Source organism: Equus asinus, chromosome 24 (assembly GCF_041296235.1).
Source record: "Equus asinus isolate D_3611 breed Donkey chromosome 24, EquAss-T2T_v2, whole genome shotgun sequence".
NCBI classification, from domain to species: Eukaryota; Metazoa; Chordata; class Mammalia; order Perissodactyla; family Equidae; genus Equus; species Equus asinus.
In genome coordinates this window covers 15,208,837-15,353,015 of record NC_091813.1, presented here as the reverse complement: position 1 = coordinate 15,353,015, position 144,179 = coordinate 15,208,837, and positions in this window count along the sequence as shown.

The window sequence follows — 144,179 nt, the reverse complement described above, 5'->3', positions numbered from 1 at the left end:
TTAACGAATAAATACAGTGTTTTCCTGGCAGGCTTGCTCTTAGGTAACCCCATTTCTACTATGGGTACTTTGATTATGAGGTTATCTCTGGCAACACCAATCTTTTCCCAATGGTCTTGGGTTAGGAGAAAAGGTATGAACCTGTAAAACTGGCTATTTTTGTGCCACCAAGCTTTATTGCTTTCATGTTGAGTGCCTCAGCATTGGAGCAGTATGCTCCTGCTAGCTCCACCTCTTCAGAACTCTTGCAACGCACGTTTCTTCTTGACCCTTCCTTCACTCAGAGCACACGGCCAAATGCTCCGTGAAAAAGCCGCACACTGGACTGCTTCCAAGGACATGTCTGGACACAGTGATAGGAGAAAATGCAATACTAATATGAAAAAAATAGTCATTATTCCAAGTCCTATTTCATTAAGTCATTTGAATTTTTAAATTTCTAATTAAAGTATGCATTGTATAGAGGGATATTATGAGGTGTTTGAGGAGGTGATGGAGTGACATGGCTTATCATACATGTATGTCCCACAACTTAGGCCAACTGACAAATACACACATAGAACACATAAAATCTTAGAATACATCTCATTAAAATCAAGGTTCGTGTTTCAATGAAACTTTAACAAGATTCTATGATATTCTTGTTATACAGAATTCTTTGCCGTATACTTTGTTACAAAGAAGCTCTTATATAGCCAACATAAATAAGGCATAGAGATAAAATTATTATAGTCCTGAAAATTACTTTAAATTAGCTTTTATAATGAAGAATTTTAAAAGATGCCCAGATGCCAAATAAATTTACCCTCCAAAAAATACCCCAAACACAGAACATACTATCTTATATATTACCGATAAACAAAACGAAGAAAAGTTCTTATTCACAATAGCAATAAAATTCAAATACCCAATCTTTTTTTTTTTTTTAGGAAGATTAGCTCTGAGCTAACTGCTGCCAATCCTCCTCTTTTTGCTGAGGAAGCCTGGCCCTGAACTAACATCCGTGCCCATCTTCCTCTACTTTATATGTGGGACGCCTACCACAGCATGGTGTGGCAAGCAGTGCCATGTCCACACCCAGGATTCGAACCAGCAAACCCCGGGCTGCTGAGAAGAGGAACGTGCAAACTTAACCGCTGCGCCACAGGGCCGGCCCCCAAATACCCAATCTTACCCTTAATGAGAAACATGTTACCAAGTTAAAGAACACTGCACCTTAGTAAAGCGTTTACAAGAAAATTTGAATAAGAAATAAAATGTTATTTGAAAGACGTCAATAATTTTCTGGAACTCGTAAGATGATCTAATACTAACAAAATCTCAATGAAAGATTTTAAGCAAAAATGACTAAACTATAAAGTTCATCTGGAATGAACACATTTGCTCCCATTCCTCAAGAACATGTGCAGAGGCTGGCACTATTGCTCCCTGTTGGGGATGTGAGGAGGGAGGGGCGTGGCTCCCCTCACACAGGGAAATGTTCCACCTGAGACAGCGGCAGGCTCCAAAGACAGATGTTCAGACAGAATTGGAAACAGTGTGAAAACGACACCAGGAAGGCAGGCAGGCAGAATGGTGGCAAAGTGGAGGGAAGGATGTATCAAGTCGCAAGTAGCATGCCAGAAATCCCCAAATCCTAGGAGTTGAGAGAAAATGTAAGTGGGAAATAGTATACAGAGAAGCATCTGTGGAAACTGCTTAAAATAGATCTAGCTTCTTGTCACTTGGCTGACCAGGATATAGTATGTGAGTGGCCTGGCACGGATGTCTAAGAATAAGCAGGGGAGAGTGAGAAATGTGGGACTGAGAAGGAAGGGGGCGATTCCTTCTACCATTTGTGAAGACGTTAACAAAGCCGTATTAATTCAAGCAGCACGAAACAGTGGCAAGAGACAGAATCTAGTAATGAGAAATATGGAACAAAAGAAGCGCTGCAATTTAGCCTCACCCAAAGGTGCTGTTGAAAGAGCAATTTCCATCTCACATTTCATCACAAAATACATTTCAAAGGACATAAAGAATTAACTATGTTTAAAAACAAAAGAAACATAAAAAGGAAAGGGAGGTTTAGTAAGTCAACACCTATTTATAGAGTGCCTATGATGTAGCTGGCGCTATTCCCAGTGCTGGGGATACAACAGCGAACAAAACAATAAAAGTCTCTGCCTTCTTCGTGGAGCTTATATTTTGGTGGGAAGAGACAAGCAATACAAGTAGACAAGTCAAATAAAAGCAGTGTCCAAGAGGGCAAGGGTGAAACAGCATGGTAGGCAGAAGGCACAACAAGTACAAAGCCCTGTGATGAGAGCAGCCCTAGGACGTCTTTGCTGTGGCTGGCGTGAAGGAGCGAGGTGCAGGATGGCGGGACATGAGAACACAAGCTGGGAATGACTTGGTATCAGGGAAAACTATAGAACATTGCAGGCCACTGTGAGGACACAAGTCTTTATTCTGAGTGGAACAGGAAGTCCCTGAAAGGTTTTAAATAGAAGAGTGGGATGATCTGACTTACATTTTTAAAAGATCCCTCTGTCTACTGTAGTGAGAAGAGACCATACAGAAGCAGGAGTGGGAGATTTTTAGAGAAATCTAGGTGAACGATGGTGGTGAGAAGTGTTTGGACTGTGGATGCATTTTAAAGGAAGATCCAATAGGATTTGATGACAAACTCAATGACGATTTTGAGAAAAAGAGAAATCCCACGATGACTCCAAGTTTTTGGCCAGAGCAACTGGAAAGATGGAGATGTCATTTACTGAGATGGGAAATCTGTGGGAGGACTATTTGGGGACATGATCAGTAGTTCACTTTGGACATGTTAGTTTGAGATTCCAATCAGATATCCAATATTCAAGTGGGCTGTTGGATACAGTCTGCAGTTTGGGAAAGAGGTCTGGGTTTGAGGTATAAGTATTAGAGTTTTCAGAATATAGGTAGTATTTAAAGTCATGAGATGTGAGTAAGCAAAGTCGAGAAGAGAGCCAAGGACTGAGCCTTGGAACAGAGATTGAAGAAACAAGGAGAGATCAACAAAGGAGACTGAAAAAAGAGCCACCCATGAAGTAGGAGGAAAATCAAGAGAGTGTATTGTCTGGGGAGCCAAGAGGAAAAATAAGCCAAAGAGGAGGGCTCTGCTGAGCCAAATGCTCCTGATAGGTCAAGTGAGATGAGGACATAGAATTCTACTTTGCATTTTGAAAAGTGGAAGACGTGGTGACAGAGTGAAGGGATGTTTTGGTGGAATAATTGGAGCAAAACTTGGTTGAAGTGGGTTCAAGAGAGGAAAGATTAAGAGGAATTTAAGACAGTGCATATAGATAATTTTTTGAGGAGTTTTGCTATAAAAAGGAACAGAAAAGAAAAATATCTGGAGGGAGATATGGATTCAGGAGAGGAATTTTAGTTTCTTCGGTTATTTTCAAGACGAGAGAAATTACTTATCTGCCAGTGAGAATTACAGAATGGAGAATTACTTAATTACATAACGGATGCAGGGGAAAGAAGAAAAACTACTGAAACAGTCACCTCAGTAGGTGAAAATGGATGGGTTTTAATGTAAAAATGGAGGGGACTGTCCTTTGTGAGGGGTAGGATAGTTCATCAACAGTACCATGAGGGAGGGTGGACATGCAATATTTAATTAGTTTAATTTAATTATTTAATTAGTTAACTAACTAATATTTAATTACTTTTGGTAGATGGTTTCTAATTATGTCTACAAACAGTTCCTCCCAACCCTCTATTCATCATATGCAGTTTCTCACATTGAGAGATTGAATCTATTTTCCTTCTCTTGAATCTACCTGGCCTTGTGCCTTACTTTGGCCAATAGAATAAGGTGGGAATGAGGATCTGGGATTTCCAAGCCCAGGCCTTAAGAAACTGGTGTCTTCTGCTTCCTTCTTCTTAGAGTCCACCTGCCATGTTCTTTGGAAATACAGGCTACTGAATGCTTGGGGGACACTTCCAGAACCGTGGAGGGTGAGAGGCCATCTTGGAGATCCTCGGCCACCTCGGCTACCAACTAATTAATCCTAGCTGCTACACATGGTGCAGAAGAACCACCCAGTCAAGTCCTGCTCAAATTCCTGACTGGCCTGTTATGAGAGATGAGAAGTCATTTTTTGTTTTAAACCATTAAGTTTGGAGGGGCTTTGTTAGGTAGAAATAGTTAATTTAAATATCAGTGAAATTTAAAAAAAAAGATTTCACTTGAAAGTGGGAGAGAGAAGGTGTTCAAAGTTTGAAGGGAGGGGAAAAGATATGAAAAAGTCCAAGAGTAGGTGATTCAGGGGAGAAATTGCGTGATTGTTAAGAAGCACAAAGGTGAATTTAAAGGAAAAACAGTAAGTGTGACTGTTCATTTTTCTCCAGCCACACTCAGACGCACTGGTGTACACCTGGACCTGGGGACAGGAGGGTGCAGCTGGGGAGGGTTTGTGAGAGAGTAGTATGGTGAAGTGGATGGAAGGCCGGTGAAGTTGTGCAGGAGAGGTGTCACAGTGGATGACTGTGGGACTCCTGCTCACGGGCAAATAAATCTTACCTTTTCAGACTACCTCTCTGGTGATTTAAGAGAAACAAGTCAGTTTTTCAGTCCACCTAGAATTCTACTGGGACAGAATTTAATCTGTATTTCTTTGGCTCCCCTCACAACTGTCCTCATGTTTCTCGTAAGGAAGCAAAAAATCTGAAAGTAAAACATTTATTTTCTGCTATTTGAGGAACACATCATGCAGTCATTTTATGAGTTATTATGGATTGTAAATTGTTAAGAGAGGAGCCCTGTATGTAATTTTTAAAAACTTTTAATAGAGCATAGCATAGTGCTATATAAGACAATAAAAAACTACTTAAATGAAAATTAATAAATATATCTTTTACTTCTATTCTGGTTTTGTAAATAAGTTTTTAATGGTAAGGAAAGATAATGAAACATGAACCACTCGAGTTGTGCTCTCAGGCTCATCCAGGTGCTTGGTTTACAGTAGACACTCAGTCTAGGTTTGTTGGCTGGATGAATGAATGAATGATCTTTCTGGCAAAGCTCACATTCTCATAAAGTGAAGAGAAAGTAACCCCTGCTAAAGACTTTTTTCCAACCATTTTTCATGTGCATTTGTAAAACTTCAAATTTAACAAGGCTTTCCTGACATAGATTAACAGTCTGGCATTTTAGCTTCTCTCCAAATTCCGTATTTTCTTGATATCAAGAAGCTGGGTAAAAGTTTCCCCTTCAAACTCACACTTCTTATTTTTACTGCACTTTATTTGCACTGTAATAGTAAAAACATGGGTGCTTGGGTGAACCATTGACAATGTATGAGCTTCTGTAAGTCATACAACGTCTTTCATAATGTTTTATGTTGTACAGTTGTAAAGCCTGGCCTATTTTGAAGTGTTAAGATGTGTTGACCTAAAGAGAACATTATTTTCTGGTGTGAATGGATGTAGAATTTTCCATTTTGTTCCAGAAAATGAGTAAAAGTCTGCTAATGTACCTCCAGGAAGATTACAGTTTCATGATCCAGACAAGAAGGCAATTAAGAGTCCAGAAATAAAAGTGTGTTATCTACAAAAAATAGACAATTGATGCCCCAGTTCTCATACTATGCTTCATCGTCCATTGATGCTTCTTTCTTCAGAGAACTGCCATGACCAAACTTTTCCGTTATTCTCCCAGAAGAGAGTACTACTTACACACAATATCATGATGAGGGGAGAAGTCATTGCACAGCTAACATATGAAATACGATTTCGTCCAGTGGCTCCAAAGCCTGGTCATAGGAATCACTGTTAAAGCTGTTTTAAAATAAAGATTCCTGGACTCCCTCCCACCAAGATTGTGATTCAGGAGGATTTGGGGGAAATTCGGTGCATTGATTTATAACGACCTCCTTGGGTGATTCTTCTCTAGCCAATCCGGCACTGGTTCACTGACAGGTCTTTAAAAATCATGAATTCATTCAGCTGAAATATAGGCAGGTGCCTGCTTGTGTGACTCGATAAAGGGTGACATGGTAGTAAAGTATATTCCTTTCTCTGCACTAAAGCAGATAGATTTGACTGGTGCTGTCACATAGACAGCAACTGAAACTTCTAGTCCAGCATTCACTTTACAAATAGGTGTGACCACCCTGTGCTGCCAGTGGATTTGTATTCATCTCATATGAGACGAACTTCTTAATGATTCAAGGGTTTTACTCAGAAATAATTCTAAATCAAATGTAGCTCAATTATATTTCCTTTTTCACTTGTCATTCTCTAAAGTACATCTTGCTTCGTCAAAACCCAACTAATCTATGTCACTAAATTAGAGGGAACTTCCCCAGAAGGAAGATATTTTAATCTCATAGTTGTAGGAAGAGCACATGGATATGTTGAAAGCCATATTCAATGCTATACTCTAATTTTTAATTTGGTAAAAAATATTATTTTTATAATATAAACTACAGAAAATAAAGCTCAACGAAATCTTGAATAGTGGAGATACACAGAAGAAAACACATTCCTCTGAGAATTACCCTACAGAATAACATATCAAAATCATCAGGGGTTGCAAAAACATTCGTGTCCTGTAGGTATCAAAAAGGACATAATTCAAAACATTGATTACGTGATATTATTGCTCAGTCTGTTAAATCTTAAGGCACCACGGACTTTAGAATCTTTCAACAACTGTTCTCTGTGACTCACTTCTTTCCTTCATACCATCATTTTCCAACTCCGACAGCCTCTCCTTTTTTGCTACTAGGCGCTCAGCTCCGCCCACAGTCCAAACCCTCAAGATGATTGACATGAAGATACCGCTGCCCAGGAGTTGGCACTTGACTTCTGCACACTGACTTTTAAATTAATGAGATAATTGTGCAGTTCTCCATTTCACAGTCCCAAAATAGTCACAGATTGTGTCTTGAAGCCAGTTACCCTAAGGCTTAGAAAATTTGTAGTAAAAATGACATAAAGATCAAGTGAATTATGTACAATGTCAAACACATATTACATTTGGCATTTGGAAAATGTTAATTCACTGTAAAATAACTGAATTTTACTTGCCAAGCATTTTTACTACCATGATCAGTTGTTAGAAAACTTCTCAAAGCTGGTCAGGGAAATTTGATGTTAAAAGGGAAACACACGCATGCACAAACGTATTTCATATGTGTTTGAGTTTCAACTACCAAAATGTGCCTCATCCTTTTCCTGTCCATTTCAGTATCAAAGACAGAAGATTCAGAATTTAGGTGAGATAAACGTATGTGATACTCCTAAGTCTAAATGTACTGTTTTGTAGATTGACTAATTCACTATTTTTCTAGCAGCAAAGGGAGATAGTGAGTGGTAAAGCGACTTCTGCAATTTAAAAAGCAACTAAGCAGCACATCCAGTGATGGAAGAAAGACAACCTTTCATTCAGCAAACATGTGGGATCTAAAGAGTGCTGGTACAGAAGTGAGAGGGACAGGCCCTCTGTCCTCCAGACACAGAGGGGAGGGGAACCAGCCATGTGTCCTCCAGGCACAGAGGGAAGGGGGACAGGCCCTGTGTCCTTCAGGCACAGAGGGAAGGGCGACAGGCCCTGTGTCCTTCAGGCACAGAGGGAAGAGGGACAGGCCCTGTGTCCTCCAGGCACAGAGGGGAGGGGGACAGGCCCTGTGTCCTCCAGGCACAGAGGGGAGGGGACAGGCCCTCTGTCGTCCAGGCACAGAGGGGAGGGGACAGGCCCTGTGTCCTCCAGGCACAGAGCTGAGGGGAACTGGCCCTCTGTTCTCCAGGCACAGTTGGGAGGGGGTCTCCGGGCACAGAGGTGAGAGGCACTCACTGTCTGTCCTCCAGTTGTTTGTTTTTCACTTGAGGGAGTTGATTGACTGACAGGTCACTACTGTAGAGAACATAGAACAAAGGGAAACCTTAGGGTCCAGTACCATGGGCAGCGTAGGAATGGCTTCCGGGAGGAGTTTCCAACTAATGTGGCCTGGACACTGAGTGCAGGAAAGGAGCAGATGACGCCTCAGGCTTAGGGAGGGTTCCGCTGGGCTCAGAGGTGAACACCTGCGTGCGTTCAGGGTGCTGCAGGTGTCTTCCCACACTGGTGCGTACTGTGGGGGAGCAGTGAGCAGGGAGACGTGAGACTGGGCTGGTGAGGGGCCTCGAAACTTCTCAAATTTCTAAATTTGGACAGTTTTCTGAAGGCAGTTGAAAAGTAATTGTAGGGGTTTTGGCACTGTCTAATTCTCGTTTTAGGAGCAATTATCAGACCATAGTCTGAATATTGGATAGGAGAAAGGGAGAGAAATGAGGACAGGACAACACTTCCTCTATCACAGTACAAAGGGTCTTTGTGAGAATTTTAAAAAGTCACCTCTTCCTGTTGCAATATAGTCATAACACACAGAGTTTATCAGATCAAGACTCTCTTTACTGCCATTTGCCAGAAAATTATTGACAATTAGAAATGTGTGTGATATGCTAGGACACCCTTGTATGGTGCACAGCCTGCCTAACTGGCCCTGACCACCCATTGCTTCTAGGAAACCCAGACAGGAGCTATGACTACATTTTTATAGCATTTGAAAATGTATAAGCCACTTTCATAAAAATTATTTTATTTGCTCTTTCTGGTAAGCCTGTGAGGTGATTAGAAAAGGTTGCATTTTTACCCTCATAGTTAGACAGTATGTTGAAAATTGGATTGACGGAAGCTTGGGTCATTATTTTCAATTTTCTTTCTCTCTCAAATCTTCATTAGGGAAAAAAAGAAAATTCTCCAAAGTTCTGTTCCCTTTCTATGACCAAGTCCTGGTACATTCTTTTTCTAATTATCCCCAAAGGAAAGAATACAGAATGATGGAATTGAAATCCTTGTGGTTGCTCAGAAAACACACACAAGTAAGGCAGTGTGAGTTATGACTGTGTGGGCGGGGACTGATTAGGAGGGCATCACTGCCTTTGCTCATGTCTGGAAGCCTGATTATGCCTAACACATCATTTCTAAGCCCATTCTGAATAGTGACCATACATAGTGTGAAAAAATTCCTCCAAATACTCAATCAGGGTCGTCGTTGTTTCCAGGTGAAAGACTTGTGAATACATTCAGGGAACAAGGATCAAAACAGAAAGATAAGGGCAGCATGTGCACTGATTTTGTGCATTTGGTGGTTTCTTTGTTCATCTCCTCCACTAAAATGGGAGATTCTCACAAAAAGAGCTATTTAAATTTTTAAAATATTTTACCTAGGAATAAACAGTAAACTTCAACTATTTTTCGGAAAAAAAAAATACTACTCAGTAACATTCTTGCTATCTCAAAGAGAAATAAGCGTAGGTAGTAATGGACTAAATAGCAGACTTCTCTGAGTTCTGGTCATTGAAGAGCATACAGCTGTGAACTTTACACCATGATTTAAAACAGACTGAAAGATGTTATAACTTTCCATAGATAGTCATTTAATTGTTTCCAAGGAAATACCATTCTTCTTAGATTTCAAATGCTTTAAATTTTGCAATACACCATAGTTTTGCAATAAAATGTTTAGAGAAAAGTAATTTCAAATTTTTTTGCGACTGGGAAAGAAAGGACAGGACATTTTTTAGAGCTGAGCTGTAATGGTTAGACTTCTTTTGATTACAAGTGAATGAAAATCCAAACCAAATTGGTTTAACCAAAATAGAATTTATTGCCTCACATAACCCCCAAGTTCAGGAATAAATCTAGCTTTGGTCAGAGCTTGACCAGACTCAAATGATATCATCAGGACATGGCTTTTCTCTGTAATTCTTGGCTCTGCCTTCTATTTATTGTAGAAAATTACTGCTCACATCACAGATAAGGTTGACCGTGGTTGTAAGTCGGCTGCCACACCTCCTGTACTTCACACTTCCAGGTTTCCACCATGCAGGGAAGAGAGTCTGCTTCTCTGAGAACTGAAATAAAAGACCCAGAATGAAGTCTCAGCAAGTCTCAGATTGGCCACCATGGATCATACACTATCCTCGGACAATCACTGGGGCCAGAGGCAGGCAGGCACACTCCCTTCTTCCTCCAGATCTGGGCTTAGATGAGATACCCGATTTTCAGGGCTAGGGGAGAGTAGTTTTACCTAAAGCACGTGATCTAACAATGGCGGAGGGGTGGTTCTCCCAGAGCAAAATGGAGGTGCTATTATTGCTTTTGATTTATGCTCTCCTGGGTAAACTTTAAGCTATATCATGGCAGGGACCTCACCGCATTTTCTCACCATTTTATGAATAGCATATAGCACAGTGTCTGGTATAGTAGGATTTCTAAGTATTTACTGATTGTTTGAAGATGATAATGCCACACTCTCCTTTCCTCTCAGAATAATAAAGATGGGCTATGGTGAGGATTCCGTTAGTCTGTAGCATTTTACATTCTTTTTTTTTTTTTTTTTTCCCTGCTTTACTTCCAAACCCCTGTCCCCCGTACATAGTTGTATATCTTAGTTGCAGGTCCTTCTAGTTGTGGGATGTGGGACGCTGCCTCAACGTGGCCTGACAAGCGGTGCCATGTCCGCGCCCAGGATCCGAACCCTGGGCCCCCGCAGCGGAGCGCGCGAACTTAACCACTCGGCCAAGGAGCCGGTCCCATTCTTGAAGTCCCGTCCCTCCTCTGATTCCTCCTCCTTGGTTGTGACGGTTCTATCACATCCAGGGTTTGCTCTTGACAGCTGTGTGTCCCCCCAGTACCCCACTGGTATTCCCAGCTTGCCATTCTCATGGCCTCTGGGGCAGTCTTGATCTTTATTATCTGTATCTTGTATCTGTATCTTGATCTTTGTCACCTGTAAAAGGTAGTAGCATCCTAATTTGCTTTGTTTTTTTAAGATTGGCACCTGAGCTAACAACTGCTGCCAATCTTTTTCTTCCTCTTCCTCCTCTTCTTCTTCTTCTCCCCAAAGCTCCCCCAGTACATATTTGTATATTCTAGTTGTGAGTGCCTCTGGTTCTGTTATGCGGGACACCGTCTCAGCGTGGCCTGAGGAGAGGTGCTAGGTCTGCACCCAGGATGCCAACCGGGGAAACCCTGGGCCCCTGAAGCCAAGCACATGAGCTTAACCACTCAGCCACAGAACTGGCCGTAATTAGCTTTTCTATCTCTAGTCCCTGTCTTCTCTTCATCTATGTTGTTTTAAGAAAATTTTGCTTAAAGAGCAGTTTGAATATTGTTGTTCGCCTGCAGTCGCTTCCTGTTGCCCCTAGTGAAGCCCAAACCCCTTAGTCTTTGAGTAGGGCTCCCTGACTTACCATTTATTTTCTTTTCCAATCTGTTCTCAAACACATGGAAGTGACTTAACAGGAAAGTTATGTCTAATTCATTGTCTTATTTTATTTTATTTGGTTACTTCCCTTTCTAGATACTATATTGATGGTTTTTTACATAATAAACTATCAGTAACTGAAAGTTAATGAATAAATAAAATCAAAGACATAGACACAGTGAATATCCAATGTTATTTCTGGAATTCCATCTTTTTGGATAATAAATGGCAAAGATATAGCCAGTGAGTAGAAAGTCCTTTTTCTGTAATTCATTGCAGCTTGTTCTAGAGAAAATCCACATTGTACTTCTTGGTAGCTTTCAGAGAAAGTTCTCTAAAATTGGCTTAAAAATGCATAACAGTTGTACAAAGGGAAAAGAGAGCATTTCCATCTTGGTTTCAAAGGTGCTTTTCTTCTTAGTTAGCTTCTTATCACACATGTAGCACAGATTGTTATACAATAGCTTCAAAAAAATAATTCTTCGGCAATTCACACTAAAAAAATGTCAATAAATACAAAATGCTTAACCTGGATAATGACGATAGGAATTCAAAGTAAGATAACAACAAATTAGTATTTTTCATTTATCAGATTAGCTAAGATTATGTTTGTTACCAGCTGGTTTGGCAAAGAGGTGGAGAAGTAAGCATTCTCCTAAGCCTGTGGTGGAATGCAATCTAGTGGTGTGTCTAAATTTAAAAATGCATGTTCTTTTGAATCATCTATTTCAATTCTAGTAATTTATTCTACATATATTCTGACATAATTGCACAAAAATATATGGACAGAAGTATTCATTTCGTCTTGGATTATTATTTTAAAAAATACTGGAAGCAACCCTAATGCCTATCAGTTGGGAACTGGAAATTAAGTATAGTTAAGCCACACAGTAGAGTAGAATATTTAGAGTCAAAGTTAAAAGAATGACATTAGGTGTATGTGTGTAAAGGTAATAATCTGGGTAATTGTGGAAAAATCTCCAAAAAGAACTTAAGTGAAATATATACAAAATAGTTCACAAAATATAATCCAGTTTGTTAAAAATGAACAAAAATTTAGTAACTATCCTAGAGAATGAGAAATGGGAATGGAGTCAGTAGGTGGCGAGAAAGACTTTTGCATTCCTTTATTTGAATTTCCACCATACACAGTCATTGCTTCTTTAACAGAAACCTGGATTGTTAAAAAAAGAAAAACACATACACAGAAACGTAAAAGTAAAATTGAGTTCCTCATTGTTGTACACAGTTCATATTTTCACATTCATTTATACGTCAATTTGTTTAATAGCCAGCTATCGAGTGTTACTATGGTCCAAACACCATGCAAGATTCTTGTTTCTGTTCTCAAAAAGTGTACACATTCTTGGTATTCAAAAACCCTTTTGCACATAGGCTCCTGCCCACAAATACAAGGTATTTTGTTTTCAGAATCATATTAAAATACTATCTTAATTGATCCCATGTTCATGTAGCTACCTGTTGGGATATTTCTACTCACATGTACAAAAAGCATGTTAATTCAATTGGCCATTTTCAGCTTTGTGCCCCAGGCTTGTGACTTCCCTTTGGTTTGGATGAAGGGCACTTTGTTTTTCCTAAAACATAAAATAATTGAAAACAGACTTCTGAACATAGGTTAGCTCCATAAACAATACCAGCAGCCTGACAGAGTAGAGCAGTGCTGCCCTCTGACTGACGACACTGTTGTCGATTGTGCTCTGCCTGATGGATTCAGGGAGCAATTTCCCACCGTGCTCAGATAAGTCTGTATGGGATGTAGCTTTGAGAGTCCCACTCCACTCTTTCTGGTAGTGTAAACTCCACTGTGCCATTGTGAAGCTTCATCACACATTTCATCATCCATCAAGAGAACCCTAGATAGTGTTGACATGTGTGGTCCAACATAAATTTTATTAGGTTAGATTTCCCAGGACTTTAAAAAAATAATTAATTCTTTTCTTTAACAGATATGTCCTCAAGATGACTTTTATATTATATTATATTACAGAAGCTAACTTAGTCAAGCAAGAAATTGATTCTCCTTACACAGTGTTTTTGCTAGAATGGAGGAGCCAGTGGCACTGAGCCCATAGGTTAATAATGGTTCTTGTAAACATTGTAGGATGTTGTAAGCACTGTGGCCTTTAACAAAACCACATTAAGACAAAGGAGGCTTAAATAATAACAAAGGTTTAATGTTTATACTTTTTATATTAATATCACTAAGTAACCAGAAAGCATCAGAGATTTACCTAATGCCAAAGGCTCACCCAAATGGTAACTTCCCATAAGTTTCCCCATTTCCTGACTTTAAGTGTCTCTATGGCTCATAGCATTTCCTTCACAAGCACAGGGGCAGACTAGTGTGGATGGCTAATACACGTTTCCAAGTTTTAAGGACCAGCCATGCATGTCAGCAATACATGATCTAATGAAAAACAGTCCAATTTATGCAAACTCTGTGTATGTTGTAGAATTTTGAGTTGTTCATCTTCTTCAGATGCTTGATTCACAGATATTGAAGACTATTACTCATTTCTATTACCTTTTGCCATCTTGTAGCTAAGAATGCAAGTGTTTTATACCTATACTGGATATGAGCTGATCCTAGAATGGTGTATATTAAAGTTTCCTATGAGGGTAGCATTTCAAATAGTCCTGTTTCCCCCATAAATACATTTCTATTTTTGTTACATCATGTGTACTAATGTTGTACTCAGAAAATATTGCTTAACCAAAAAAAAGTTATTGAAAATCTTAGTTTCTTTTATTTTGCAGAAAAATCTGTTGATCAGATAGCCTCTTAAAATTGACTGAAACCTGCAGAAACGACAGGTACTCTAAGGCATAGCTCTACTCCTATGCCTTTGAGCAGTAAAGATTTCTTTTATGTCTACTTACTTTTGTGTAAAAAGTACCTGAAGTATCTGTTTCTAACAACTGATTCCCCCTCAGATCTTAAAGATCTAAGTCACTAGGTCCAAACTTCCAGTGAACCAATATTTTGTATATGAAGTGTCTTCTTTGTTTGAATTGGGTCTTCATCAGTCAGTGAAAGATTAGGCAGTTCTAAATATATCATCATATTCCCCTTGAACTACTAGAATTTCCATTTGAGGAAAACAAAACATATGCTTGAAATACATTTAAATGCAACTTCCACAGTGATGTGAAGGAAATAATTTGAAACAAAGTTGTATTCATTCCTTTATAGGTAGTTTGCTTCTTTAGTTGTGAAGCATGTTATTTGAAATAAAAATATCCAAAAATATGAAGGAATAATATTACTGACGCCAACTATTACAGGATATATAAATACTTGAGTAAATCCTCAGCTTTTCAGAACAGACAGAGCGTTGATTCTGGCGTTGAATGTAAACCACCTACATATCATTTTTCATGAGCTACCAGAAGACGAAGCCAAAGGGCGAGGATGTAAACCAAAATTCCCTGGTGAGAAGACGGAAAAAAGAGAAGAAACCAAAAATAATGGAAATCTTGTCTGCATATTTAATAATTTTAGACTACGCCAACCAAGAAATGAGAATTGTAAATACTCGGTCATATTCGCTTCTTGAATTTTATTTATTGTCTATTTTGAAAAACACTAGGCATCCTGGCCTACATTTTATCCATGTGATTGACAGTGAGGATTTGCCTAAGGCCAGTTCTAGTGAAATAAAGTTTTTTATCTGAAGACTTTGTTTCTCTTAACTGTGTCACTAGAGAGAAAAGGAAAAGGATTAATAACAAATTTCACTATTTTGTTCTTGAATATGTATCTCTTTTAACTCCAAGGACATATTTTAATCAGAATACAGTGTTGTTACTATATTAGTACAAATGACAAACTTGAATCTTTTAAATAAAACAATAAGAAGACTTTTGACATTTTTATCTTAAGATATTGTATTCGATTGACTCCCATGAACTAACTACTTGTTTTTAAGGAATATTAATCTTATTCTTTGTAGAACATTTTATAAGTACTTCAATCTGACCAAGTGTGCAGGTAGCACAATTTCTGTCGTCAAATGTAGATTTATAGACACCACCTTTGCAAGGAGTTTGCTTCAATTTCTAGAAGACTGTTTTGTTTCATAAGGGTTTAATATTCAGAAAATTATGGCAAAACTATGAATAGAAATAGTATGCAGTAATTAGAAAGTATAATTAAAACAATGTCTAATATTATGAAATAATATTTTTTTAAGAAATGATGCTTTGTCAAATAAGAGGAAGAATAAATCATTTTAAATGTAGTATGAACTTAATTAATTAATAAGAAAAATAAAGATAAGAAAGAAATATTTCCAAATATGAATATTGATTGCTATGCACATGGAACTATGACAAATTCCTTTCCTCTGTTTATCCATGATTCTCAAACGTTCTCTTCTTCTCTACTATTATTTTTTGTCTATGGCCCAACTATCCAACCTGTTCGCTAGTTAGAAGTATGCCCTAGACTCCCTCTCTCCTTTAATCATGTCAAATCCAATCACTTTACCCCAGGAATTTTGCTTTCTAAATGATTCTCATACCTTGTTCCTTCCATCTCCATCCTTGCTATCACTGTCCCTAGTCAGACCCTGGCCATCTGTTTTCTGGACTGTGCAACGGCTTCCTTCCTTGTCTCCATACCTTAGTCTTGCCCCTCTAGAGCCATCCTCTACAATATAGTCTAAGAAATCTATTTCGTGTAAACATATTACCACTAATTCTCCTGAAGTTATGTCCTGTTACCTATAGAATCGTATTCCTCAGAGTTTGTTTGCTGCAGAAAATAATGCCTGTGACCTAGCCCTGACTTCTTCCTCGGCCTCATCTTCTTGCTCTCCCCATATTTTACTGTATACTGTAGAATGTATACATTATGCAATTTTATACTCTATGCATCTGCTCAGGCTATTTCTCCTGCCTAATATGCCCTGAATACAGTTTACTCCTGCTATAACATACAACTAGGGGGTCTTCTCATTCCAGGAGGCTTCTTTTTTTGGCACAAAGTTGACTAAGTATCTCTCCCATAACCCCTGGTGCTTCTCAGTTAGCCTGTAGTATATAATACTGAATTAATTTACTTAAAAATTTGTTCCTTCAACTAGACTATAAGCCTCTGAAGAGCAGAGGCTGTCAATAATTCATAATTCATTCATCCCAGTGCTTAGCACGGGTCTGGAAAATAGCAGACACTCAATAAATATCTGAGGAATCAAATGGAACTTATGGTTACATAAAATTAAGTTTAGATTCAGCGTCTTGCTCTGGAAAAGAAGTGTTCAAGTATATTAAGAACAAGTCAAATAGACGTTGAATACTGCAATTGGGCAGAATTGTCACTTATTTGGGGCACTTTCTAAAATCTTAAGAAACTAGCTAATCTTTTGATGATTCTGCCTCTTATTCCATCCTAAACAAATTACATATTGTAGTTTCTTAGAGATGTGGGGGCAAAGGAAATGTGTTCTCCTTTAAAGCAGCAGAATATAAAAGTAAGTAACAATAATGTTTCACAAATTGAGTACAAGGTCAAACATTGTCTCAGTTCTATGTAGTTTCTGTGGCTTGGAAACTTCTTTTAGAGGCATCGTGTTTTTCCTAACACTTACCTAAGAGGACATACCTAAGGTTTGGAAATCAGCAGAAAACATCTATTCCTGAGGCATTTCCAGTACTTTGTGGTTCTGGTCAAGATGGTCAAAAGCACTGCACTGTGTAGCCTCTTGGTCTGGTCCCAGGCGTAGCAAAAGAAGATCCCAAAGATCCAGGTTCAGATTCTGATTAACCACAGGCTCTGGGAAAAGCACATAAGTGCTTGGGTTTCCATTTCCATTGCCACCATGTGTCAGCATCACTTCTGCTCAATGGAGAAGGATCTGCTGTGTCATAGAGTGTGGCCGCTCTGCTGCTTCCGCGACTACTCCAGGCTCAGAAACTACCTGGCAGGAACATAGATGACAACGAAAGGGGTGAAGGGGCACATGTGTACACTGACTATGGCAACTAGACTTTCGGTGGTGAACACATTGCAATCTATACAGAAGTCGAAATATGGTGCATACCTGAAATTTATCCAATGTTATAAACCAATAGGGCCTCAATAAAAGAAAGCTTTACCTTTCAGCATGCTATTGTTGGTTTCTAAGGTACTTGTCAGAAATTAGACCTATCATTTCAGTTTTTTCAAGAATGAGTGATACTTGAGGCAGAAGTTCCACTTAAATTTTACCTAGCCCCTGCTGTCTGTGCTGTAAAGATTGTCAAGACCTGCAACGTTTCTTCTTTCTTCTTTTGAGGAACAATCTTAGAGCTTATGTTTTTTTCCTCATAAGCCAAACATGGGATGGCCTGTTGCTTGCACATATTATTCAAATATAAAATTGCATTCATTATTAACACTGTAGAAGTGTGTTTGAAATGTAGTGAAAGCGCTTGCATATTCTTCAAAGAATTAGATTAAACATAAGAACTTTCTCTTGGCCTCAAACTGTATTACTTCATGACCAAACATTATTTGTTAAAAATAAGAATCTAATAAAAATGGTTTAAATGCCTTTAACTTGCTGCAATATTATCTGGGGTTAAGAGAATCAAATGAAATTCTTATTATGCTTTAATGTAAGCATTTGAATGGCATGTGAAATTATGATATGAGGAAAATATTGCCAATGATTATAGTATAACTAGACAACTAAAGAAGTGCTTGCCAGAGTTAGCTATACTGATCAAACTTTCCCATTTGGAGAATATATCTGCTATCCATGAATTCCTGATTGGAGAAATTCTTAAAAAATTTAGAGGGGAAGAAGAATTATAAAATAAAGCTGGTAGCCAAATTTATTTAAAGTTATACAGCTTAACCCCTGATGATTTTAGAAAATTAAGAAACCAAAATGTCACATTAAACTATAATATAGAATCAGCCTATTCAAAATAGTGGCCTGGACAAGAAAAAGAAATAAAATGGATCCATACTGGAAATGAAGAAGTGAAACTGTCACTCTTTGCAGACGACATGATTTTATATATAGAAAACCCTAAAGAATCCACTAAAAAACTTTTAGAAACAATAAATGAATACAGTCAAGTGGCAGGATACAAAATCAACGTACAAAAATCAGTTGCGTTTCTATACACTAACAACGAAGTAGCAGAAAGAGAAATTAAGAATACAATCCCATTTACAATTGCAACAAAAAGAATAAAATACCTAGGAATCAACTTAACCAAAGAGGTGAAAGATCTGTACACTGAAAACTATAAAACATTGTTGAAAGAAATCGAAGAAGATACCAAGAGATGGAAAGATATTCCGTGCTCTTGTATTGGAAGAATTAACATCAGTAAAATGTCCATACTTGCTAAAGCAATCTATATATTCAACACAATCCCTATCAAAGTTCTAACAACATTTTTCACAGAAATAGAACAAAGAAACCTAAAATTTATGTGGAACAGCAAAAGACCTCAAATAGCCAAAGGATTCCGGAGAAAAAAGAACAAAGCTGGAGGTATCACACTCCCTGATTTCAAAATATACTACAAAGCCATTGTAACCAAAACAGCATGATACTGGAATAAAAACAGACACACAGAGCAATGGAACAGAATGGAGAGCCCAGAAATAAACCCACACATTTATGGACAGCTAATATTCGACAAGGGAGTCAAGAGTATACAATGGAGAAAGGGGTCTCTTCAATAAATGGAGTTGGGAAAACTGGACAGCCACATGCAAAAGAATCAAGGTAGACCGTTATCTTACACCATGCACAAAAATCAACTCAAAATGGATTAAAGACTTGAATGTAAGACCTGAAACCATGAAACTTCTAAAAGAAAACATAGGCAGTACACTCTTTGATATCGGTCTTAGCAGCATATTTTCAAGTCCCATGTCTGACCAGGAAAGGGAAACAAAAGAAAAAATGAACAAATGGGACTACATCAAACTAAAGAACTTCTGCACAGCAAAGGAAACCATCAACAAAATGAAGAGACAACCTAACAATTGGGAGAAGATATTTACAAGCCATATATCAGATAAAGGGTTAATATCCAAAATATACAAAGAACTCATACATCTCAACAACAAAAAAACCAACAACCCAATTAAAAAATGGGAAAAAGATCTGAACAGAGATTTCTCCAAAGAAGATATATGGATGACCAACAGGCATATGAAAAGATGCTCAACATCATCAGCTATTCTATATCCCTATAAATCAGAGAAATGAAAATCAAAACTACAATGAAGTATCACCTCACTTTGGTCAGAATGGCTATAATTAACAAGACAGGAAACAACAAATGTTGGAGAGGATGTGGAGAGAAGGGAACCCTTTTCACTGCTGGTGGCAGTGCAAACTGGTGCAGCCACTATGGAAAGCAGGATGGAACATCCTCAGAAAATTAAGGATAGATCTACCATATGATCCAGCTATTCCACTGCTGGGTATTTATCCAAAGAACTTGAAAACACAAAGGCGTAAAGATACTTGCACCCCTATGTTCATTGCAGCATTGTACACAATAGCCAAGACTTGGAAGCAACCTAGTGCCCATCAAGGGACGAATGGACAATAAGATGTGGTATATATACACATTGGAGTACTACTCAGCCATAAGAAATGATGAAATCCGGCCATTCATGACAACATGGATGGACCTTGAGGGTATTATGCTGAGTGAAATAAGTCAGAGGGAGAAAGTCAAATACCATATGATCTCACTCATAAGTATAAGATAAAAACAACGACAAGCAAACACATAGCAACGGAGATTGGATTGGTGTTTACCATAGGGGAAGTGGGGGAGGGAGGAGGGCAAAAGTAGTGATTAGGCTCACATGTGAGGGGATGCACTATAATTAGTTCTTGGGTGGTGAATGTGATGTAATGTACACAGAATTCGAAGTATATTACAATGTACATCTGAAAGCTATATATTGTATAACCCAATGTTACTGCAATTAAAAAATAAATTAAAATAAAAAAATAAATATAAATTAAAAAAATTTAAAAAATAGCAGCCTGGAAAATCTACTTAGAGGAATGCAGTTTCTGTCCTTAAAATCGAAACACCCTAAGCATAGACTCGTGAATTGTGTCATGTTATGACGCTTAAACAACTTAGGTTGGAGTCACAGGGGTGGCACACCTCCTGGCTTGCTGGAGGTCTGTCATCTCCCCTCCCTGTTTGAATAACGAGGTAGGGAATTTTTGTATGGTGAGGCTGTCATCCACTGGAGGAAAGATTCAGGAACTAGAAGGATAGACGAGGGGACGGCATATTATAAGGCCTGCGTTATACAGTGAAAAGATGGGTGGGAGAAATCAGAAAAAAAAAAGTATACCACACACACAAAAAAGATAATATGGCACCTTCGATCAAGGATTGGCACACTTTTCTGTAAGGGGTCACATAGTAAATCTTTTTGGCTTCATGGGCCGTTACAGTCTCTGTGGTAACAGCTCAACTCTGCTATTGTAGCAAGAAAGCAGACATAGACAATATGTAAATGAATAAACATGACTGTATTCTAATATAACTATTTATGGAGACAAATTTGATTTTCATATAATTTTCGGATCTCATGAAATATTCTTCTTTTGACTTGCTTTTAACTATTTTGTGACGTAAAACCATTCTTAGCTTGTGGACCACGCAAAAACAGGCAGCAGGGCAGATCTGGGCCTGCAGGCCACCATGGCCAAGCCCTGCCTTCGACAGATGGATGGCTTTCAGTCTGGATGGAAAAAGAAGGCTAGGAACCAGAGTTGTTGCCTGGGGAGCCTCCACAGGCTGTGTCTCCATGCCTGTGGTGAAGACAGACAGACCAGGTCACACCCAGTTCTGTCTGAGCAGCCCCCAAGGACACTGCGGGTACAGGATAGTGGCAGGCAGTGAAAAAATGGCTCTTTGAAACTATAAAGACTGTTTGGTTTTTAGGTCTTCATAGTGAACGTCTGTCTTCTATGAGAGCCTGGAAACTCAGGGAAAGCAAGGGTTCTGTCAGTCATACTCACTGCTCTAGGCCGGCGCTTATCGCCAAGTCTGGCACATGTTAGATGAACTGAATTGCATAGACCAGAGAGCTCAAAGGGACCCCAGGAGACATGCAGTCAATCTATTCCAAATGAATCAACTCAGGTGCTTTACGATAACAATTCTGATGTGGAAAGAAAAAATAAGTAACACAAAATAAGAGCTATAGTAGAAACTCTTACTTGTTTATTTAGCCAGCTAAACAGTCACATAATAACTTTGGGTGAACTCGACAGCTAACTAAGAGGTCAAAAGTACGTTACTGAAATGCAACTCTATGTATTTTTAACAGAACTTCATAAAGTTGCTGGGTCTCCATCAAGTTTTCTGTAAACCTTAGCTGGTATATAAGAACCCCCCCCGAGAACGAGGCCTAATGAGGCGTGCCTGCTTCAGCTTGAGGACAGAAGCCCAGCTCGTTCTCCGCCACTGAGTCAAATAGGAGCAGATGGTAATTGGGACCAGATGAAATTTCAAAGGGAAGAGAGGCAGGACATTCCACAGCGCACACTGAACATTTTTCCACCAAGACTAATGCCAATTATAAAGACACTGCATTCACTAAACTTACACAGAGCAGCAAATTGCCTCGAAAGTGAAGCAAGTCATTTTTACAGATTGACATCATTCAGTATTTTGGGAAAATTAACAGCAATCAGCGACTCCATAGGTAATTTTTGGCCATGTTTTTACATGCTCCACTCTACAGGGACCACTCCTTTACACAAAAGAGTAGTCTTTCTGTATTTTGCTTTTCTCTACTCATACTAATCCTTTAGTTTCAGGAAAAATTACTTAAGCCAGCAAAATAAAATTTCTGAAAAGTGTAAACAGTGAAGTTCACTTAAAATGTTCTGTTACCTATTCTATTTTCCCTGCTATATAATCCCAACATATTCTTTAAACTAATAAACAAAAACCAGATTATTTAAATTATATTGTTCTCAACTTCAGTGTGATCCAGACATACCTTCTCACTTTAGAATAGCAATGTATCAGACGGGCTCACGGGAGCAGCCGAGTGGAAAGGCGCTGTCATCGTGCTTTTTCCTGTGGAACCCCGTGCATGCTCCTCTGGGAGCAGCCCTGACCACCAGTCAGCGGCCTGGGCAGGGAGAACATTCTGCTGCGGATAAGCCACACTGGGTGGAGACCACTGAGGACGACAGCTTTCAAGCTTGAGCTGAGGAGCAGGAAAGCAAGTCCTGAGCGGAAAGTGGTGACTGTGACTATGTGGGACAGGTTAGACTAGATGAGAGAGCACCAATACCCCCGTCGTCCTCCGGAGCCCTCAGGTGCTATGCTTACCCAGTGATGTAACCCGCTGATTACCTGCGTCTCAGGAAGCACACCTCCTGCTGTCTGGTCTTGGTGCTTTTGTTCACACTTCCTGTCTTCTATCCCTGAAACCCAGTGTGTTACATCCTTATCCTCTTTAGGGCCTTAGAACCCACGTCTGTGGTCTCTCTCTTTTCCACATGTCCACAGCAGTTACTAGTTTAACACAGGCGGTGCAAACTTAGCTGGGTACAGAGGCCAGGATCTTCAGGAGTGAGGGGGATGGGGTGTAACTAGACAGCCCCTGACCTGTGTCTCGATGGTGGACAAGTCTGCCTCATCTAATTAGAGCCACCTCCTCTCTAACCCAATGTTGCCGGGAATTCTTACCTTTAACAGAATTTTGCAATGTCAGTGTGAAAATTTCTAGTTTATGTGTTGGCCCTGACAAATTCAAATTATCAAATATGAGCATTGCACATCCTTGACCTGAGGAATATCAGATTGGAATCGCTTTTTTAACCACCTATTTGATAAATTCATTTATATGTGATACTTTGGGTATTTTATGTCCACTATAAAAGCATGATAAACTTTTATTTAAATAGGTCATGGTTTTATAACACTTAGTTTTTCTTCTTTATCCAAATAGAATGCAGACTCCTTTAGCCTGAGACTTTTACTTTTACTTCAGAACCAACAGGATGATATATACATAAAAGTGTTTAATAAATGTAATTTGGTTGATAGACTAATTAAATTTTTAAAAGAAAATGAAAATTAAGTTATCATAGAAAGGTAAAAGGAGTAAAAGTGAAATGGAATAATAGAAAATTTCCAGTAAAACTATGTCTTAAGAGAGGCACCTGCTTTGACCCCAAATGAGCATTAGTTATAAGGCTCAGATGAGATTTGGGATCTGAACACCCTTTGTAAATTGCGAAAGACTAGAGAGATGTTAACTGTTACTGTGAAAAAAAAATACACAGAAGTTTTTGTTCTTCTGTCGCAATGCAAACAATGTCTGACAATTGTGTTTGCTTGCCCATTAATGGTTGATCATTGTGTCTATTTCTGGTCTATAGCTGGTAGTTTGATACAAAGAAATCTCTCAATAAAATCTTTTTCATTCCTTTAGTATTTCTTCTTTGTGTATTAATTTCCTTTCAGAACAATCCTGTTTTTCAGATTTGAGGAAGTTCATACGTTTGAGCAGGACAAAGGGAAATCATCTCGTCATTCCTAAGAAGTTTCAAGGCAGAGATAGCTTTCTTCCCTTTGCTTACTCTGGTAGTATAGCTTTCATGAGACAAAAGCTTTTAAGTGAAAAGTTATTGTGAATGAATAACTTCTTAAAAGAAAGAAATAACTAAGGTTATTTGAACAAAAATTAAAGTTTTATACTATACTAAAGATGGGAATAATGCAGAAAGTGTGCTTTCTCTTTACATGCTCATTAAGAACTTTTATGCACACACATTTGGAAAAAGAGAAAAGTGAAAATAAAGTCTTATTATTTTTATCTCAAGAAGCAAGAATTCTTTGTGACCTGTTTGGGGTGTCTGCAGTAAGAGGTAGGCCATTCATAAGATCAGCCTGCAGTGCACGTTACATTTTTAGAAGACATCATGCTGTAATTTTTCTCCCTGACAAGGGGCCTTCCTATGTTTGAAAGGGGTGTATTTACAGTGACCTGAGGTTAACCAAGTGTCTCATTTCACATTTCTACTTGGGTGCCTCTGCCCTTGGCATCCAGGCAAGCCAAATCCTGACTGCCAAATTCTGGTGAGAAGTGGCAAGCAGGCTGAAAAGAAAGTGGTATGAAGCCCTCGCATCAGTGACCAGGAGCAGAGTGAACAGTGAAAGCAAGCGTGGCCAGGAGCAGGTCTGGGTGGCCAAGAAGGGCCAGGGGGACTCAGGGCCTCTTGATACGTGGTCAGTCACAAGGCTTTGTCTGTGAGTCTCTCTCTCTCTTGGCATTTTTCAGTGGATCTAAGATGTGAAAAATATTCATGAAAACCAAAATGGTGTTTTGTGTGAATATTTTGCTTTTGATACAGAAGCTTATTTAACTGTCTGGGTTACTTGCATTTTGTGTGTGAAAGAACGAGATTAAGAAAAGAATGATTTTAATTCAAGAATAAACTTAGAAGAGAAGCAACCCTTCAGTGAAAGATTCTTCTGATGAAGACGAGCATAATTGGAAAACATGTTTGACATTTATTAGCTTGCTGATGACATTGATGAGCTGCAAATATCTGAGTAATGAGTTTGTTATAACTTTCAGGATGTGAGGAATCTGGGTCACCTGTACTTGCTGTAACTCATCATCTTGCCCTGAAGCTTCCATTTCGCTCTCACCTCTGCTACCAAGTCCCCCATGGGAGCCCATGGGAACTTCTAAAGGTCAGTAAGCAGTGAGCAAGGGAGTAGGTTCAAAGGTCTACAAGAGGCTGCTGAGGAGACCAGAGAGGGCCCAAGTCAAGGACTTTGCAAATGTGTGAATGGATTTGGACTTTATCATCAGGGCCAGGGGAAGTATTTTAACCAGGGGAGTACATGACTAGATTCTCCTATGCCAGATGTTTGATCTTCTAGAAAGCCATTTATCTCAAATGCACCTTAATGGTAAAATGAGGTAAAAATATGTTAAGTTGATGTCACAGAATAGAGAAGATGAATGTAGCAGAAGGGCATCATTCTTCTCTCCTGATGCCACCCCACTCCCACACGTACACCCCAGATGTCCTCATATGGAGATCTGGTTTGGAAGGCATGAACCCAAATTCCAATCTTCCCCATTTGTCCCCTCAGAACACCAGGGATCTGGTGGCAAATCTGAAGAACAGCAGGGGAACCAAGTGGACTCCTCACAACGAGGAGAAGAATGGTGAGGAAGGAGTGCAGAAGCACAGTTACTTTGCTCCAATGCAGCAACAATTTACTGAGGACCTGCTTGGTTCCTGATGCGGTGAAAGTGCTGGGTTAACACAAAGAAGCTGGTCACTCTCAGTCTAACATGGGCATAATGCTACACAATTACTCTTCAATATGGTGACTGTTACAATCATGCCAAGGGAAGTTGTAAAGTCTAAAGCTATGCCTAAGGTTATTTTCCAAAATACTTTGGAAATACAGAGGAGAGTACTGTTCATTATTCAGAAAAAGAAAAACAACAGTTTATAAAAATGGCCAAGAATGAACTGAAGGAAAGAAAACATTTTTTGTATTTATTTATTAAACACTTTTCCATTCATTGATTCAATCAGCCATTTACTCATGTACTAATCAATCAATCCCTCATTCGATCAGTGGAGCAGGAAAGATTTATTTAATATCAAGTATGCCAGGCATTGTGTTAGGTGCTAGTGATTCTAAAATTATATATATATAGCAAAGTCCTTGCCCTCATGGATGCACAGATACATAAGACCAGTCCTTGCATTCATGGAGTGTGATGGTTAATATTGTGTGTCAACCTGACTGGGCCACGGGGTTCCTATGTATTTGGTTAAACCTTATGCTGGGTGTGTCTGTGAGGCTGTTTCTGGTTGAGATTAGCATTTGAATCTGTAGAGTGAATAAAGCAGATGGCCACCCCCAATGTGAGCAAGTCTCATCAATCCACTGAAGGCCTGAAGAGAACAAGAAAGGCAGAGTAAGAGACAATTCACTCTCTCTGCCTGCCTGGCTTCTACCTGGGACATCGGTCTTCCCCCTTTGGACTCAGACTCAGACTGGAATTTACACCGTCAACTCTCCTGGTTCTCAGACTTTTCATCTCAGACTGAAACTTATACCATTGGCTCTCCTCATTCTCAGCCTGCCGGATTTGGAATGGAACTATCCCATTGGCTCTCCTGGGTCTCCAGTTTGCCAATTGCAACTTGTATATGTGCAGCTTCTTATATGACAAAGTGTTTTAATGCACATCTTCTAATTCAGTTTTTGTAGCAACATTTTAAGAAGTTTAGCATAATCTTTTGAGACTTACAGATGTTATATTCAGAACTGTGCCTTAAATGTAGATCTTTATACCAAAGTCCACGTTCTGTTCACCAAACAAGATTGAATAGAATGGCTACTCAGAGAGAGAAAGGAGAAAGAAGGAGAGAGACATTCAGAGATGTGTCACATTCAAGGTAAATCAAAGCAAAACAAAAAACTAGCCATAAGTTTACAGAGAAGATGAAAGATGGTAGAACTTGAATGACTGTATATCAGAGACAAGGACACTCCAGGATGAGAGAGTGACATGAGCAAGAGGTGGCATGCTGGGGACAATATCCAGGTAATGTCATGCCTTCCCATTTGGTAGGAGCATAAGGTTTTTATAGTGCAGAGGAGATAGGGGTGGAAAAGTAGGTAGGGATCAAGTTATCCAGCGCCATAGAATTTACAGTTTATGTGGGTATTGAGAACAGATCTCCTCAAATAGTTGTAATAAAACAAGGAATGTGGAATAGAAAATCTGTAAAGTTTCTTTCAGCTTTATTATTGCATCATTTTTAACACTATATCCCATGAATGGAAAATCTTATTAATGAATAACTATAAGGATTTTAATAACCCAAGTAATACCTCTTTTCAAATTATTTGAAATATTAATCTTCCTATAAACAGCATTGAACATGATCTCCTAAGGGAAAGTCATCAACTGATAACAGAACACTGTCCAAAATGGGTCCTCCAGGGCTTTAACATATGGTTTTTATGTTCAGTGGACATTTTTTGTATTGACTAACTAATAAATTATCTAAGCTCTTTGAGCCCAGATGTACTGATTGGTAAAGTAGAAAGAAGGGAAAGTTGCATATTTGCTATGTATGGTGGCCTCTGAATTCTTTGAGTCAAAATAGCTTGAATGAGTAGTTCAGGATACAATTAGGGCAGCTCTAGTATTATTCATATAAAATATATGTTCTAAGACCAAAAAAACTCATGATCATATTGAAAAAGAGAAGAAGCCGATTTTAAGAGAGCTCAGATAAAATGTTCACTGCATGATCCTTTGAGGTTCTAAGTTTTAAAGCACTAAACACACAAGGCCCTCAACCTATGCTTCTTTTATTTAAATGAACTTAATAGACTATTTATTGAGACAGACCTAACAAAATTAATTTGCAAAGACTATAGGACAGTCCTGGAGACCAGAGGGCAGCAACTGTTCAAGGTATGACCACAGACACCCAGTGTGTGTGTTTAATATGTCGCAGAGGTATCTGCTCAGCCATCAGCTTGCAGAACCACATCCTGTAAATCTTCAGGAACCATTCAACCCTTTTTTAATAAACCTGGGTCACAGTCAAAGTGACCATTTAGAATTTGCAGTTGTATTTCATGATCTCAGTCTCAAATAGCTCTATTTTTATTTTGTTGTTCAGTTTTACTTTTTTTTCTTTCAGAAGTTTTCAAACATAATGGCATTTCTTTTAAATTAATTTTTACTGTTGGAAGTTCTTAATCATGGTAATAAGTTTAAGGACCTTAATCACATTTGTACCATATTTATAGGATTCTTGAAATCTATTATTTTTCCATTATCTTTGATATCTGCTAGGATTTAGTTGGCCTTGCTATCTTGTAGGAGATGTTTAAATATAAATAAGATATAAAATCAGAAATGTGTGCAGGACTGCCCAGAGCTATAACTTTCCCTTGCAGTCAACAGGAGGAACTCAAAAGAAAAACTAAATAATCTTCTTGAGTTTTTGATATTAGGAAGTAATTATGACATAATGAAATAAAAGCATATTTTTTCAAAATAGTTTTGATTTCAAAAATTTCTCCTGGGGTAAAGGTTCTCAGTGTACTATTTAATCACAAAATTAACTGAAGATTTCGGAGAACCTCAGACTGGTTAAAGCCATGTTTGTAAGCTGAGGTTCACATACATCTGGGGGTACACAGACTTCCTAAGGGACTAGTGAACACTCAGAGTAGTAAGGGAATCAGTTTCCAAAACCTCACCTTTGGTCCTCTTTCCTAATACTGTCTTACCCCTTAGATGTCTACGCTGAAGGTGTTCAGGCAGTGTTGGCTCATGGTTCTCCGTGAGCTGCGCAGTAGCGCAGGGCCCTGCACAGGTTTAATGCTCTGCTTTGATGATCTTGAAATTCTTAATCATTTTTAAGAAGGGACCCTGCATTTTCATTTTGCAGTGGACCCCACAAATTCTGTAGCTCATCTTTCATTCAGCTACCACTTTGGTTCTGCTTTACTATCGCTCATTTTCCCGGGAACACTTCTTCACTTTAGAAAAGAGAGTGGTACCTTTCACTTATCAGTCTTACTAAGTACATTGTCCTGGAGAAGGGAGGAGGTTGAGGATGTAAAAACTGACCGGTACCAAATAAAGGGACAATTCAAAATATTGTTGAAACCCTAGGCAGGACATCTTGCTTTTCTCTGCTTTTTACCTATCTCTTTAAGGTTAAAATTTCATTTTAGGCATTGCGTCATTTGTGTAAATGTTCTGAATGCCTGGAGTAATGAGAATTCTTATTCTTGCCATCACTGATTTCATCCTTGGACTGCCTTTGAACAATGCAGTGCTCTGGAGGGAGGGCCCCATGTGGGCAAAGCAAACAGTAAGGAATACTACAGGTGGCAGAAACTATTCCATCTTGGTCACCAGTTCTGGGCACGGCTCTGACCCTCGCCCATCTCCCTTGACTCCCGCCTATTGCCTTGCCCACTCCCCACCTTCTTACCTAGCTGTTCTAGATTTGAATTCAGAATTAGATGCTTGCCTTGAGGTTGAGAACCAATACAATTATTTAAAAGGAAAGAAAGATAAAATCAGACATTTTGGGGCAAAACTTAAGTCAGATTCACTTGATTGGTTGATAATTGGGACTGGCCGAGAAAATTAGATTTTTTAAATAAACTGTATCTTTTTAGAATAGCTTTTGATTTACGGGCAAATTGAAGAAAGTAAGAGAGTGCCTATATACCCTTCATCAGTTTCCCCTATTATTCACATCTTCTTTCCTTTCTCAAAAAGTGTACACTTAGTATGGCACACTAGTTATAATTAATAAACTAATATTGATACATTATTATTAACTAAAATCCAACTTTATTTAGATTTCCATAGTTTTCACTTGTTCCTTTCTCTGTTCCAGGATCTCAAGGATATCACATTACATTTAATCATAATGTCTCCTTAGGCTGCTTTTAGCTTTGACTGTTTTTCAAACTCTCCTTATTTTTGATGACCAGGATAGTGCTGTGGAGTACTGGGCAAGCATTTTGTAGGATGCCCTGCTACTGGGATTTGTCTGACTAGATATATATTTTTATATATATTATATATATTTATATATATTATATATGTTTATATTTATATATTTGTGTGTATACATATTTTTTTTTAGTAGACTTTATTTTTTGGAGAAGTTTTAGGTTCACAGCAAAATTGAGTGGAAAGTACAGAGAGTTCCCATACCCCTCCTTCCCTCAGACATGCACAGCCTCCTCCACGATCAACATCCCCCATCAGAGTGGTACATTTGTTACAATTGAAGAACCTGCATTGACACATCATTATCACTCAAAGTCCATAGCTTAACATTAGGATTCAATCTTGATGTTGTACATTCTATGGGTTTGGAAAGCAACTAGATATTCTGGGGACATTATTCATAATTGAATGAAGTATATCTGCAGTCTCAATGCTTTTTATTGAAAAACAGTATTGAGCATCTATTACATGCCAGACATTATTCCAAGCGTTTGTGATGCACCAGATAGAAAAAAGACTGAGGTTACAGCCCTCACATTCTAGGGAAGACAGACAATAATAACCATAAGTAAATTATGTAGTCTGTTAGAAGGCGATAAGTGGTAGAAAAACCAAAAATAAAAGGTAAAACAGAGTGAAGGTGGATTGGGAGTGCAAGCTGAGAGGGAAGTGGAATATTAAATAAGTTGTAGACTCATTCAGAAGGTTGATATATGAAAAGATTTCTTTAAAGTTATTTTGGCTAAAATACACTTAAATCAACATCATTTACATTTTCCCAACTGTTTCTGAACAAATTGTGTTCAAGGAGATGCCTCTAAGTGTTTAGTATGGTCATTATTAATAGTCATTTCTAAAGGCATGTTAGTGACTTTGTTCATATACTTCCCAGAAGATAAATACCTTTATTGTGTAACAAAACCTTTTGAAAATCAGGTGTTTTCCAATTTCAGACAAATTTGAAGAAATGTCTAATTAAACAGCAACTTGTTAAAGCACTATAGATAAGTTTTGATACTCATTTTTGGCATGTTACAGAAGTGATTCAAAGGGTTCAGTGGCATGGCCATGACAAAATTCTCTCCATTTCTAATTTAATCATTGATATGAACAAAGTTTCATAACCTCTATCTACTTATCTACTTACCTACCTATCTATCATCTTCTTATATCTATGAAAACTGAAAGCAAGAATGGAGTTAAGCTGAATCTTATTTTATGCTAAAAGTAATACTCATTCATAGATACGTGACCTAGCTGAAAAAATAGCCTAATTCATCTCATTAAAAATACATTCTGGGGCAGGCCTGATGGTGTACTTGTTGAGTTCGCACATTCCGTTTTGGTGTCCTGGGATTCATGGGTTTGGATCCCGGGCATGGGCCTACACACCGTTTGTCAAGCCAAACTGGGGCAGCATCCAACATACAAAATAGATGAAGATGGGCACAGATGTTAGCTCAGGGACAATCTTCCTCCCAAAAATAAAATAAAATAACAGAAAATAAAAAATACATTCTGAATTTTATATTTATGTTTAATAATTATAAAAACATAAACATGTTTGTAATTTTGATTAACTTTACAATAACAGTAATTGTTGGGTTAAGCTAATCTGAAAACACAGAATCTTTACATCTCATGGTCACAGGTAATTAATAATATTTCAGTTTTTATATGTATATATTTTTGTTATGAAAAGTCAAGATGGGTAATCAATAAAAGGGTTATAAAGTTATAAACCATATGCATTAGGATTAAATTCTGTGGGAGAAAGTAGAATGGCAATGTAAATTCAGGGAGTGAAAAAAAAAGATATTAAAATTTCCAACTGTTAAAGAAGAGCCACTTCATCTATTTTTATAATGGATGATCATGGGTATCAAATTGCCCTGATTTTTATATTCCTTTGACTACACTTAGAAGAGTCATATAATACTATTTTATGACAATATTTATAATATGTTGCATATTATATTATCTCCAATTATGTATATCTATGTTGAAAATTTTTTAAACATGTGAGGGAACATACAGTTTTTCAAAATTATTTATGAAGAATCTCAGCAAATATTTTTTTTTAAAGATTTTATTTTTTTCCTTTTTATCCCCAAAGCCCCCCATACTCTTCGTTGTGGGTCCTTCTAGTTGTGGCACGTGGGACGCTGCCTCAGCGTGGTTTGATGAGCAGTGCCATGTCCATGCCCAGGATTCGAGCCAACGAAACACTGGGCCGCCTGCAGCAGAGTGCGCAAACTTAACCACTCAGCCACAGGGCCAGCCCCTCAGCAAATATTTTGAAGGCTACTAAACTGCTGATATGGACTTTCTCTATGTTTGAACAAAATCCTATCCTTTGGGGTCTTTAATATTGCATCATCTGTCTTCCAATATCTCTAACGTTTTTTTCTTCCCATTCATTTTCCAGGCATGCACCTACCCCACTCATTGGCGACGATGCTGTGGTGGTGACCCACACACAAAATAGAGGAAGACTGGTGTGGATGTTAGCTCAGAGTGAATCTTCCTCAACCAAAAAAAGAAAAGAAAAGTAAAAACAACTCTCCGTTAACTTGCTAAAAAAATCAGAAGATCAATGTTTTAGCCCATTTTTAAAATTTGGCTTTGTGCTTAGAGACAATATCATGCTGCTTCAAGCTCTGCAACCTATAAAATAAAGATAAGAACTGCTAACTTGCCTTCACAAAATTATTGAGAGAATTAATTGAAAGCTAAATGTGACTTATTAACATGTTTCTTACCTGCAAAGGGAAATGAATTTTCACAATGGTGAATAAGTGTCTGATTTTCAAGGAAATTAGGTCAATTTATATACAGTTATAAAATTTATCATTATGAGCTAACTAAGAGGTGAGTCCTGTCGGTTTCATACTTTTACTTTGAACCAGTTCTTTCAATTTATACTTCACTCTACAATTTTGTTGAAGTTTTATTTTTATTTATAATGAAATACTTCAGATCATGGTAATAGTCAAATAAAATTTAACTTGATTTAATTATACTAATTTAAATCACAAAGTTCACTTTTTATGATAGAATATTTTATAGAATTTAGAATGACAGTTAATCAAAAGAAAACATATTTTATTTAGAGGAGATGGGTTGCATCAAAAGTTCCACCGGAGTCTAATGTGAGCATGCTAAAATGTAAAAATTCTATTACTGGAAAGCATAACATTTTGTCAGCTAAAGTGAGAACTTTTTGAACTCTGTGGCACATATTTGGGTAGTAGGTAGATAAATGACAGCAATAAAATATTCTATAACAATTCCTTCTTAAAACAGAGGTTTCACAGTATAAGAGGCAGGCAAGGGAAGAAACTAATATCATGCATCATTTTTTAAGTGGCTGCTATAAAAATTTCTAGAGCTCTTTGACCATGAGAAGTTTGTTAGCAGGAGTATGTTTAATAGGGCAAAGGAAGCCAAATAGCTAAATAAATCACACTTAATTTATTTATCTTTTCTGACACATTGTGTATACTGCAAGCATTCTATCCATTAAGTTAATCTGTAGTCAAAATCCCAAGAGAAACTTTTTAGAGACAGTATGCAATCTTTCTGTTTCAATAAGATCCCACACGATGAAAATAAATGCCATATCAAAGAAATATATAAGCTCTATGTGCCTGACAACCAAACAAGCAAAAAAATTAATGATTTACAAATTACCTTTCATTTTCTAAAAAAGTGGCATGAATTAGCCCAAAGCAGGGACTACCTGATGATTAAAGAATTGCCAATCTAGGAGAGAGTGACCTCAGCATCATGGTGAAGTGAGTTGTTCCCTTTGTCTCTCCCCTCTAAGTTACAACCAAACAGACATCCACTGACAAACAGAGGGTTTCCTACACAGCACAACAGGACACGTGTGAGATCCAAGAAGCTATATATCTGAAGGTAGGTGGGCTGGACCCTCAGGAAGCAGTGGAACAAGGGGAGCAGCCCACTTCACCTCCCATGGTGGCAGAGATCCAGGGCATGGATCCTCATGCAGTAGCTCACATGACTGTGAGTGGAGGCATGGATGGACCAGCCCACATGTGGCTGCCTGTGGAGCAACAGCAGTGGTGGCTAAACTTGTGCAACAGCAAGTGAATGAGGCAGGAGTAGAAAAAACAGTCCCTACCCTCACCAACAGTGGCAGGTGGAACCTGAAACCAGAGGCATCAGGAACCACAGCAGAACCGGTGACCAAGCCCCCAGTGACAGCATCCCCAACACCAGCTCCACCACAGCAGGGGTTGCAGACAAGTTCCTGGGTCCCTGGGCCTTGAGCAGCAAGAGCAACTGTGAACCCAGCACACCTGGAAGCAGTGCAACTAGCACCCCCAGACAACCCAGGAACAGCAGTGCAGATGGTGCACAGGGTGGCAGCATACAAGCTCACAGAGAGCCAGTGGGGAACATGAGACCTCAGTGACCCTGGAAACAGTAGAAGTGCCAGCAGCCTGGTGACCATGGTGGCATTACCTGAGACTGCAATGACATTATAAGCATCAAGGCACTAGCAATGCCAGAGGCAAAAACAGCATGAGGAGAGCACTGACAAGGCCTCTGGCAGAGACAGTGAAGCATGGAAAGTGCAGGTTCTCAAATACAATCAGAAGCAGCTCAGAACCAAAGTAACCATTGCCTTAGCCAAAAAGGTGGCTACTACCACAAATGCACCAGCAGAGAATCAATTCATCAAACACCATGAAGAACTACAGTAACACTGCAGAATAGAAAGAAAATGACAACACTCCAGAAACCAAACCTGAAGTCACAGAGGACTACAATCTGACAGAGAATTCAAAACAGCTGTCATAAAGAAACACAATGAGTTACAAGAAAACTCAGAAGGACAGTTCAATGCGCTCAGGAATAAAACTAGTGAACAGAAGGAGTACTTCACCAAAGAGCTCGAAGCTCTAAAAAAAATACCAAATAGAAATTCTGGAGATGAAGAATAGTGCAATGAAAAATAATGTGGAAAGCATTAAAAGTAGGGCAGATGTTATGGAGGAGAGAATTACTGAGATCAAAGATAGAAACCAAGAAATGATTCAGGTGGAGGAGAGGGCACTAAGATTTAAATGAAGAAATTCTACAAGAAGTATCAAACTCAATTAGAAAAAGTACCATAAGGATTATAGCTTTCCCATAGGGAGAAGATAGGGAGAAAGAGAGCCTATTCTAAGAAATAATAGATGAGGGCCAGCCCGATGGCCAAGAGGTTAAAGTGCCATGCACTCCACTTCAGTGGCCCAGGTTCGTGGGTTCAGATGCTGAATATGGACCTACTCCACTCGTCCACCATGCTGTGGAGGCATTTCACATAAAATTCCACATAGAAAATAAAGGAAGACTGGCACAGATTTAGCTCAGGGCTAATTTTCCTCAAGCAAAAAAGAGGAAGATTGGCAACGGATGTCAGCTCAGGGAAAATCTTCCTCACCAAAAAAAAAAAAAAGAAAGAAGAAAGAATAGTTATACTAGATGAAACCTCCTAAACCTGGGGAAGAAACTGGATATGCAAGTCCACAAAGTTAATAGAACTCCTAATTACATCAAAACAAAAAGACCTTCTCCAAGAACAAAGAAAGAATATTAAGGGCAGCCAGAGAGAAGAAAATAACCTACAAAGGAACCCCCATCAGACTGTTAGCAGATTTCTCAGCAAAAACCCTACAGGCTAGGAGAGAGTGGAATGATATATTCAAAATAATGGAAAGACAAAACTATCAGCTGAGAATATTGTGTCCATTGAAATTATCCTTCGAATATGATGGAGAAATAAAATCTTTCCCAAATAAAAGCTGAATGAGTCATCGCCACTAGACCTGCCTTATAAGATATGTTGAAGGGAGCCCTCCTGCCAGAAACCAAAAGGCAAAGTTTTGCAAAGCTTTGAGCGAGAAGATAAACAGACAGATAAAGTCGGAAAATTGCAGCCTATATCAGAATGGGTTATCAAACACATAATTATAACATAAAGGATAAAAGGAAAGAAAGCATCAGAATAAGTATAACCACTTCAATTTGGTCACAAACTCACAACACAATAAAGAATAATTTGTGACAACAGAAACATAAAAGGGGAAGAAGAAAGGGATGGAATATGCATAGACTAATGAAGATAAGAGGCTATTAGACAATGGACTGTCTCATTTATGAGATCTTTTATACAAACCTCATGGTAACCACAAAACCATAAATTAGAGCAAAGTCACAAATCATAAAGAGAAAACTGAGAAAACCATCACAGAAAACCACCAAACTGAAACAGCAGATAGAAATACAAGGAAAAAGAAACAATGAAAATATAAAACAACTGTAAAACTAAAGATAAAATGGCAATATCAAGCCCTCATATGTCAATAATCACTCTCAATGTAAATGGATTGAATTCACCAAGCAAGAGACACAGAGTGGCTGGAGGGAGTAAAAAAACAATGGTTGGGTGCTGACCTGGTGGTGTAGTGGTTAAGTTTGTGCACTCTGCTTCAGTGGCCCAGGGTTCATGGGTTTCTATGCCAGGTGCAGAGCTACACACCACTCATCAAGCCGTGCTGTGGCAGCACCCCACATACAAAATAGAGGAAGATTGGCAGAGATGTTAGCTCAGGGTCACTCTTCCTCATCAAAAAAACCCCAGAAAACAAAAAGAAACACCCAGCAACTGGCAATATATTGCCTGGAGAAAACACATCTCAGCTCTGAAAATAAACATAGGCTCAAAGTGAAGGGATGGAAAACAATACTCCAAGAAATTGACAGACAAAAGAGAATGAGTATATTCATAATAATACCAGACCAAGCAGACTTCAAGATAAAAAAGATAACAAGAGACAAAGATGAACATTATATCATGATAAAAGGGACATTCCATCAAGAAGACATAATGCTTATTAAAATATATGTGCCTAACACAGAAGCACCAAAGTATATAAAGCAACTATTAACAGACCTAAAGGGAGAAATTGACAGCAATACAATAATAGTAGGGATGCTTAACACCACACTTACATCAGTGGACAGATAACACAGACAGAATGTCACCAAGGAAACAGTGGACTTAAATGAAACACTAAACCAGATGGACTTAATAGATATGTGTAGAACATTCCATCCAAAAACAGAAGAATACACATTCTTTTCAAGTGCACATGGAACATTCTCAAAGATAGACCATTTGTTGGGAAACAAAGCAAGCCTCAGCAAATTTAAGAAGATTGAAATCATACGCAGCATCTTTTCTGACCACAATGCTGTGAAACTAGAAATCAACTACAAGAAAAAAGCTAGGAAAGTCACAAAAATGTGGAGACTAAACAACATGCTACTGAACAATTATTGGATCAATGAGGAAATCAAAGGAGAAATAAAAAAATACATGGAGACAGATGAGAATGAAAACACAACATACTAAAACCTACGGGATGCAAACAAAGCAGTACTTAGAGGGAAATTTATAGCAGTACAGGCCTACTTCAACAAACAACAAAAATCTCAAATAAACAGGCTTACACTATACCTAAAAGAACTAGAAAAGGACGAACAAACAAAGCCCAAAGTCAGTAGAAGGAAGGAGATAATAAAAATCAGAGCAGAAATAAATGAAATAGAGACTGAAACAAAACAAAAGAAAGGATCAATAAAACTAAGAGCTGGTTCTTTGAGAAGAAAAATTGACAAACCCTTAGCCAGACTCACCAAGAAAATAAGAGAGAAGATTCAAATAAATAAAATCAGAAATGAAAGAGGAGAAATTACAACAGACACAGCAGAAATATAAAGGATTATAACAGAATACTATGAAAAGCTCTACACCAACAAACTGGCTAACATAGAAGAAACGGATAAATTCTTAGAATCATGCAAGCTCCTAAAGCTGAAACAAGAAGATAGAGAGAACAGAAAGCAGAGATCAGTAGAGCAGACCAATCATGATGAATAGACCAACCATAAGTAAAGAGACTGAAGCCTTAATCAAAACCCTCCCAAAAAGACAAGTGCAGGCCCAGGCAGCTTCTCCAGAGAATTCTACCAAACATTTAAAAAAGATTTAATTCCTATCCTTCTTAAACTATTCCAAAAAAATTGAAGAGGACAGGAAACTTCCTAACTCATGCAATGAGGCCAACGTTACTCTGATACAAAAACCAAACAAGGACAACACAAAAAAGGAAAATTATAGGCCAATATTGCTAATGAACATAGAGGCAAAAATCCTCAACAAAATGTCAGCAAATTGAACAAACAATACATTAAAAGAATCATACACCACAATCAAATGGGATTTATCTCAGGGATGCAGGATTGGTTCAACATCCACAAATCAATCAATGTGATACATCACATTAAGAAAATGAAGAATAAAAATCACATGATCATCTCAATGGATGCAGAGAAAGCATTTGACAAGCTCCAACATCCATTTATGATAAAAACTCTCAATAAAGTGAGTATAGAAGGAAAATACCTCTCAATAATAGATTCCTTATGTGACGAACCCACAGCCAACATCATACACAACAGTTAAAAACTGAAAGCCATTCCTCTGACAACAGGAACAAGAGAAGGATGCCCACTCTCACCACTCTTATTTAATATAGTACCGGAAGTTTTAGCAAGAGCAGTCAAGCAAGGAAAAGAAATAAAGGGATCAAAATTTGAAAGGAACAAGTAAGACTCTCACCAGTTGTGGATGACATGATTCTATACATAGAAAACCCTAAAGAATCCACCAAAAAACTATTAGAAAAAATCAACAAATTCAGTAATGTTGCAGGGTACAAAATCAACATGCAAAAATCAGTTGCATTTCTATGTGCTAACAACAAACTAGCAGAAAGAGAAATCAAGAATGCAATCCCATTTACAATTGCAACAAAAAGAATAAAATATCTGGGAATAAATTTAACCAAAAAGGTGAAAGACCCATACACTGGAAACTATGAGACATTACTAGAAGAAATCAAAGAAGACATAAAGATATGGAAAGAAGCTGCATGCACATGGATTGGAAGAATGAACATAGTTAAAATGTCCATATTACCTAAAGCAATCTACAGACTCACTGCAATTCCAATTAGAATCCCAATGACATTCTTCATGGAAACAGAGCAAAGAATCTTAAAATTTATAAGGAATAACAAAAGACTCTAAATTGCCAAAACAATCCTGAGAAAAAAGAACAAAGTTGGAGGTATCACACTCCCTGAACTCAAAATATACTACAAAGCCATAATAATCGAAACAGCATGATACTGGCAGGAAAACAGACAAACAGATCAATGGAACAGAACTGAAAGCCAGAAATAAACCCATACATCTATGGACAGCTAATCTTTGAGAAAGGAGCCAAGAACAAACAATGGAGAAAGGAAAGTCTCTTCAATAAATGGTTTTGAGAAAATTGGACATCCATATGCAAAAGAATGAAAGTAGACCATTATCTTTCACCATACACGAAAATTAACTCAAAATGGATTAAAGACTTGTATGTAAGTCCTGAAACCATAAAACTCTTAGAAGAAAATATAGGCAGTACGCTCTTGGATATCAGTCCTATCAGTATCTTGTTGAATACCATGTCTACTCAGGCAAGGGAAACAAAAGAAAAAATAAGCAAATGGGACTATATCAGACTAAAACGTTTCCGTGAGGCAAAGGAAACCAGGAATACAATGAAAAGACAACCCACCAACTGGGAGAAATTATTTCAAATATAAATCATATATCCAACAAGGAGTTAATTTCCAAAATATATTAAAAAAATATACAACTTAACAACAAAGAAATGAACAACCTGATCAAAAAATGGGCAGAGGATATGAGCACATTTTTCCACAGAAGATACACAGATGGTCAACAGGCACATGAAAAGATGTTCAACGTCGCTAATTACTAGCAAAATGCAAATCAAAACTACAACAAGATATCACCACACACTCACCGGAATGGCTATTACTAACAAGACAGGAAATAACAAATGTTGGAGAGGGTGTGGAGAGAAGGGAACCCTGATGCTCTGCTGGAGAGAATGCAAACTGGTGCAGCCACTATGGAAAACAGTATGGAGATTTCTCAAAAAATTAAAAATAGAAATACCATATGACCCAGCTGGCCCACTACTGGGTATTTATTGAAAAAACATGAAATCAACAATTCAAAAAGATTTATGCACACCTATGTTCATTACAGCATAATTCACTACAGCCAGGATGTGTAAGTAACCAAAGTGCCCATCAATGGATGAATGGATAAAGAAGATGTGGTATATATATATACAATGGAATACTACTTGCCCATAAAAAAGACAAAATTGTGCCATCTGTGACACTGTGGGTGGACCTTGAAGGTATTATTCTAAGCAAAATACATCAGACAGAGAAAGATAATTACTACCATATATGATTTCACTCATATGTGGAAGATAAATGAACAAATAGATAAAGAGAACAGATTAGTGGTTACTAGAGGGGAAGGGGGCTGTGGGAGGGAGAAAAGGATAAACGGGCACATATGTATGTTGATGGATCAAAACTAGACTGTTGGTGGTGAACACTATGCAGTCAATACAGAAACTGAAATAGAATAATATGCACCTGAAATTTACACAATGCTATAAATCATTATGACTTCAATAAAATAAAATTTTTAAAAAAGAAATGTCAATCTAATTTATAAATCAGAAGAGACCTTATAAAATGTCTTGGACTACCATAAATATCTTACATTTCAAGAGATGAAGTATGTTAATTTTCAATTGTAATTTGTGGCCCACTTGAACAGGAAAAAGTTTGGTTAAGGCAGAATTCTGTGAAGGTAGCTGTTTTCGCGACAACCCATTCTGGGCTGTGGAATCTTCATTTAGTGGTGGTTTGGGTCTTGCTGGATTCAGACAGCAGTCTTCAACAATATCTGAACACAGATGTGTGAGCTTGGTTGAGGAAGATGGTTTTTAACTTAGGATTCAATGAAAGGATTAGTAGAAAATAAATGTATTCCATATAACTCATTAAACACTATATACGTACACATATTCTCAAATATATGATAATCACAAAGCTCAAATAATAAGCAGTATAATTCTAGTACTAAATTCAAATTTCTGTAATGAGAAAATTGGTGAAATTCTTAGTCAGAATTGGATAAGAAAAGATGTTTTCATACCATTTCTGACCAGAACTTGATTCTGTGTAGCTTGATGCTTATCTGTGTCCACACTGGTTCACATCCACATTAGAAAAGGTACTTTTTTGTATCAGAGCTAAGAAACTCATTATACAGATTTCTGCATCAGTTCATCATTACACAATGTTCATAATTTAAGTCTAAGATTCTTCCTTTGTTTTGATAGTGTTAGTTTCTGCTGTTCCTAACTTGCTACTACACATATCCTTAAAATTCTGGCATTTAAGCAGGTTTACTCTCCTTCAGTCAGCATTGCAAAATCCCATTTGCCTGCAAATAGCTTCTCTACATCATTATTGGGTGGTGCATCGTCACCTTAGTTGTCCAACCCAGCCCAGCATTTATTCTTTGACTCTGTTTCTGTCTGTCTGCCTGTTTCTCTTTCTTAGCCTAAGGCTTTTTGTTGGCCCTTACTGCAGGGCCCCACGTTCAATGAAAAGGCTGCTTTGAAAACTCTAGAATGACAAAGGAGCATTATACCTGGGCTGCAGTTCTTAGACGTGGGTTGGTCTTACAGTGGAGCTGCTCTGGCCAAGCATTCAAGGGCTCAGAGCTAGGAGCTATCTAAAGCTAAAGGCTGAGTTGGGCCAAGGGGCCTTTTGTGCTGAGGCATGAAGGAGCTGGGAAGAAAAACAGAACAGGACAGGAAATGGAGACACTAGGACAGAACAAGTGGGTTTGGAGTGGAAAGTGGAAAGCAGAACCTGGAGAACACCCAAAGGGGGCTGTAGCTGCTAGGACTTTCCATGGGATACCTGCAGACCTAATCGTGGATGGAAGGAAGCTGATAAGGGGACTGAGCATGCCCGGATACGAGCTTCAGGTAAGGGATACCTGCAAAAATGTGATTCCATTGAGCCAAAGTCACTGACTCTATGTCACTTCCTCTTTTGAACTATTCAAACATCCTTCATTCTGTACCAATTTAGAAATTCCTCACTGTGGCATCAACAACTCACTCTCCAGGGTTTGCTCCCTGAGTGTTGTTTGGTGTTTCCTCTTGTCCTGTATCACAGGGCTTGTAGTCTGCAATTAACAAGTGAGGTTCAGATATGGTTCAGTAGAAGTGAGAAAGATTTGTTAAAGATCATTATCAATGAACCAAAAACAGAGTGGAGGAAATAGTCAACCTATGTTTAAATTCCATGTTTTTAGATAATGTGAGCTTAAGATAGTGAGGCCACAAAATGGTTTGGCAATTCTTTTATTCATTTGTAGTCAGTGTTTCTCTTTTGAGAAATGTATTATTTTCATAAAACTCTACCCTTCACCCTCACATTCTATTTTACAAAGAGAATAAAAGCCATTAAACATTGATTTTATGCAACAAATATTGGCTGAGCACAAAAGATGTGTCATGATATGGACTAGGTCTTAGGATACAATGATTGGGAGATACAGGTAAACAGGCACCTGCAATAAATATAACCCAGTCTGGCTAATTATACATAAAGAAACTTCCAGTGGGCTTCTGGGAAAGATGATCTCCCCCGACAGAGGGCAAGGACACTGAAAAGGGAAAGCTCTTGGAATCCTTTACCTCTGTTCCTGCTTTAGATTCTACTGTTTGAAGTCAGATGCCTGTGAGGACAAGATGGGGGCCATCTTGCAATCAATAAGGAGGAGCTGGGGGATGAGAACCAACATGCTGATTATGGTGAAGTAGAGTGATGGAAAGAGCCTGGGTCTGTGTGAGCACCCCAAGTAGCTGAACTGATGATGATACTACCTACCTCTGGGCATCTCCCAGACAAGCATTGAATGTTCTTATGCTTTCAGCCTCTGATAGTTAGGTTTTCTGTTATTTGCGTCCAAAAGCATCTTGACTGAGAAAGTGTCATGGGGGTGCTTAGGATGGGCATCTACTCCAGCCTTCTTGGGGAAGTAGATACCCGTGATGGAACCTGAACACCTACCAGGAGATTGAGAGTTGAAGGAGGATCACGTGTGAGTGGGAAGGACCTTCTAGGCAGAGGTAGAAGCACACAGAGAGATTCAGAGGGAGAGTGAAAATGGGGAACTGTGTGTAATTAGCATCCCAGGGAACAAACGACCTGAAGGGAGGGGTCTAGACAGATCACATCACTCCTCTGTTCAAACCCCTGCAAGAGTTCCCAATTTCCCTCTTAACAGAAGCTCAAATCCTTAGAATGACTTTTAAAGTGTTGATGCAAATAATCCATAACCAATCTGTAAATCAAAATTGGGCTGAGTTTATTATGAGCCAGATTTGAATACCATATAGCCCAGGAGAGTCCTCCCACAAAGGAATGGAGCACACCTGGAGCATTCCAGAAGAGGGGTGTACAGAGTGGTTATATACCGTCAAAGAGCATGTATCACATATGATTGAAGTTTCCCTTTTACAAGAGTCACGAGACTGCTCTGTTAGCACAGCGATTGAGGGACACAGCAGGTAGTAGGTCTACTGTCCCGGTGGACACAGGTAGCATGTAGCCCGTCTGTTGTCTGGAGCTAGGTGGTCACAGGTGAGCACAGCAATCAGTTTCTAGCCTAGGGAGAGATGCTTACTTATCCTTAAGGAAATGTCAATGTGGGGGAAGTTACACCTTTATCTTAAGGGTATTTGTTCTTGTCTTTAGGACATAGCAAATGCTTAAAGGAGATATACAAAGGCATACTCAATGACCATGTCAGACCCTTTTGGAAAAACGAGGTCAGGCCGAATTAGTTTTATACCAAATGGCTTCCTCATATTCTCCAATATATACTATCACTTGCCATTTTTTTTTTTAAAGATTTTATTTTTTCCTTTTTCTCCCCAAAGCCCCCCGGTACATAGTTGTATATTCTTCATTGTGGGTTCTTCTAGTTGTGGCATGTGGGACGCTGCCTCAGCGTGGTCTGATGAGCAGTGTCATGTCCGCGCCCAGGATTCGAACTAACGAAACACTGGGCCGCCTGCTGCAGAGTGCGCGAACTTAACCACTCGGCCACGGGGCCAGCCCCTCACTTGCCATTTTTTTAATCAAAGATTTCAGGGTGTGGCCCTAGTGCACTCTGATGTCACCTCCTACTATTCTCCCCTCATTCTTTCTGCTGTAGCCACAATGGCCTAATTCCTGTTCCTCAGCTTGATCTTGCTTCAGGGCCTTTGCATTACACATACCTGCATGGCTTGCTCTTTCTCTCTTTCTTCAAATTGCTGCTGAAGCATCACCTTGTCAGGGAGGCTGTCCCTGACCACTCTGTGTAAAACAGCAACTCCAAACATCCGTTCCCCAGCACTCCATATCCCCTTTACCTTGTTGAATTTTTCTCCAGCGCCTATCAATGCCCTAGACGTTGTAGCTTTACATATTTATCTATTGTCCCTCTTCCCCTGTCAGAGCAGGGATTTGTCTGTTTTGCTTCATGGTATATCCCCAGCACCTATATAAACTTTGCTTCACTGCTAGATCCCTAGCACTCCAGATCTTACGAGGGGGCTCACAGAATATATTTGTTGATAAAAATAAGTGAATCAATAAGTAGAAGCCAAATCATGCAGGTTTTTGTATGTCATGGTAAAGACACATTAATTACGTTAACTTACCACTTTCCCCACATTTCCAAACTAACCAACTCTTCGTCTATCTTTTCCTTCTGAGAAGATTGCAGAGAGTGATGGGCATGAGGCTAGAGAAGTAGGTAGATTATGAAGCATCTTATGGCTGTATAAAAGAATTCAGGTTTTATACTGAAATTTATAGATTCAGATTTTTGAAAGATAACTTTCCCTTCAGTGTAGTGAATAGATTTGGAGTGAATGAGAGTGTATGAAAGGAGACCCATGAGGAGGCTATTGCAAGAAGCCAAGTGGAATTATTAGGATCTTAACTAAATAAGTGACATTTGGAATTGAAGGAAGGACATTAGCTGAGACCTGATTGTGAGGGAAACTATGAAGGACTTAGTGTAAGATTAGACAAAGGATACAAATGAGAGGACTCAACCTGGAATGCTCCCAACTTTGAGTCCTAGGGACCTAGATGGACAGTTCATCAAGAAGGGGCAGGTGGAAAGAGGAAGTGGAGCTCCAGGAAGCGAACACAGTGAACTAACTCAGTTTTGGACACGCTGAGTTTGAGGTACCTGTAGAGATATTCAGAGGAAGTTTAATATGTGAATCTGATTATCATAGAGAAGCAACCACTAATATATAATGGGTGTGCAAAGGAAGAAGAAGTCCTGAGGAGCTAAGAGGAGAGCTTCATAAGACAAGGATGGAAAAATGGGCAAAGTGCTACACAGAAACCAAGCAGGATGAATACTGAAAAGATATTAGTGTGTTTGGCAACCTAAGAATGCTGGTGATATTTGGTAGAGCCATTTCAATAGACTGACAAGGATAGAAGCCAGATTCGACTTGGTTGAAGAATAATAATAGTTAACATTTTCTGCATGTTTTTTGAATGCCAAACACTTTTCTACATCCTCTTTGAGTATAAATGTACTTAATCCTCATAACTGCTCTATGAGGTGAGTGCTACTACGTCGGAGGAGGTCATTGAGAGGATATGACTGCCAGTTGACCTGTGAACTGGCCTGGGGCAATGGGAGGCCCCTCAACCCCTCCCCTGTCCTTGGAACAGTGGATCTGTTCTGCTCACTGTTCCCACAGTGGCAGCTGGCTTCAAGGACGCGGCCTTGAGAGCAATGTGTTGCTGAGACCATCCGGACAGTAAACATGACTGAACCCAGTACGGCCTCCATATAAACTTTTAAGGTTCTGGCAGGTGGGAGCTGAGATCGACTCACCTTGTGGCTGCCCAAGGCAAGTCTTGTAAGTAAGTTCTCTTACCTATCAAACCTGCCACCTACAAATCTGGAGCGATCTGCCTCTTTCTTCAGCCGTTCTTTGCCCTCCATCTATAGGTGCCAGTTTCAGATTTTACCCAGGAAGCTCACAAGGTTTCAAACCAACATACCATCATCATCATCCCCATTTTTCTGATAAGGAAAATAAAACACAAAGAAGATAGTAATTTACGAACATCACACAGATTAGGAAAAGTAGCAGAATCAGCATTTGAACCAGGCCATTTGTGCTTGGAACCCATCTTAACTACCATGCCCTATTATTCTCTGATGAATGAGAAATAAGCAAGTGGAGGTGAGAGGTACAGGTGCCTCTTCCAAATGTTTACAACGAAAGAAAATGATTGCTAAAGGTGGCAAGGGTACAAGGTGCAGTGCAGAGAGTATGAGCTCTGAAGTCAGAAAAAGGCATCTCTACCACCTGCTTGCAGTTATTTCGGGCAATTAACCCATATTCATTTTCTTCATTTATGGAATGGAGATGATCACACCAAAACATTAGAAATGTTGCAAGGGTTAACTGAATGATAAATACTAACATCCTAACATGGATCTAGATACACAGTAGGTGGGAAGAAAAAATACATTTCCTTCCTTCCCTAAACAGCCAGGTGAGGTGCTGGTGTCCTGCCAATAACCATACCAGGTGATTTCACACAGATCCTCATGGTTTGCTCCTACCTGGTCAAGAGCTCTTCTAATTCTACTAAAAGCATTTCTTTCCTTTTCAAACTCTTCACCTCTCCCTGCTCTCTGTCTCATGCCAACATCTTATCACTCTGGGAAAGCTGAGGGCCCACGAGCTGCCTAAAGGTGTCTTCTTCGAATGGAAGGGTACATTGGCAGCTCCATTCTTTCACTGACTTTGTATCTGTGCCCTTTGCCACGGCTTGGCTGTGCGACTGCCTTTGGGTAACGGGATGTTAGCAAACGATACTAGAAAAGGATGAAAAACTACATATTTGTTATCACTTTTGCCCTCTGGTGCATCTACCACCACCATGAGAGTCTACGTGGACTACCCTGTTGAAGGATGAGAGACACGTGGAGGAGAGCTGAGTCACCCAGGACACCCCAGCCTAGCCCAATCTAAATTGCTGACTTTCAGACCCATAACTAACTCAATGCTTATTCTTTTAAGCCACTGAGTTTTGGAGGGTTTGTTATACAACACTATTTTGGCCATAAATAACTGATAAAATCTGTCAAAGTTGAGAATTTTATCAACTGCCAGCAGAGTCCTGCTGAAATTACTCCTGCCTCCTGCTGAATTAGTTACAACTTTTCCATTAAAAACTCCTATCTCTGCTCTGCTGTAGAAGGAAGTGGGATTTTACTCAGAGCGAAGTATGTTCCTGGGGCCCCAACCTCCAATAATGGCTCCCTGATAATGCAACATTCCTCTCCTCTACCTCCTTCCCCCTTGGATGTTGCATGGGAGAATTAACAACTCAGTAGGGTGGTCATTTGCAAACCATGCATTTCTGCCTCTTCCCAATTCTATGTAGGTTGGATGTTAGACTTAAAAACTAAATTCAACAACTCTCTTTTAGTAGAATGACAGAGCATGGCACTAATCATCCTATTGAAACTTCATTAACCAGACTCTTTTTAGTCCCACACGCTGAAAAATAAGCAAATACATAAACTCTAGAAAGTGTGGAAGTACTGTCTGCATTTTTGGCCCCTCATCCATGTGAGTGCATTCAATTGCTACTGGGTCCTGTTGCCCTCAAGCTTCATATGTCTCAGAAATTACTAGAGAATAACTAATTTTTTTTACTATGGCTATTTACGTAGACGCAATGTTAGAATGTCCACTGTTGGAGGCAATGGAGCCAGGGATGAAGTTACTTGCCCTCCCCCGACCCTAATCTAAAGTGTTCCAGGCAATGCAACCATTTAAGCAGTTGTCCTGGATCTAGTTTCAGGGTTTTGTCTGCTTTGCCACAAGGTAATATTATTTTTATACAGAGCGGATCTATTATAAAGTACATGAAATTCTAACTATGCTGTCTTTGTGAAACTCAAAATGCAGAAATATAAGGTCAGAAAGATGTCAGAATAATAGTATTAAAAACATTTTGGCCAGTATGTGCAATTCTTGGACTTCTTTTGGGGAACATGGACAGTTTAAGAACATGTTTTTGCTCCATGCTCCTCATACTATCCTTTACCTTTCCTGTCCATATAGTCATATACTTCTCCACCCTTAAAATGAATCAATAATTAGTTTGAGTATATTTGCAAACAGTGTGCCTTTGTTTCTGTAAGAATAGGCCTTTTTGTTAGCCTTTCTGCTATTTAAGTAATGGTGGCTTCACTTGATAGGTGAGAAAAAATAATCTTTGATTTTCCTTTAAAAACTAGATAATATTCCCTAGATTAACAGAAAATTTGAGGCTACCATCCTTACTTGGAGATTGTTTTGAAAAGGAAAATGTCATTGGTATATGATGCCATTAAACTGTAGGAAAATTCTTAGAGTGAATATTATTACAACATCAAGGACGAAAACTTAGACTTGGAATCTTATGCGCATGCACACACACACACCCAGTGGACCAACCTGACAACTGTCCTAAATCTTCTTGGCCAGCCCTTAAACAGAACCCCAGTACAATGGTGTAAAAAACAGGCCAAGATCAAGATCAAGACCTAAGCTTGTGTTTCTAATTTCTTTTCCTTGAATCTCTTTATCCTTCTACCTGTGTGTCATTATTGAGTTGTCACAACAACCCTACAAGGAGGTGAATAATGAGTAACCTATATACCTTATTTTCATCATCCCTGGCAGTGTTATTCCCCCTCTCTTTGTCTGCCTTTCTTTTTTCTCCATCTTTCTCTTCCCCTCCCTCAAACAAAGGCGTTTCCTCCGAAAGACTTGTCTCTGCTACTGTTGCGGTTACTCTCCTCAGCTTCCCTGTGAAATACCAGACACGATGACTCAGGGAGAAGAGAGGAAAAAAGTTTGCAAGTCTCTTGGTCTCACACCACATATGTAATAGAATACTATTAAGGAGAATTCGCTTAGCCGAAGTAACCGGAAAAATATGCTGATAATATTTTCCACTATCAAATGCAATACCATGAGGACACATAAATGATGAATATGAGAATGAAAATGTCCTTAATGGTTTAATTTGTGGAAGGAACATGGAAGTGGGGTGTCATAGTCTGGCTCGAATCTCTGAGCACATTTAGACACTGAAAAATAATGTGAACTTGGTTTAAAGAATGGAACTGAATGAGGAAATATGTACTTAAGAGTCCTGTGCTTCTCATTTAGTGAAAATATGCCCTTGAGTTCTGTGAGTGCAATTTTCAATGTATCATTTAGTATTTGAATTTTTGCCACTGTTGCAAAAAATACTCAAGCTTGGAAACAACAATTCCAAAAATCCCTTGACCTCAGTCTCCCTGCTTTCATGCTTCAGAAACATGTCCCTCTTGGGTGGAGACACAAAGGGGACCAGGAACAGGGAGGAACAGCAAGGACTGGGGTTGGAGGGAGGAGTGAAGAAAGATGAAAGATGAAGAAAATGAGCTTTCATAAACAAGTCTTGTTTTTACTAGGCTTTTCAGTAGGAAGTGAAAAATCATTAGGAAGTGATTTTTATTTTATTCTACTTTATTTTTACTATATATTGCAGTTGACTTCATGGCTGGAGAAGAAAATTTATTGGTTTAGTTATGTCAAAATTCCACAACTCAATTTCCTTTGGTCATAACTGCTAAGATTATATTTTGGAGAGGAGAAAGGAATGGCTTATTATTAATAATATCACTACAGATTATATAATGATTTGAACTTTCTGAAGTAATTTTATTATTGACAATCTTATTTTATCCTTTGTAAACCAGAAATGTTTTCTTAATTTGCATAATTTCAAAACCTTAAAGGGAGAATCCTGGCATAATTAGTAGATCGACAGGACAATCTGATTCCTTCCAAGGCATGTCTGAGGTGCTATGCATTGTGTTCACGTCAATGAAGGTAGAGTCAAGTACATCCACCTTAGGGTGGAGTCCTCCATTTACTCCCTTACAAAATTAGGGAGTTGGACGAGATGTCTTCCAAGGTTACTTTTCCTTTGAAATTCTGTGGTTTTATGAAACTGTAATGTCATGTGTTCTTACCCTTCTTCCTTCTTTCCCCTTCCACACCAAGGGAAGTAGCCTTCTCTGTGTAAATATCCACCTTCTGGAGGTTACTAGAACAGAATCAAGTTGCTTTCCTCCGACGGGACAACTTGTTAATTTAATTTATATATATTTACAACTATCTCAAATTCTTCATGGGTAAATGTGACATTAAAAAAACTAAAAAATAAGACTCCTACTTTTCCTGTTTCCTATGGGGTAAAAAGCCTGGGTTAAAGCTGTAATCCTTGACTGGGAGAGTAAGATCGTGTTGAGATACTGTACTGATAATTCTCAGGGAATACATGAAATTACTTGGAGAGCAGATGAATCCCTGTTTCAAGATAAAACAATAAGCATCCCACTGCAAGGCATCCTTGCAGACTGACACAGTGAATGGGTCATTTGTGGTCAGTCTCTTTGGATTATTTTACAGCAGTGGACCCTGAAGAAAAAATCCTCTGCCAGAAGCCGCAATTGACTCTGCTTTGCTCATTTGCTTTTAGTAAAGAATTCTTTTTGCAGAAGATGTAGACAAGGTGTCAAACTGGTCAGAGGTTGCAGTCAAATGAAATGTGCTATGACCAGAAAAATACCCTGGTCTGCACATCTTGGTGTGTATCTCGCTCGCCAGGGGAAATCACAGCGTAGGCACTCTGGACAGTGTGCCCCACTGGGAGGTGCCTGCCAAGAGAAGGCAGGATCCAGCACAGGCATTCCAGGGACAGCCCTGCATCCCTGGAGCTCTCATTCCTTCTTAAAAGTTGAAGGGACAGAAACTCAGAGCAGTCCCATAAATGGTTTGCCAAAAGACATTTACTAATTAATGACCAAATTGTGACTCCCAGAAACAGGCTGGTTTAAAAGCTTTAAATAGACTGTGGCAGCACTAATTTGAGCACATAGATCAAACTCTCTATACCTCAAGGAAACTTTTAAAGCTATTTTTCCCCTCTGCTCTATATTAAGCTTAACTTCACATCCAGGTGAATCCATGCTTACCTTGAATCTGTTGGCACTATTTATCATAGGTTTAAATCATGAAGATTGCCTAGATGAAAAAGACCATAGACTTACCAGAGAAGAGACAGATTAAAGAGGAATAGTATGGATTTTGAGTCAGACTTGAGGCCAAATCTTGTCTCCACTGTTTACATGGGCAATGCACTTAAACTTCCAAAGCTGTTCCCTTTTCATCTATTTAATGGAAATAGCAATACTTCACAGAGAGGTAAAAGAAATACAGGAAGGGTCTGGCAGATAAGAAATGGCTGGTAGCTCTCATCGTGATAAAAGCTTAATCTGTTTATATAACAAATAATAGAGGCTAAATCAGGACTCAACAAACTTTCTATAAATAGCAAGATAGTAAACATCTTAGGTTTTTCAGACCCTGCACTTTCTGCTGTGACTACCCAGCTTTGTGGTTGTAGCACAAAAGTAGCCATAGACAATGAAGAAATGAATGAGTGAGGCTGTGTACCAATAAAACTTTATTTACAAAAATGGCAGGTGCATCAGATTTGGCCCATGGCTATAGTTTGCCCACCCCTAGGCTAAAGTGACAAATAGATTAATTAAAAAAAAACAAATATTACAATATAATTATGTCCAGCACACTGTGAAGCAATTATATCCAGCGTTAAAGTGCACAGCAAATTGTTCTCCACAGGTAATTCCTCATGCCTTTAGATCACTTTCACTCAAAGTTTACCCTTTGCGTGGGATAAGTATTTACCAGTTTATGTCTGTTAATCACTTCTGATGACTGACTCTCAAATGGAATCAGGTACTGTTAAAATCACATGCTAGAGTGTATCGGGGAGACCTGGGATTCAGATCAGTTCACACAGCATTTGACGACAAACTGAAATCCGCTACTGAAATTCCCCCAAAATTTTCCAGTTAAAGAGTGTTTTTGGAATTTGAAGGTTTTCTGGCTATACGTAAAATCTGGCAGAATCTATCTTGGTTAAAAACATGAAAACCTGAGATATTTGAATGATGTAGTATAACTAAAGTTATATTAATATTTCTGAGTTTTGTACAAAGGTTTTAACAAGTCCATGCTATGTTTTGATAATCATTTTATCTTCTGTTCCTATGGGAAGTTTCTGTGCTATCAATTATAATTTAAAGTGATCACGCTGATTTCTGTTCAAACTGTGGAGGAAGAAATTCAACTGAAACAAAATTCAATGTTATATGTACAGACAACCTAAAAGAACTAAGTAAAATTTAAAAATAAGATAACTATAATTCATCATTAATCAATTTAAATTCACAGTTTTACTAAATTGGCAACATGTACTTAAATCTAAACTTCATGGAATGAGACTATGCCATTGAGTTGTTACAGATATCTGTGTTTTAAGGACATTACTTGACTTCTCTTCTCCAGAGTAGAATCTGTTCGAACCCTGCATTGCTCAGTTTTCTTGCCATAGAGCTATTCTCACATCAAGAAAAATAAAAATATTTTCTGATTAGCCATAAACTGAATTGCTCACTTCCAAACTTTAATTTACCTATAAAATCTCCTCTTTTCTGCTTGACATCGTAACCCAGAAGTTTCATTGGTTTTCTTTGTTATTACCCTTCTGGCACCTCTAGACCCCCGAGGCCTCAGATAGCTACTTTTCTTTGCACAAACATGCTGGCCACAATAAACCAAAAGGAGCAAACTTTTATTAATAACTTCTAGATTATAATGATTTGAACAGTGACACTGCACTATTGTTCTGCCTACCCCCTCCCAGTAGTGCTTGAAATTTATCTTAAAGGGAGACTTTATGGGCAGCAATTTTTTTGAAGCTTCAAATAGTGGGTTTGTCTTGAAGGTATATCTGCATAGCAAATGAACTTGTTTTCTTTGGTACATCTCTGAGGTGGCTTGGTGGGGCTGACAGAGATCATGAGGTATCTGTGATCCCGCAAGCTACACCTGTCTTCACCATCACCCCTTCCGGCTCCCTCAATTCCCCGAAGTCCTCATGTTATCTGCAGTCTTCTAACACACAGGCCACTTTATTTGCACCACACCACATAAGAAGTTGACATTTTTTGAACGTTGCTTATTTTCTGTAGGTGGCAGAACTTCTTGCTTGACTTCAAAGTAAAAAGAGGGAATGGGGGAAATTCTATTACACATAGGAGTCTTTCTAGAAGCTTATCTCTACTAAAGATGTACACAACACCTATCCAGTTAAGGGCTGACCACACAAGAGTATTCAGGAGTATTTACTGAAAATAGAGGAGAAGTAATTCAGCCTGTAGACCAATTAAATGGTGCTTTGAATTTGAAACCATTAAATAACATTATGGAACTAAAGTAGTTTAAAAATAATCTTCTCTATAGACTTTTCTCTCTTTTCCACTTGGAATGCATAGTAAATTAAGATATTGTAAAGAAAATCTTCTCTGTTGTTCTCTATTACAACACTCTACTCGCAGAGTTCTGGTCACCAAATGTGTGGGGTTTTTCACCATATCAGGTAATTCTGTGGCACTAACTGTGTGTCCTATAATTCAATTCAGTTCTGACACTGTCTATGTGGAGTTACATCTGATCTGACAGGTTAAGGGTTCAGTCCCACAAGACTGCACCCTCCCCCACTTCAGACATCAATTGCACTGGAAATAAATCAGAGATTCCTACCACCCCCTCCTTGGTGTCCATTAATTTGCTAGAGCAACTCACAGAACTCAGGAAAACGGTTTATCCTTACTAGATTACCAGTTTATTATAAAAAGATATACAGCAATCCCACCTTATTCATGGTTTTTGTTTTCTTCAATCAACAGTGGTCCGAATTGTATGTGATACAATTAAATGGAAAATTCCAGAAATAAACAATTTGGAACTTTTAAATTGTGTACCACTTTGAGTAGCGTGATGAAATCCTGTGCTGTCCCACCCAGGACATGAATCATCCCTTTTGTCTAGCACATCCACACTGTGTACACTGCCTGCCCATTGATCCTTAGTAACTGTCTCAGTTATCAGATCGACTGTTCAAGTACCCCTTGTTTTACTTAGTAATGGCCCCAAAGCACAAGAATAGTGATCCTAGCAATTTGGATATGCCAAATTTGGATATGGCAATTTGGATATGCCAAAGAGAAGCTTTTTAAGTGAATAGGTGAAAGTTCTTAACTTAATAAGGAAAGAAAAAAATATGCTAAGGTTACTAAGATCCATGGTTAACTTTTATTAGAATATGTTGTTTTCATTGTTCTATTTATATTAGCTATTATTGTTGATCTCTTACTGTTCTTAATTTATAAATTAAACTTTATCATAGGTATGTATGTATAGGAAAAAACATGGTATGTATAGAGTTTGGTACAATCTACAGTTTTAGGCATCCACTGGGGAGCCTCAAATGTAACCCCCCTTGGATAAGGAGGGACTACCGTAACTCAGAAATAGCCAGATGGAAGACATGCATACGGCAAGGTGTGTGAGAAGGGGCACAGAGCTTCTGTCCTCTCTCTGGTGCCACCTTGTTAGCACCTCCATGTGTTCACCAACCTAGAAGCTCTCTAAACCCCATTGCTTAGGATTGTTGTGGAGGCTTCATTACATAGGCATGACTGATTGAATCATTGGCCATTGGTGAGTGATTCAACGTCCAGCAGCTATCCCCACCTCAGAGGTCAGGGGGTGTGGAAAGTTCTAACAAGCTAATCATGTGGTTTTTCCCCTGGTAATCAGCCCCCATCCTGCAGTTATCTAGGAACTTTCCAAAAATCACCTCATTAAGATAAACTGAGGTGTGGTTGAAAGGTGCTCACTGTGAATAAAAAGAGACACCCATTTCACTTTCATCACTCTGGAGCTCTCTCAGGAACTGGGAACAAAGATTAAATATTATAACCAAAAATGCCCTCGAAGCTTTTATCACTTATGAAGTTAGAATGGATGTAGGAGCTGTGTGCCAGGAACCAGGCCAAAATATATATTTCTTATTATAAATCACAATATCTTAAGTATTTTTCTACATTACAGTTAAAATATTATTCACTAAGTTTAAATTAGCCATCAAGACTTAAAAATCAGTAGATTGCACATAAACATCCAGATTTATTGCTTTCTTAGAAAACCATGATATCTAACAATGTTAGGATGGTCTTCCCCCTTATGAATTTTAAGGGCACAAATTTGTTTCAATGTTTTGGAGGGGGTTTGGAAGAGGCAGTTGGTTCTGTGGATGGTCCAGTTTTTGTGCTCAGCTTGTACTGCAAAAAATGGTAGATAAAAATGGATGGGCTTTGAGTAAAATCTCTATGGGACTTTGAGAGTTCAAACTGTAAACTGTCTTGATGTCAGTAGTTGGCTTTCACAGTTAGAGATTGGGGTTCTGTCTTTTCCTGAAGACATGAGATTTGATGGCACATTTGTTGCTTTGGCATCAGCAGTGGCAGGGGCTTCTGCTACAGCAAGCAGGAGTCGGGGCAGGGAAAAGGTGGGTGGCAACCAGTGGCCAAGGACACTACTGTATAGCACATCCATGGGATACACTCGTAGATCCCCCAAACCATGGGGGGTGAGTAGGAGAGTGGTGCTTGTTCCCCAAGAGAATTCCCAAAGACAGCTACTAATTATGATTATTTTTTTTTAATTTAAAGGCTGCTGTAACCTAAGAAATAGTGGTTACTTATGCTAAATTTTACATTACCTCACACATCTCTGATGGCAGGATTTTTTAAAGTCTTCAGAAAATTTACATTGCAAAGAGTATCTGATATATAGTATAAATATGTTAATTATTATCTTACTATTTTAGTATTATTCTTGCATTTTTAAATGAAGAGAGTGTCTTAAACCTTTAATCTTCAATGCAATTCTTGTATTTGGAATGTTAACCTTAAAACAAGAACATTATAACAGAGACTGTAGAGGCTAGATATTAAATTTTATAAGAAAAGCTTTTAGTGCCTTTTGGATGAAAACAATTTCAAGTCCACACTTCTTTCGAGGTAAATTCTTACAGAGAGCAATACTAAATGCTTGAGATTATTTAATCAATACTTACACATTTTGATGTATTCAAGGACAGACTTGCCAACATCATTCTTATTAAGACAAAGTTAACATCATCATAGGATGAAAGAATTTAGTAGCCTTTAAAAGCTGGAAATGCCAGTGGTATTACTTATGCAGACAGTTTCTGCTGTTAGCACTCTGACCACATTAAACACACTAGCAGTCACCAAAGGGCTGTCAAGTAGAATTTCCCTTTCAAACTTCCATCTTAGTCAGCTAAATAATATGAAAGCTATTCGTCATGCCACATAGATCAAATATGAGCTGCTTGCAAAATGAATGACCTGTGAGGTCATCTGCAGGCCAAATGTGATCTTGGAAAAGAAGTGTATATGGAAAGATAATGCAGGTCAATGAAAGGAACAGCTGATATCCAGAGTAAAAAACAAACCTTAAAAATGTTTCCAAGTTGGAAAAAGTGAATAATGAAAAAAATCTTTGCTCTTTCATTTCCATTGACCCTCTTTTGAAGGCAAGAACTATGTGGAGATCCCTCCAAGTGAAGATGCTCTTCCTAGTCTAACATCCGATTTTGATGCTCATGTTTTGACAGATAAGAAGATGAGATATTCTTTTCTGCTGAGGTCAGGTGTTTCTGTCGTTATATCTGGTCCTGAAGTTTGCTTAAAGAATAAACAAATTATTATCAAATATCCACACACTTAAGGTTGTTATGAAGTGTGTATGTGTGTATATGTGATTACATATGTTTGCATGTAGAAATTCACCATGCAAACAGAACTTGTAAAGTTGAAATATGAAGCTTTTGCTGTGCAGATTGTATACAAATTTCCCAGAACATATGGTAACATTTTTGTGCATGTCTTCTTTTGTAAGACAGAGAGTTCCTTGAATGCAACTGCAGGATTTTATTTGTCTTTGGGCTAAAGCACCAATAGGCTAGCTCATTGTAGATATTCAGTAGATATTTCTGATAAATAAATCCTACGGCCAGAAATTGCCAATGGGCAACCATATTATGAATGAAGGGACTTCTTCTAAAAAATTTTATAATTAGATGTGGCACTATAATGGGAAAAAATGGACTTGAAATAAAAAATAATGAAAAGATCTGAATTCAAGTCCTTGTCCCCATAAATTACTGCTGTATTGCCTGGTGGTAAGCATTGTGTCTTCAATGGAAAAAAGGTGGGGATTAGGGGCAGAGGTGGGGAAAGGTGAAAAAAATAACTACATAAGAAGACTGTAAGAGGATCACCGAGGGGCCGGCCCAGCAGCACAGCTGTTAAGTGAGCATGTTCCACTTCTCGGCAGCCCGGGGCTCCCCGGTTCGGATCCCAGGTGCGGACATGGCACCGCTTGGGACACCATGCTGTGGTAGGCGTCCCAACTATAAAGTAGAGGACGACGGGCATGGATGTTAGCTCAGGGCCAGTCTTTCTCAGCAAAAGGAGGAGGATTGGCAGTAGTTCACTCAGGCCTAATCTTCCTCAAAAAAAAAAAAAAGGATCATTGATTTTTAGGTAATTTTTTTCAGTCATTCAAAAACCATATTTTAAGTTCTTACTGTATGTCAGGCACTGTTTATCAGTGATGGAGCTATAGAAGGAAAGTTTCCTGTTCTCAGGGAGCTTACATTCTAGTGATCTGTTGTGTGATATTATATTGTATGATATTATACTTTATTTTAACTGTTATACTTTTTCATTTTAACTGTGCTATATACTATGTAGTGTATTAGATAATGTTGTGTTGATTAATATCTTAGAAAATATATTGACATGTGCTATATTAAATAGTGACATGTATAATATAATGAAAAGTATAAAGAAAAATAAAGCATCTTAAGGCAATGGTGCTGCTGTTAGATGAGGTGGTCAGGGAGATGACATTTGAGCCAGGCCTAAATGAAGTCTGACAGCATGTCAATGAAGAAATAGGGCGGGAGCGTCTTGTAGGGGAGGAAGGCAATTCCTCGACCCTCTGGGTCCTTCTGGGTCCCTCCAGCTGGCCTAAGAATTAAATTGACATGAGACTGAATAACAAGAGAAAATCAAACAAATATAACATCATGTATACATGAGAGAAACCCAGGAAAACTGAGTGACTCAGTCAAAATAGCCAAAGCTGCCACCTTACATACCATCTTCAGCTAAAGACAAAGGAGGATGCTGGGGGGTAGTGGTTTGGGATTTCAAAGGGGAGGAAGGCAATTTACATGGAAATGGAAAAGCAAATATTTGGTAAACAAATGTTTGCTGGGCCATCTATAGACAATATGACCTGAGAGATACATTTTATATTACATTACAGTTATCTTATGGTATTAGATCCTACCTGGAAAAAGCCTTCTAGCTTAAATTCTCTTAGGCAGTTAGGGGGAGGTGAAAGTTTCTTTCAGAGCCTTTTGTTCTTAAAAATAATCAAGGAAATGTGACACATTTTGGGGTGGCCGATTCTGATCCCCCACAATTTGAAGCAGAAAGAACCTCAAATGAAAGTTCCTGAAGAAAGACTCAGCTTTATTTCCTCAAGAAAAAATAAGAAGTCCTGTGTGATTGAGTGTGGAGAGTCAGGCGAGGAAGAGAAGGAGACGACAGAGAGTTAAGCCAAGGTCAGATTATGGAAGGGCTTTTTCTGCTATTTTAAGGGCCAGGAACTCAGAGAATAGGCCATTCTAGAGATGAGTATTTTAGAGTCATCAATACATAGATACCAGTGAAAGTAAATAGAGAAGAATAATTTTCAATGACTGAACCCTGGGGAACTCCTGAATTTGAGATCTGGATGAGTATACAGCCAAAGAGACTCAGGAGTGCCTGGTGAGGTAGGAGGAGAATGGGGAGGAAGTGCCTCAGGCCCATGCAAGTATTTGAATAAGGATGAGTCACCCTCTGTGTCAAATGCCACTGCAAGACTGAGGAAGATGAGGACTGAAAGTCACCCTTTGCATTTGGTGGCCTTCACAGGAACAGTTTAGTGGAGTGTTGAAGGCAAAAGCGGACAGTAGCTGATTCAAAAGAGAATATGAAATAAGGACTTTGAGTCAGAGAGTGAAGTACTCTCATGGGAATGAGGAATGCAAAATTGGAGCTATCGAAGGATGGGCATGTGAGGTAAAGGAAGAATTTTTCTGCTAAGATGGGAGATATAGTACCATACCTGTAAGAAAGACAGCAGTATTGTTCAGACGGAGCCTATGATGAGATGGGTGTCCCAGGGGGAGCAAACACTGGTATGGTGGATGCTGAGGGGGGAGTGGAAAGTAAGAGCCATATTATATGTGATCTTATCAAGTTTACAGTCTCAAGCTTCCAACCCTAAATGCTATTGAAAGCACTTTGCATTATCAAAATTGAGATGGAGATATAAATCCTTTTTTACTCTTTTGAAGTCACACCACATTTAAACAGCTGATAGTAAAATACAATAGAGCCTAAAGTCAAAGGCCAGTCAGTTTTGCTCAGAACCAGTGGTGTGCTAGCAAATATTTGACCACCAACTCTCTTGGAGGGGCAAAGCACCCTGATCTGTAGTCATTGCCAGTTACTGTAGTGTAAATACTCTTACTATGGCTGATTTCAAGCTACTACTAACTGCTTAACAACCAGCTTTCAAAATTCCTGAATGTTTAACAAGAAGCTCTCACAAGTCAGCAGAAGCTGGCTCCACCATACCATGATCAGTCATAACTTCAAATTTACGATCCGTCCAGTGACTCTAAGCTTCCTGAAGATAAGAAATGTGTCTGGCCTATCTTCCTATCTCTTTAAACAGCACATTGATTTACCTAATATAGCCACACACTAAATATCTGAGAAAGGAAGGAAGAGCAGATGCTCTGATCAGTATCTGGGGTAAATGACATCTGTCAGCCACTCTGCTCAGAACGTGCCTCCCCATTCCACCTCCTTGGTTCTGTCTCACACGTCTTAGTTTAGACGTCACCTTCTGAGAAACACCTGTCTACTGATTCTGTCCAACTAGGTCCCCACAATTATTTTATATCTTTGCACTCTATTGTTCTTTTTTTCAAAATACTCAGCACCATCTATCATTTTACACCATTTGTTTATTTACTTACCTATCTATCGCACCAGACAATAGTCTCAAAATAAGGCAAGGACTGTGTCTATTTTATTCCCAGTGCATAGTTTGCACTCAACAGTGCCTGACTGATAATACACACTTAATGAATAAATATACTTCATACAAATAACTGATTTTACATGATTTATTAGTAAAAAGCAAGCTATTTAATTTAACAAAGTGCCAATCTTGTTGGTAAATTATTTTGATATCTACAATACCATTAAGATACTTTATTTTGCATCTTTTCTTAGTTATCAGTTATCAGAGTAGAGAGTTAATGCTACTCAAAGGTTCACCAACTTTGTTTTCTACAAACAGATGTCATTGTCAATTTGAAACTGTAATTTTACATGGTTTTATATCCTAGAATGTTGTTCATGTCCTCTGTACTTATCTAAATTTACATACACACACTAATAGCCATACACACACTAAAGATGGAGACAAATACTAGTAGAAGAAGACTTGCACTTATCCTCCTGGTAATCATGAGGCAGTGTGAATTTCTGTATGAAAGGCCCTTTCTATACCAAAGGCCCTTTCCTGTTACATCTACAGAGACCTCAAGCCTGTCTTATGTCATACAGCATCGTTTACCTGTTTCTATGCCCTTTGCCCATGCTGCTTGCTCTGCTTTGAACATCCTCCTCATCATAGGCTCTACCCATAAAAATTCTGTTTTCCATCAAATTTCATCTCTACCACTCCCTCTAACCATAAGATGTTTCTCATGTTCACATGGCATTCCTTAAACAGACATTTACTCAGAGACTGCTATGTCCCTGGCACTAAGCAAGTACTGGGAATTCAAAGAGAAACAAGACATAGTCCTGCCACCGGGGGCTAACTGTACAGATGGAAGTCAGAGCAGTAAGCCTCGTGGGCTTCACACAGGGTCAAATGAGAGGCTCCAAGCAAGTCTGAGTTCTAGAAGAATGCTTCCTGGGAAAGACAGAGCCTCTCCTGAGTTATAGCCACTCTATGATGGTATGGGGGTTCGGAATTTGCCACCCCAAAATGTGTCTCTTTGTCTTGATTATTCATAAAAACAAAAGGCTCAGGAAGAAACTTTGACCTTCCCCCTAACTGCCTAAAAGAACTTAAGATAGAAGGCCTGTTCCAGGAAAGAGCTAATACCATAAGATAAGTATAGTAATAATATAAACTAAGTGTGATAGGGAGGAACCTAGCAAGGGAGTCTAATCAAAGTCCTCTCTATGTCCCATTGTCTCTGCATGGCATGGTAGACATTCATTTAGCAAGCATTTGCTTTTCCATCTCCAGGTGAATTGTCTTCCTCCCCTTTGAAGTCCCAAACCACTACCCCCAACATCTTTCTTTGTCGTTAGTTGAAGAAGGCATTTAAGGTCGTGGTTTTAGCCATTTTGGTGAGTTGCTCAGTTTTCCTGGGTTTCTCTTATGCATACATGTCATTAAATTCATTTGATTTCTCATATCAATTTAATTCTTAGAAAAACCAGAAGAAACTAGAGGGTAGAGGAATATTCTTCGTCCCCTACAGTTGACGATGAGGATGGGCGAAAACTTAACTGGCTGGACACTGCTCACTCTAGGACTACTGCAGCTGAGAAATCCTGGACCTCTGATCAGAGCTGGAAGGAGGTAGGAGTTCTTACCATGTCAGTCTCCCAGATCTCTGTCTGCAGGGTCCAATGGAAGTGAGAGTGGTGATTTTTTTCCTTTTCTAAATTTAGATTCGCAGGAAAAAATATTTGTGAAGCTAGTTTCTTGGACTCAGCAACTCTGGGAAATGTGAGTACTCTTTGGTTTATTGATCCTTCTCCTCCCAGAGGTGGTCACTATCTTTGCTTGTCTCTGGCTGTTGTGTCATTCATCATAAAAAGGAAAAACCATAGGACAGTATGCATGCATAAGCCCTACAAGCTTGTTGTAGGCCAGCCCCACAGTCTGGTGATAAACTTTGCTGTGGGTTAATATGCACATGAGGTAAAAATCTATTACTAAGGGATGTCTTGAAAGCCAAAAGAGTACAAATTTCATGGGCACAGGTTGAACATTTAAGAGCCATTAGGGTGCTCACCACCTCAAGAAGATTCCCATGATAGGATAAGTTGGTCACAGAATGGAGTAGGTGACACAGGTCCTCTTGCCAACCTTAAGGAAATTTCTGTTGAACAAGGTACTTTGAAAACAACACACAATTCCCAACCCCATGGCATTTCCCGCTTGAGTCCTGGTTTGGCTCCAAGAGACCCAAGGCTTAGCCAAAGCTGTTAATGTGAATGTAAGATGAGATTTTTTTCTTTTGTCTTATTCTATGTCTTGAGAGCTTGGTTTTGTGATCTGTCTGGTCTCTGCCATCCAGAGAATGCAGATACTGGCATGCATCTTGGTAGCCAGTAAAATAGACTTGGGTTCTGAGATGCACTCTCCTTGTCTGGCTGTGTCACCTCTCAGGGTGTTACTGGTGCATTGGGTTCTTCTTGTCCCCCAGGATAGAAATCAAGAGAGACAACAAATGGGAATGGAAAAGTAAAAGTCTATTCGCTTGTGCAGAAGGGAGGCACAAGGGAGCCAGTGCAGAAAGGAAAGGGGCAGGTAACCAGTTCATTAGGGAGTGGGATTGTGAGGCTTTTGTTAGGCAAAGCTTGAGGAGGAGTACCTGTCATTGCATGTAGAGGTGGAATTTTTGTTATTTGACATGCCACCACATGCTTTGCATGTATCCTTGGCATGCTAGCTCTCCATCCCTAGGTGTGACTTGCTATGGTAACGGGGCTAAGGTCACTTTCAGTCAACTCCTGGGTGCTAGGGCATGTGTATAAGCCCAGGAAAGTCCAGAGGCTGTGGAATGTGGATCTTGGTGGTCTCTATCTGATTCTCTTGCCTTGGCGATTGGTTAGGGGCCTAGTCTTGTTCGGGCAGGGGCCTTGAGGATGACCCTGTCTTAGGGGGAGTTTGCCATAAAGGATCCCAGTCTACAAGGGGCCTCTGTCATCTCAACCTTCATTGCTTGTTAGTGCTCGAAAAATCCCACTCCACTAGCAGCTGCCCAGTGTCACAGATTAGTGGGTCTGTGACTGGAGTCTTCCCACGTTCCCATGGGACACTGGAAACACCATTTTCACTACACCATCCTTACCACCTGTGCAACAAAGGCCTTCTTAGACCATTTTTGAGAGTGAATGTTCTGGATCTTGTGAACACTGCTTCTTTTGTACTCTCTTTTGGGGTTACCTGTTTTGTCCATGGCTAAGCCATAAAAGGCTTCTTGGTTTGAGTCTCCATTAAGATCCCACTCATCAATGGTCAGATTATAGATCCCTTAAATTGGAAAAACTTTAAAGTGGAAAAACATTTTAGAGATCTCTGAAACATCCTCTTTGAGGGTGTATAACCACTCTGTACACCCTACTTCTTTGGTGCCCTTTCTTACTTTGGGAAGAAAGACCCCAGGCCATCGTCCTCCCATTTTAGTTCAGAATCAACTCACCAAAATTTTCATTTATAGATTGGTTATGGATTATTTTTGTCAACATACAGGTGCTAATGAAAGTATTAAGTTAATTAACAAGAGAATAGGAAGAAGCCCAGGGGAAAGTCAAGGGACTTTTCTCAACAAGGTGGAAATTTTTTAAAGGGTTTTTAGGAAATAAGGTAAGTAAAGCAAATATTAAAAAGGGAAAACAAAGAGGAATCAAAAAGGGAAGAGTCATGGGATTTATCCCAGCAGGTTGGAAATCTTTAGCTAATTATTAAAAAGTGGAATGAATAAGAGGGACATTGATGGGGTCTGCCTAAGGTTAGGTGGGCTAAAGGGACCCCCTACTGACTCCCAAACATCAAAAAGCCCCAAATAACCCACTCTATTTCCACCAGTTTGGAGAAGTTTAAAAAGCTGGAAGGCAGAAATCACAATGAGAAACCTGACTAACAATCACTTGGGGCAATAGTTAAGCCACTTAATCAGGTTAAAGATTGACAAAAGGGTCAAGGTCCCTTGGCTAAACTCTTGCTGTGGACTCAAGCCTTTTTTAAGAAATGGGTAAGAGGCTGGCCCCATGGCTGAGCAGTTAAGTTCGTGCGCTCTGCTTCAGTGGTCAGGGTTTCACCAGTTTGGACCCTGGGCGCAGACATGGCACTGCTCATCAAGCCATGCTGAGGCAGCACCCCATGTAGCAGAGCCAGAAGGACCTACAACTAGAATATACAACTATGTACTGGGGGTCTTAGGGGAGAAGAAGAAAAAAAAAAAGTAGAAGATTGGCAACAGATGTTAGCTCAGGTGCCAATCTTTAAAAAGGAAAAAGAGAAATGGCTAAAATAACCAGGAGATAGAGAAGAGAAGCTTCTAAGAAACTCTGATGTAAGAACTCCACAGCTGTGGTACCAAAACCAATTCTAGGGACCCTGACTCAGGCTACAATTAGATTGAGAAAATGTAAAAGCCTAAGTGTTTATAAGATTATAAAGTTTGGAATGTTTGAGCTAATATTACATGAAGAGGTTGTGCCAACTTTGCCTGAGTGGTTTTCCAGAAATAAATGTTAGGTCTGGCTGGGAACGCTTCCTCTACCCAATAGTACAAAACCAAGACTTATTGATGAACTCTTAATAGAAGCTATGATTAAAGGTATAAGAGTTGATGGAATTAAGATAAAATTTTGTAAGAGAATTGGTATATTTAAATGAGCTTTATATGAAATGATTGTCTCTCTTTTGCCTGATTGTATTAGATTGTATAGTGGAGATGGATGTTGTGTCTCACTGGGGAATGTTTCCACTGCCTGATATTGTAAAACAGAGGATATATAAATCTACCCTCCAGACAATGTTAATTAAACACGCTAAAGGGAGTCATTAGGGTTGCCTGAGCCCATACAATGTGAGATGGAAACTAGAGGCTGATATTAGGTGCTAATAAAAATGATAATAGAAGCCCCCCCCAAGTGTAAATTGATCTAAGGTTGAATTGTGCACTTAGAAAAAGGGCCTTTGTTAAACACTTTGTGCAGACTGTTTAAAGGAGGGGTACCCTGTCCTGAAGTTTTAGAACATAAAAATCTTTTGATTTACATCTTAGTTAAAAATCTCCCTGACATAAAGAAGCAAATTAAAGAAAATGTAGTTGGATGAGTGGATCAGCCTTTGATGTCATTCAGGCTACAACCCAAGCATTTGAGAAATTTAAAGCAATTATGTTTGTCTTACAAAAAGGGAGAGGAAATAGTTGGAAATTTGACAAAACAAAAAAGGATCTTAATGTTTTCTCCACAAACATTAGTAAAAAGATTTAGCAGTTGAACTTAACTCTTTCCAATTGCTAAACCAAAATTTGGATTCAACTATTCTTTTATAAACTAATGAGTTTTGTATTCTACCTGATTTATAGTGAAAATGTATCAGAAGCTATAAGGTGTCTGTCTGTGTCTGCCTGTGTGTTCATGTATGTCCATATCTATATGTTGTAAACGTGAGATATTTTTCTACCTCCGGATGGTATGGCCAAAATTAAGAGCTCTATTTAATTGTCTTGAGGTAAGTGCTTATATAATTTATTTATAAATTTAATGAAAGCTAACCATTTGTTTTTCAAGCTAACATATATAAAATAATCTTTGGTAAATAAAAAGTTATTTAAGGTTGCTTGTTTGATTGAAATAGACATGTCCTTACAGTTATCAACATTGGATATAAGGCAGACATTCATCCTTTATTCTACTTGGGTTTATTAGTGTTGATGCAAATAATCAATAATCATCTGTGAATCAAAATTGGGGTGAGTTTATTATATGAGTCAATCCTGAGGACTATAACCTGAGAGAAGCAACCTCCATGAGGGCAGGAGGCACTCTGGAGAAGCAAGGTACACAGTCTGGTTATATGCCTTTTTGGAACAAGGAACATGCATCAAATATGACAGGAATATCTCTTTTTACTGCAGTCACAAGGTGTTTTGCTAGCACAGCAGATCCGTGGTCACAATGTGTACATGGTAGGTCAATTTGACCCTGGTCTAGGCAGAAATGCATATCTTTAAAGATATGCTGATATGAGAGGGAGGCATACATCACTATCTTTAAAGGCAGCAGTCTTGACTTTGGGATATTGGAAAGGTTTAAAGCAGATGTAGAATGCATGCTTGACAGGCCACATCAGGCCATTCTGAAAAAACAAGGTGAGGCCAAATTAGTTTTAAACCAAATGGCTTCCTCCTACACCTCAATATACTCTGTTCCAAATTTGTCAGCAAAATAATAGCTAATTTTGTCAAATGTCTCATGGGTAATCTAAACTATTTTTGGGAGCAAATGATTTAGATAGATGTAAGTGAAATAGGACTTTATAAATACATTTTTAGTAATAATTATATTTTATGGCATATGTATTTAAAATAACTTCCAAAATCTCTTTGGTAATGTAGGGGAAAAGAATACTTCTCTATCTTTTAGATTCTTCTGACTGGTCTAAGAATTAAACTGACATGAGACAGAGTAACAGAAGAGAATCAAACAAAATTTAATAATATGTATACATGGGAGAAATCCAGAAAAACAGTAACTCACCCAAATGGCTGAAGCCATCACCTTAAATACTATCTTTCATTAAAGACAAAGGAGGATGTTGGAGTAAGTGGTTTGGGATTTCCAAGGGGAGGAAGGTAATTCACATGGAGATGGAAAAACAAATGTTTGTTAAACAAATGTTTGCTGGGCCATCTATAAACAATGGAACCTGAGAGACAACTTTGCTTGCTCTTCCTTGATAGCAAGATGCCTTACTAGGCATCTTCCTATCTATCACACTTAGAGTTTTCTATGGTGGTAACTCCCTCCTAGGACAGGCCTTCCATCTTAAGTTCTTTTAGACAATTAGGGGGAAGCTCAAAGTTTCTTTCTGATCTTTTTTTCTTAAAAGTAATCAAGCCAAGGAGACACATTTTCAGGTGGCAAATTCTGATCCCCCACAGTAACCTGAAACTTTGTAGTTTCACTAGGTTAAATTAAATGATGGAAAATTCATTAAATACCTAGATCATTTTCAAATATGTAAAAATACTGAAACATTAATTGCTAAACAAGCTTGTTTACCTACTTTAGTCTTTTTATTACAGACAAACTAAAAAATGCTCAGGTCTGTTAGTAAACATGTCTTGTGCTTTACTAAAAGGTCATGCTATGAAGCAGCACGTTTCTAAAATTATGAGAAGTATTTATGAATTTTTCAAGCCACAGAATTCTAATGCAAAAGACAATTCATAATTGCTTACTTCTTAGTTTTCACCAAAAACTAAGGTTTCCAGGGGTTAAAAATCCTAATTAATATGTATGATTAAATCTACTAATAATTAATAAGAAAAGCTTGTATTCAAGGAGAGTAAAATGTATATTTTCAGTACAAAATTGTAGAAGGAATAAAGATATTTTTATTTGTTTTGTTAATAAAGAGATTATAAAAGATTTTTCCTTATTTTTGCATAAGTCCACCTGAAAGGCAGAAATTCTGTAGTTTGTCAAAATAATTTCCAATGTTCAAAAAGCTGAAATTCCTCTCTTATGAGAACTAAGGTGGTTTTTTTTTTTACTCTTTAACTCTCTATGTTTGCCTTTAACATCTTCTGGTGTCACTTTGGTAAAATTCATAACTGAGCATTGTTTCACAGTGACCTATGATCCTTCTAATATTTTTGACAAACTTCCACAAAATTCAAATCCTAAATAAAACCTTTCCTTTGACCTGAAAGTAACTGAGAATTTCCAGTAGGCCCCTGGGTTCTCAAATAATTTATTCTCTATTCCTGTATAATGGAAGATATTAAACTAATTAGGCTTATTGGGTACATTAAATTGCATGGGAAGCACTGTCAAACAAATGACGATAAACTTTCTTAGGTTATATTGACTAGGTAAATATTATTACTATAAAGGTTTACATTCCTAAAATTCTAGTCTGTTCTGGTTATCAGTCATAATTCCAGTTATTAACTTAAAATGTCATGTCACAAATAACAAAATTTCTTTGTCAATTGCCATTTTTAAGTCTTTTGTAATTTACAGATAATTATTGTTTTACCTCTGATGCTTTTGCAAATATGTTTCATCTTCAGAGATATTCACGGAAAGGAATCTGACACTTTAGAATACAGGTTTCTGGTAAACATTCACATCCTAAAACTGAACTGAGTTAGAATTTATAGAACTCTAACACAGAGACTGATGGATTCATAAAACTGCTAACAAAAGATCAAGATCAAGAGTTGATTACATGGGACTGAATGAACTGATGAGGATCATCAGAATTTTTATAATTTTTGTTTGACATATTGCTGATTTTTTTTTAATGTTCTATTTTTCCAGATTTAAGGAAAACTTTTTCTCTTTTTCCTTATGCTAACTATGACATACCAATGTGGTAAATTATACCTTTGTAAGCAGAACTCAAATATTTATCTTTTTCTCCCTGCCTTATCCCTCTAGAATTTGGAAACTCTTAAAGTATCAGTATTCTTATTTTCATGGCAATATAGTTATTTGTATAAGTTCAATAAGAATCTGTTCTCTTTATAACAGGACACAATTGGAAACGTTAGTTATATTACCAAGGCTTTGACTGGAATGTCATATTTGAGAGAGACATGCTTAGACTCAGATATGACCAGACTCTAAGGACCAAAAGTTGAATTTATAGAACAAATAAAGCCCCTTGGAAATATCAGCCTGGTAGCTTACTTACAGTGTTCCTATAATATTTAGCAGGTGAGTAAAGATCACTTCCTGGCAAGTGAGAACCTCAGGATATTTTCAAGACCTCAAGAAGAGAGGAAGTCACCCAAATCTATAGGTAATTGCAGGCAATCTGGTGAAAAGTTCTTGGCTTCGCTTTCCTGGCCTAGACAGACCTTTAAATTTCAATCTGAGATTCGTCCCAGCACAGAAGATTTCAAAGAGCCTATATGATCAATTCATATTCTTGTTGTACTTATGCAAATAATCAGGCCAATTTTATTGAAATTACACTTATTTTACAACCCAAGTAGTCCTAACTTGGCTATCTTTGGTAAAATTGAGGGTGATTTGAGAGAAAAAGATTATGTTTCAGTAGAAACTATAATACCCACTCATGGATATTACAGTCTACTATTAATTATCTTTAAGATTTTTGTTTTCCACCTGTAAACTGTACTGTATCCTGAATTCTTCTGGTTTCCTTAACTATCTGATTACAAATCTCCAAACTAACATTTTTAATTTTTTTCCAGCCTTTTCATTTGGAATTATTGAGAACTAAAACCAATCTTTTTCCTGAAACTTTGCAAACTGAAGCTTAACAACTTGATATAAACTTAAGAGAAATCACCATGATAGCCCATATTTCAACAATTTCTATGCCTGTTGCTGTGTAAACCACTCAGAAAGATACGTGAACACACAATGACATTATCAGAGATGTTTCAAACTGCAAAAGATACTTCAACTCTGACATCTAGAAATCTTCTTGACTGGCTGGCCCTGGGCACAGGAACTAGTTTATAATTTGCTCCAAACATTAACCTTTTTTCTTCTTGTTGTTTCCATAGAAATGCCTCTTATTAAATACTTTATTACTTGTTTACACAGTATAGGCCTAACTTTGGGAGCCCACCTGCATTACCTCCTCCTAAAATGAATTTAACTGGACTGACCCATTGTCAGGACTAAGAGACTGGTTCAACCAGGTGGGACAATCTACAAACTCAGCTTATGGACTGTGAAATTTTTTGAAGTTTCAAAGGCAGGAATGTGGGGGATCACAATTTGCCACCCAAAAATGTATCTCTTTGTCTTGATTATTCATAAGAACAAAAGATTCAGGAGGAAACGTTGACTTTCCCCTAAACTGCCTAAAAGAATTTAATATAGAAGGCCTGTTCAGGAAGGAGCTAATACGGTAATATAACTATAATATAGTACGAACTAGGTGTAGTAGACAAGGAGGAACCTAGCAAGAACCATCAAGTAAAAGTACTCCCCATGTCCCATTGTCTCTGCATGGCCTGGTAAGCATTTGTTTACCAAACAGTTGCTTTTTCATTTCCATGTGAATTGCCTTCCTCTCCTTTGAAATCCCAAACCCCTACCCCCAACATCCTTCTTTGCCTTTAAATAAAGATGATATTTAAGGTGGTGGCTTCAGCCATTTTGGTGAGTTACTCTGTTTTCCTGGGTTTCTCCCATGTATACATGTTACTATATTTGTTTGATTTTCTCCTGTTATTCTATCTCATGCCAATTTAATTTTTAGACCAGCCAGAAGAAGCTATAAAAGGAAAACAGTGTAAGCCATTGGGATATCAGCCATGAGAGGAACCAGGCAAACTTGATGAACTTTATTATCAGAAACTGCTTGAGAGTCTTGTCCAGACACCTGCAATGAAATGAATAAACTATATCTGTTTTACTCTTCCTTTCTATCAATCTACAAATATTCAAATTTTAGGGAAAGACTCCATTAGTCTAGCTTGGGTCAAATGTCTATCCCGTGGCTAAGCAAATATGTATTTATTGTAAATAAATATATTTTAAAGTATACTATAGTTACATTAGAAATTAACAGCCATATTAAGTTCATAGTTTGATAATAGGTACAAATTAATTGGGGCCATATACCTACCTCTGGCCAATTTAATGTATAATTACCAAAACAAGGTTGTGTGAAGATAGACCATAAACCATCCAGTCATTTTAATTAATTTAATTTAATCGAAATTTATTTAATCATTCCCCATTGTTAGACAATTAAGGTGTTTTTAACTTTATTATATATAATTCTGTTTATTCTATCTCTATCTCTAGAAGGTGTTTGCAATAGTTGGTAAAAATGCTTATAGAGTCTAGAACAGAGGTGATAGCAGGTAAGGAAAAATATTGGACAAGATTTGGATATATATGCAAAAGTAGTAGAGCCAATAACTCTTTCCAATAATACATGAGTTAATTATGTGTTAATTAAGGTGGGGTAAAGTGCAGTACTATATATCTCAATGCAATAGAACTTTTTATTCCTCCCTGATGTACCAAAGAGTATGCATCTAGTGTAGTACGTCTCCAAGCATGATCTATGGAATATAATTCATGTAATGCTGATAAGCAGTTGAAGAAAATGGATTCTTTGTTCCATTAGTTTGAAAAATGCTTGTTTAAACAAGAGAGTCTGACTTATTTACTGATAGAATTTTGGAGTCCTTAAAATACTATAAATTGTATATAACCAAGAAAAGACTGCCTTTCCCAAAATGATTAACCTTGTAGCCTCCTTTGTTTAAGGAAACAATGTGCAAGACTAGTATGCAAAAGAACGAGAGTTTGGGAAACTGTTTTCCAGCTCCACTTAAGTATGAATCGGCTATTAGTTTAAGATAATTTTTATTATACTAAGTGTGGAGGTTTATTCCTACTTTATCTAGGAGTTTGCTTTTTTTAAAAAAAAAAATAATGAGTAGGTATTAAATTTAATCTAAATTAATTAAACCAAAGGACATAAAAATCTATTGAGATTGCCATGTGTCTATTCTTCTCTAACCTGTTGATAATGATGTACTATACTAATAATTTTTGTAATATTATACCATCTTTAAGTCTTGGAATAAATTCTACTTTACTAGAGTAAATAGTTCTGTCTATGAACTATCAAAATATACTAATTACGTATTTATCAAGAATTGTTGTATCACACAAGTATCATTGCTCTATAACTTTCTCTCTTTTGTGCTATTATCAGCTTTTAATATCATAATAATGCTGATTCAAGCAAATGAGTCAGTCATTGTATGTTATTTTTAATCCTTTGGAAGAGTTTGTATGAGATTTAAATTTGAAAGAATGCCCTATGATGAACCTGGAGCTATTTTTATGTGTAATTCTTTGAAAAGCATTTTTCAATTATTTACATGATTATTTGTCTACTGACTATTTTCTCTTTTTATGATTTTGCTGTACTTTGACTCATTTTTAGTAATTTTTATTTGTAATGTCTGTCTATTTCATGCATCTCTTCAAATTAAGAAGCAAAAACTATTACCTGGTTTTCCTTACACTTAATCTCTTTAACTGCTGATGTGTCTGCTGATACCTCACAGATTATGATGTCTATTTTGCAAGGATCTGAAAACTTTTCTGTAAAGAGCCAGATGATAAGTATTTTAGGCTTTGTTGGACGTACAGTCTCTATCACAATGACTCACCTCTGTTGTTGTTCTATAAAAGCAGCTATAGACAATATGTAAACAAACAGATATGGCTGTCTTCCAATAAAACTGTATTTTCAAGTGGCATGCCAGATTGTGTTCCACAAACAGTATTTTGCTGACCTCCTCATATATAGCATTACAATATTGTGATTTAAATGAGATAATTATGTCAAGCAGTCTATAATTGAGTTTCTGTGGCTGTCATGAGGCTTTAGGATATTTGTAAATATCATAATTTAATGAAATTTTCAGATATTAATCATGTATATAGCCTTAGAACCATAAGCTCATTATTTTTGTTTTTGATATATATAACTTAGCTCTAATATATTGATTCATACCTTTTTTAGTGAAATGATGATGAACATGTAAGTTTCCTATAGAATAACATCATCAGTGAGGATATCCAATTTGCCCTAATTATTATACTCAATCTTTATTCTCAAGAGAGTGAATCTTGGCTTGAAGAGGTCCATTGATAAGAGAGACACTTTGTACTGTTTCTAATTAATAAGGAGAAAAAATTAAGATTATATTAAGATTGAGGTAAGGTCACAACCAGTTCAAACATGTACTTTCCTGCCTGTGAGGGCAGGAGTAAGACAGGACATCTAACACTGGAGTTGAATTGGGCCTCTGACAGAATTCCCTTACCAGAAGGGAAATTCCTTTACCAGGGAAGATTCTTCTAGATAAATCCCTTTAACAAAAATACCTCAGGGGTTTTTTTTTTATTTAAAAAAAAAATTTTTAAGGATTGAGTTAGTTTTCAATTGCTGGTGTAACAAGTTATAAATTTAGTGGCTTAAAATGACACAAATTTATTTTCTTACAGTTCTGGAGGGCAGAATTCTGAAATGGGTTTCACTGGGCTAAAATCAAGGTTTGGTGGGACTGCATTCCTTCTGTTGGCTCCAGGGGAAATCTCGTTTCTTTGCCTTTTGTAGCTCTGTATTCTTTGGCCTGTGGCCACCTTCCTCCATCTTAAAAGCCAGCAATGGAAGGTTGAGTTCTTCTCACATCACATCACTCTGGCCTCCTCTCCCGCCTCCTTCTTCCACTTTAAAGACCCCTGTGAATACTTTGGGCAAAATAATAATCTCCCTATCTTAATGTCAGCTGATTAGCAACTTTAATTCTATCTGCAAACTTCGTTCTTCTTTGATGGTGCCTTACATGTTTCCAGGTTCCAGCAATTAGGAGTTGGCCCTCTTTGGGAGGCCAGTATTCTGCCAAACATAAGGATAAAATTATGCAAAGAGTTAAATAAACTGAATTAAACTTTGCTATAGAGGAGCTGATTGACCCCAGTCATCCTTATATCTGGTGTACCTGCAGAGCAAGGCCATGCACTTCCTGGAGAGTTGGAGTATACACTCATTTTTTTTTCAATAACCTGAATTAGGATATCTTATTCTTTACTTAGTGGTTAAAAGCATGGCTCTGAAACCAGACAACCTGGGTTCAAACTCCAGCACCACCATGTATTGGCTGTATGGCCTTCGATGAATCACTTTGTCCTATGCTTCAGTTTTTTCATCTGCAAAATGTTCACGGTAAAAGATCTACCTTGTGTGGAGCTGTTGGGATGATCAGCTGAGAGAGTGCTCCAAGCTCTTAGAAGGATGTCTGGAACACATGGGAAAGGGCACATTTACCAGGAAAAAAGGCACAGGTGCCTGACTTAACTTAAAAGACTATTGTACACTTTAAAATTATACAATGTTATATGTTAAATTTATCCAATTAAAAAGAAAAAGGAAAAACAATAGTAAAACTGTTTATTCCTCCTCCAACATTAGTTACCTGGAGAACGGGGAGGAGGAGATGGGAAGTGGGCCAGAATGGATTTTCTAACTTTGATCTGGGTCTCATATTGGTTTTCAGGTAGAAGGAGGAAATCCTCTGTGTATGATAGTTCATATGCAAATTATTTCCCTGGACTCTGAGAAAGATGAGCAGATCAGAGGGCGTGTTCCTTGGAGAAGAGCAGCATGGAAGTGATCCACGTGAATGCTCTGCCTTAAGGTAGTTTTCATCTCATTTGGTGTAGTTTGACATAGAAAGTAAGAGAATTTGCCATATTGGACTCTACCTATTTTCCTGATACCCCAGGCCAATCTGACATTCTCTTAGCCCCCAGATAATGCTTAATATAGTTAGCTGAAACTCTGCTCTGCCATTATTTTAGTTACCAGAGATAAACATATGATTAATATCTATACTGATAGATATAAAGATAATGACAGATGTTCTGACTTCATACTTTATAGCTTTGACCTATACAAATATTCATATCCTAGGCAACATTTCCACAGAATTCCTGAATCAAAGGTGATCACAAAATGCTGGAATAGACAAATAGACCTTGAATAATTAAAGGACTCCCAAGCTCTGCCATGCTGCCAGGGTAGAGTTTTAGCCCAGGATGCAGCAAGCAGCAGAGGTCATTTGGGTTCTCACAATCAGCCTCGGCTTCTTTAACATTAGGTTTTAAACAACTCAGTTAAAGTTACAAAGTAATTCTAAGAAGATGATATACCTGTGTGAATTTTTTCTATCTTTTCATGAATATTTATTACTTTGCATGTATTTCTATTGTAATTTGAATTAAGTGGACTCGTCTGAAAGATGATGGAAACTTGATATTAATGTTGCTTTGGTAGTATTTAGGTGTGTTACTTCCAGCAGTCTCACAAATGGTTTGTTGACTTTATGCTCTTCTGTTTCCTGCAGCTAAATTGAAACAAAAGAACATCGTTTTATGTCATTTCTTGTAGCTAAACAGTATAGAAAATGTGTACAGAAATAGTATCAATTAAGTAGCTTGTGTGTCCTAGACAGCTTATTTTACTGAAGGTTCAGAACAATCAGTCAACAAACACATTATTATCCCCATTACAGACTAAGAAAATGAGACCAAGAGTTAAGAAACTAACCCAATTCAGACATCTGGTAAGCAGCTGAACCTGGATGCCTGAGTAACTGTCTCAGAAGTCTTGGGCTCCAAGCCCGGGTTCCAGTTGCTGTACTGCTCTGCTTCCTTCAGACCAGACCAGTGCAGGCCAGAATGATGCTCTTGACATGTAGTAAGTGCTGTGGTCATTCTTAAGTCAGAATTCCCCTGGGGCCTTTAAGACGTGTGACCAGCACTCCCCGTAACCGGCAGTACGTGACTAGAAAGCCCTCCACACTGACAACAACGGCATTTCCGTTACTCTGCTTTCCACTGATTCAAGACGTTGCCAAGATTTATATGGTGGCAGTGACTGGATTATAGGTGCATGTCAGAATGAGCCCAAAGAATGCAACAAAATGTGCACTTAGAAAAAAGGCTATGTCCCTACAGCTTTCAATATTAGAAGTGATTTAAACTCATATATATTTATCTGACTTCAGATATTTTCTGCTAAAAAAAATTCTAAATTGAAACAAATCTACTATTTTTATTTGGCCAAAAATCATCTAGTGACCATTTGTACTCACCAAAAAGTTCTCAAATGGAAATGGAAAGATTATAGTTAGCTTACTTCTACTTGGAATTTTACATGCTAACCAAGTAAACAATTTCTCTTGCATGTTATTATTTCCATTCTACTAAGGCTTTAAAGTCTTTCTGCTTTTGATCATCTCATTTTATTGAGAAAGTACTTATTCTTTTCCCTGAAAAAAGAATTCTACTCTTTCTACTTCAATAGTCATCCACAGTCTTTCATAGTTGCTAATGTCTAACATCTGGTATTTCTAAATAAAACTCCAGAAAATCCCTGAATGAATATTTATTACTTTGCATGTATTTCTATTGTAATTTGAATTAAATGGACTGATCTGAAAGATGATGGAAACCTCATATTGACGTTGCTTTGGCGGTATTTAGTTGTGGTAGAAGAAGAATTAGTTAAAATATCAAGTGATGGATAAACGATATACTTCACAGAAGGGAAAACAAATCCTACTCAACACAAATGCTCTTCAGAGATCACAAACGATGCCAACATTGTTGATTCCGTGTGGAATAGATCCTTTCCAGCGTTAAAGGCGTCACTGTTCGTACACTGATGTACACTTGTAATTCCCTTCAGAGAAACTAAAAATGAGCCCTTAACGGGCTTATGCAATTGCACAGTCCACTGTGTGGACAGACAGTGAACTAAGGTAGAGAGCTAAGACTTGAGCCACTAAACCACCGTCAGATGGATCTGATCAGTGTCCAAGAGCCTGTTAAAACCCAACTTTTAGGGAAGTAAGGGAAATAGATTCCGCTAGGTTCTCCAGATCCTTTGCCCTTTTTTTGGACAAAATGGGGAAGTATTTTTAGTTCCTTTTCTGAACTTATTCCGATAAAATTATATACTCTGGTTCTGTAAAATGTACTCAAACTTGATACAGAATCTAGTCAGTAAATATCCACAGAATTCCTATATTGGTACCTAACAATCACATTTTAAATTGAAATCATGCAAGAACTATTCTTTGTTCATGGAATATATTTTCTTGACTAATAAAATAACCAGAGTCCCACAAAGCCCACGTTTCACCAGTCTCCACGTATAATGACCACAAAGCCAACATTAAAGAGCCAACCCCCCTGAGTCCTGCTCTCCATGCTGTGTGCCCCATCCTTCTTCCAGGTCATTCAGACAGTCCTCAGAGGCCTGCCCAGCCACACTTTCAGTTGGGCACCACAACCCGTCTCCCATCCTGTTTCTGATGGGTAGGTTATTTATTACTCTCCCCTGCTTGCTACACCGCCTCTCTGTGTGAACCCACGAATTCTTCTGTGTGTGGTATTCCTGGCGTTAGACTTGTAGTCTCTCTGACTGCAGGAAGTGGTATTGATGATCCCCCCTGGAAATTTAAACCACATCCCGGGCTCCAGCCCCAATATGTGGAGTCCAGCCTCAGTCTAGCCTCTAGACCCTTTAATTTAAAATTTATCCAGTGACTGAGCAAAGCCATTCTTGGACTTGGAGGGTTTCTATGGGCCTTCATACTGTCTACCATTGTAATGGCACATGAGATAAATTGTTCCCATTTTAAGGCATGAAAGTATTATTTTATCAAAACTACGCACTTTGGTCATTGTACCAAACTAACAAAAACCAATAAAAATTCTGATTATTAAGAGTTTAGCTATTGGTTTTCAGTCCAGTACTCAGCTTAAGCACTTAATAAAAATGTCTTCACATTTCCATCATGTTTAATCTTTCTACAACCAGGGGGGTTACTTCTGCTTTTATTCAAGCCCTGACAATGCTAAACGTCTCTTATGCCACATCTTCTTGTATTTTCCTTCTGTCTCTATTGTGAAGCAACCGAGGGTTGGGACAGTTGGGACAGCAGAGACATCTTGTCCCCAGCCCTTCCCTAGATACTTCGTGCCTTCAGGCACTCTTTGCCTTCGTATTTTGATTCACCAAAGTTCTACATGTGTCTCAGCAGCTTGATGTTCCCTTTCCCAGCTTAATCTTATGCCTTTTTTGTTTTCCCAGCCTGAGGAAAATGCCAAGCCTATTCTTGTATTGCTTTGACTGGGACCTGGGTGGTCCAGGAAAATTCCTTGCCTGTTGCTAAACCAGTTCCTTGAGGGTGTTTGCTAGCAAGAGGTTCAAGTGGGGCCCTCAGAGTATTGTCAGGTACAGAGCAAGAGGCAATCACAAGTCAGTCACTGCATGAGAAGCTGGCATTTGTAAATGAGGCTGCTGAAATTTGGCAAAGCTGGACTGCCAACAATAATTTTTTTATTCAATGTAACATGTGTTTTGGTTCTATAAATATACTATTATTTTTGTTTGAAATTTTTCTTTAAAACTTAGGGCCCCAGAAAGGGAATTTAAATGAAATATTCTATCCCTATAAATCTTGTGTTTGGTTTTGACCCAAAAACAGAAGCAGAAAGGCTGTTGTTTATTTGGTAACATCTTTGTGCTTCCTGTACATTGAAGTGTATTTTCTAAAAGAATTTATATCTCTTTCTAACATCTTAATAAATACTTGAGTTAGTGACAAATTAATATTTTTTGTTCCTGATACCTAAGAAAAATAAAACTCTGCTAATCATTGCCAAGTTTGAGGATTCATAGAATTTTAATTTGAGTTACAGTAAGTTATGAGTTTTTTGATGTATTATTTGATGGAACTTTTCCATATATATTCTGATTTTTCTGATGAACAATTTGATCTACTTCAATGTGCTTTAAAATTGGAAGAAATAAAGAATAGTTGTAATAATATATATAGAAGCAACACAGTGGTGTAAGAAAATTCAAATTTAGGTGTATTTATTCCTTGACTAGAAGTCGAAAGATTTTGTAACATTTACATTTTTTGATATATAATTAAACTTTGTATTTGTATGTAATTTTATAGCTTTATAGCTTTTCACACAATTAGTTCATTTGATCCTCCTAAGAAATTTGTGAGGTGGATGGGGTAGACATCTTTAGCTCCACTTTGCAGGCGAGGGAGCTAAAACCAGAGAGGCTATGTGGCTTTGGGTTAAGGTGTTCTAAATCACGCCCACTGGAACTATACTTACATTCAACAAATAGTCGTTGCATTCCCAATATGTTCCTGTCACTCTTCTGAACAATGGGGATATGACAATGAACAGGAGAGAAAATGTTTCTAACCCTCTGTCTCCTAGCTCTTATTCCAGTGCTTTATCAACCAGACCATGTGGGCTCTTTACGTTGGCAAGGTAATTAAAAAAAATAATAAACTACAGTTTCTCAATTTTATCCTGGGCTTGCTTTACTGGATTTTTATAAAGAATTCCAAAAAAAATAAATAAATAAAAGCATAGTGATGATGGGCATTTTACTCTAAATATCTAGATACAACCCAATATCACATCAGAAGCTAAGATTCTAAGGTAAAGAAACAAACAAAAACATCTTAGAATGCTTAAAAACCATTATAGTAATGTCTCCTGACAGTAAGATAACAGGTTACTTCCAACCCACTGATCTGCTTTGCAAGGGGTGGGGTGATACTTCATATGATGTGTTCTTCCTTCATGGTTCTGAGGTGGTCAACTGGGTAAATGGCGTGAAGACTGCTGAAGGCTGAAACAGCTCAGGCAGCCAGAAACACTGCTCACAGGTGCAGATCCACTTCTTTAGGATAAAGATCTTTTCAATCTGGACACCCAGGGATGATTATTGTTATATGTTTGGTAATTGGTATCAAGGCTAAACAATTATTTGAGCCTTGGATACCTTGTTAATATAGTGATAATATAATTTACTGTCCAAACTGAGACACTTGATTATGAAACAGGGATAAATGAATAATTATGCTGTTTCAAGAGGTATAGACTGGGGAACTATCCTAGGTCAACCAGGACTAATGGTCATCTTTCTTATGAAGCAGTCTCTTGATAAGCAGGTCACTAGAGTTCACCATCCTTCTTGTTTTTAAATGTTCCAATATAACAATTATTTCAAACTCTGACCTTCATTTTCAAAATCTTCAAATAGATAACCACACATTAGGGACTTATGAATATACTACTTCCCTCTTCCAGTTGAACAAAATTTCTTGCCAGACTGATTCAATAGGAAACGTTGGTTGCAAGAAACAGAAAACCCAGTTCAAACTTGCTTATTCAGTAAATAGAATTTAGTCTTCCATTCCTAAAAGATCCAAATATAGAGCTGGTCTAGGTAGAGGCTTTCTCTAGTGGCTCAACAATGACACAAAAGACCTGGTTTTGTTCTGTCTCTTTATGCTGTACTTCTTGGTATAGGCTTTATCACAGGCAAATATGCCTTATGATTCCCAAATGACTTCCATCATCTCTCATTTCTACATTGCTTCTGTATTAGCATCAAGCAGGAAAGAGTGTCATTGTCTCAGCATTTGTAGGAAAAGTCCATAGATTTGCAGTGTTTATACTAGCTAAGTTTATATGACTGTCTCTAAACCAGTCTTTGCATTCAGGAGGATGGAGGTGCTGATGGGCTTAGCCTAGATCATGTGCTTCATTTTCAAAATCAAGGTTGGGGCCAGATTCTCTGAATCCAAATGAAATTGGAGAGATACTGGGAAGCAATGGCCAGGACTTGAGTGGAGGAGGGAGAGGAGTGGTAGTGGTGGTTGGGGCAGCGGGAGATGAGGTGGATATGAAAGCTACCACTCAACTATCAAGAAATCTCTCCAGGATACTGGCAATGGAAATTGTGAGTAGGGGCAGATATGGGAGATAGTAAAGAGACTAAAGTTGCATTAAATGGATTAACTCAGAGTTTATGTGAGAGATTGGAATCTGGGATGTTTCTAGTATTCCTGATTTGGGTGATTGACAGGATGGTGCTATTGAAGGAGACAGAACTATAGAGAAAGGCTGTATAGGAGTGGGTGTAGGAGGAGAGGAAGCGGGATTTGGGACATGTTGAGGTTGAATTGACCTTGGACTACTCAAGCAGGCTCTCCTGTAGGTTCCTTTTTTTTCTTTTCTTTTAGAGTCAGCTAGTTGCTTACTCAATATCCACTCTCCATTCTCCCCATACTGTCAAGGTCACCGATGTACCTGGTTAGAAATATAAATTTCCCAATCGTAATTGCAGATTGAGGTGACCAAAGAGATGTAAGACGTTGCTGGGATTGGGGAAATCTCTTTCTAGGGCTGGAGCTGCCTGTCAACTGTACTTGGTGTTTTGCCCCTTCCTCTTAGATCATGAACCAAATGATACACGTCTGAATGTAAATCTGGAGTTCAGAAGAGACATCTGAGATATAAATTCTTCATATTTCAGTACAAGTTAATGTACATCTACCGAACACTATATGCAATATCAGTCTGATGCAGTGATAAATACACAGTCTTTGCCAACAAGAACTTAATATAGAGGGAGGAGTAATTGTAAAAGCAGTATTTAAATTATGATGATGAAGGTATATGTTATGGGCTATGAAGGGAGATTTCAAAGACAAGACCATATCACGTTGGGGGCTGTGTGGCATCTAAGACGGGGCTTGAAGGGTAGGCCAATTTTCCACAGGAAGTTGTGGGAAAGGAAGGATATTCCAACTGGAAGAAGCAGCTTAATTAACATGTGAGGTTTTAAGAGAAGGATTTTCCACTTTATCTGTAAGGCAAATTCTCATATTTGAGAATTCAGAGCTGTTGCATACACTAGGAAACTAAGTCTATGAATATTTGGGCTCAGGATATGCTCTTTTGATTGAAATACAGTCAAAATGGTTAAACTCTTTTATTTACTGAATTGGTCAGATTTTTTGACCCATGTGGCCAGATCCACAATCTGAGTATTTTGACATCATCTGGGTGCGCTTTTTTTTTTTTAACTCACTGATGATTTCAACTCTGTTTGTAAAATCAGTAACATTAATCTCCCAATGGCTTATTCAATGCTTGTCTGTGCACCGCTTTCTCAATCTGTAAAATAAAAAGCATCGTGTTTCTCAGTTACGTGGGGTAAATTAGCTTCTGCAATAACTAGCTTTGAAATTCTAGAAGAATAAATTTCAGTATTAATATACTGAAACATTTTCTGCAAAAAAAAAAAGCATAGATAAAACAAACTGAGACAATTATAAAACTAGTATTAAGCCACTTGACACCTTTATAGAGAAATTGAAACCTAGATATTTCCTCCTAATTTTAGTCTAATCCTTCAGCCATTTAGAATCTGAACCAGCCGTGCCAGACCAGAACATAAAGTAATTCCCTTCAAATGGAACACTGAATAAGACAGTGACATTAAGACTGGCTGCTTTGTGGCCACAGTTATGAATCAAGACAAAGTGTACTTTTTATACAAGTCATTTAGATTTACTGTCATATTTGGTAATGCAACTTCCGTACATGTGTAGAGATATACATACACATATATATAGATATATACATACCTAGATATGTTTTATTTCCAACTTAATTTTTTTCATATTAGGAAAATATTATAGATCATCTCAAGCATTAAATAAATTTAAATCAGTGAGTTTATCCCAAGAAAAGTTAAAACTTAATGTTTTTAGTAACTAGAAAGTTGAAATAATTTTATTTTAAGAACGAATTATGAATAAAATAATCTGAGAGGGAAAATACATAATTCACACACACAAGAGCTAAAGTATGTAAATATTTTCATGTGAGTTCACCCTTTCAAGAACTATGGGAATCACATGATCTTTTTGTGTGTCCCATAACTTTTGTCAAAATAAGTATTCCATCAGAAAGTATTTATAAAAGCCTCTGTGACTCATAGCAGGACATTTATCAGTTGATAACAGTACCTTGCATTCATATAATATTTTATGTTTCCCAGAACTTTAACATTTAGTACTTGATTCTGATCACAGCCCTTGGAGTTAGACACGATAGATAATGCATCTCCCTTTTATACCCGAGGAGACTGATTTGGAGAGGATAAGTAACGGTCCCAAGACTGTACAGGAAGCAAGCCAATTTCTAAGGCCTCTTCTACAACTCTTTCTACTCCAAAATAGTAGCTGCCTTTTATTGTTAAGAACACAGCTTTAAAGCACTGTACAGCATCAGTCACTGGCAAACAAGGAATCAGACAGATATAAAAACTTTGTGGGCACAACTCAGTTAAAAAATTGATTCTCCTAAGGGAAATATAATAATTATCCTATTTTTCTTAATTAAAGTGTGGCCCTAAAATTTCTCCCAGAGAGAAATAAAAACCAGTAATATAGCTAAATATCAACAACTCCACAATCCTAGATTTATCCTTTAAATGCAAGGTGGAGGGCAAAAGCAGATGGGGTGCCATGCACCCAAGACAACTTGATACATTTCCCGAATCAGCAGCCCTCAAATGTCTCATTTCTAACCTTTTCACAAGGTTTCCCCAGACATGACAACAACTCAGGAAACCCCAAACCCAACCAACTTGGATGGGATTCCTAGGTCAAACCTTGAATCCCTTCCTTATTTTCTCTCTGCCATCACAAATTACACAAAGAATGTCTAGGTCTCTTTATGATACAAGCATAGAACCATTTCCAAGCTACCCAAAATGACATTCCACATGGTAACTTGAGTGAGGCAAAAGAGATGGTAAAAAAATTATTCATGCCTCAAACAGCAAACTAAAGACTTCTACCCTGCAATTTGGGCTTTACTTCAGGTCCTCCAGAAGGAGCTGCATTCAGGAGCTTGGGTGGTCCCGTATTGGCAGGGGTAGAGGAAAAGCAAAGCAATGCATGAGGCACAGAAGACAAGCCTACAGACTAAGTACACTAAGACACTAACACATCAGCCAGTATCCACCCCTCTCTGTTGTAATATGCACTCTTTTAAATTTAGTGATTTGTTCTTAGGCAGAATGCCACATAGTATGTTCTTTCATTCTAGAGCTTTCCATTCAGAACACTGAGTTCTAAAGGAGACTAGTGTTCAGGATGAAAAATAATTCATATGGCCATGTGAATAGAAGAAAAACCATTTAAATCTCTTGTCTTCTATTCATACACTAACAGATTTTAAACATGTAGCAAAAAAAGCAACAAAACAAGAATAGTCAGTACACAAAAGAAGAAATACAAACAGCCAACTGTATTAATAGCCAAAGAAATGTGCATCTAACCAAAAATCACATAGCATTGTCATCTATCATATTGGCAAAAATTTAAAATAATTAAAAATATCCATCGTTATTTAGGATGTGAGGAAAAAGATTCTCAACTGCTGATAAAACTGTATATTGGTAAAATATTTCTGAAAAGCAATTTGAAAGCTTATCAAAAATATTTACTACACATGGAGGAACTTCTGTGTCAAAGAATATGATCTATTTTGACATAATCCCCACCAGAAAGTTTGTAAGAGTTTACGTTCCAATCAGAACGGACAGCTGCCTGGTTGAACGTCTGTTGTGACTGGTCAGGACCGTGCTGTACTAGTTGTGAAATATTTTGATTATTACCCCCTAATATATGCCAGCATTCATTTGGATGTATGTCCCATACGAGATATTAGTGTATTTTTCAAAAATTTAAAGTGTGGTAAGAGGTAAATGGTATCTCTGTGGTTTAATTTTCATTTATGTAATTGTTGATAAGCTAGAGCATGTTTTCATATGTTCATTCAACATTGTAATTTTTCTTGTGTAAATTGCCTGTTTATGTTATTTGAGTTCATTTTTCTTTTGAGAAGTTTCTCTCTCAATGATTCATTAGAGCTATCTGTATATTAAAGATAGTAACATTTGCTATAGCTATTCCCCAACTGGTCTTCATAGTTTATGCTTTTTAATACAAATTTCTAAAATTTTATGAGGTAAAATTAATTTTTCTTTATAATTTTACATATAAAGCATTTAAAATTTTTCTGAAACATATCTATTTCTTCATTATGTTTGTTTTTAAATACATTTAAAATTTCTCTTATAGTCAAACGTAACTATTTCTTCCCTTTTAAAGTCCTACCATTTACTCAGAAAATTCTTATTCATACTAAATAAAATAATACTCGCTTGGGTTTAAATATTTACCTTTTTAAAACAAGTACAGTTTATTTTGATGCATGTGTGAGATAAAGCCTTTTTAAACAGAAAACAATTTTGCAAGTCATTTGTGATTTTATATTTGTTTTGAAGGAGTTCTGATATAGGTACTAGGGTCTGCTTTCTGGCTTTCTATTCTGCTCCATTCTTCAGTTCATCTGTACTTTCAGGACTCCTCATAATTGCATGATTCTAGCTTTGTTATCCTGTAGTATCTGAGACAAAATATCTCCACCCCTTGTTTTCCTTTTCCAGTATTTTTGTCTATACTCACATATTTTTATGCCTTCTATACTGTATTAAATACTAAAAGTAATAATAAAATAAGCTCTGATTTAAGTTGAGAGGAAGGGACATATTTATCATATTTAGTCATCTTATCCAGGTCTATGATATGCAACTCTATTTACTCAAGTCTTTTAATACGTTTCTAAGAAAACTCTGTAGTTTCCTTCATATTAATCTTGTTAGAGTATTCCTGGGTGGATTTATTTTGTTGATTTTCACTTTTGTTTTGTCTTACAGTTGTCATTTAGAGTAATTTCAATTAAATTTTCTAATTTATCCTTGCTTAATACATATTTTGTTACAACTTACATCACATTTTAGCCATTTCTCTAAACTTGTAAATTAAAAATTTTTTTTTTATTTCTCATAGATCACTTTAAAATGCTGGGTAGTCAATTATACCTAAAAACGATAACATTCTTTCCACTTGTTTCCAATATTTAAGCTTATCTTTCCGATTAATATATTGCGTTGTCTAGAACTTATAAGAAAACATTAAAAAATAACATTTGATAATAGGTTTTCTTGTCTTATTCCTGATTTTAGTAAGTCCCTTAGTGTTTTGTCAGTAAGCATGAAAGTGGCTAATTGTAAAAGGATATTCCCCCTTGGGTTAATAAACTATTCTCCTATTTAAAATTTTCTAAGAGTTTTGGATCAGAACTTCATTAAGTAAATTTATTTTTGCCTTTTATTCATGTGGTCATGTAGTCTTTCTCCTGAGACTTTTTGATACAACATATTATTATGCATTCTAATGAGAAGTTAGACTGGTGTATTAGCTATCTATTGCTGTGTAACAAATCACTCAAAACTTAGTAGCTTACAATCACCATAATTTTATTTTCTTATGATCCTGTGCGACTGCAGTGTGGGCTGTGCTCCACTAGGCAGCTGTTCTGCTGGTCCTGCCCGGGCACTTGGGCATTTGAAGCCAACTGAAGATATTTGGCAGCCTGACTGAGGCTGAATGGCCTAAGACGTCTCCACTCACACGGCTAATCATTGGTGCTGGCTGTCACCTGGGCCTGCTTCCGTTTTTGCCCTCTTCCAAATCATTTTCTACATTATCACCTTGGTGCTCTTTGTCAAATAAAAGTATGAATATGTATTTTTCCTGCTTGAAACCCTTCACTGAGCCCCTTATTTAGATTTTAAAGGTCATTCTCCTTAGCATGATATATAAAGCCTTTTATGATCTGGCCTCCCCCAACTCTGCTTCCCCTAGAGACTAGAAGACTAATCATAATATTTGTTGAAAAGATAAGGCAATGTTGCTAGTCCCAGGGGTAGAAGGAATAGTACTACATGGTTTATAAAAGTCCCCCTGAAGTGACGATATAGTTTACCATCCCAACCAGGACACTTTTGAAAGTGAAAGTAACATTGGCCATCAATAATTATCCTAGAATAACAGGCATAAACCAGTGTAGCCCTGACAAAACAGGGATCAACCCAATTCCTCCCCACATTTACCCCTATCTTCACCTCCACCCTACACCCTGCCTAACAGCACACAACTGCAGCTCAGAACGTATCCTGCTACCTCATGCCACGAGTGCCTTTGTACAGATCTTCCCTTTTCTTGGACTGTCCTTTCTCTTTTTCCAACTAAAGTCTTCTGTTTTCTCATCAAAATCTATCTCCCAGACAGTTTCCTCTCAGAAGCTTACTCTGAGTTATCATATTGAGTTAGCCACCTTTTTTTATTGCAGTATAATTGACATACAATATTACTTTAGTTTCAGGTGTACAGTATAGTGATTTGATATTTTATACATTATGAAATGATCACCATAGTACCTCTAGTTACCACCTGTCACCATACGAAGTTATTATGTTATTGGCTATATTCCCTATGCTGTACATTACACTCCTGTGACTCATTTATTTTATGCCTGGAAGTTTGTACCCCTTAATCCTTTTCACCTGTTTCTCCTGTCCTACCACACGCTTTCCCTCTGGCAACCAACAGTTTGTTCCTCATATCTATGAATCTGTTTCTGTTTTATTTTGTTTGTTCATTTGTTTTGCTCTTTAGATTACACATATAAGTGAAATCACATAGTATTTGCCTTCCCCTGACTTAGCTTAATACCCTCCAGGTCCATCTGTGTTGTCACAAATGGCAAGATATCATTCTTTTTTATGTCCAAGTAGTATTCCATTGTGTATATATACCATATCTTCTTTATCCATTCCTCTGTCAATGGACACAAGATGCTTAACATCACTAATCATCAGGGAAATGAAAATCAAAACCACAATGAGATGTCACCTCACAAATGTCAGAATGTCTATTATCAAAGAGACAAGAAATAACAAGTGTTGGCAAGGATGTGTAGAAAAGGGAACCATTGTGCTCTGTTGGTGGGAATGTAAATTGGTTCAGCCACTATGGGAAACAGTATGGAGGTTGCTCAGAAAATTAAAAATAGAAATATCACATGATCCAGCAATTCCACTTCTGAGTATATATCCAAAGAATATGAGAACACTAATTCAAAAAGATATATGCCCCCCTCTATTCATTGTAACCACCTTTTCTTTATGCTGTCTCTATTCTTATATATAATTAATGCAGGGATTTGGCGCCTAAGTATATATTTCTTGTATCCTTTTATGGAGAACTGAAAATTTCTCCTTACACTTCCCTGTTCTGTTAGAGTGTAGCAAATATAACTTGTAGGTTTGGGGAAAGGTATAACACAATTTTTTATTCTTTGGATGTGACAAATTGGTGAATAGCTGAATAAGGGATCCATAACTAATGAACTATTACCCGCCCAAATAAAGGGGTTATGGTCTTAAATATGGAAACAACTCCAGAAATCTTTAGTATTTGGTTTTGCTGTACATGCTGTTTTTAAGGGAGAAGATTTCTCTTCTTAATTATTTTGCCTTTGGGTCAGACGAACAGCAGTCTGGAGCTACCGAACACGTGTCAGCTGACACGGGAAGAAGTCTGGCCCAGGGCTGTGCAGGGACAAGTCAAAACAGGAAGGGAAAATGCGCCCCAGTTAATTCACAAAGTTAGAAATGTCCACGTGGAAGATAAAGTGCCATCTTCTCACTCTGCAATTTTAGTCTTTTCCTCAAACAGCAAGATATGAATTCTCGTACTTCAAGATTCATATATTGCCTGGCTCAGGATAGATAACTGACCAGATGACAGTTTCATAGCATAATACCGCTTGCCAGCTACTAATTAAAAATTCATTCACTGCAAATTCATAACAGATATCTGGAAGAAAACTGCTTAAGTTTTCTCTTAAAGCATCCTTGAAAACCAGCTTCTGTCATGAAAATGAAAAATAAGTTGGAGAAAATTAATAAATGTTAATAAAACTTGAAAAAGTATTAGAGTATAAAAAAATTCCATGGGAAAATGTTTTGCTCTGGAAAACAGCTTGAAATACTTGTCACTGAAAACTCCATAGATGATTTCCATATTCACATCTAGATTTGTCTTGCCAGAAAGGATGGAAAGGAAGAAGAAAAGAATGCAAGTGGCTGAGGAGGAACAGAAAAGCTTAATGCGCTTCAGGGATTCGGGCCTTACCTCATACATATTTAAGATACTGACTCATTCCAAGGATAGATCATCCTCTTCCCCTTAATTACATATATACGCTATCATGGAAAGACTTGCAGAATTAAACTTAGGGTTGCTTTTCAGTATTCCTTCAGTATATTTGACAAATCCACAACTGATGTAAAATTTCAGCTGGAAATGCTTCTAAAAGAAATGTCACGTTTTCCATTTATTCACTGATTTTTAGCTACTTAGACTTGTGCCTTAATTTCTTAATAATAGCTCAAACAACGATCAGAATACTTTACAGTGGAAATAATGATTTGAGAACCAAAAATTGCTGAAGAACAGAACTGACTTTCATGTTTATGTAAGGACTTTCCACGGAACAATGATTTTTAAATTAAATTCTTATCTCCTCTATTATAAGATTTTCATGGGAGAATGCAGTTGGAAAAGCGGCCTCTTATGATCAAACTCAGTCCTTCACTGCAGCAAGCTGCAATTATTAGGGCTCATAAAATCCCTTTTGCAGATTTGTGAGGAGAGATTACATTATCTCCATTGAAGTTAATGTGTCTAAAGACAGCAGATAGACTTACTAAACTCATCCAATTGTAGAGTTCAGTAGAATCAGCTATTGAACTGTTATCGCTCACAATAGAATAGCACATGACTTCTATTTTCAATATTACCTTAAGAGCAAGACTAGAGAGCAACTTTTAGAAAATCTATGTAAACAAAAATATTCTTTTAAAAATTAGTAGAAAAATTTTTTTCTTATGATCCATATTCCAGATATAAACTACTTTGGTAAAGTCCATGTGTATTAAAAGAAGTGAAATTATTTTTATATTTCTAAATGTTGTTATATTTGGTGTTTACATAGTCTAACATGTGAATTATTACTTTCATTTTCAGTCCAGATATTTTTATCATGTAGTCAAGGTATAAATTTTGTTATTAATTTTTAGCAATTGGAGAACATGCTAAATTAGTGAATAAAGGAAAAACTGTAATTGAGTAAGGAAGAAGATATTTTAAAAAATGAAAACAAATCAACTTTGCAATTGAAATATTGTATCAATTATTTATTTGACTCCTTTAGAGCTTATCGAATTTATTCATTTTTCATTCCTTTGCTTAAAAAAATGATAACAAAGCAGATATTTGGGGATTTAAGAAAACTAAATTAAGAAAGAAAATCTGAAAATAGATTAAGAGATAAAGATACTAAACATGGTAACCAGTACGTTCAGCAAGGCAAGATAAGACATAAACCTGGTTCTTAATCTCAAGGAACCAAATGTAGCAGAAATCAGCCTATTGTCTTTTCCTCATGGACACACAGCTAGAGTATGTTTCCCATTCACCCTTGTACCTGGAGCAGTCATGTAACTTCCAGCAAGCTAGAAGGAGCCTGGTTTTCAAATTACCACATGGAAGGTATTCTACAGCCAGAAACAACAACGTTGGCTTTTGTGTGAGTGAAAATAAGTCTTATTGTGTTAAGCCACTGAGATTTTGGAGTTTGTTTATCACAACAACTAGCATTACTACCATAACCAATTCAACAAGGCAGAAAGAATCTTTACAAAGTTAAGGATTTTACTTAAGTACATACACACACACACATACACACAAATGATAGCAGGCAAAGCTGGAGAAGCCTGAATAGGCTCTGTGGGTTGCTCCCATGTTAATTTATTGGCCTCCCTATCCTACTGTAGTGACACAAGATGTTAACCTAGAGTGAGGGGAGGGGAAGACTGCAGCCACCTTCCTGCGTAATGATTCGCAACTTCCTGTATCTTTATAATTATTTCAAAACAATAAAAACTTTAAAATTTTTCTTTGATTAGAGAGGAAAAATTATACCAAATATTCAGATAAACTAAATTTGATTATTCTTAATTATTCACTATGTAGGTAAAAATGAGGTATTTATGTCGTGGAAAAATGTACACAGCATAGAAAAATGCCAAAATGGAAATCTTATGTCTAATTCTTATAGAACATTTTCGTAAAAACTGGAAGACAATAAAAGTTGAAGTGTTATTTGGTAGAGATGATTTGATGATGATCTATTATGATATGGTCCAAAATTCCATTTGCTCAGCTATGAAAAATTAGATTTTAAACAAATAAAGGATGAGATAACAGGCCAGCAATTTTCAAACATTTTTCATTTTGATTCATACCAGATAATGCTCACATGCACGACACTCTCCAGATGTATCAAATGCAACTTTCTCTATCACTCAAGAAAGATAGTGGAATGCAAGGCGCTAAGAACAACATAATCATTAGGTCAACCTTGACTTTACTCTGATATACTTTTTTTTTTTTTGAGGAAGATTAGCCCTGAGCTAACATCTGCCGCCAATCCTCCTCTTTTTGCTGAGGAAATCTGGCCCTGAGCTAACATCCGTGCCCATCTTCCTCTATTTTGTGGGGGACGCCTGCCACAGCATGGCTTGACAAGCAGTGCGTAGGTCCGCACCTGGGATCCAAACCAGCGAACCTGGGCCACTGAAGCGGAACTTGTGAACCTAACCCCTGCACCACTGGCCTGGCCCCTTGATTTACTTTTTCACATAAATTATCTGTCAACCTCAGAACTTTGTTATGTTAAACAATTAAGTGATAACACACTGAAGAAACTTATTTTTCTGTTGTTGTGGTTAGAAAGAATCTGTTAGAATGAGTTTCCTGGGCTGTCAGAGAAAGCCAAGACCAGTATCCTAAGGCTTTTTGACAAATAAGCAAATTTGTGTCATACTGCCTCTAAAGCTAGATGTCTCTGCCACCTCCGCATGGGTGGATTCTACGTGGCCTCTGCGTCACTGTCTCGAGGTGTGATGCCTCTGACTGCTGCAGCAAGAGCTCCTCACGTGTGGTGCAAGGAGCTGGGAAAGGCACTTCAGGCTTGTGCTCCAGCAAAGCAAGAACCCACAAAGGGAGCAATTCTCATCGCAGGAAAAGTGTGCAAAGAAGCGGCAGCCAAAGATCTGCTGCACAGAAAACGTACAGATTTAACATCAAAAATGGGACACTTTAAATTTGAGGTAGAGAATCCCGGCAAACACTGCCTCAGGCAGGTGAGGAAGGTCATCCTCAGCCCAGTGATAAGTCGTGTTGAAAGCACGTACCCCACGCATCCACCAACATGACGTGATGAGAACCGAAATTCATCTCTGTTGTCACCCTCCCAAAACGCAGAGCCCCTCTTTAACCAAGAAGAAAGCATCAGACAAGCCCAAATTGAGAGACAAAATACCTGAACAGCATTCATCAAAACAGCTAAAACCATCAAAAATAAGCAAGGACTATCTGTCATAAAGCAGAGGAGGCTGAGGAGATACGATAACTAAATATAGTATTCTCAATTGGATCCTGGAATATAAAAGACCTTAGAGAAGAACCAGTGAAATCTGAATAAAATATGGGTCACTTCTTGGCATTTTGGTGAAGATCAAGTGTGAATATGTGGAGTTTAGTTAATAGTAATTACCAATGTTGGCTCCTCAGTTGTGGCACATGCACCACAGGAATGTAACACGTCAGCAACAGGGGAAACCAGGTGAGTGAAAGGTATATGGGGGCTCTCTGCACCATCTTTCCAACTTTTTATCAATGTAAACTATTCCAAAACAAAAAGTTGATTTTAAAAAAATAATACGTTTGCCCCAGCTGGCTAATGTTCTTACAGACACTGATGTGAAAACATTCTCCGATTTCCTCCCTCCACTTTACCTGGAACAAGCGTGACGGGTGTAGCACTGTACAACAGCAGGTCCACTCTAAAGTGTTTGTGTTAGATACCGTTGTCATTTGCAGCTTCTTTTCATTTTAACCAAGATTTATTCAAAGTGTTTGAGTTATAATTTTCCATTTCTACGGCCTCTCACAAATAATCACAAGCAACCACAGCCAACGATGTCCTCAGATTACCAGATCTGTAAAACATCTCTCTGCCGAGGTTCTATCTGGAGAGCAGTGGTTCACAGTTACAGATTCTGGTAGGCACTCGGGCTGGGAAGTTTTTATCCATATTGAAAGACAGGAGTTTGTATGTGATTATGAAGATTAAGGAGCCTAATCAGTTATTCTCATTGAATGAAGGCATCTCTTCTCCACATGGAGCTGTGGGGGATTTACCTCAGGAATTTAATAAACCATTATAAAATTTGTTCTTACCATTTTCAAAAAGATTATTATGTATAAAACTGATGTGTGACCAAAATATGTTAGGTCTAACCCTTTAATTAAAGTCAAATTCATATTCAAAAACATACCTGTGTGTCTGAATTCTTAGCCACTAAGGAGTAACCTTATTAAAAAGTGTTATTTAAATCTGATTAGCTGCTGACTCCACCAGAATTTCAAAAGAGAAGGAACTGTAAACCTTTTGGACAGGATATGGGTTTCGCGGGCAGGTTTTTAGCAACCCTGTGTTCATAGGCATGCAGTAAACACTCTGTCTACTCAGAATGTTATTGTATCTCTGCCAAAGTTCAAATGCTAGTTCTGATGTTTATAAGAAATATAAGGGATTTAGTTATAACTTCTAGCGATACAGGCTGTTCTTTGAAGGACTCTCACCAAAGATACTTTTTCAAGAAAACAATTATTAAAAAGAGCAAAATTAGTTTTATGGGAATATATACTTATATGACATTGTGGGAGAGGTATTTTTATATCTTAATGATGAAAATAATATTTAAAGAATGTACTTTTTAAAACTATATTGATAAGAGTAATTTGATTTATCCGAAGTAGATCTCTGCCAATTATTCTTTCAAGTGAAACCTACTGAACCAAGACTCAGAAACGAGCATAAGGATTTTTAGATTGTGCTGCTGTCTTAAAAACGGACAGAGAGGTAGGGTATGGACATCTCTAGAACAGACCTTGATAAACAACATTTCGTAAAAAAATTTCCACACCAAGACAGCTGATTAATATGTCAACCTTCTCTGCATGGCTAAATATACCCATTGTTTTGTGCTTTCTCAAAGATCTTATTTTTCAAACTTCTGATCATAGTTGGGCGATCACCATTATTTTTGATATCTTTCTTTCCTTTTGGAACATTTCCGCTCATTACTTAAGTAAGTGAGATTTCTACTCTATGCTACTTCTTTTTCTTGTCCTACTCATATTTGGACTATAGCGGATCACATAGGATTACTCCAGAGAACTTTCCACAGTATGCAGAATTGAAAAGCAAAATGATTTGAAACTTCTCCACGCGGTACAGAAGTGTGCTTACATGTACACATAGAATCATTCATGTTCTGACTGAGGTGGATGCAAAGCAAGTGTAGCCAAAATGGGTGCTGACTATCTGCCTGCAATAGGATAAAATCTTCCTATAAATGGGGTTTAGTTCTAAATTACCTTTGTGTCTCCAAAATCATCTAATGCAATTCCTTATGCTATTAAAAGTAGAATATATATTTGTTGATTCATAAATGGTAGGGAAATTATTGCAGGTGCAGAACATTACATTTGTTTAGTACTGTTCTTACTTTTTTATCCAGGATTGATTCTGCACACAGGCAAATGATGGCCAACTATGTAGCATAAGCTACAGTGCAAATATTATTCGATAGAGAATTAAGGTTCAAGAATCTAGCCCTTTTCCATTAATACAGCAACATAAATTATATATCAATATGTATACCTGTTAGATTTTTAGCCCCTTTTGAAAGAAAGAATTGACTTAATTCCTAAGTAAATGTCACATATCCAAATAGTTTTGATGGAAAAAATGATGATAATACGCAAGAAATGACCTGAGAGTGATAGAATTAAAGGCAATAAGATTTGGGGTTTTTAGCAATGGCTGAGAACTAGGAGGGCATGATATATATAAAAACTGGGGGCTATTAAGAGATAAGTTCTCTTGTGAGCAAAGCTGTCAAATTCACTATTTAAAGCTGATCATATTTGTGATTTCATGGCAAACATAAACATGATTTCTAGCAAGTCATATCTTATGCTTTGCTTTCACATAAATTTTATAGCTATTCTTCGACTTAGAGAAGATATCAATCTTCTCTTTTTAGCTTCTACTTTTCATTTAGAATTCCCTCATCTCAAAAAAAGTTGTGAAACATACTGATGGGTTTACCTACCAAAATTTTTCTAGTGGTGGATTTAGTGGTTTAGGCATCAACGGCTGTGAGTTGACTGTTATCACTCTGCTCCACGTGTCTTCATATTCCAGGACTCAGGCTAAAGATAGGACACAGAATAGGAGAAAACTTTTGTGAAGGGACTCATATCTAGAATATATAAAGAACTCCTATAACTCAATAATAATAAAAGAAATAACCCTATTAAAAAATGGCCAAAGGATCTGAATAGACATTTATCCAAAGAAGATAGCAAATGATCAATAAGAAAATGAAAGGATGATTAACATCACTATTTATCAGGGAAATGAAAATCAAATGCACGTTGAAATAACACTCTATATCCACTAGAATGGCTGTAATCCAGAAGATAGATAATAACAAATGTTGGTGAGCATGCAGAGAAATTGGGATCCACATATATTACTAGTAAGAATGCAAACTGGTACAGCTGCTTTGGAAAATACTCTGGCTATTCATCAAAATGTTAAGCATAGAGTTGCCACATGACCCAGCCATTCCACTCCTGGGTATATATCCAAAAGAAATGAAAATATGTCTACACAAAAACTTGTAAACAAATATTGGTAACAATTTTATTCATAATAGTCAAAAAGTAGAAACAACCCAAATGTTCAACAACTTGTAGATAGACAAATAAAATGTGTTATATCCATATAACGGACTATTATTCAGGAATAAAAAGATATGAAACTATTCATACATGTTAAAACATGGGTGAAACTTGAAAATGTTATGCTAAAAGAAAGAAGTCAGTCACAAGGGACCATTTACTGTATGATTCAATTTATATAATAAGTCCAGAATAGGCAAATACATAGAGACAGAAAGTAGACTGGTGGTTTGCCTAGAGTTGGGGATGGGGGGGAGTTCGGTGGAGGGAATCAAGGAGTGATTGCTGCTGGGTACAGGGTTTCTCCTTGGATGATGAAACTTTTAAAATTGATTTGAGTGATGGTTGCACAACTCTCGGAATACATTAAAAATTATTGAATTGTACACTTTAAATAGATGAATTGTATGCTATGTGAATATATCTCAGTAAAATTCTTATTAAAAATATATAATAGGGGCGATTTAACTCAAATTTTTAAGCAATGTATGTGAACAAATTGAAAGTGCAGTTGCAGAAACTGGTCAAGCAACAGCTTTATCATGTTGTCAATGAACTATTGTTAACCCATGCTTCTGGTCAATCAGACAAGAGAATTAAATAGAGAAAGAAGGTGACTTCAAAAAAGAGCCTGAAGTCTTATTTTCATATCTGAACAGTCGTCTGAAGATAACTTGCTTGAGACTCAATGTATGGATAAAGAACATCCTGCCAACATCCAAGTGGATCTAGAGAGCATCAGCATCATATGGCCCTTTTACCTCATAAACACAGTGGCCTCCCCAGTTTAACAGGACATGCTCACTTTCAGAATCTTTGGCACAAAAATTGACTGAAGATTCTGGGAATCTCATTTAAACCAAAAATTGTAAAGGAAACGGGAATTTTTTTACCTTGTCGAAACAAAAATGGTCTTTTGGGAATATTTTATTGATTAAAAGACTCCCATCCCAGTATCAACATGTTCCAACCTTAATAGATATCATAATCTCCATACATCCATTGACAAAGAAGACTTGAGCAGGCAAAGAGGTGTGGGCCTGTATAAAAACCTGAGAATGAGCCTTTAAGGAGGGCAGGGGCATACTATCTCTACTTCTATTAAAAAGGGAGCTGCCTCCTATTTTACTAAGACCAGAGAGATCCACTCTGCATAATCTACAGTGACTATAACTCCACAGAGTTGTGGCGTGCTTTTGTGTGTGTGTGCATGTGTGTGTTTGTGAATGAAATTTCACAATTAATAAATCTGTTAAAAATAATTATTTCCAGTATTTTATTTCTAGATATTACTGCCTAAGTTCTCAAATTTGTAGAAATGACATTCCCCTCTTCATTTGAAAATAGACTTCAGATGTTTTAAATATTGATTATAAGTGTTATTTGAAAATCCTGATAATATACGTAAAGAGGATCATCAAAGCTATGTCATGTATCTTGTCATGCGGACTTGCAGCAGAACAACATCATAGGTACAAGATTACCTAGTTAGAAGACGTAATTCACTGAAAAATGTACCTTAGACACACCTGTTTAAGATAATTTTGGAATACATGGTGTGTCCTTAAAAATGTCAAAAGACAGGGGCTGGCCCCGTGGCCGAGTGGTTAAGTTCGCGCGTTCCGCTGCAGGCAGCCCAGTGTTTCGTTGGTTCGAATCCTGGGCGCGGACATGGCACTGCTCGTCAGACCACGCTGAGGCAGCGTCCCACATGCCACAACTAGAGGAACCCACAACGAAGAATACACAACTATGTACCGGGGGGCTTTGGGGAGAAAAAAGGAAAAAATAAAAATCTTTAAAAAAAAAAAAATGTCAAAAGACAGAATCCACTGACAATAGGTCTTTCTACCGAAGAAAAGCTAAATTCAGAGCTTATTCTTAAAATTGTATCCAAATTTCACCTTTATTCCCACAGGCAATTGAATATGTATAAAGGTACACCCATAATTAGTTGACCATAAGAGCAATGAAGTCATAGTCCTCTCACAGAAACAGTTCACGCAGTCTCTGGCAGTTGATAGTTCTGATGAAAGATTGCAATTTCAGATGTCTGCATTACATATTTTTCTTATGGGATGATAAGCATATCCTGATCACATTTCATCTTAGATTTGTAACATATCATTGATAATTATAAGCCTTTGCTTGTGGTTTCAGAGTTGCTTTAGCACTATGAACCTAATCTGGGATCATTCTTCAAGTGTAGTTTAAGTTACCCAGTATGAATGGTTTACCTTATTAGGTAAAATGACTAAAAATGTATTCAACCTCAGCATTCCAAATGAATGAAGTTAGCCCATTTACTTGCATATAGAAATGTCCTTTTCTGAAAGAAGAGCGAAAGAGCACCCTTCTCTCTGAATACGTAGTTTGAATCTTGAGTAAGTTACCATCATCTTGTTAATATTTAATTAATTCTTTGAGCATATTTTAAAGGAGAAAAGAGCACGTAAGTTTAGAAATGTTTACGACAAGACTCTCCTAGGCGGGCCCGCCCAGTGGTGCAGCAGTTAAGTTCACACATTCCCCTTCAGCAGCCTGGGGCTCGCCGGTTCGGATCTCGGGGTGGACCTAGCATCGCTTGGCAAGGCACGCTGTGGCAGGCATCCCACATATAAAATAAAGGAAGATGAACACAGATGTTATCTCAGGGCCAGTCTTCCTCAAAAAAAAAAAGATAAGACTCTCCTAAAGAGGCAGATTTCAATGACTAAGACCCTATATGCTATGGCCTGCAGTTTACCAAAGGCAAGGTACCAGGTAGCTGGAAATCTGGATGACAATAGTATAATTCTTCAACTTTTGAATGAAAATTTAAAAATAAATTTGTATAACATAATACAACATATTCCTGTATAGCTAAGTAAGCATTCTGAAATTATCTTAGAACCAGACTCATATTAAACCCAAGCAGTGTCAAGAGTCAAGTCAAACCTATATCATAATACCATACTAGAATCTTCACAACTGAACTAAGAGATCAGCGAGAACAGTGCTCATGACTGTCTTAGTTGACAGTAAAGTAAATATTCTGAATAAGTAAATATAAGAGCTTGAGCTGTGCAAGATAAAACACAACATAGGTAAATACAGATCTGATAATCTAAAATCTTATCTCTTTATAAGTTTAATAAAAAAGACAAATCAGCAACTTGTGCAAATATAGTCTACATATATCCAAGACAAAATTTCGATATTGTTAAACGTGAAGTTTTACAGTATGTGTGTTCCTTCATATTGGAGTCTGACTGAAATAAGGAACAAACTCACACCTTCCCACACACAGAAACGCGCACACATACGGCAACACTCACACACCTTTTAAGACTACAATATGTTGACATGGCTTTCGTTGAAGCCTTCAGAACACCCCAGGTAGAAAGCAAAGTAATTCCTTGTATAACAAGTAAATTCATGATCAGGAAGATGCAATTATATAGACTCTACTGACAATGAACTTGGATCAAGTTCATAAGTAGTGATATAGGATAAAAGTGGTCTTTCACTGCAGACTTTACAAGAGCATGGAAGTATATTTCACATAACCAACAGTATGAAAAACAAAGTTAGATACGGCAAACAAAATCTGCCAGGAATGCAGTGTTTGAGGCCATGATGAATGGTCCTCATAGAGATCAGTAGGATACGAATAACGTGACGAGAAATCCATATACCACTCAAGAAGACACAATGGTTTTAACAAACTAAGAGGTTTGCACCAATTTCTTGTGTGAAAAATTTGGAAATAAATATAGATGCTCAATTTTTATGTCATTAAATAGTAAACTGTGCAAATTACCCCCTCAAAAAAATCTAATAATTTCAATTAATAATCATTCTTATAGATTTCCAGATTAAATAAACACATTAAATGTTGCTGTAGGTAGATATCAGAAGGAAAATATCAGCCCTGGCAATTGCAGTCAAGATTCTGATTCCCAGAGAGGGAAAAGCCAGAGAGGGTCACCCCAACAGAACGGCACCTTCCTTAGGCTTACTTCTGACTAGAGACAAGGATATCCCGGGAACAATAATAAAATAAGACTTGTAATTTTTATGAATTCTAATAAGGCCAGACACTGTTCTAAATATTACCTATTGACTCATTTAAGTATCAACCCCATCAGTTAGGTATTATTATCAGCTTCAATTTATAAAAGAAGATACTGAGACACAGAATGGTTACAGAGCAATGAAAAAAAGCATGTCTTAATCCAGCCTATGAATAAAAGGAAGCTTCTTTCCCAGGAAGTGTAGCTTCTAGCTTCTTAAAAGTTAGGGAAAATGCTTAGTATTATTTACACTTTTATATGTCGATGCCTGGTTAAGAGGAATCAATGGCAATGGTGACTTGGCATTCCCAGTAAAACAGAATTTTTATCTTTCCATATTTATGTGATTGCTTTAGGCCATTAAACCTGAGAGATTCTGATTAAGAGATGCAGATATGCCAGCAAATAATTCTAGAGGTTATAACCTCTGATGAGATAATACAAGTGAGTTTATAACGATTTAAAATTCTACATCTAACCTTTACTCCATCTTGCACATTCCACTGGATCATAGCCTTAGCATCATTTAAAATATTTATCATATAATGTATAGCGCAGTATTTTTCAAGCCTGGCAGTGCATCAGAATCAGGCTGGGAGTGTATGACACCCAACATGAAATAAATCAAAATGTCTGAAGGAAGGGTCCCCCAAACTTTCATATTCAATAAACTCCTTGGGTACTTCATATAAGTCTTAGGTTTGTGAATAATGGTCATATACTAGTCCTAGACTAACGTGGGCGCCTGACACCACGTACATCAAACTTTGGAAGGGCCCTTAAAAAGTGGGTAAAAAACATTTTAAAAAATCAAAAAGATTTTCTAGAAGGACTGTTAATGAAGGAAGAACTTATAAATATTTAATTCAGCTTAGGCTTGGACCCCAAATCTGAATATTGTAAAATAAAATATGTCAGTGTCCAGACGTGTACAGTCACACCTACAGAAATACGTCAAGACTACGGTCAAAGCAGACGTTAGAAAGGAGACTCAGCGCCACCCGGTGGCACAGCAGTTAAGTTCGAGTGCTCCGCTTCAGCGGCCCGGGTTCGCCATTCGGATCCTGGGAGTGGACCTATGCACCGTTTGTCAAGCCAGGCTGTGACAGGCATCCCACATGAAATAAAGGAAGATGGGCACGGATGTTAGCTCAGGGCCAATCTTCTTCAGCAAAAGAGGAGGACTGGCAGCAGATGTTAGCTCAGGACCAATCTTCCCCCCCAAAATTTAAAAACTTGTTCAAAAAAATTTAAAAAAAAATAAAAAGAGACATTTTAAATCAAGATTTTTTGGACAAAAATGATTTAAATGCCAAAATCATACATCTAACAGCTGGAACAAACTTCATGATATGATTGCAGGAGATAATAAAGAAAGAGGTTTTACACAAGCATGCGACCAGTCATTTTCAAAATACTGAAGACTTTAAGTTTAACTGAAAACTGCATTTCTGTCAAAATGGAGAAATATATCTTAATTTTTACGGATGCTGAGAAGCCCTTTAGACTGTATATTGTGTACATTGCACAAATACACATACGCTGTGGAAGGGAAAAATAATGTACTTTTAAGTAGGGAGAAGATTTCCTAACCACTTATAATTCTGTAGATCAAAAAAATTTTTAAATATCTTCTAAGCAGCATTTTTCACAGAGTACATGTCTTTCCCAAAAGAGGTCCATGGTGAAGTAAGTCTGGAAATCGCCACTTGCCATGTCCCTCTATTGGATATTTATAATGTAAATTAGTATATTAAAGTCTCTGAGCAGTTCCTGCCATATCTGTTCAATTTTATTTAATTCAGTGTTTCCCAAACTTATTTCACTCACTTAACTATTGTCAAAATCTATTATCCCACATGGAACATGCTCTGGAAAACACTGCGGTAAACAAACTTGAAAATATAATTTTATGGGGAAACGGCTTTTCACCAAGAAAACAACTTCACAAACAGAGTAGGAGTGGGCTTAAAGATTTTTGAGATACTCTAATTCTCTAGACAAATTAAGATAAAGACAAAAGTTGTGCCTTCTTAAGAGGGGCAAATATTTTACTTTATCTTTTCATTTTAGTACTTATTTTTCTAATATAACATGGCATTTTATGTAATTATATTTTATTTGAATTCTCATTTTAGCATCAATAACAAGCTACTGAGACTGTAGGATGCTGCAATCACTCAGAAGTCTTATCCTAAAGGAAAAGGAGGCGGCTTAGGATAGAATTCTGCCTGGAACACTGAAATCACTCAGAAAATATGATTAGAAAGGGTATCCTGGAAAATGGGTCCCCAAATGTAGAGTGTTTACAAATTAAAAACTAATTTCTTCTCAGAAGCAATGAATTCCCTCAGAAGAGTCCCAGCAGCAGTTCTCTGAAAGGGCAGCGCGCGTCCGCGGAGCCGTTAGGGATTTGCGGATCACACCAATAATATGCTTGGAAACCTGAGAATGAAGCAGAAAACTCTCTTCCCTTTCTTTTCCTCGCTTAGTGAAGAAATTTTAGTAAAAAGTTATGAAAGATTACTAAATTGGGAGCTTGGGTCTTTGAAAGCTAAAATTATAGGGTTTTGCTAAACACTGACCCTCCGAGATTAGGACGCCACAAGAGACGCTCTGGCTGAGCCTCGTGTTTACATGGACTCCGGGCTCCGGGGGTTTGAGAACGTGCGATGGTGTTCAGCCCATGGGATGCAGAAATTCGCCCAGATCCAGCTGGATGTAGTTTGGCCACAAGGAAAACCCAAATGCATGGCTATTACCCGTTGGTTTCACTGTGGGGAAAAACAAACTTTAAATCTTTGGGGATCAAAATATAAAACAGGCACTTAAAACACTCTCGTTCTATCCCATACTCAACAGCTTTTGTGCCGCTTCTAGATATTTGATGTCCAAGGTTTCCATTATTTAGATTTTATTGAAGGATATATAGACATATACATATGAATGTATAAATGCATATTTTTTGTAATGGTGATGAGCAGAAATTGTACAACTTGCTCTCTGTTGTATTTAAAGGTGCCCCTCCTTTCCAAACAACATTGTTACATCTTAGGGTGTGTATCTAACTAGAAAGATGTGTAGTACGTTGATTTTGTGTATATGAAACCATTTATTCGACCATTGTAGAGCCTGCCACTGTATGTGGTTCCTATCTCCTTGCCTTGTAAGCTCACAGTTGTATTAGAAAGAGCAGAGTTCTAGTCACAAATGAGGTCCACTGGGGCTCGGTCACAAAGCAGTAGAGTTGGAGAGAATGCTAAGACAGATCCCAAGGCCTCCATGTCTAATCAAAGTGGGAAGCAGATCAAACTTTTCCCAAAGTCAAAAAGGTTGACTGCGAGCCAAAACAACTGACAGAAGCCACTAAAGCAGGGCTGTCACTTCCACTGTAGTGTTGCTTATTTTTTGTGGCCAGAATTGGCTCTGCACACAGGCAAGTGAGTGGTCCTCTATGTAGCCCTAGAATAAATAATTATGTTTAACAAGGTCATAATTAAAAAGTCAATGTAAAACTCAACACTACTTCTATGTACGAGGAATGAAAAATTGGAAATCAGTGTTTAAAAATAACAGTATCATTTATAATAGCATCAAAAATATGAAATAATTATGGATAAATTTAACAAAACACATGGGAAATCTATACCCTGAAAATGATAAAACATTGCTGAGAAGTTAAAGAAGACATAAATAAATCAAGAGATATTCCATGTTCAAGTTTGGAAAACTCAAAAGACGTCAAGTTTTCCAAATTGATTGATAGACTTATCAAAATCCTAATAAAAATTTCATGAATGTTTTTGTTGAAATGTACAAGATGATGCTAAGAATTTATATGGATATGTGAAAGACCCAGAGTGGCTGAAATGATTTTGGCAAAACAGAAAAGTTAGAAGACTTACCTTACCTGACTTTAAGACTTATTGTAGAGCTGTGATTACCAAGATAAGGCGGCATTGGCACAGGGTCAGACATAGATCAGTGGAAGGGAATTCAAAGTCTACAAGCATTCTACACATAGACAGCCAATTGATTTTCAGTACAGGAACAATCAGTTCAGCGTGAGAAAAGACAGTCGTTTCAACAAATGGTCCTGGGACAACGTCTACTCGCCAAAAACAACAACAACACACACTTAGCCTTTATATCATCCCAGTATTACTGACCCATTCTACTCAGCATCATAAATACAGTGATTCTGATGCATTCTACAGAGGTTGCTTATATAATATGGTTGTGAGGATTCAATGTTTGACTTTTGCCAGGTCACCTCAAAAATCACCATTGATCATACGATGTACAGGAGAATTTCTACTCTCCTATTTCCACTACTAGTGTAAAGAAAAAAATGTATAATGTGCTACAAAAGACAAAGTTCTTATCTATTATAGACATTTACGTTACATATGCTAAATTTATATATGTTTATATGTGTTAGAACTTTGAAAAATTGAGTGTAAGGTACATGTGAGACTTGTTATGACAATCAAAACTGATCAAAAGGGAGATTTAACTATGTACAATGTTTAGTTCATCAGTTGTCCGACTAAAAGCAAAAAAAATTAGTTGAATTAATTTAAAACTGTGTGTGTGTGTGTTTCTTTCCAATTAGTAATTATGGCCTTTTCCTGGCATAAGAACAAATTCTGATTCGGTCCAAGACCATAGGACTTGGTCCTATGGATCTAATGGTGCTTTTCTGGAATTTAGACTTCTTAACTTCCTCATAAATACCTGGGAATTGGTTGTTTTCTGAAGATAGACACAAGAATTTTGTGGTATTTTGGGGCCTATTGAAAATTGGAAAATAATGAAAATATATTGGATGGACCAGAGCCCTGGGGTCAGCTAAAAGAAAACAGAAGTTTCTAAAGTACTTAAAAAAACACTTTTTATGAGATGTAAAATTACTGTGGATTTTTACAGAAGTCTCCATATTAGAATTCTGCAACATTTCCCTTAAGGTATTCTTCCTTTTAAAAAGTGGAGTTAATATCCACATTGTGCTGTAGTATTCATGCCACTGAATACTAAATATGCTCTAAGACGTGGGGTATTAAGAGAAGATCGAAGAAATATATGAGCATTTGTTTTTCTGGGAAGTTGGACAAGAAAGCAGATGAGGCATAAATCTTAAAAATATCAAATTACCAAACACAAGATAGAATGTGTCTTCCACCCCCTCATTTTCACTATCACCAAGTGGATAAAATAAACATGTTCTTCCTCTAGACTTAACGTTCAGATGGCCATATGAGTCAGTCTATGATGATGTTCTGTATATCTCACGAGTTCTAGCTAAATACAAGCCACAAACTGCTTTTTCCTCTCTCATCTCTATACATTAGTTTCTTTTAAACCAAAGCAAACTCGCATTGGTCACAAAATTTATTTTGATTTGATTTTCAAATGATCCCACCAAAAATCCCTGAACCAAAACCAAAATGCCACAGGGAACTTTCTGCCTTCTCCTCCCCAACTCACTCCAAGTAGGATTCTGGAATTAAACTATCTTCGTTACAACTATATAGTTACTTTAAAAGTATAAGGTTCTATTTTTGTTATTGTGGTATACTAATATTCCTGAGCATAGTGTATTATTAACATTTAGCTCTTTGGTCTCTAAAGGAAAATATTTTTCTTTAAAAAATGATGTCATGAATCATATGGAGTAAATTTGGCAATATTTATCTATCCATCCATCCATCTATCTATCTATCCCTCTATGATAAATGTATCTACTCTACTATCCAGAAACTCTATTTTTAGGAATTAATCCTGCAAATATTTCAATAATTTTGCAGAGATTTATGTACAAAGATATTTACTTCAGCATTTCTTATAAGAGCAAAAGATTGAAAATAATGTAAATGCTCATCAATATAGGCCTATTTCATAACTGAGTGTTGGTCAAGACAATGGAAAGTTAAGCAGAAGTAAAAAAGCAAAGGGTGTCTCTATTTGGACTGATAGGGAATACTCAGTGAGATATATTATCAAAAAAAGCCCTAGATGTTATAACAGTGTGTAAACTATAAAATTTGCTTAAAGTTATAAATGCATATACATGCACTTATAAACACACATGATATCCCTGGAAGGATACCTATGAAATCGACAATACAGTTGGCCTATGAGGTAGGGTGAAACAAAGCAACTAGAGGGTAAGGTAGGTGAGATACTTACTTCCGCTGGATTTCACTTTGTTAATTTTAAATATGTATTATGTGCATATATTGTCTATTACGATAAATTAATCATATTAAAAGGTAATATGCATCTAAAAAACATTGTTTATACTGAGAATAACAGAGAAAGGAAACACTGCTGGTGGGGGAAAAAGATGATAAACATGCTAAAGAAAATAAAACCTAGCCAAAGAACACAAATGATTTTAAGCTGCTAGTATTTACAGCTGACATTTAAAACTGTCACTAAGAAGATTGCGGTGTGTAAAGATCTCCATATTTGCATAAATTTTGTTGTGGTAAAAGAACTAAAAGCAAATACTTAGCAACAATTAGAAAAAAATTAAAAGTAAAATACATTGGCCTATTGAATATTTGCAAACCACACATGAAGAATAGGCTTTATTCAGAGTGGTTGGAGTCAAGGAGAACAAAGTTCCTAGAAAGAGGCTAAACTTTTGTTGCACGATTCAGAAACAGTGCCCTTTGTCGTCATCACCACCTGCATGCCTAAGACCAGAAGAGCAAATACAGGTCAGGACCCAAAGGAAGAACACAGCAAGGTTCATCCAAGAATGTTCCTGCAAAGTGGGATCAGGCAGGGTGATAACATCTTTTAATTAATGAAGGAGTGAACTGTAACCAAAAGTATTCCTTTAAAAGCTTATTTTTTCTGGTTGGAAGGGAAAAAACTGCTGTTCACCCTTCTACAACTATAAATCCATGACATATCCACCAGTTTATCAATCCATTTAGAATTATATGCTGTTTGTGACTGATCACTTCTTGTTTATTCTTGTGCTCCAATACTTTCCAAACCTTTGGATCATTTTGATGAGATAAAATATTTACAAAGTTTGAGTGCAGCGAGACCTTAAAGAAACTGATTCCCTCCGGTCCGGCCTCCATACCACGTTACAGCTTCAGTTACTGTTGACAGATAATAACAGGGACAGTCCATCTATTGTAAGGAAAAGAATCACTTTACTTGAACTATTGCAAACAAGTTTAACTTTTTAACTTTTAAACCGTGAGGTATACCCAAAAATCAGAATTCTTAAATAGTAAATATTTATCATTATATAACTTACATAAACCTTTTCTGTTGTTGTTCCTTATTCTCCTCCTCAAATTCTCTTATCCCTCTCTCTTTAATCCCAGAATATTTTTATGCTTTTTCAACATATTCATCACACATATGTTTCCATAGTATTGTTTTACATGTTTTAAATTTTCCAATAGTGCTATAATATTTTGTGAGAACTTATATCCCAGTTTGCCCAGGATAGCCTGTGTTATACTTGTTCTAACATAAGTATTAAAAACGTCTCTTTTATTCTCAAAGTATTTCAAGTCATACTGTTCATACCATTTTACAGCTAGCATTTTTCACTCAACATTTTTTTAATGTCCATGTTGTTACCCATAAATCAATATTAAAACAAACTAGCTACATTCTCTATGTTTTACTTATTTTTGGACTTCTTGATCCACCAACCCCTCCCTCTACCTTCTGTCCCCAAAAAATGTGCAAAAATTACCTCTATGGGGGCTGGCCCCGTGGCCGAGTGGTTGAGTTTGCGCGCTCCGCTGCAGGCAGCCCAGTGTTTCATTGGTTCGAATCCTGGGCGCGGACATGGCACTGCTCATCAGACCACGCTGAGGCAGCGTCCCGCATGCCACAACTAGAAGGACCCACAACGAAGAATATACAACTATGTACCGGGGGGCTTTGGGGAGAAAAAGGAAAAATTAAAATCTTTAAAAAAATAAAAAAAAATAAAAAAATAAAAAAAAAACTGATCATGTAAAAAAGAGAAGTGTATAAATTACCAACTTCAACAATGAAATGACAGACAACTTTAAGACCCTATCAACATTAAAAAAGATATTTTGATGAAATCGATAGGTTTTGAGAAAAATACAACTGATAAAAACTGACAGAATCAGAAATTACAAATCATAATGGTCATATATCAAAAAAATTGATTAAATATCTTCCCACAAAGAAAACTCTAGTCCCAGAAGACTTCACTAGTAGATTTTTCCAAAATTTTAAGGGAAAAAACACCAGACTTACACAACTCTTGTGCAATTAAGGAATAGGAAAAAAGAAAATACTTTCTGACTTATTTATGAGACCAACATAACTTTGATTTCAAAACATGGCAAGGGCATTATAACAAAGGAAAATTATAGACCAACCTCTCTTGTAATCATAGATGCATCACACAATTAAAATATGAATAAAATAAATACATCACAACTGAGTTGTTTTTATTCAAGGATTGCCATTCAATTACCATTAGAAAATCAGTCAATGTAAATGCCACATTGTTGAATAACAGGAAAAAAATTATGATTATCTCAATAGGCACAAAATAAGTGACAAAACTCATTACCCATCATGACTAAACCAAATATAGCTAAGAAGAAATATAAGATAACTTCCTCAATCTCAATAATGGTATCTACTAAAGTCATTACACTGGGTAAATAAAGTTTACTCCTTAGGGGAACTCTGGGAGCTGGGGCAAAACACAAACTTCATTCTGATAGGCAAAGGAACTAGGGTTAGAGCAGCCCCTATCAGTCATTGGTTGAGTTCGCCTAAGTGAGTTTATTCCCTGGAAATTCTGGTTTGCTATTGCAGGCAGCAAAGAGGCTCCAAGTGACAGGAATGCTCTCAGCAACAACAAAAATCTTTGAGCGTTGGCATTTGGAAGTAAGGTTGGTGGTGTGCACCAGGAGAAAAAGACAAGAGGTTCTGGCTGGGTTACCAATGAACCTGTTACTGAACACGTAAATAAATGAAGAGGTATACCATGTTCATAGATATAAAGCTTAATATTGTAAAGGTGTCAATTAATCCCAGAGAGATAGTGATTCAATGAAATCCCATTTGAAATCCCAGAAAACTTTTCCATAAAATTAATAGGCTAATTCTAAAATTAATATGGAAATTTAAAGGGTTAAGAACAGCAAAGGCAATCTTCCAGATTGCCTTTGAGAATATATGTAAACAGATACCAAAACTTATTTTAAACCTATACTAACTAGACAATGTATTGAAACAATAGACAGACAATGAAACATTAAAAAGAATCAAGAAACAGACCTACACATGTATAGACACACGTTTGACAAAATATACACTGCACAGAGGAAAGAAATGGCTCACAAACAGCCACAGCTCAATTAGATATCCATATGAAGAAAAAGAAATTGATACTGAGCCCTCCACTCAGATGCAGCAATGAATTCCAGATTGACTGTCGAACTTCATGTAAAAGTTAAAACCATATAGCTTGTAGAATATATCTAGAATAATATCTTAACATCGTTGGGGTGTGCAAAGATTTCTTAAATAGTCACTAAAAGCATAAACCATAAAACAAAAGATTGAGAAATTAGTCTTCATTGAAATGAGGACTCCGTTCATAAAACTCTATCATTACGGGGATAAAGAGTAAGCCACAGAGTGGGAGATGTTAGCAATTCATAATGAGTAAAAAACCTTGCTATAGCCTGAATATGTCCCTCCCACAATTCATATGTTGAATCGTAACCCCTGAAGGTGATTGTATTCGGAGATGGGGCCTTTGGGTGGAGGTTCAGTCATAAGGGTGGAGCCCTCATGCACGGGGCTAGTGTCCTTAGAAAAGAGACCCCACAGAGAGCCCTTGCCCCTCCCACCATGTGGGGACACAGTGAGAAGGCAGCTAGGAAACAGGAAGAGGCCCTCACCCAACCATTCTGCTGCCTTGATCTTGGATTTCCCAGTCTCCATCCAGAACTGTGAGAAATAAATTTCTGTTGTTTCTAAGCTACCTAGTCTGTGTCCTTTGTTATAGTAGCCAACATGAACTAAAACAGGCTTCATGTCCAGTATATCTAAAGAATTGTTACACATCAATAAGGAAAAGATAGTCAACTGATTTCAAAAATGAGGAAGAGATGTTAAAAGGCACTTCGTGAAATAGGATATCAAAATGGCCAATAAACATATTGGCCCCATTAATCATTAAGTAAATGTAAATTAAAACAATAATAGAATTCCACCAAACATTCACTAGAATGCCTAAAATTAAAAAGGCAAACAACATCAAATATTGATGAGGATGTGGAAGGACTGGATCACTCTCACACTTCTGGTAGATGCAGAAATTGGTACAGACACCGGAAAGACATTTTACCGGATTCCCCTAAAGGTGAACAAATGTATAACATAGCAATTCTACTCCTATATATATAGCCAACAGAAACACACACATAGGTTTATCTAAAGTCACATAGAGAAATATAGTAGTGTAATAGGAAAAAGTAGGGAGAGTAATATAGTTTTTAAAAATAAAATTTATTCATATAACAGAATGTTATATACAAAATTAATACTACTCCAGTACCATGGATTAATTTCTCAAAGATAATGAACAAATCTTAAACACAAGTGTATATATATGATTTCCTTCTAAAAACTCTAAAATAGGTAAAACTACTCTGGTTTCACTGGGGTTGGAAATAAGAATCCTGTTGCTCCTGGGAGAGACAGAGAGTTCCTACTAGGCAGCGCGAGGCGCCTTCCGTGACAACGGCGTCTCCTCCTTCTCCGGGAAGAGGAGATCTGGGCGTGTTCACTTGTGACAATGTATGGAGCTGTCCGCCTATGGTTTCTTTATTTTTCTATGTGTGTTCTACTTTATTAAAATGTTAATTTAAGAGAAAATTAAAAACAGACAAGAATCTATTCGCTATTTTCATGTTTTTTAGTGTTAGAGAAATTTTTCCAGGACAAATATTACTTGAGTAAGGAAATTTTTGTCAGATTTTGCCAGGTTCCTTCCGTGGTTTTTTTCCTTTTTTCATCTATTAATCTCTACTACATGTAATTTAATTTGCTTAAATAAAATTTATGGTTCTGTGTATCTATTTATCTATCATATATTTACATATGTATATTTCTATTAGTGTATATAGCACAGAAAGTTACATTGGAAGACCAATGCAGTAACACTATTTATTGCTCAGTTGTTTGTTGTATTCAGTATTATTTTTTGTATTGAGTGCTATAATCTTTTAATAAAAATAATAAAAGGTTTACACTTGAAAAAAAGAAATTCAATCTCTTAAGCAGTTTTTTTTTTTAGGTATTTTTTTTATTAAGATTATGATAGATTACAACCTTGTGAGATTTCAGTTGTACATTATTGTTAGTAATGTTGTGGGCACACCACTTAACCCTTTGTGCCCTCCCCCCACCCCCCCCTTTTCCCTGGTAACCACCGATCGGTTCTCCATGTCTATATGTTAACTTCCAACTATCAGTGGGGTCATATAGAGTTCGTCTTTCTCTATCTGGCTTATTTTGCTTAACATAATACCCTCCAGGTCCATCCATGTTGATGTGAATGGAACAATTTGGTCCTTTTTTATGGCTGAGTAGTATTCCATTGTGTATATATACCATATCTCCTTTATACAGTCGTCAGGTTCTGGGCATTTAGGTTGGTTCCACGTCTTGGCTATTGTAAATAGTGCTGCGATGAACATAGGGGTGCATGGGATTCTTGGGATTGCTGATTTCAGGTTCTTAGGGTAGATACCCAGTAGTGGGATGGCTGGGTCATAGGGTATTTCTATTTTTAACTTTTTGAGAAATCTCCATACTGTTTTCCATAGTGGCTGCACTAGTTTGCATTCCCACCAACAGTGTATGAGAGTTCCTTTTTCTCCACAACCTCTCCAACATTTGTCACTTTTGGGTTTGGATATTTTTGCCAATCTAACGGGTGTAAGGTGATATCTTAGTGTAGTTTTGATTTGCATTTCCCTGATGATTAGGGATGATGAACATCTTTTCATGTGTCTCTTGGCCATACTTATATCTTCTTTGGAGAAACGTTTGTTCATATCCTCTGCCCATTTTTTGATCGGGTTGCTTGTTTTTTTGTTGTTAAGCTGTGTGAGTTCTTTGTATATTATGGATATTAATCCTTTGTCAGATAAGTAGCTTGTATGTATTTTTTTCCCAATTAGTGGGCTGTTTTTTTGTTTCAATCCTGTTTTCCCTTGCTTTGAAGAAACTCCTTAGTCTGATGAAGTTCCATTTGTTTATTCTTTCTATTGTTTCCCCCATCTGAGGACTTACAGTGTCCGAAAAGATTCTTTTGAAACTGATGTCAAAGAGTGTACTGCCGATATTCTCTTCTAGAAGACTTATTGTTTCAGGCCTAACCTTTAAGTCTTTGATCCATTTTGAGTTTATTTTTGTGAATGGTGAAAAAGAATGAATGATCTTCATTCTTTTACATGTGGCTGTCCAGTTTTCCCAACACCATTTCTTGAAGAGACTTTCTTTTCTCCATTGTAGGCCCTCAGCTCCTTTGTCGAAGATTAGCTGTCCATAGATGTGTGGTTTTATTTCTGGCATTTCAATTCTGTTCCATTGATCTGTGGACCTGTTTTTGTACCAGTACCATGCTGTTTTGATCACTGTAGCTTTGTAGTATGTTTTGAAATCGGGGATTGTGATGCCTCCGGCTTTGTTTTTCTTACTCAGGATTGTTTTAGCAATTTGTGGTCTTTTGCTGCCCCATATGAATTTTCGGATTCTTTGTTCAATTTCTGTAAAGAATGCCCTTGGGATTCTGATTGGGATAGCATGGAATCTGTAGATTGCTTTAGGTAGTATGGACATTTAAACTATGTTTATTCTTCCAATCCATGTGCATGGAATGTCTTTCCATCTCTTTATGTCATCGTCAATTTCTTTCAAGAAAGTCTTGTAGTTTTCATTGTATAAATCTTTCACTTCCTTGGTTAAATTTATCCCAAGGTATTTTATTCTTTTCGTTGCGATTGCGAATGGGATTGAGTTCTTGAGTTCTTTTTCTGTTGGTTCATTGTTTGTGTATAGAAATGCTACTGATTTATGTATGTTGATTTTATACCCTGCAACTTTGCTGTAGCTGTTGATTATTTCTAATAGTTTTCCTATGGATTCTTTGGGGTTTTCTATATATAAGATCATGTCATCTGCAAACAGCGAGAATTTTACGTCTTCATTGCCTATTTGGATTCCTTTTATTTCTTTTTCCTGCCAAATTGCTCTGGCTAACACCTCCAGTACTATGTTGAATAGGAGTGGTGAAAGCGGGCACCCTTGTCTTGTTGCTGTCCTCAGAGGGATGGCTTTCAGTTTTTGTCCATTGAGTATGATGTTGGTTGTGGGTTTGTCATATATGGCCTTTATTATGTTGAGGTACTTTCCTTCTATACCCATTTTATTGAGGGTTTTGATCATAAATGGGTGTTGGATCTTGTCGAATGCTTTCTCTGCATCTATTGAGATGATCATGTGGTTTTTGTTTCTCATTTTGTTAATGTAGTGAATCACGTTGATTGACTTGTGGATGTTGAACCATCCCTGTGTCCCTGGTATAAATCCCACTTGATCATGGTGTATAATTTTTTTGACGTATTGCTGTATTCAGTTTGCCAGAATTTTGTTGAGGATTTTTGCATCTATGTTCATCAGTGACATCGGCCTGTAGTTCTCCTTCTTTGTGTTGTCCTTGTCGGGTTTGGGGATCAGAGTGATGTTGGCTTCATAGAATGTGTTGGGGAGTACTCCATCTTCCTCACTTTTCTGGAATAGTTTGAGAAGGATAGGCATTAAATCTTCTTTGAATGTTTGGTAGAATTCTCCAGAGAAGCCGTCTGGTCCTGGACTCTTATTTTTGTGGAGGTTTTCGATTACCGTTTCTATTTCTTTACTTGTGATTGGCCTATTCAGATTCTCCATTTCTTTCTGGTTCAGTTTGGGGAGATTGTAGGAGTCCAGGAATTTGTCCATTTCTTCTAGGTTGTTCAATTTGTTGGCATATAGTTTTTCATAGTATTCTCTTATGATCCCTTGTATTTCTTTGGTATCTGTTGTGATTTCTCCTCTCTCATTCGTAATTTTATTTATTTGAGATTTCTCTCTTCTTTTCTTGGTGAGTCTGGCCAAGGTTTTGTCAATTTTGTTAATTTTTTCGAAGAACCAACTCTTTGTTTCATTGATCCTTTCTATCATCTTTTTAGTTTCAATATCGTTTATTTCTGCTCTTATTTTTATTATTTCCCTCCTTCTACTGACTCTGGGCTTTGTTTGTTCTTCTTTTTGTAATTCTGTTAGGTGTCGTTTGAGGTTGCTTATGTGAGCTTTTTCTTGTTTTGTGAGGTGAGCCTGTATTGCAATGAATTTCCCTCTTAGGACTGCCTTTGCTGTGTCCCAAATCATTTGGTACAGTGTGTTTTCATTTTCATTTGTCTCCAGATAATATTTGATTTCTTCTTTAATTTCTTCAATAATGCATTGTTTGTTCAGTAGCATGTTGCTTTGTCTCCACATTTTTGCACCTTTCTCTGCTTTATTCTTGTAGTTGATTTCTAGTTTCATAGCATTGTGATCAGAAAAGATGCTTGATATTATTTCAATTGTGTTGTATTTATTGATGCTTGCTTTGTTTCCCAGAATATGGTCTATTCTTGAGAATGTTCCATGCGCACTTGAGAAGAATGTGTAGCCTGCTGTTTTTGGATGAAGTGTTCTATATATATCTATTAAGTCCATCTGGTCTAATTTTTCATTTAATTCTGTAATTTCCTTGTTCATTTTCTGTCTGGATGTTCTATCTATTGGTGTTAATGGGGTGTTGAGGTCCCCTACTATTATAGTATTGTTGTTGATGTCTTCTTTTAGTTCTGTTAAGAGTTGCTTTACAAATTTTGGTGCTCCTGTGTTGGGTGTGTATATATTTACAAGTGTTATGTCTTCTTGGTGGAGAGTCCCTTTTATCATTATATACTGTCCCTCTTTGTCTTTCTTTACCTGTTTTACTTTGAAGTCTACTTTGTCTGATATTCGTATAGTGACACCTGCTTTCTTTTGTTCATTATTAGCTTGGAGTATTGTCTTCCATCCCTTCACTCTGAGTCTGTGTTTGTCTTTGGGGCTGAGGTGTGTTTCCTGGAGGCAGCATATTGTTGGGTCTTGTTCTTTGATCCATCCTGCCACTCTGTGTCTTTTGATTGGAGAGTTCAATCCATTTACATTTAGAGTGATTATTGAAATGTGGGGGCCTACCGCTGCCATTTTATGTCTTGTTTTCCGGTTCTCTTCAATTTCCTTTGTTTCTCGTCCCATGGTTTAGTCTGTTCTGACGGAGAGCTGCTACTCTCTGTTGTTGTCCTTCTACTTATCTTCTTTGCTCTTGGTTTTGTAGTCCCTTTCCTTTTTTTGATTTTTCAGGAATGAGCGTTTTCCTGAGCATTTCTTGAAGAGGAGGTTTGGTGGCAATGAACTCCCTTAATTTTTGTCTATCTGGGAAAGTTTTTATTTCTCCATTGTATTTGAAGCATATTTTCGCTGGGTAGAGAATTCTTGGCTGCAGGGTTTTGTCCTTCAGATTTTTGAATATATTATTCCACTCTCTTCTAGCCTGTAAAGTTTCTGCTGAGAAGTCTGCTGAAAGCCTGATGGGGGTTCCTTTGTCGGTTAATTTATTCTGCCTGGCTGCCCTTAGTATTCTCTCCTTGTCATTGACCTTTGCTAGCTTCACTACTATATGTCTTGGGGTTGGTCTACTTGCATTGATAAAGTTTGGAGATCTATTGGCTTCTGTCACATGAAGTTCCATCTCCCTCCCCAGGTTTGGGAAGTTCTCAGCCATTATTTCTTTGAATAGGCTTTCTGCCCCCTTCTCCCTCTCTTCTCCCTCTGGTATACCCATAATCCTTAGGTTGCATCTCCTAATTGCATCAGATAATTCTCAGAGAGTTTCTTCATTTCTTTTTAGTCTTCGCTCTCTCTCCTCCTCTGCCTGCAGCATTTCTGTATTTCTATCTTCCAAATTGCTAATTCTTTCCTCCATATTATCGGCCCTACTGTTCAGTGCGTCTAGATTTTTCTTAATTTCCTCTATTGTGTTCTTCATTTCCAGTATTTCTGTTTGGTTCTTCTTTATAGTATCGAACTCTTTTGTGACATAGCTCCTGAACTCGTTGAGTTGTCTATCTGAATTCTCTTTTAACTCATTGAGTTTTTTAATGATGGCTGTTTTGAAGTCATCATCATTTAGGTTGTATATTTCTTTGTCTTTGGGGTTGTTTTCTGTGTGTTTGTCATTTTCCTTCTGTTCTGGAGATTTAATATATTTTTTCATATTGCTTGATGGTGTAGATTTGTGCCTCCGCATAGACATATAGTTTAGTCACTGCTTCCACTTGTTTCTACTGGTGTGGTGGAGGGACAGCTGTTTATACTGCTCCAACCAGGAACCCTATCAGCTGTTGCTAACTGGGCCTGGGCCCCTCCACGCAGTCACCATGATTCTATGGGTTCCCTCTTCAGCTGTGGAGGCCGTCCCGGGGGGCTTCAGACTGCTGGTGCCTACTGTTGCAGACCACCTAGATGTGGTCACTCCTTAGGTTTTGCAGCAGTTTTATGGGCTTTCTCAGCGGCCAGGGGCAGGATCACTTATATTTGCAGCTCTGTCACTGTCGGCGCCCACAAAATCTCGCTTGTCCACTATGGGTCACAGCAGAGCTATGGGCATTTTCTACAGTCTGTGGTTAGCTCCCCTAGCTATGCTACTTTTGTCCCAAGGTCTTCCAGCCTTGTGGTTGCCAGATGGGTGCTCTCTACTAGTGCTGTGCAGAGGCTATCGCTGAGGCTTCTGTGAGACTGTAGAGTTTCCCCCCTGGGCCACAGAGCCAGGTCGCTGGAACTCCACCCAGCCCCAGTCCTCTCCCCTACCATCTCTGGGAGCTCATTGCCCTAACTAGGGGATAGCCGGATACCTTGAGTTCAGTGGCAGCTGGTCGGCTGCTGCCCTGCCTGAGATTCTCCTCTTTGGGACCCTCCCGGTGTTGTGGATGCTGGGTGGAGCCTCTCTGCTAATGGCAGGCAAAGACCCTGCCTGCTGCCCAGACGGGCCTTCAGAGTTTCTCCCCAGGGCCATGTAGCCAGCCACTGGAGCTCCACTCAGCCCCGGACCTCTCCCTGGAGATCTCCAGTAGTCCCGAGCCTCTCCCGGGCGAGAGCCCGGTCAGCGGAGCTTGCTGCTGCAGCTGGCGGGCTGGCGCGCCGTCTGGGAGAGCCCCAGGCATTGTGGAGGCTGGGCGGGGCCTCTCCGATAATGGCAGGCAAAGTCCCTGCCCGCTGCTGGGACGGGACTTCAGAGTTTCTCCCCTGGGCCACCTTGCCAGCCGCTGGAGCTCCACCCAGTCCAGGACCTCTCCCAGGAGATCTCTGGTAGTCCTGAGCCTCTCCCAGGCTAGAGCCTGGTCAGTGGAGCTGGCGGCAGCAGCTGGCGGGCTGGTGCGCTGCTTGGGTTTCTCTCTGGGGGCCCCCAGGCGTTGTTGATGCTGGGCGGGACCTCTCCGCTTATGGCGGGTAGGGGTTTTCCCCACGGCCTCCGGTGTGTAACCCTGGAGCTTCCCTCTGGTCTCAGGTGTAATTGCGGGGGGCTTAGGTAGGGGTCTGTTCACCTGTTTCCACCATCGCTCCTCTGGTGTGCACTCCCTCCTGCCCTTGGTGTGTGGCGATGTTCTGGGGGTGTCTGCAGGAAGAAAGCCACCTACAGGATCTAGGCTGTTCGGGGGTCAGCGTCGGAGAGTTTTCACCTATCTCCACCTCCTCCCGGAGGGAAGTCTGTCCGCCTTCCGATGTATAGCAGTGTGGGTCTCTCCGACATACTGAGATGCTGTATAGATATCCTTTGTCAAGCGATGAATGTCCAATTAGTTGTAGATTCGAAGGGGGAGAGACAAAGAAGTCTACTCATGCTGCCATCTTGGATCTTCTTTTCTTGAGTAGTTTTTTAATCTTATCTTTTAAATATATTAAATATGTCATTTATCCAAACCACATTTGCTCAAATTTATATGCCATGGCTTTGTCAGATTTTTTCTTTTTTGATTTTCATCATCCAAGATAATTATAAACTAAGACGACTTCAAGAGAAGGTTCAAACATTTTTATTTTCTCATTCAATTTTATTTTTTATCTAATTTCTTACTACTCAACACTATTCTTTTTTTTCTTTTAAATATTTCTTGTGGGTTCCCTTTAAATTTGAATGGATGGTTTTTTCAGGTCTTTTAAAAGAGTGATGGTTTCATGTATCATTTTCCCTGTTCCCCAAACCAAGACACTAAAATTAAGATATACTTGTATCTCTGCAATAACTCAAAATAAATAAATAAAAATTTGCAATATCTTATATCTTTATGCTGACTTTTGCTGCTTAGTCCCAATTTATCAGTTAAGGTTGGAGTAGCACCATCTTCAATTCACTTGAGGCAGTTCCCATCACAGCATTCTGTGCCTGCCAGAGCCCTCCAGGATTCCTTGACACTCTACTTACTTGCAAATTTTATTGATTTCAACGTTATGCACAAACTTCCTGTTTTTGGCTAATGAACCATATTCTCAATTGAAACCATAAACTTGTAAAGACTACATCGTAACACTATCAGTGAACAACAACCCAAAATGACAGGCAGAAAGCGCTCAAAGTTTTTATTTTTATCTCATCAGGAAACTCTGAGCATTACGCATACTTATAAACAGGCTAATGAAGAAAATTCTGACTAGGAATTGAATTAATTTGTAGGATAAAATATATGCTCTTGTAATCAAAAGTTTAAAAAGATCACTGATTTATTGAGCGACAAACTTGTTTTTCAGTAACTTGGCTGTCTAACCCTCCCTGAACTCACGCCCATAGCTATTGTCTGCTCTTGTGGCAAGCCCTTGTCATGCTGTTCTAGTGCTTTAAGGATGATGCTTGCTTAATGCAGTGAGAGAGGGGTTGAGGTTGACAACGGTAAACAAGTTGACTACTAGGCTAAGGATATAAGGTTCCCCACTAAGAAAATAGTAAATCTGCTAACTACTCATTGAACATAAAATTTATCTGGACATTTACAGTAAATCTTGGATTGGACAAATACAAACTAGTTGAATCCTGCTGATTTTCCTGCTGTCTATTTTGGACTTTTGCACCAACATTGCAACAATGTTAAGGCAACATTTTAAGTGTAAGAAAATTTAGAATTTCTTTTCCTAAGCTTCTGTGTGTCCCAAATATAATTCCACTTACCTGAGGAATATAAATACCACAATTTGAGAAGTATAGATCCAGGAAAAAGGATCAAAGAAAATCACTCAGCTAGCTTTCAGCTGAACGGGCTAAATCCGTTTTTGTTTTTTGAGACTCAAGCATCACCCAGTTCATTTCACTGGGATTTGAGCCTGAAAAACTCGATGATTATAGAGTTTGCAGGGTGTCCTGTGCACTTGTTTTAGAAATAAAAACATAACAAGATTCATGCACCCAGAGTCATTGACCCTGTACACCTCTAACATGAAAAATAATTAATAGCATTTGATGAAAGGAGAGACTCCTACACTATGTATTAGTGTTTTACTGGATCAATAAATCAATGTATGGATAAATAAAAATATAGAAGTTTAGATACATTTTGCTTCTTTGTATCTACCACTACTCCTAACAGCAATGACTTGCACACTAAAATCCAGTGTCACCAGCTTATTTTCTGTTCATTTCCACTCAAGGATATTTTCACAAATGGTTTACTTTGTCAGAAATAACACACACATGCATTCATTTACCTGGCTACTCAATATTCATCTTTCAGATCTCAGTTTGAATGTCACATTTAAGACTGGATTTCATCCCCTTGATTATACGTCCTTGTAGGACTCTGAGTAACTCCACAGTCACCTCAAATTCAGCAGGATCCACAATTGTCATCACCATGTTTTCCAACTTTTGTGTAGTCTTCATCTATTCTAAAGTTACTTTCACATTCATTGTTCTTCTACTCCTGGAAACAGCACTTCACATTATATGGAGGCAGCATCAAGTGGCTGCCCAAGGCAGCTTGGGCTCTGGATTCAGACGGCCTGGCTTGCCATCCCAACTCTCCATGTACTGATTGTAAGACATGGCAGGATACTTAACCTCTCTGTGCTTCCATTTTTTTTTTCTTTTTGCTTGAAGAAGATTGTCCCTGAGCTAACATCTGTGCCCATCTTCCTCTATTTTGTATGCTGGACAGCACCACAACTTGGCTTGATGTGTGGTGTGTAGGTCCACACCCGAAGTCTAAACTCATGAACCCCAGGCCACTGAAGCAGAGCATGGAAACCTAACCACTACTCCACCGGCCAGCCCAATGCCTCCATTTCTTTATCTGTAAATGAGAATGACCACAGTACCTGTGCCATAGGGACTGGAACAGTGTCTGGCACTTTGTAATTACACAGAAAACACAAGCATTTATTGTTTCTTCCTTTACTTTTTCAGTGAAGCTAAGTGGTTTGGTCAAGATCAGACAAATAGTCTTTTTATTCCTTTTACATGTCATTTTGGGGCTTTCTTCTTCAAAGCAGACTCATTGTTTTTGCAATAATCAAAAATAATTTAAAAATTAGCATTTCATTCCAAGAGATTGTGTTGGAAATTCTAATGAAGGTAATTCTGCCTGAATACCTTGACTTTAGTTTTCTAAATCACTGGCTATTGCATATTAAATTTGCATTGAAGACAAAACATTTTTCAGAATTCTATTTTTAGTCAAATGTGTTGATATTTCCTACAGATGATATGCTGTACCAATTAAAACCAGCAGAAAAAAGAGAGAGACAAAGATTATGACATTTAACATTGAATGGCAAACTCTGTCATCATTAGCAAACAGAGCCTCTATTTGTTAATTTGTGTAATCAGAAATTGTGACTTTTGTCTCTTTATTCAATGATGACATTAGACTTATCGCACTGTGCAATTTCTTCCTGAACACTTGTTCTTTTTTATTTGCATTTTATTTTTCATTTGCAAATTATTTTACTCTTATTTTGAAAGAAAAAAATCTGTCTTCACTAACTTTCTTTTTTTAATTGATATTGACTGATGAAAATTATGCAGTAGAAATCTAAAGCAACTAAGAAATTCCCACCCTGACACAACTGTTCTTAAGAATATTTTCCTCACACTCAAGAGTGTGCAATGGTACTCCCACCTTCCTGTGGATTCCTTGGATTCTCTTCCATTAAAAGTTACTGAAGAAGTGGAAAACCTCTGACTGGAGACTTTACAGAAATGTCCCAAGTTCTTAGTACCTGCAATTATTGTAATATTTGTTTCCTAACTATGATCACACATGTCAAGTGTGACTGTCAACTTATGTGCTTTTCTCGAGTAATTTGCTAGTGTCTTCCTTTCTCAGTGGTATCCAGGATCCTAGATGTAGAGCTCAAATACAGCCAGTCTTCACTATCCATGCATTTTGTATTTGTCAATTTGCTGTGGGCCATGTGAGCAATAATATGTATTCAATAAGATGTCTCTAAACAAAAACACATGAAACAAGGTTAGTTGTTGATCAGTGGTCAAAATGTTGTGATGAAAGTCTCACAGGGACCTAACACTGAGTTTCCCCTTGGAGCAATGGTTCAATATTCTCTAATTCGGTGTTCAAGGCAACTTTGTGGAACATTACTACTATGAATAATGAGAATTGACCAAACTTTATCAACTCTAAATCTTTGAAATTAGAATTTACATGGATGTAATTAGTTTAACAAAAATGCCTATTAGTGTATTAACTTGGACAATTTAATAAATTTTTAAAAGTAGAATTGAATACTTTCACTAAACTGACAAATCAAGCTAGTTATTTAATCTATAGTGGTGGTTTTATGTCAATATCATGTCAAAATATCCAATGACTTATGTTAATTCTGTATTTCAAAAAAGTTTCCAATGCTTCAAATGCGTTTGCCATCATATAGACTAAATTTAATATCTCATATTTTAGTTAGTTATCCAGATATAGTTTTAGTCTTCTTATTGACAGCGCTGCACTAAAACATTATTTCAAAATCCAAATCCTACAACTGAGAACAGAGAATGAGAATGATGAATATGTTATAGAATTCATAACAAATATGTATTGAGAACCAACTATTGCTAGGTGGTGTTCTAGACACTGGAATTACAACTGTGAATAAGATAGGTGATGTTCCTACTCTCATGAAACATAATCTAGGAGGTAGAGACAGACAATAAAAACTTCACACATCAATACAGATAGAGATATATGTAATTAAGATAATGTTAGGGAAATGTCTAGAAAGTGATGATAGATGAGGAGGCTCTTTTAGGTATTCTGAATGGTAGGAAGCCATGGGAAAGTTTGGGGACCAGAGCAATCCAGATAGATAGAATATCAAGTACAGAAGCCCTAAGTCTCAGAAGATTGTGGCACATTCAAGAACAGAAGGATAGCCAGTGTTGCTGGAACTTGGGTCTTAATGAAGGAGGTAGAAAAGAGGTAGGCAAGAGATCCACACCTGCAACCTCTCACTGGATGGAGCAGTCCCCTCTGGGTGCTTGTCCAGGCGTCCACTGTTCCCGCCTCCTTGCTTTTCCTGTTTCTTCAAATGGAACCAGAGGAACATCTGAGGTCCTCTGCTGCACCCTTCGTGGACTGCAGAAAATCCTGGGAGTGGGGCTTCAGCCCCTTCCTCGTCTTCCCAGGAACCAGTATCCCTATTTCTCTACTCTTATATGGCCTTCTGTCCTCAGAAATATCTATACAAGGAACGAGCATCATTCCCTATCTGTGTTCATTGATGTGGTTAAATCCAGAGACACGAGTCAACTTCTCCCAAGGATTTCCTCATCATGGGGCATTCAGCCCCGACGGTAGTACTCAAATGTGCACAGCAGGAGGAGGAGGGGGCTTCGGGAGGATAACCCCAGAGCCTGCGAGAGACCCTCTTGGACCACTCTTTCCTCCTCTGTATGGATGGGGATAAAAAACTAGAGTACTTTTCACAACACTTTAAATATTTCACCCCACTCTCTTCTTGCTTGCATGGTTTTTGAGAAAAAGACACGTGTAATTTTTATCTTTGTTCCCCAAAATGTAAGGTATTTTTTTCCTCTGGCTTCTTTCAGGATACTTTCTTTACTTTTGATTTTCCATGGTTTCAAATGATACTTTTAAATGTCATCTTCAGTGACTCTTCACTACAGCTTTCCTTTGCTCTTATAAGATTTTTTTAAGTGCAGGGTTTTGGGTTGTTGTAGCTATAGAAGTTTTCTGGGTTATTTTAAATTATTTTTTAAATTTTAATTTCATTTTGTTATTTCATGGTCTTATCCAATCTCACAACCTTTCTAGGAAGAATACTATTTCCATGTTACAGATAAAGAAAACTGAAGATTCGTTTGAGGATGAGGAGGTAGGAAGGAGAGTGGTTCGTCCTTCATTGGCATGGAGAAGGGACTTTCTGTTCCTCCTACTCTTTCTGATGTTGAAAGAGGAAGGAGGAATAAAATGTGAAGCAGGGGCCATATTTTGTCATTGTTCAGAGGTGAGAAGTCATCTTTATCTGCTCTGTCTGTTCTTGGTCACTTCCCCCAGAAAGATGCGCTCACATTTCAGTTTCAAGCAAGCCAGCAGAATAGGTGCTTGACATATATTTTTTCATTCAATAACCCTCAAGTAAAAGGTTATAATAGGTCCTATAAAGGTCTAAATATATAGGACCTATAAAGGTCCCATATAGTCTCCATTTTCCTGAAGTTCTAAGAGCTTAACTAGAGCTGAGATTTAACCATAGCTTTTTTTCAACTTCAAAGGCTGTGCTTAGACTATTCCTGGCTGCCATGCTAAAAACATCTCAAGAATGCCATCTCTCAGATGGAATGTCATTGCACATTGCAGTGTCTTTGTGCTTATAAGCTAAGGAAAAGCCTTTTATCAGATGAAAAAAGGCTGCTTCTCAGAAAAGAGGATTTTCAAAAATAAATCTCCATGATATTAAGTATTCTAAGAAATACATTTTTTATTTTTCTGTTATGAAATAAACTTTAGAGCAGTAATATTTCAGTTACTTGCTCAGCATTTTAATGAAAATAAGTAAAACAATTTAAAAATACTTAATATCATAATAATAGAAACCAAGGGAAAAATTTTGATTTTATTGTCAGAGAAGCATAACATGCCAAAAACCTTTAAAGAAAGTATACATATTTTACGTGACACTGAAAGTATTTATTTCCAATGGAGTTTATATTGATATTATATGAAAAATAATACATTGGGGATTTATGAAGATAATGAAATCGAAAAAGGACTATTTTTCCTATAATTGCAGAACCCACAGACCAATAAGATTAATCTGAATATTCCAAATATGCATATATTCAAGGAACAACTTCTATTTGGTTAACATCATCGTAGGTGTTGGATCCCCAAACATAAACTGAACACAATACTCTCTGAACACAATATGATTTTTGGCACCTAGAGATACTGAAGTATACAAAACTTACTATGATGCAATAAGGTAACTCTGTCACGGCTGTGAGATTCAGAAACACAGTCATTTATGAAAATGTTTTTTGGCATAAGAAATAAAGTGCTAATACGACATGAATTTCTAAGTCAGTAAAAATAATTCCATTTTGAAATTCCTGATAGTTTGATCACCTACTATATGTAAGATACTCTACTGGGGGCCCTGAGAGATACTGAGATGGCTTCAATACAATGTTCACATCTTTAAGGATTGTTAATTTAGTATAGCAAGACTGTATCTGGTAGATGGGGCTATGACACAAGTATTAGTAAATCTCTTTCTTGTGGTTCTTAGCACTTACTGCTCCATATTCCTGGAACTATGTGTCCCAAGATCTTTTCAGCTGCTCCTTTTTACAATTCCGGTCTCAAGCCAAATGTCCCCTTCTCAGTAAGATTTTCCTCAACATCTGATCTAATTAACCCTCTCTCCCAGCATACCTCCTTGTTTTATTTTCTTCACCACAGACAACATTCATTATTAATTATAAAGCTCATACATTGTCCATCTCTCTCACAGGAATTTAAGCTCTATAGAAGCAGGGACTTTTTATTGCTTATCACTTCTGTATTCCTAGTGCCAAGAAGGATATTTGGAATATAATAGGCACAAAATAAGAAATTTTACAGTAATTTAATTGAAGTAACTATGAATAAATACATAGCTTTTTTCTTCCTTCAATTCATTTATTCATTTATTCAAAAACTGTTTGTTAAGTGCCTACCATGTATGAAGAAATTAGGCACTAGGGTTACAATGTTGAACTCTCTAAAGGGGTGGAGTTCAATCTGAGCAGAGTGACAGACACAGAAACAAATAATGAAGTAAATGTAGTTAGAGACAGGGAGTATTGCTGGCAAGAATGAGCATATGTAGCAACCCAGGAGCATCAGGAAGACTGCAGGTAGGAGATAAACTCTGACCTAAATCTTAAAGGAGAAATAGGGGAGTTGGCCAAGAAGAGAAGCAATGGGCTGTGAAATAAAAAGTAAAAGTGACGGAAGCATGAAAAAGACATAGCTTCAGGACCAAGAAGAAGTTAGCTCTGAAGAATAGAACTTTTTACCCAAGCGCACCTCTCACACTCCCCATTAGTCATTCCCCACTAGTGGAGATTGTAGGATGGAGCCTTGTCAACCATCCCCACTCTGCAATAAAGTGAGCAGAGACAACTCTTCCTCCTCACCAGGTGCTGAGAAGCATGTAGGGTACAGCCTTGTTGACCATACTCACCCCAGGTTATTGTGAGCAGATACCATGCCTGTCCTTCTCCCCAGTAGGCTCTCTGGAGATTGTGAGGGGGAGCACTGTCAGTCATACCTGTTGCACTAAGTGAACAATGGCAAGCAGGCAGCACTCTAGCCCCTTTGAAATAGAGACTAGGGAAGAACTACAGAGAAGAGGGAGCTGGATAAAGGGACTCTAAACCTGCATGTTTAAATCCTGACAACATTCCAAGCAGCCTTTGCATGAAGCTGACCAGAGTCCACAGAGCAAATGATCTGAGAACTGAACTACGGTATCTAAAACCATGCCGGTTTCAAAGTAGCCTCTGCACAGCACACAAAGTAGACCACAATAGCACACAAAGGTCTCTGAAAATTAAATTATTGTTTGAATTACAGTCCATAAAGTGGGCCATAAGGTGCATTCTTAACTAGACTTGTTGACTGATTGTCAAAATAGAAAATTTAAGTAGAGTCCAGAGGCTCACAGCATAATATTCAAAATGCCTGCAATATAATTCAAAACTACCCATTGTATGAAGAACCAGATCATCTCAACTAGAATGAGAAAAAATGATCAACAGACACAAACACTGAGATGGCACAGATGTTGGAATTATCTGACAATGATTTTAAATCACTTGCCATAGAAATACTCCAATAAATGATTACAAACACTCTTGAAATAAGTGAGAAAAAATAGAAAGTCTCAACAAATAAATAGAAGATATAATGACCAAAACAGAAATTATAGAAGTGAAAAATAAAAACACTCACTAGATGGGATTAATAACAGAATGAAGATAACAGAAATTTAAGATATATAAATAGAAATTATACAATCTGAGCAACAGAAAGAAAATAAATTGAAAAAGAAATGAACAAAATCTCAGTGGCTTCTAGGACAATAACATAATGAGAAAATTTCCAAATACTTAGAAATTTAATAACACTTTCAAAGAACCTATGGGTCAAAGAGGAAGTCTTGAAGAAAACTAAACTTATTCAACTGAATGAAAGTTAAAATACAAAATAAAATCTATAGGATGCAGCCAAAGAAGAGGATTGAAAGAAATTTATTTAGTACTACGTGCTTATATTAGAAAGAAGGATGCTTTCAAATAAATAATCTAGCTTTCACATCATTGAGCTAAAAAGTGAAGAACAAAATAAACTTAAAAGCAAGCAGAAGAAAAGACATAGTGTATGTAAAACTAAAATCAATGAAATTGAAACAGAAAAAATAGAGAAAATTAATAAACTAAAAGCTGGTTCTTGAAAAATATTAATGATATTTATAAACCTCTAGCAAAAAGACAAAAATAAAAAGGTAAAAGAAGGAGTGACATAAACATCAAGGCAGAGTGAGTTGTTCCCTTTATCTCTCCCCTCTAAGTTACAACCAGTTGGATATCCATTGATCAGCAGAGGTTTCCCTACACAGCACAACAGGGTGCCTAAAAGATCCATGCATCTATACACCTGAAGGTGAGTGACCTGGACTCCCCAGGATGCAATGAAACTAGGGGAGCATCCCCCTCCCCTGGCAGCCGAAATCCAGGGTGCAGATCCTCATACTTGCCCTTGCACCTGAGAGAAAACAGGCATGGCTTCCCCCCTGCCTGTCTCCCAACGGACACAGCCTGCTCATCTGTGAGCAGTCCTGGTGGAGGTGGAGAAGTTGGGCTGACTTGCTCCCTGCCCTTCTCCTAGTAGACCTAGTCTGCAAACCTATGAGCAGAGCTGGAGGGGGCAGAGAAGGTGAACTGGCTTGCTCCCTGCCTATTTTCCAGCACATCAAGCATATGCACCTGCTCCTCCCCTCCCTCCCCCCTGCAGAGGCCAGGTCTTTCCCTGGCAGGGATAGTATACAAAACTCAGATTTTCCCAGCTAAGGTGAGGTGCTCTGATCTGAGTTTTCAAAGCACACTAGCTAGCTCCAGAGACCAGAGGCTGCACAATAAGCAGCAACAAAAACTTCTCCCTGCTTAACCACTGCACACCCCACCCAGTGGTGGCAGGTGGAACCTGCAACCAGAGGCTTCAGGATCACAACAGAACAGGCAACCCAGCCCCTAGAATAGTCAACACCAGCTCCACAAGCAGGGGGCTGCATACAATTCCCAAGGTCCCTGGACCCCCAGCAGCAACAACAACACCCATGACCCAGCACCTGTGGCAGTGGTGCAACCAGCACCCTGAGACAACCCAGGAGCAGCAGCACAGGTGGAGCATGGGGCAGCAACTTCTGAGTCCAAGGAGAGCCTGGGGAGAGTCAGTGGAGGAAAATGAGATGCAGGTGACCCTGGAAGCAGAAGTGCTCACAGCCTCATGACACTGGTGGTGACACATGAGACTAAAGTGACATCATAAGCAACAAGGCATCAGCAACTCCAAAGGTACAGGCAGCATGAGGAGGGCACTGACAACACCCCTAGCAGAGGCAGTGTAGGGTTGAAAGTACAGGCTCTCAAATACAACCAGAGCAGCTCAGAGCCAAAATAACCACAGCCTTACCCAAATAAGAAAGGTGGTTACTACCACCAACACACCAGCATTTGATCAATTCATCAAACACCATGAAGAACTACAATAACACAGCGTATCAGAAACAGAATGACTCCTTTCCAGAAACCAAGCTTGAAGTCACAGAAGATTACAATCTAACTGACAGAGAATTTAAAATAGCTGTCATAAAGAAAGTCAACAAGTTACAAGAAAACTCAGAAAGACAGTTCAATGAAATCATGAATAAAATTAATGAACAGACGGAATATTTCACCAAAGAGATTTAAACCCTAAAAACACAAGCAAATAGAAATTCTGGAGATGAATAAAACAATTAATGAGATGAAAAATAATGCAGAAAGCATTAAAAGTAGAGCAGACGATATGGAGGAGAGACTTAGTGAGCTCAAAGATAGAAAGCCAGAAATGATTCAGGTGGAGGAGGAAAGAGAACTGAGATTTCTTTTTTTTTAAGTAAAGAAATATTTAGAGAAATATCAATTAGGAAAAGCAACATAAAGATTGTAGGTGCCCTAGAAGGAGAAGAGAGGGAGAAAGGAGCAGAGAGCTTGTTCAAAGAAATAATAGATCAGAAATTCCCAAAACTGGGGAACGAACTGGACATGCAAGTACATGAGTCTAACAGAACTCCTAGTTACATCAGTGTCAAAAGACCTGCTCCAAAGCAGTAAAACGGTCAAAATTCAATGACAAAGAAAAATATTAAGGGCAGCAGAAGAGAAGAAAGTAACCTACAAAGGAACTCTTGTTAGGCTTTCAAGGGTTTCTCAGTAGAAACCCTACAGCCTAGGAGGGAGTGGAATGATATATTCAAAATACTGAAAGACAAAAACCATCAGCCGATTTGACTCTATCCAGTGAAGTTATCTTTCAGGTATGATAGAGAAATAAACGGTTTCCAGATAAACAAGAGCTCAAGGAGTGCGTCACTGCTAGACTGCCTTGTAGCAAACATGGAAAGGAGCCCTCCTGTCTGAAGCAGAAGAGCACAGCTCTACAGGACCCTGAGCAAGGAGACAGATGGACAGACAAAATCAGAAGTTTGCAGCTCCAAATCAGACTGGGTTAGTAAACACTTAATTATAACGTAAAAGGTAAAGAGAAAGAAAGTATAAAAACACCCAACTATAACCACTTCAATTGGGTCATAAACTCACAACACAAAAAAGAATACTTTGTAACAATAAAACAGAAGGGGAAGAGGAAAAGGATGGAATCTACATAGGCTAATGAAGATAAGAGGCCATCAGACAACGGACTATCTCATCTAGGAGACCTTTTATACAAACTTCACGGTAAACACAAAACAAAAAATCAAAGAAAAGCATAAAACTTTTAGAAGAAAATGCAGGAGAAAATCTCTGGGATCTGGGACTAGGCAGTGTTCTTAGACATCTAAATCACTATGCATTAAAAAAAAAAAGAAAAATTAGATCTCATCAAAGTTAAAGAATTAAAAACTTTTCCTCTATAATATAGCCTGGAAAATGATTAAAAGACAAGCAATGGAGTGGAAAAAAAACTTACAAATCATATATCTGACAAAGAATTTGTGTCACAATATATGAAGAACTCTCTAAACTCAACAGTAGGCAAACATTTAACTAGAATATGTCAAAACACTTGAAAATACCCTTCATCAAAGAAGATAAACTAATGGCAAATAAGCATATGAAAAGATATTCAACTTCATTAGCTGTTAGAGACTCACAAATTAAAACCACTATGAAATACACTTCCAACTACAGTAGCTAAAATAAAAATACTGACCACATCAAGTACTATTGAGGAGTAATTGGATCTTTCATGACTACTGGTGAGAACATAAAATGATACAGCCATTCTGAAAAAAGAGTTAGGCAGTTTCTCATGAACCTAAATATACACTTCCATAAGACCTAGAAATTGTAATTCTGGGTATTAATCTTAAAAAATATATGCTCACACAAAGATCTGTACATGAATGTGCATTGCAACTTTATCTGTAATAGCCAAAAACTGGAAACAACACAAATATTCTTCAACAGATGAATACATAAACTGATATGATCATACAATGAAAAAGTATTCATTAATTAAAAGGAATTAACTACTAATACACATAACAACTTGGATGGGTCTCTGTGAAAAAAGCCAGTCTCAAAAGACTACATACTATGTGATACCATTTATATGATATTCTTGAAATGATGAAAGTATAGTGTTAGAGAAGAGACCAGGGGTAAGACCTTACACAAACAATCTAAACAATCAAGAAAACTATTAGAGGTGATAAACAAATTATCAAAGTTGCAGGGTACAAGATCAATACACAAAACTCAGTTGTGTTTCTTTACTCCAGCAATGAATAATCTGAAAAGGAAATTTAAAAAGCAATTTCATTTACAATAGTATCTAAAATAATGAGTCTGACCATGGTAACGAAAGACTTGTACACTGTAAACTACAAAATATTGTTGAAAGAAATTAAAGAGACCTAAATAAATGGATTTAACACCAAAAGCACAGGCAACACAAGTAAAAATAGATAAACTGGACTTTATCAAAATTCAGAACTTTTGTGCATCAAAGGATGCCATCAAGAAAGCAAAAAGACAACTTGCTAAATGGGAGAAAATATTTGCAAATCGTATATCAGGTAAGAGATTAAAATTCAGAATATACAAAGAACTCATACAATTCAGCAACACAAAACCAAACAACCTAATTGAAAAATGGGCAACATATCTGAATAGACATTTCTTCAAAGAAGATACACAAATGGTCAATAGGCACATGAAAAGATTGCCAACATTATTTGTAATTATTGGCCACAATAATTGGCCACAATGAGGGGCCAGCTCCATTGCTGTGTGGTTAAGTTCAGGCGCTCCACTTCAGCGGCCTGCATTTTGCTGGTTTGGCTCCCACGCGAGGACATGGCACCGCTCGTCAGGTCACACTAAGGCGGCATCCCACATAGCACAGCCAGAAGCACTCACAACTAGAATATACAATTATGTACTGGGGGGCTTTGGGGAGAAGGAAAAGGGGGGGAAAACCTACAAGGAGATACCACTTCACACTTAGTAAGATGGCTATAATTTTTTAAAAATGGAAAATAGTGTCGATAAGTATTTGAAGAAACTGGAACCCTTGATCATTGCTCGTAGGAATGTAAAATGGTGCAACCACTTTGGAAAGCGGTATGGCATTTCCTCAAAAAATTAAACATTAAACATAAAGTTAACAATTCTATTCCTAGGGATATATCCCAAAAAACTGAAAATGAAGACTCAGATATTTGTACACCAATGCTTATGACAACATTATTCACAATAGTCAAAAGATAGGAAAAACCAATCTGTCCATTAACAGATGAATGGATAAACAAAATGTGATACATATGCACACAGGAATATCACCCAGCTATTAAAAAATGAAATTTTTATATGTGCTACAATGTGGATGGGCCTGGAAAACGTTTTGCTTAGTGAAATAAGCCAGATAGAGAAGGACGAATATTATCTGATTCCACTTACCTGAGGTACCTAGAAGAGGCAAATTCGCAGAGGCAGACAGTAGGATAGACGTCCCAGGGGCTGGGGGGAGGAGGAAGGAGGAGTTATTATTTAACGGGTACAGAGATTTTGGTGGGGATGATGAAAAGGTTTTAGGTGTAGGTAGTAGTGATGGCTATATAACCTGTGAACAGATGTAATGTCACTGAATTGTACACTTACAGATGGTTAAAGTGATAAATACTACGTAATGTATATTCGGCCACAATAAAAAATATTATAAAAATAATGCCTTACACAGCAGACTTTTAAATTCACTTTTCAAAATAATCTTTCTTTGCCATACTCATAGGACACATAAAAAGTATATATGTATAGTATGATGTTACTAAATTCCTCTTAATAAACTACTTCTAATTTGGGTACACTAATCGATTTTTGTGAAGTGAGGTTTAAATTTAAAGGCATGAAATGATAAAAACTAAAAATCTGACTGCTTCGAATGTTGTGTAATTTTTTTTAAAAAAATGCTTATGAATAGTCATTTGCTATTATTCCACAATCACTTCAGTTACATGAACAGAGTTCTCTGTGTGTCATTTCTATTAATTTCTACATGCCTTTTGTAAGCAATGCTGCCAAACAAAGATTTTTAAGGAATAATAATTTAGTGTGCTGAGTATCATTGAAACAGCACACTATCGCTGAACTTGAACTTCCGCTCAGACCTTGGGGTCTCACAGTGCATTCACGCATGGGTCCCAGGGCTTCTCTGCATGGGCTCAGCTCACTGCTCTGCCATCCACTGGCCCTAGAACCTGAGGATGATATTTGCCCTAGGTGTTCTCAGTCTTCTTGATTATAAAGTGGGGATAATAATAGTATCTGTTCATAGAACTGTGATGAGGCTTAAATGTAAAGCATTTAAAAAGTTCCTGCACAAAAAATGTTTACAAGTTGCTCATCCGACACAGGGTTAATCTCCATAATATATACAGAACTCACACAGCTCAACAACGAAAAATCAAACAACCCAATTACAAAATGGGCAGGGGACATGAACAGACATTTCTCCAAGGAAGATATACGGATGGCCAGTAGACATATGAAAAGATGCTCATCATCATTAATCATCAGGGAAATCAAAACTACACTAAGATATCACCTTACACCCGTTAGATTGGCAAAAATATCCAAAACCAAGAGTGACAAATGTTGGAGAGGCTGTGGAGAAAAAGGAACCCCCATACACTGTTGGTGGGAATGCAAACTGGTACAGCCACTATGGAAAACACTATGGAGATTTCTCAAAAAGTTAAAAATAGAAATACCTTATGGCCCAGCCATCCCACTACTGGGTATCTATCCTAAGAACCTGAAATCAGCAATTCCAAGAGTCCCATGTACCCCTATGTTCATGGCAGCATTATTTACAATAGCCAAGACGTGGAACCAACCTAAGTGCCCAGGAACTGATGATTGGATAAAGGAGATATGGTATATATACACAATGGAATACTACTCAGCCATAAAAAGTACAAAATCGTCCCGTTCACAACAACATGGATGGATCTTGAGGGTATTACGTTAAGCGAAATAAGCCAGACTGAGAAAGACGAACTCTGTATGACTCCACTCACAGGTGGAAGTTAACATATAGACAAGGAGAACTGATTGGGAAAGGGGTGGCGTGGGGGGAGGGCACAAAGGGTGAAGTGGTGTACCCACAACATGACTAACAATAATGTACAACTGAAATTTCACAAGGTTGTAAAGTATCATAATCTTAATAATAAAAAAAAAGTTCTTGCACAGGGTACACACACATAATTGGTAGTTAACATTTTCACAAGGTGTACTTCTGTTCCACTCAACATTAATGTTTTAGATTAACACTTTAATCATTTCTAGTACTTAATAAAGCTTTATCCTATTTACTAACAGATTACTTGCATTTTTCTAAAAACATTCCTTTTTTTGTGTTCCAGTTTGTTTATTTTGGGAATAAATATTTCTCCACAGTGGCCATATGCTTTCCTTGAGTGACTGAGCTGTCATTCTAACCAAATCATGGCTCCTATGTTTTGTACCCAGACAACCATCTTTGTTTATAATGGTATTATTAACAGATGGTGGAGCCAGGAAAAATTTTACCAGAAATGTCAGGAATATTTTGTTTAGTTCTAGTTTATCTACAAATTTAAATTTTAAAAAGTTCAGTAGTTAACATCATATCCAGAGTCTTACATGTCTTTTGTTAACCTTAATATGCCAGAAATCATAGTTCATGATGTCTATTAGCCTGCATTAATAAAAAAATTCTCAAGCAAGCCTCTAAGAAAATGGTTACTTTTACTTATTTTTTTATGCACTAAATAATTTCTTAAAGTAAAACAATAGCTCGCCCTTAGATTCTTATTTACTACCAACAGAAGAAAAATGTATAGCACAGATTAATATTAAGAATTAGCATGTTCATTTAATTTTAACAAACCATGAAAAATAACAACAGCATTATTTATATGTTTTTAAATATTAGAGAATTCTTTGGAATATTACTAACTACATCTTAGTTATTTTTTCTGGAAAAATCTCTCGAAAATGTTCACCATTAAAATATAACCTGAATTTGGGGCCTGCCTTGTGGCGTAGTGGTTAAGTTCATGTGCTCTGCTTTGGAGGCCTAGGGTTTGTAGGTTTGGATCCTGGGTGTGGATCTACACACTGCCCATCAAGCCGTGCTGTGACAGCATCCCACATACATAATAAAGGAAGACTGGCACAGATGTGAGCTCAGGGACAATCTTCCTTGAGCAAAAAGAGGAAGACTGGCAACAGATGTTTGCTCAGGGCCAATCTTCCTCACCAAGAAATATATACATATATATTTATATTTACATATATAAAATCTAAATTCATGAAGAGTATGTCAATAATTTAAAATATTTCCATTTCTGAATACAAGGTGTCTTCAGTGCTTTCTATTTGAAATAATTATTTCTATGTAAAATCTTTGTTCATTGAGATATAACTGACATATAACATTGTCTAAGTTTAAGACGTACAATGTGTTGATTTGATATATTTATATACTGCAAGATGAAAATCATCTCAGCATTAGCTAACTCCTCCATCATATCACGTAATCACCATGTTTTGTGTGTGTGGTAAGGACATTTAAGATGTACCTCTCAGCAACTTCGAAGTACAGTATTGTTGACTATAATCACCGTGATATGCATCAGACCTCCAGTACCTATTCATCTTCTATCAGCAAGTTTGTGCCCTTTCACCAACCTCTCCCTGATTCCTACACCCTCTACCAGCCTCTGCTAACCACCATTCTTCTCTTTGTTTCTGTGAGCTCAGCTTTGTTCGAGTCTACATATAGGCAATATTATGCAGTATTTCTCTTTCTCTGCCTGACTTACCTTACTTAGCAGAATGCCCCAAAGATCCACCTCTGTTGTCTCACATGGCAGGATTTCCTTCTTCCTCATGGCTGAACAATATTCCACTGTATGTATATATATACTACATCTTTTTTTATCCATTCATCCGTTGACAGATGTTGATTGTTTCCATATCCTGGCTATTGTAAGTAATGCTGCAATAAATGCGAGAGTGCAGATATCTTTTCAATATTCTATTTTTACTTCTTTTGGCTGTATACCCAAAAGTGGAATTGCTGGATCATAAGATACTTCTATTTTTAATTTTTTTGAGGACCTTCCATGCTGTTACATACTGTAGCCAAACCAAATTACATTCCCACCAATAGTGCACAAGAGCTTTCCTTCCTCCACATCCTTGCCAATACTTATCTCTTGTCTTCTTTCTTTCTTTCTTTCTTTATTCTTTCCCCCAGAACCCCTCAGTACACAGTTGTAGATTCTAGTTGTGAGTGCCTCTGATTGTGCTATGTGGAACACTGCCTCAGCATGGCCTGATGAGCGGTACCATGTCAGTACCCAGGATCCAAACCAGTGAAACCCTGGGCCGCTGAAGCAGAGCACGTGAACTTAACCACTCGCCACAGGGCCGACCCCCTTCTTGTCTTCTTGACGATAGCCATTCTAACAGGTGTGGGATGACATCTCATTGTTGTTTTGATTTGCATTTCCCTGATGATTAGTGATATTGAGCATCTTTTCATATATGTCTTCTCTGGATAACTGTTTATTCAGTTCCTCTCCCCACTTTTAAATCGGGTTTTTGTCTTTCGTTATTGAGTTGTATGAGTTCCTCACATATTTTGGATATTAACCCCTTATCCAACATGTGGCTTGCAAATACATTCTCCTGTTCCATAGGTTGCCTTTTTATTGTGTTGATTGTTTCTTTTACTGGGCAGAAACTTTTAAATTTGATGTAGTCCTGCTTACTGAATTTGCTTTTGGTATTTGTACTTTTGGTGTCATTTCTAAAAAATTACCAAGGTCAAAGAGCTTCTCCCCTACGTTCTTGTTCTCTAGGAGTTCTATGGTCAGGCCTTATGTTTAAGTATTTAATTTATTTTGAGTTAATTTTTGTGAGTGGTGTAAGATAGGGGTCCAATTTCATTTTTCTGCATTTGGTTATCTAGTTTTCCCAACACCATTTGTTGAAGACTGTCCTTTCCCCATTGTGTATTCTTGGTTCCCTTGTCATATATTAGTTGCCCCTATATACAAGGATTTATTTATGAACTCTCTAGTCTGTCCCACTAGTCTACATGTCTGTTTTTATGTGAGGACTTATTTCTGGGCTCTCTATTCTATTCCACTGGTCTATGTGTCTATTATTTTACCAGTACCATACTCTTGATTACTATAGCTTTGTAGTATATTTGAAATCAGGAAGTGTGATGCTTTCAGCTTTGTCCTTTCTCAGAATTGCTTTGGCTATTTGGACTCTTTTGTGGCTCTGTAAAAATTTTAAGCTTGTTTTTTCTACTTCTATGAAAAATACTGTTGGAATTTTGATAGGGATTGCATTGCATCTATAGATTGCTTTAAGTAGTATGGACATTTTAGCAATATTAATTCTTCCAACCCATGAAACAGGATTTTCCATTTGTTTATGTCTTTTTCAGTCTCTTTCATCAAAGTGTTGTAGCTTTTATCATATAAATCTTTCATGTCTTTGGTTAAATTCACCCTTAAGCATTTTATTGTTTTTGATGATATTTTGAGTGGGATGGTTTTCTTTTTTCAGATATTTTATTGTTGGTGTATAGAAATGCCACTGATTTCTGTAGGTTGACACTATACCCTGCAACTTCACTGAATTTTTTGATTAGCTCCAACAGTTTTTTGGTTGAGTCTTTAGAGTTTTCTGTACATAAGATCATATCATCTGCAAATAAAAACAATTTTACTTCTTCCCTTCTGATTTCTATGCCTGTTATTTCTTTATCTTGTCTAATTGCTCTAGCTAGGACTTCCAGTACTATTTCAAATAAGAGAGGTGAGAGAGGACACCCTTATCTTGTTCTTGATCTTAGAGGAAAAGCTTTGAACCATTTACCATTGAGAATGATGTTAGCTGTGGGCTTGTTGTATTTGGCCTTTATTTGTTGAGATACATTCCTTCTATACCCAATTTATTGAAGGGTTTTATCATGAAAAGGTGTTGTGCTTCATCAAATCCTTTTTTCCTCCTATTAAACAAGTTAACAATTCCATTCCTAGGCATATTAGAAGCTTAAATTTATTAGAAGACACAAGTTTTTCCATGTTAACAAAAGAACCTTGTTTAATAAGATATATTGTTAATAGTTTAAAATTTAAAACCGGTTTTTCCCTCAGCTTTACTTCTAAACCAATGAGTATGTTGTCTCATCCAAGTGTGTGATATTGTGATTGTATAAGAAGAAGTATATATTTGATCTTCATCGTCACTTCTGGCACAGAGTTCTTAAAACCTTTGGAATTTCCTAATTCGTAAGAGCTATAAATGAGTCTCAATATTCATAACAAAAGTTTCAACCACACCTGAGTTTATGTTAATGAGGTGACTTTTGGCAAGTGCCTGGAGATGGAGCTGGTTGCCAGGAGAACCAACCATGTAATTGAAATGTTGGAAATTTCAGTCTTGCTCTCTGACCTCTGAGGAGGGGAGAGGGGCTAGAGGTTGAATTGATCACCAATAGCCAATGATTTAATCAATCATCCATATGTAGTGAAGACTCTATAAAAACCCAAAAGGCCAGGATTCAAAGTGCTTTTTGGTTGGTGAAAACATGGAGATTTGGGGAGAGTGGTGCACTCAGAGAGCGTAGGAGCTCCATGCCCCTTACCACACACCTTGCCCTATGAATTTCTTCCATCTGACTGTTCCTAAGTTATAGCCTCTTATAATAAGCCAGTAATCTAGTAAATAAAATGTTTTTCTGAGTTCTGTGAGCTGCTCTGGCACATTAATTGAACCCAAGGAGAGTGTTGCTGAAATCTCCAATCTATAACTAGGTCAGAAGCACAGGTGATAACCTAAGCTTGCAAGTGGCATCTGAAATGGGGGGGTGGGCAGTCTTGTATGACTGAGCCCTTAGCCCGTGGGATCTGACACTATCTCCAGGTAGATACCAGAATTGGGTTATATTGTAGGACACCCAGCTGATGTCATACAATTGGTAGTGTGGAGGAAAAGCTCACACACTGGAAGTGGAATCAGAATCATTAATTGGGTCCCAGAATCATTTTAAGTGCTTCTAGAATTTCTATCATGTTTAATAAGAGGGCACTTTTGGAAAATTTTCCCATTATTTCTTTAGCCCAATTATCTGTAAATGATCGACTTTTCCCTGCCTCCATTCAGAGAAACAGTTTAAAGCAACTTGTTAATAAACTTTAAGAAAGAGCTTTGGTAATATGAATGTTGGTGATTTGGCTTGCCTAAGGAGACTAAACAAAACAAAGAACACAGTGGCAAATAATCATAAGACTTTCAAGCTTTGAAAATATTTACTTTGATCATTTGAAAGACATAGCAAACAAGTTCTTAGTTGGGTCAGATTTCTTCTATATTTTCTAAATCAACCAAAGCTAATAGTAACAGTTCCAAGGAGGTCAAACAATGGTTCTCATCCCTTTTTTCTATCCTCCAAACGGATTACCAGAACAAAATCTCACCAGCAGTAGAGGCTTGTGAAAGCGTGTTCTGTGGAAGAATGAGCAAACAGACAATGGAGTTAGGGGTTTAGACCAAATTCTTGGTTTTGCTGGAAATAGTATGTTTGTAGTTTAGAAATTCTTTCAAGTGAATATGAACCATTTTCCTCCCCACTTTTTCTCCATCCCTTCCCAGCTGAGAATTTACTCAAAATCTCCCTAATAAAACAGATATAGTCGCATAGCAAACTACAAATAATGAGTACATATAAACAGATAATTTCACCTTTTCATAGTCTCCAAGATAAATATGATTTAGTAAGCATTTTCTTCCAAAGCACCCCACATTATATGTAATATAGTATATCAAAACAATGGGCAAAGTAAAGTTTTTAATGAGATGTGCTTACTGTGTTTTCTCAGTTTACTATCTTGGCCTCAGAATCTTGAGTATCATAGTCAAATAGTGTATACCTACATCAGGTTAAAAAAATACTTGGGAAATGTTATGCAACTTATGATTCCTAAAGATAATATATTTGTGAACCATGACTAAAGTGAGAATGTATACATTAAAAGTATAAAATATTATTTGGGGAAAAGATCCCATGTTTTTGGCCCAGAGGAAATGTGCCACCAACAAACGTGCAGTTCCTCTGCTGAGTGGTCTCCGTGGACAGATCTGCTCAGACTCAGGCCAGCGAAGCCATTGGCGGGGCTGGGAAGATGAGGCGAGCCTGGCTCACCGCTCTCTTCCCTTTCTGTGTTGCCGGTTGAACACACATGCACACAGGCCCCCAGGTTCAAGCAGTATTTTAGTCAAAGTATACAGGGAGTAAAATGGAGAAGGATAGAGGAAACATGTGTGAAAAATTTTAAAACACTTTAAAATGATTAATCTTAGTGTATTGTGCTCTTCTTATATAATATTCCTCTTTGGAGAACGAATACCTTTTTGAGTAATACAGAAAAAGAATAATAAGTACTATATACACTTTAATAAACAAAGAACCATTATAATAGCTCGTTTTCATTTTATTGATGCATGTTGTTAACATTTTTTGTAAATATAGAAATAACTAAGAATTCCCTATTGACCATTTAATAGAATACTGTAAAGTTGGAATTAACAATATCATAGTTTATACATAATTCATTTATTGTGTCAATCAGGATCTAGTCAAGAGACAAAAACCACATCAGTTATTTGAACAGAGAGAATTTAAATAAAGATTTGTTAATTTAGTATAAAAATTTAAGTAGACAACTTAGAGAACAAAAGAGACGAACACTAAAATATCATGGAGGTAGCAATTCTAGGAAGTAGGTACTACCCCCGGGCTGGAGGAGGAAGGGCAGAAGTTGAAGGAGCAGTCCCTGAAAGGGAGACCAGCAGGTGACAGGGAGAACTGCTCAGTAGACGTTGGTCTGAGCTCGGAGGAGGGTCCTAGGGGCGGCAACCCAGAAAACTGAGGAGCGGACATTGGCCAGCCATGTCTCTAACGGGGAAGGATGAGGGCAGTTCTGAAGGTGTTGGAGAAACTGCAAAGTGGATTCTGCTAATGGCCCAAAAGGAACTGCCACTGGCAGAGGGGACACAACACTGGATGCTGCTCACAGAAATGGCAAGTAGCGAAGAACGAACCAGAAGTCCCTCTCCCTCCTCCAGGCTTGGCGTCTTGGTCTCATGCTCCCTACTGGTAGAACTTAACAAGGAGCCAGCCCCAGCATCAGAAAGCAAGGATAGAAGGATGAATTTGAAGTTGAGACAATAACTTAATAACTTTCACTTAAGCTAATAAGAAAACACCTGTTATTGACAACATTTAAAAATTTACACTTTATTAATTTGATAGACTTCAACCAAATAGAAGACGATGTTTTTGCTGATGCTGTACCAGAGCCTGAAATTCTCTTCCTCTTAATTTTTACATATCTTCATCTATTCCATATTTTTAATCCAACACTAGGCCAACAACCTCCATAATCATCCAACAAAAAGTCCTTTCTTCCTTCTGGGAACTCCCAGAGCATTTTGTGTGTCCTTCTTTTGTGATATTCATCACTTTCCACTGTATATGATGGTTGTTTAGAAACTTCTTTAGAGCTCTTCACAGGCAGGGGCCATGGTTAATTCTTCTACTTTGTACAGTGTCTGGAGAGCGGTAGGTGTTGACAGAAGGACTAATTCTCTCATGACCAGAAAAAAGGACCCAGATTCTTGCAGATTTGAGGGAGTCTGGAGTGACTCAGACCACTATTTTTAACCCTTGGCATCCTAACCCTGTCTAAAGAGAAAGCTATCTTTCATGCTCCTGCTCTCCCACTGGACCTCAGAGGCTGAGAGGCACTGGTAGAGCTTGTGCACTGTCCTCTTCTTAGAGGACAGTGAGCTTGCTCCTGATTCACCCTGTGGAACCACCCTGTGTCTGGTTGGAGAGAGGGGAACTGCGGAAGCCTCATTGTCATTTCCACTCTCCCTGGAGTCAGCCATCAGTACCGTCAACACTCAGCCCACTACTCTCGCTGACGAGACTGCTTTAGTACACAAGGTCCAAAGGGATGAGGCAAAGAGAAGATATTTGCAAAGCATGTGGAAAACAAAAAGCGCTGTCAAATTCTGAACAACATCAACACCTGAAGTATGAAGAGAAGAAAATCTGGCAATGGTGGTATCATAATGTCACAGAATGACTCACTGGGAGGACCAAGACTTGCAAGCTATAAATTGCTGCCCCTATCTGCACTCATTTCTGCCCCCTCTAACGTTTCTCTTATGTTTATATTTAAAATATTAACATGTGTATGAATCATCATAAGAAAGAGCAATGGGCTTTTTAAATTTATTAATTCAATAAATATTTATTAAACCTATTGGTTGTTAGGATAGCATTAGTGACTGGCAAGAGAGTTAACAGAGAGTACACACCTTCACAAAGCTGTGATTCTGAGGGAATATTCAAGGTAATATAATATCCATTGTGCAATATATGAAAATTAAAGCTAAAAAAACCTTGTCAAATAAAAATATACTTCCCCTATAGTGTACCAAATCTTTGGAGGTGGGGAGCAGAAGAGTAAGCATCATGTTTTGTATGTATTATCTGTCAAGACGGAAACAGGGCTATAAATGGTTGTGAACAATGTTTTCATGTTTCTCACTTGGCATACAGAGAAAGCAAGGACAGCTTTTGACACATATCCATGTGTTAAAAATGAAAATCTCTGGAATTTTCACTAATTCTGAGAATCCCAGATATATTTTAAAAATGACAGTCTCAAGAGGTTTTTACCAAATCAAATTAACCTAGTTACATACACCATATTTCCTAAATTTTAAAAACACATTTTAGCATATCTGAAAATGAGATTTGCCTTAAAAGTGTTTGGTATACTTTACCTATTATCATTTCAGTGGTAAATCTTATAACTGACTGTATATAAAAAGTTATGGTACATGAATAAGAACAAATAATTCTTTTAAACACTGATTATTATTGAAAATACATAGTTTTCATTTAAAAATGATGACATAAGAATAAATGATATATGACAGAAATAATAACTGTTTTAAAAATTCAAGTATTTTAAGGCTTTAATAATTGAGAATCAGATAAGATTCTCAATAAGAAGATTGTATAAGATACATATTTGGGGCCAGCCCAGGCCGAGTGGTTAAGTTTGTGTGCTCTGCTTTGGTGACCCAGGGTTCCACCGGTTCAGATCCTGGGCACAGACATGGCACCACCCATCAAGCCACACTGAGGTGGCGTCCCACACAGTACAACCAGAAGGACCTACAATTAGAATATACAACTATGTACTGGGGGGCTTTGGGGAGAAGAAGAACAAAAAAAGATTGGTAACAGATGTTAGCTCAGGTGCCAATCTTAAAAAATAAGATACATATAAACAAGATTGAAACAGATATATATCTGCATAATGAACAGTGAGTTTTGCAAAAGGATTAAATGTGTCATCCTTTTTGTTTTATTAAGTTACATTGTAATGGAAAATAAAGGTAATTTGTAGAAAACTGATTACGTAATTTCTTACATCACCCAAGGATTTCATTTCTAGAGACTGATCTGGATTAGACTAAAGAATTGGTAGTCATTGTGAAATGGAATAGTCCATAAGTAAAATTGAATATTGTGTTCTTAATGCCTGTAGTAGATCATGAATGGAGTATAGAAAACCAGAAATGCCCTTATCTTAATTTGTAGAAAATGGGAATCAACATACTGATTTGATTTTGCATAAAGTTTCACCATCTAAACGGAAAACTCTACTTTGATGGAAACTCCGAATCCTTATCTACATCTGGGGTCAATTCCAGGAAAATAGTAGTTGGTTACTTCACTCTTCTATGTCACCTCCTGTCTCCTTGGTGCAGACCCTCCATGCTTGCCTGTTTTTCTAGGGAGAATATGTATTACAACAAGGAACAGAGCATGGTTTTTATAATCTAGAAAGATCCTAAAAATCCTGACATTTTTTGAGCTGATACCTAAACTAACCCTGGGAAAGTTACTCTGTCAAATTGCTCATCTGTAAAGCAGAGGGAAGGATAACCTCTTAGATTTATTTTAATAAATAAATGTCACAGAAAGGTTATTGTGTGCTTGCAAGATATGCAATAAAGGTTAGTGTTTATTGGATGCTACTAAATTTCCAACTGAACTTTTCATATTTTGTCTAGATATTTTGCCTCCAAATAAGAACAGTTAGAACTGGACTTGATGGAGTCAGTATAGGAAAATTAGATTTTCCTGATATGTGAACTTTTTTTCTATATTTGTTAAATAAATATAATCACAGTGGGTAGAAAGATAAATCTATTTTGTTTACACTGTGGGAAAGCAAATATCTGAAGTTTCTGTAGATAACCTTTAGAAATACTAGAATTTGTGCAGAACTTTGCTTTTATTCTTCTTTTTCATGGATATTTCCTACAGTTTCAAAGCTAAAATTTCCTTTGAGTTTAATCCAAAATGTATCAAAACAATGGCCAGTAAAACTATTTATAATTAGGTGATCTATATAATTAAATTTCTTTCTATATTTGTCACTTCTGAAATAAATATTTCAGTCTCTTCCATCATACCTTTATAATCCTTCCTTTACTGTTGATGGATCCTATAAACAGGAGTCATGAAATGGATAACCAATGAATTCCCAGATTATCAGAGCAAGAGAAATATGAGAGAGAAGGGGAGGGAAGGAAAAGGTAGGAAAGGGAAGAGAAAGAAAGAAGGTTTGGGGAGCGAAGAAGGGAGAGAGGTTGAGGAACAGACAGCAGGGAAAGAGAGAGTAAAGGGGCAGGGCAAATAGAGAGAGAAGCCATTGTTTAGTCATAAGTACCTGCTATGAGAGTTTTACACAATGTGTTTCATAATGCAACTATTTTTTGTGTAATATCTGATAAGGATTCTTTGAAATCTGAGGCAACTGCAGACAGAGAGTGAAACTTCGCTGTAGTTTGCCTTAAACACCCAGACCTTTGAGTAGGTCTCTAGTCAAGCATATCTCCTCAAAGAGAGCTCTAAACACCCCCTGAGAAATGGCAACTTGACCGCTCTCTGTCCAGCTCCTTGTCGCACTCGTTTCTGCACAGAGCACGGAGCACCGCCTGCAACTGCTAGGGGTAGATCCTGATTTGTGTCTCCTGCTCTAGAAAAACCCTGTGGAGGGGGGTTTTGCCATT